Genomic DNA, 112399 nt, shown 5'->3' on the forward strand with positions numbered 1-112399 from the left:
CGTGTTTTTCTATTTATGCATGGTAAAATCACGTATCCATTCAAAAAGTCGCAAAATACCCGGTTTCATATGTATTGTTCCCATTGCATACTCTCACTTGCTTTTTACTAAATAATCAATCACACTCTTTTGAGTTAGTTTTAGATTAAGGACAATTTGGTCAATTTCATTTATGATTATTTTTAAAGGAAATTCACTTTTTTTTTGAAAGAAAAACATGTCACGGACTTTTTTTTTTCCTCGCACGTGTATTTCGACGGTGTTAGTGTGGCCAAATATAAATCGTTTATTTTGTCAAAGCCGTTAAATGATTCATTAGAATAACACAATTCCTTTTTATGCATGAAAAATAAAAAACATTCATTTTTCTCCCAAAAAAACCTTTTTTTTTTCTTCCACTAAATACTATAAACAATACAAATTCACTTACTACCAGAAAAGATACACAATTCACTAGAAACGACACAATTAAGAATTTTCAAATAAAATAAAATAGCATCCAGTAAAACACTTTCAATTGTATCGTGGATATGTTAAAGTTGAATTCAACCGTAAACATGGATATCAAACAGTTTCCGAACCAAAAAAACGTGATACCATATATCAGGAAAATACATAATTACCCTTACATTTAAATACATATTGAACTAATGGAATTGGATTTTTAGTAAATGACAGATGGAGTAGACGTGTTAACTTACTCCTTCATATTTTTGGGTTGGAGTAAGTTTGCAAACCCTTAATATAAAACCCTAAATATTTCCTATATGAACTATACATTGTTGGATCAAATTATCTTGACTCATTTTATTTCATCCTTTTGATGCATACATTGACAAGGTATTTTATTGTCAGTCAAAACTTTAATTTATTTTAGTTATTATTATTATATTCTTCACAACAATTATAATAAAATACTATAACTTTTCATTAACAATAAGAAATCATGGCAATAATATTTTAAATATAAACTCCATTATTGATTTTTCAACTTATTTTGTAAAAGATTTTAATAGTTTATTTGTAGATATACTTGTACAAATACATTGAGATTGTACAAATATCCATCATAGATCTCTCTAGTCTCCATTGCAACAACATGAGGCTGAGTTTGGTTTACAGTTGCCACCTTTAGGGAAGCCATGGGCAAGACAACTGTTTTTACAAGCTTCATCATTTTTTGGACATTGATACGAAAGAAAGCATTTTGATTGTTTGGAATCTGGCAAATCTTGAAATCCTGCTAAAATCATTTAAATGGCATTAGAAAAGTTATCAAATATTGTAGAGAAATATTTGGCATTTCTGAATGATTCTATAAATTATCATAAAAATATGGTTCCTAAAATATAACAAAGTTGGGTTATCACACTAGTTTATTACCTGCAACCATGACAAAAACAATGCAGATAATTGCAAATGTAAAACAAAGATGATTGAACCGAATTGCCATTCTACTTTCAAAGATAGTTTTTTTTTAAGGCTATTTTGAAAGGTTAACAAACACTACACATCAATTGACTATTTATGCTGATCGATCAAATAAGTTTCTTTCACACAAAAAAACACAGTTGGTCAAAGAAGTTAATGCAATATATTTTCTTTTGACTAAATTAAATAAAAGTAATGAGTTTACTAAAAAATAGTTAATGTGAACATAATAAATTTATATATAATAATTAATTAGAATAAAATTATTGACATTCAAATTTATTCCTTTATATTTCACCTATCCTTTTGTATTTTGAATTGATAATAACTTTAAACCAATATTTCAAAATAGTTAATGTGAATATAATAAATTTGAAAAAATATCCAGAAGTCCTAGCTCAACTGATAAAATGCTGAAATTGTTAGGCCGGATGTCATGACCCAGATTCGAACCCCGGTACCTCCACTTGTGTGTGTGAGTTTATAATGGCTTTACCATTTCGTCTATCTACCAAAAAAAAAATTATAACATTATATTATAAAATATTATAAGTTTAAAATTACATTCAAAATTTTAATATCTTTTTTAAACTTTCAAAATAGTTGTTCTGGACCGGCCAAAAGGACCTTTGGCCCATTTACTTAGGCCAATATAATCCAAAGCCCAAACACCAGCAAAGTTACTTGTGACACACCCCTTCCACACAAGGTGGGTGCACGGAGCGAAAGAGACTGGTTCAAACGAACCACAACGTCTCTCTGCACGTTCCCGCAATAAACTCTATGGCGGTTACACTTCCCACGATTTCGTAACCGTCAGAGCCAGGTGTGCCATTACAACGGCTCTGCAGCTCTCCACCTCTATAAATAGGGGACTCAAGCAGTCCCCAAGGTAGAATCAATCTCTTCCTCTAAACCTTCACTCTCTCTGATCTCTGCTTACTTAAGCGTCGGAGTGCCTGCAGGTACACACCCCTCATCCGCTCTAAGAAGCATTTCAGCGCATTTCACCACCACTCAAACCACCGCATTCAAGGCACCGGCAGTCACCTTCTGATCAGGTACGATCAGTGGCGCCGTCTGTGGGAAATATAAGCTCTCCCCGTTTTTATACTTCTAAAAACCAAAGCTTTCCAAAAAATTACCATGGCTACCAACAGTGCCTGTAACAGCCCGATTTTCGCTAGAATTATTTTTAATTGTTTTAATATGTATTTATATGTGCTTGTGTGTGAAGATTATCATTGGTGCATTTTTATGGATTTTCGTGTTGGGAGGGTAATTTAGTAAATTCATGGTGAGGATTATCTTTAGTGTTTCAAGTGAGAACCATTATTTTACTAAGTTACTAGTGTGGTAATTAGTTGTGAGCCGGTAAGTGATCGTTGTTATTATTTTACCGTTAAGTGAGTAAAAACATTTTAGAATTAGTGAATGGGTGAGTTAAGCCCACTAAGGCATTAGGGTTAAGCTCATTTGATAGGAGCCTATATAAACTCTTGTCTTTAGAGAAAATAGGTTTTCATTTCATTCCATAATAATTTGAGAGAGGTAGAGAGAGAAAGTTCAAAAGAAGAGGAAAAGGGTTAGAAGGGAGAAAAGCTTGAAGACCCAAGAGGTGATAGAGATTCTAGGAGTTAAATTGAAGCTTTTGCTAGGATTATTGCTTATTGAGGTAAGGGGTTTAGATTTCAATCATAATCACTTAGTTGTAATCTTTCCCTAATTGTATGCTTAAGTGCTTAATTGAATAAGTGATTATTTTGCTCTTAGTTGCTGAAATTCGTGCTCTTGTTATGACGATATGTTTGAGTACAAGAAATTGGTGATAATTGAATTGTTGTTGGTGAAATTGCATGTTCATAGTATGTGAAAATGATATATTGTGAATTGTACTCAAATTGTTGAATTGTGTTATGTTGTTGTTGATTTGTGATGAGAATCATGTTTAATTGATGTTGTTGTTGTTAAGATATATTGTTGTTGATGATTCATAGCTTAGGTGTTCATAAATCATGAGTTTATGATGTGAAATAAGTTGTTGTTGTTGGTTTTGTGAAAATGGGTTGATTCGGTAAATTATGTTTAAATGACATTTGTTTTCATGTTTGATGTGTTCTTGAGAGCCCTTTTAAGTGCTAAGACCTGTAAACAAACTTTGGAAACATATTTGGGCATTGGGAGATCAAAATTGGAAATTTTTGGTGAAAAAGGGTTGAAACCCGAAAGTTTTTCTGCAGAACTGATGACTGTTCGCTTAAATGAATGCTAAGCGAACGGTAAGCGAACAACTACTCTAGGCTTCTAGAACTTGGTCGCTTAAGCGAACGGATGGACGCTTAAGCGAACTAGACTAGTTTCAGCAACTTTTGATTTTCGTTCCGGGCTTTAAGGGGCTAATCCGAGCTTTGTAAAACACTTCTTTCAACTTGTTTAACCTCTGTTTGTAGTCCTAAACCTACTAGAACATGATTTACTCATTCAAACTTGGGATTTTCTATTTTGGTTGAAACTTGAACTTTTGATAATTTCGGATTTTGTCGGAAATGAACTTTGGCGAACTCATAGGGATTACAAGTTTGGTCTACATTCCCTGTGGACTTAGGCAAGGCTTGTAAAGTTGGTTAAATGTCTTAATCATGTCAAACTTGAATTTCGGGTGGGAATGTGGAAAATGTGAACTCGGGATTTTCTCATACGAACTTAGGCTAGTCTTTGAACTAATGTTTAATAGTTGGTAAGTGGCTTAAGCTCATGACTACATGATTGATTAAGATTGATTTGTGAGTTTTTCAAACTTGAATAAGTTACCTTGTTTTGAAAATTATCAATGTTGGCCGTTTTGCCACTTGATACGGACTTTGTCGAAAACGATTCTTTAAAGTCAATTACCTTATAAATCTTTCGTGACTAGCTTTATATGATTAAATGAAGATATGTGAATGAATTGTTAGGTGTTGAATATGATATTTATCATAAGGTGTTGTATTTTCTCTAAACTTGGAATACGAGAAGTGTTTGGAGTGGTTGAACTATATTATATAGTTGATGTTGAATTAATGTATATATATCAATTGACGTTGATGATGTGTTGGTGATTGCATATATGTTAAATGATTAATGATAATGTGGTGATGGCTCTTAATTGATTTATGACTTGATTGATTGTGTGGACGTAAATACTTGATAATGCAATTGTTGTTGAGGTGATCAATATAATTGGAGGTTATCCTTTATATTGTTGTTGAATATTATGAGGTGATTTTGCAATGTCGAGTCTTTGCTTTTATGTCCATGCATCATAGTCATGTTGAGTCTTAATGTTGTAAAGGAGAGTTACTCTTTTACTTCGATGATAATGTAAGACGGGTGTGAAATCCTTTCAGTCTCAGGGTAGACTCTGATCTAGGATGTCTGTCTTATGATTATTCTAGATTGTTTGTTCTGGATTTATTTATGTTGTGGAGATTTGCTCATTTGTCGGGATTTGGAGAATCTTTATGATGATGTATTTTGACCTCATGGCATGTATACTTTTGAGGTGTATGATTTATATCTTCTGCAACTGTTGAGAATTTTTATATATGCCTGTTGTTTGGAATTTGTTGATGATGTGGCGTCTATTTCTTGAATATTTGTATTATTCGCGTGTTTTATCGCTTTAATAGAAATTGGGCGTTATAGTGTCCATTCCCAGATATGAAGTGAGATTCGCATTCCTCAAAGGATGGCATGGCATCTTCATGTTCACCTGGAGACACACCTAGAGAGGAACCAGCACAAATAATTCCTCTCCAAGAAAGGCCTCTGCAGGGTCTCCTACGACCTACAGAGACACCTGAAGATACCACACCAACTGGTGCCCTCGTCGGCAACTTGATCCGCACGGTTCAACAGCAAATGTCGTTAATTGATGAACAAAACCGACGCTTGATGGATCTGTAGCGAACGCGCCCTATAGTCCGAACAAAGCGGACTCCTTCTCCAATACGTAGCAGGAGTGGATGGAGCCCTCGCCGATCACACTCTAGATCCCCCCCGCTCAGTAAGCGTCAGATCTCCAAGTTACACCAGGAGGTCAATCAGAGGGAGATCTACCCCCAAGGTGGATCCCTCCAATGAGATCTCCTCCCAGGCATTCCCCACCAAGGCGAAACGGACGATCTTGGTCCTCATCCAAGGTGAAGCTTTCGCAGTGGAGCGGGTCTGGTAAGGCGCCTTTCCATCAAACTGGTGCTTTTTCAACATTTTTTTTTGCTTTTTAGATAATACGGGAACAAACGGGTTCTCCGCTGCACGCTCATAATCTTTTATTCTCTACAATTAATTTAAATCTAAGGAGGGATCAAAAGCGAAAGAATCTGAAATTACAGGGACAAAATATAATTATTTTTTTACATGGACTAAAACCGGAATTCGCTAATATTACAGGGACGAAAAGAGGTATTTACCCAAACAAAAATAAATTATATATTTAACAACACCTTAGAAATTAACTAGACATATTTTGGTTGCATCTCGCTGTACTTAAATTCTTTCATTTCTAAATCAGTGAAAACTGAAGATCAAAGTCACGTCCCTAAAGAACACAAGAAAGTGAAGGAGTTTCAATTGTTTTTTTAGGTTTTAACAACTTCTTCTTTCTTAACCATATCATTGCTTTAGACCTTATTACTCCATCCGTTTCAAAATACATGTCCAATTTTTGCAATGTGCACTATTCACTTGACTTACTTTGACCATATTTTTTAACTAATGTATAAATACAAATATTAGCATGTAAGATGTTGTTTGATTTGTCTCGACAAATATTTTCAAAATATTAAATTTTTATAATTTTTTACTTTAGATAATTAAATATATTAACGGTCAAAATTGTGCATTGGCATATGTGAAGTGGTTGACTTTATACATGTATTTTGAAACGGAGGGAGTATCAAAAGGTATATAGTCAAAGGTTCTTTATCAAAGCATTTAACTTTAAAAGGCATATTAATGTTAAACCATAATGAACATGATCTAAGATATAATGCAAATAAAACATACGTATATGGTTTTACTACAATACATGACCTACTCCGGATCTTTTCTTTTTTTTTAGCAAACTCCGGATCATTTTAGCAACCAGCATCTTTTTTTTTTGTCAAGACCAGCATCATTTTATTTTAGACCAAACTATCCAATTTTTACTTTTATTGAACAAATTGAAGCACATGGATAAAATTTAAATTTTCTGTAAAAAAAAAAATTCCGTTTGTCATTATTATTCATGGTCATCCTCTCTCACTAGTCGACGTCTCTCTCATCGTGCAAGTTTATTGCACGAATTAGGATCAAACTTTAGAGCCAAAAATCACAAGAAAATAAACTTAAAACAATGAAATGGGTATCAGTGTATTGTAGCAATATATATATTTGACTTCTATGTTGTGTCAATTTTCTTAAAAATTGACACCGTAGTGCTATCCTCCCTTCCATAACTTCAGTGATCATTTTTATTATATTTTTTTTTGTAGAATACTAATCGGTGCTCCAAGGGTATTGGTTAAGAATCATTTTATGAAAAAATTGTGTAATTATTACATGAACAAAAGTAACATATTATATTTTCAAGACAAAATTTTTAGTTGTAGATTCTTTAACCATTGCCTTGTGGGGCACTAGTTAGCAAGACAAGTTGAATGATACTAATCGAGAGTGATTGGATTACCACCATGAGGTACGTGAACAGTTAGGTATAAAATGACCAGCTATCTTGTTCAAATGCAATTTTCAAATGTAGATAGACAAGTTAATAGCTTAGAATATACAGGTTAACATTCTCAAATGACCAAAACGAGAAGAGAAAATAAAATGAATCAAACCGAATAAATATGATTTTTTCTACTGATATTCAAACATTGATAAATGAATGCAAAACATAGAATATCCAATTCATAATAGACAACAAAATAAAGGATCAGAAATAAATACTTTAAGACGGTCCATATAACCAGACAGATATTCAAGAAGTTTAAGATAATGGTTCAAGAAACTTCAAATTATAATTAACAAAACTTGCAAATTGCTTTGTCAACTAGCCTAAGTAACTAAACAATCGCCTGTGACTTGTTGAGGATCACACCCTCATATTTCACCTGGAACCACTTCATGGAATCATCCTTTGTTACCCGATGTTGGATCCCAACACGAGCCTTGCACCGACGACGACGTCCCACACGGTAACCGGGACGCTCTAGAACAACGAAAAAGTCCATTCCATAAATACCGGTAGAAGGATCATACCTGAAAAAGAAACAATGTTAAACATAAATCATAACAAACTTGGTGGTGATGGAATATCGTTAGAAATCGGATTATAAGCTTAAAGACTGAAATTATAAAACACTCAAAGGAAATCAAAGACTGAATTTCAAATTTTTTTAATAAGCTTAAAGAGACATAAAAATCGGAATAACTCAGCTTATAACTTCAAATCCAACATGCATTGTGATAAACACTTATCCTAAAATTATGTAAAACTCTTTTTCCACATGTGCAGAGCAAATAGGGATGAGCTACAAGCACTACAACGAAACTTTGAACACCTAATAGCTTTAGCCATTATTTCCTTTTGTAGAACTGAATAATAAAGCAACATTGAACATATATTTCAGTTGCAGATACAAGAGATTTAGAGCTTACTTGATTCCCAAATCAATATGCTCCTGAATACCGAATCCAAAACACCCAGTATCACTAAAATTTCTTCTCAGCAATTCATATTCCTTCACCTTCAAACCGCTCTCCAAAAGTTGCATTGCCTTGTCACCTCTAACAGTCACATAGCAAGCAATCTTTTCATTTCTTCTAATACCAAAAGAACGGACAGTGTATCGAGCTGTCAAAAGGAGAGAAGAAAAAGAAAAACAACAATCAGTTAACTGGCCCATCATCTAATAGATATGAAAACTTGACGATCCGCAATTGCAACTAGACTTGATTTCTTAGTATGAAAGCAACACAAACTATTTCAGCTCAAAACAAGTTGCATTTACACATTTTTATCATTCAAGAATAGATATGGTGTATAGGAAAAATCAAATATGCTGAGTTATTTAAGTACCATTCTATCATCATTAACATTTAAGATATGGTACAAATGTAAGAATTTCCCCAAATTATTGTGACTTGAAAACAACCAAAAGTTTTCAACAATCTTCTTCTGGTATTTTCGTTTAGGCTCCAAGCGGCAGTCAGGCAGTCATTAAACAGACCCCTGCTGTGACTCAAATATAATAGAGCCCTTAAGTTTAACTCTCATTAAAAACATATTTTGTTCAAGATCCTAAAACTTATAAAAAATCATATCAATAATCCTATAATATTCACGTACAGTGTATCTTTCTGTCAACAAGAAAAGAAGAGGAAAAGAAAAGCAAGGAACAATCAGCAAACAACCCCAGTATCTAATAGAATAGTAATTGCAGCTAGAAAACTTGATTTTTGCATGCAGGGAATATAAATTCAACAAAAACTGTTTCAACTCAAAACATGTTACATTCAGGCATTTTAATTTAAGCCATGACAATATACTATAAATATAAAAATATAATTTTAATATTCAATTTAGAAAACAAATGTTAAGGATTTCGCCAGATAATTGTGTCTTGAAAACAACCAAAAACTTTCAAGGATCTTCTTCTGGTATTTTAATTTAGGCCCCAAGCGGCAGTCAAGTAGTCATTAAACAGACCCCTGCTGTTGACTCGATTATAAAATGGAGCCTTTTCCTTTTTATCATCATTCATATCATAATTTGATCAAATTCATAAACTTATGAACTATCATTTCAATGATCCTACTCACAAACAAAAATTGTTCCTTTTAGTAAAAGAAAGTACACAATCACTACTAAACTTTATGATATTTCACATTTCATGTTACTCCTTTGTGCAGCAAAAAATAAAAAAAACACTTACCGATTATATTTATAAATCATCAACATCAATGTAATGAAAAACATTGACGCAATACACAAACACACCGAAATCGAAAACAAGTCAAGCAGCCACTATTAAACATGAATTACACAATCTATCAATGCAATTTAACATTTAACAGATGATACAAACATAAGAATTTCACCAGATAATTGTGTCTTGAAAACAACCAAAAACTTTCAAGGATCTTCTCCTGGTATTTTCATTTAGGCTCCAAGCGGCAGTCAGGTAGTCATTAAACAGACCCCTGCTGTTGACTCGTTATATAATAGAGCCCTTAATATTTATCAACAATCTTATTCAAATATACAAGAATAAACAGTCAATTTAGTCCCTAAACTATCACTCTATCACCAATTTGGCCCCTGAACTATTAAAATCAAAATCAAGGATAACACAATCATTGATCAATTTAGACCCTAAAATATACAAGAATAAACATCCACCTGTCAATTTAGTCCCTCAGTATGAGAAGTTCAGTTTATAGACCTTTTAGTTGATTTTAATAGTTTACCAATCAAATTGATGAGTGATAGTTTAAGGACTAAATTGACTGTTTATTCAATATACAATCACTCCTAAAACTTTAGATATAGATTCACATTTATTGTTACTCCATCAAGCAGCAAAATACTATCAATTACACATCAATGAATAAACATAGACATACATTTTAATATTTAAATAAAAACATTAACAAAATAATCAATTAACTTAAAAACATTAACTTCAAAAACTAAACAAAATAATCCATTAATCCAAATTATCACCTCTAATGACAGTTTCCTTTGAAAATCAAATCAAATTAAGATATCAATAAATCAAAAACAAAAATAAACCTTTGGAAAACACTGGGGTTTGGCCACTGAGTTGTTCCAACACCTGATAAATCCAAAAATGAGCATGTTAAAATATAAAATATTATAAAAATTAAAATAAATAAAAAATTAAAATTAAAATTAAAATTAAAATTACCTTTGCAGCTCTGGTGAGACGATCGCCACTTTCACCAACAGAGATATTAAGAACAAGTTTCTGAACCTTAATATCCCTCATGGGGTTCGAGAGTTTCTTCTCCGAAGCCTATAAAAAAATTCATTTTTCGATTCAGAAGAGAACAACAATAACAAAGGAATGGGAATCAGAGAAAAAGAGAGAATGGAAAAGAAAGCGTACCATTTGGGATCGGAAATGGAAGAGAGGTTGTGCGGCAATGAAGCAATGAGAAAGAACGAGATTTAATAGTGGAGAGAAGAAGGTTACTAGGGTTTTGATGGGTGTGTATGGACTATAATACCCTTTTTTTATTTCATTTTTTTATAGTTATAGTTTTGGTTTTTTTTTTTTTTTGGTACAATATTTTTTATCCCCATTAACTCCATTTACGGTTATTCATTTGAATTCAAAACATCTCATGGATGAATTTTTTTTTTTTTAAATATCAAGTAGTTAATAAGTTTCATCAAGGTAAAGCTCAAATTTAATTTATAAATAAAATAATTCTTGGTCAAGTAAGCAACATCGCATGATAAGAAAGATTTATTCTCTTTGTCCCGTATTCAATTAGCATCATTATATTATTTTAATACAATGTTTCATTCATAAACATTTACATTGGGTAAATATAACTTCATGTGTATGTGTTGATTTATTACACAGGTTATTACGGGTGTTGGTAACGAGTATCTCCGGAGCACTCTTTAAGCATCCCAAAAGTAAAAATTATTTCATAAAAAAAGTCAAAAGTTTCAAATTTCAATGCATGATTACAAAAGTTTTCAAGAAAAGTTACCTTTTAAAGGTCTTAAAGAGTGCCCCGGGGCACTCGTTAACATTTCTCTACTTAAATATTTGGCTCAATTACACTTTTGGTCCTACCATTTTGACCAACTCACGAAAATGGTTCTATCTTTTTTAAATCGAACAAAATCGTCCTTAAACTATATGTTTTTTTGCAGTTTTAGTCCTATCTCCCTATTTCCAACTCCAGAAACGCACAGAAATGACAGTTTTAATCCAACCACCTATGCTCAACCATGAAATAAACAAAGATTAAAACATGTGGGTACAAGGAATCTACTTTATTCAGCACACTAACCTAATTTCTGAGACATGTTACATACCTGAAACATGTTTTAGAAATTAAGGTTTTTCTTGGTTTGTGTGCGTAACAAAGTAGATTCCTTGTACCCACATGATTTATTCCTTGTTTATTTCATGGTTGAGCATAGGTGGTTGGAGTAAAACTGTTATTTCTGTGCGTTTCTGGAGTTGAAAATAGGGAGATAGGATTAAAACAGCAAAAAACATATAGTTTAGGGACGATTTTGTTCGATTTAAAAGAGGTATGACCAATTTCGTGAGTTGGTCAAAATGCAAGGACCAAAAATGTAATTAAACTTAAATAATTTTCAAGCGGTAGAACTTCAACAATGGATCCTTAAAAAAAAAAAACAAGTATCTATCGAATATATATTTTCTCATAAACAAATTTTAGTAAACATCATTATATTATTCTAGTACAATAGATAATCCATAATATATTTTTTTTCATAAATTATATTTATCAATAAAATATCTAAGACTAATTCATTTCTATACTTGATTCTTTTATGTCTTTCACATCATTTTAGATGTCTCGTTTTCCTTTAAATTAGTGTTAGCCATTTAGCAACAAGTAACCCAGAAATCTAAAGATATTACAAAAAAAGATGCAACATTACGAGAAAGTTCAACTTCAACGTAAATGCAAATTTTTACAATGTTATAATGAGATGGCATAAAAAGGACTAGAATCGCTCAACCTTGTTGCAAATAGTTCAATCAAAATAAACTTTTAAATCATAAGGAGTTGTCATGTTTTTCAGTAAAGTTCTTCAAACAAAATTGCATACATACACATGTTAATAAGTGGTATTAATATATGAATATCATATGAACTAATTAAGTCGTTCCAACTAATTCATGACATCATCTTTATATTATATTTCAATTGCACAATATATATTTTACATAGACACAAATACGATGTACATTAAGAGAGACAATTGAATTTGAAACTCAAGAGAAATTAACATCACATAAGATCTTAGTTTCTAAACCCCATCATCAAGAAATTTGAAGTAATTGTGCCTCCATGTTCGATTGAATAAAAGAGAACAAAAAACAATCAAGAAGCTGATTGCAAATCCAACTCCCATGCCCATATAAAACCATTCCAGTAGATCAGAACCATTCTCATCATTTGCCATCAATTTTGTGTCACCAACACATGCTTTGTCGCAATTGCATTTCTTGATCAGTGGAGCTCCACAAAGTTTTAGGATTGCCCATGTAACTAATATCATTAAAGCTTTGAAGTTGGGTTCCTAATGGGATTTGACCCTCCAAATTGTTGAATGAGAGATTCAATGCCTCAAGGAAAGTTAAAGCAGACATGCTTTTAGGAATTTCTCCAGAAAGTGTGTTATTCGAGAAATTAAGGGATTCCAATTGTTTCATGTTGCCAATTTCTTTTGGTATGGTTCCCATTAATTGATTATGCGACAAATTTAAGGATTGCAATGTAGCGAGCTTGCATACTTCTAATGGTATTTTTCCAAACAAATGATTGTTGGAAAGATCGATAACATGCGCATAATCCTTATAATATAACTCATTTCCTTTTATTTGCAATGAAAGAGTGAGCAAAAATTGGATACCTAGGTGTTCCTACCGAGTATGTCACTTTTTGAAGCATTAATGAGAACCTTGGAAGTGATATTGTTTAGGCATTGGGGTATTGTTCCTGATAATTTATTATTCGCAAGATCCAAAACTATGAGAGAAGAAAGTTGGCATATTTGTAGAGGAATAACACCACGAAATTCATTTGATCTCAACCTGAGAGCTTTCACGTCATGTCCAATCCAATTTGGTATGCTTCTAGAAAATTTATTTTCACCAAGATTAAGGATCATCATCTTTTTGCAATTTTTTAGCGACAAAGGTATCTCTCCGTGAAAGTTATTATGATCAAGATGCAAGGAAAAAATATTTAACAAGCTGCCCATCGAATGAGGAATCACACCTGTTAGATTATTTCTCCCTATATCAACATGAACCAAAGATTTCCAATTTTTCCAACAATCAGTGACTTGAGATAATGAGTTATTGAATATGTTCAAGTACTGTAAATTGCTTTTTGAATTCATCTTCTTATTGCACAAAAGAGGAGCAAGAGATCCAAACAAATAGTTATCTGAAATTCCAAGAATATTCACATTTGAAGTTAACGTGGGAAGGCCACCTTTCAAACCATTTCCTTTGAGCCATATGACTTCAGAGTTCAACAACATATTTGTCATGTCTCAATGCATGGAATTGTCGAAAATAAACAAATATCTAATGTTTTTTGCCAAACTCCAAAAAATTTCCCGATATTTAATTGCAAATAAGGAGTTCGTGATAGATAGATAATTAAGAGAAGTGTGTGTGTACAACCATGGAACAAGATTAAGATTTGCATAACTCAACCCAAGTCGTTGAAGCGCAAAAGGAGGAATCCAATGAGGATCAAAATCAAATATGAATAGGGGTGAATCCAACGACAAATACGATAACTTTGAGAGCTTGACAAAATTTCTATGAGATACAATTCCAGATAGAGAATTTTCTCCAACATCCAACACCTCCAAATTCGATAGTTGCCCCAAACTTTCAGGAAGGCTATCAGTCAAGTTATTATTGGCAACACTCAAGATTGTTAACAATGAAAGATTCCCCAAAGTTATGGGAATAGAACTAGTAAATAAATTCCAAGAGAAATCAAGTTTGTTTAGGCCTCCAAGTTGGCATAACCAATTAGGAATTGTTCTACTTACCTTGTTATTCTGCAATATCAAAACTTGCAAGTTTCGAAGATTCAATAAAGTTTCGGGTATTAAGCCATGAAAACGATTTTCTCCAAGATTCAAATGATAAAGGCCACTTAGATTGAATAACCAATTAGGTAGTTCAGAAAAGAAATCATTGTCAGAAAGATCAAGATATTCAAGTGATGTAAAATTGGCATATTGAAGAGATGGATTCGCGTTTTCAAGTAAGCAACTACTCAAATGTAACTCAGAAAGCGAAGGAAGCATAGTTAACATTTGAAGCCAATGATTTTCTTTGCGAAGATCAATGAAATCAAAGTTGAGATATTCTAATGATGATAGGCGAAGAAGCCATTTCAAATCATCAATCACAAGATTCTCATTTCCTGACAAATCAAGATGAACAACATCGGAAAAGTTTCCTTTCCCATAGGTGTTGTTATCAAGTGACAAGTTTTTACGGTCCAATGACGAGTGTATAACTTTGAAGTCATTGTTGCTCAAATTCAAGCTCAAATAAAAAAAGATGGAGTTCACCAGTAAGACAATGCACTACAAGAAAACTTGATTTTAGCCTCAGATTTTAGCGTCGGCCACCGACACCGACGCTACTAGTGTTCACGTAGAGTCGGCCAAGCTCACTCTATATGAATTTAAGATATTTCTTTAATTATAAATAATGTTAGAGTCGGCCTAGCCGAGGCAACACGCTTGGGTCCCACATATTAATTTTTATAACAAAATTAGAGTTGGCCTATCCAACTCTATTCTTTTTGCTAAAAAAATTTAAATTTATATAAAAATTACTATAAAACTATTTTTATTCAAGTCAATAAAAATTTTACCCTAAATTTTTTCCCACACTTTTTTCCCTCTCTTTACTCAGTAAAAAAACACCAAAATATTTTCCCTCTTTTTTTTTTCACACTTACTCAGTAAAAAATTAAATTAAATCATTTACCAAAATAATCTCCACCACTCATCTACAAACCCTATCACTTTTCATCAGACTCAACACTCATCTCTCTTCCTAGAATCATTTTTCACCACTCAGCTGCTTCTCACCGTGCCCTTCACCCACCGATTCAGTTCTTGCAGGAATCACTTTTCACCACTCAAAATAACTTATTCAACCCAAATCCTTCATTAATCACACTCCTCTATGGATGACGGATGAAAAAACTGAGATGGGTCACTCATTAAACCTTCTTCTTCGTTGACCTTTCTTCTTCGTCAATCACACTTCTTCTTCGTTAACCCTCAACCTTCACTCATTCACTCATTCAACTTCAGAAAATGCAAATGGGTCACTTATTCTACTTTAACCCTTAGCCCTTCTTTGGTAAGTCACTAATTCAACTTTAGAAAGATCCAAATGGGTCACTGATTCAACCTCTCACAACTCTCTTATTTCAATGTTTTAATTATTTGATTAATAGTAGGTTTTGAACTTGTTTGTTTATCAGTTTTTTTCCTTGTGTTTAATTTATCTTAATTTTTTTCCTGGTGTTTTTATTATTTGATCCAAATACATATATTTTTTTTATTATTTGGATCTTAGAAGGATTAATGTTTATGATTAACATAATAAGATGTTGTGTAGCTAATCCAAATACATATTTTTTTTTATTATTTGGCTCTTAGATGTTGTATTTTTAGTTTTAGAAATTAGAATAGAATCTTCTTGGCTCTTCAACGTGTAAAGAGAGTGTGAAGTTTGAGAAGTGTGTGATGATGAGTGAGTTTATAATTTTTTTTTTTTTTTTGGTGAATTTTGGTAGTCATGCATAGTGGATTAATGTGTTGTGTAAGATGCAAAACATTGTAGGGATTGTTGGATTAAAAGAAAAATATTACATATAACTCAAAGTTTTCAATCTTTTTTCTTCTATTATTTTCTGCTCAATATACAAATTATATTTTTATATAATTTACTTTTTTTTAGCAGTTTAAGAGCCTTTCTTTAGTATGTTCATATTTGGAAAAGTTTTATTGTATTTTCATATTTGGATAAGTTTGATTGAATTGTTAAACATTTAAAATTATATTTTCATTCTAGCATCCAATGTGTGATTTTTTTTTCATGAGATTATATTATGCATTAGTTTGTGTATGACTCCCTGATTAAATGTTAGTAAAAATAGTATCAACTATTCATAAATTTGACTGATTAATCTTTTCAAATTTGTTCCTCTCAACACTCATTCACTTCATTATGGCTGGGTATTAGAAATCATTATGCTGGGTATTAGAAATCATTGACTGCGAATTGAGTTTGCTATGGTTTCCAACAACTTCAGATTAAGACAAGGCATTTTGTGATTATTAATACTTTCCTGCTTGCTTTGATAGTCATATCTTGTCTAGATGTTCATGTAAATTATAAATCTGAATTATGAAGTTTTTGGAATGTGAAGTTTTGTTGGGGTTTCACCCTCTGTGCCTTCGGTGGCTAGCTTTTCGGTGTTTTTTAATTTGGTGGATGTTACGCCTATATGCGGCATCTTTGTAGCTTTTTCAGTAGCAATCCAAAGTTTACACAATTTAAGTTTTAGTGTAATTTTATTTCTGGAAGTTATGGTAATCTTCATAAGTATCTTACTCCCAACAAGATGGAATATACAATAGCAACGATTTCGTCATGGCAGAACTGTCCTGTGAGTTGTTGTGTGTAGCTTGCTGATCTGGTTTGGTGCCTTTTTGTACGCTGCATACTGATCTGGTGTTTTAGATCAGGGACTTCTGTTTTTAGTTTTGTGTTGCGGCTATAGTGGTAGGTGGGGTGTACTTGTGTGCTTCCTGGTGTAGTTGTTTCCTTGCCTTATGAATGGGTAGAGATTTGGGGTTTTGGGTTTGTGTACAAGCCTTTTCCTTTCCCAGCTTTGTATTGTTGCTTTGCTTTACTCACTGATCACTTCTTGTGTTGGTGTAGTTTTAATAAATTTTCCACTGAAAATAAAAGAGCCTAATATTTAGAGTCTAGTCAGTTGATGCATGTCACTCTAGGAAGGTGGTATTTTATTAGGATTGATTTTCTTTTCATAGTCTGTTTTTTCTCTATAGCAATTTTACAATTGTTATAGCACTTTTAGACAATTTTATATAATTTTATAGTAAACGCACCCAATTTTCGCTTCATGTCTTTTTGCTTGTTGTTTCAGATCTTGCTTTGCAGCACTCTTCAACTCTCGTCTTGTGTTCCGTCAATCTCTTCAACTCACGTAACCTTCATTCATTCTCATAATATCCTTATAATCCAATGAAACATATATTCTGCATTTAAAAAAGAAAACAGATTAGAAAATGCACTCTGCTCATGTTTGTTCTAAATTTAATATTGGCAGGTTTGCTAAATCCCCAATTTTAGTTTGATTTCTATTTGTTCTAAACTTAATATTAGTTTGTTTGCGTATGATTCAGGATTTAGTAGGATTTAAACATTCAAAATTTTTAAAAAAAGAAAACAGATTACAAAATGCAATCTGCTCATGTTTGTTCTATATTTAATATTGGCTGGTTTGCTAAATCTTTAATTTTTTAGAAAATGCAATCTGCTCAATGTGATCAAACTTTATAATTAGTCCTCTTCTCATATTTTGCCTAAAAATAATAAAATAGTTATCATTTTGGAACCTGGAATAGCAGATATTCTCATATTTTGACTGAACATGACATAATAGTTTAGAAGTTAGCTTCTTATAACTTAGCGACTAAAAAAAACCCACAAAGACAATCACTTTTTTAGTGATTTGTACTTTTTTTCTAACTTATTTTGTGGTTGACAAGTTAATTGTTTGCCTTATAGAAAATGGATCGTTCTTGGATGTACAATAGGGTAAATGCTAATAGGCACGGATTGAAAAAAAAGTATGTCTGTGGTGTTCAAAAATTTGTGAAGAGGGCTTTGAAACAACCGATTTGTATATCTGAAGGAGGGATAAGGTGTCCGTGTACAAAATGCAAGTGTACCAAGATATCTACACCAGTGAATGTTAGACTTCACTTGTACCAAAATGGATTTCAACCAGAATATTGGATTTGGACTGAACACGGAGAAGTGAAACCCATTGTTGATGAGAGTGGTGGTTTGGGTAGTAACGACCATGTGCATCATGACGGCCAATTTGATGTGATGGATCAAATGTTGTATGATGCTTTTAGGCTTTATGAAGATGTCCCCCATGCGAATGCTAACATAGGAAATGAGTTATTGGCCGAGGGTGAGTTGCCTAATACAAATGCTAAACAGTTTTATGACAAGTTGATATCCTTTAACAAGCCCATCTACGAGGGGGCTACCGAGTCTAAGTTATCCATATCGGTCAAACTTCTGTCAATTATGGCTAACTGGCATGTTCCACAAAAAGGTATAGATTTTTTTGCACAAATGCTTAAAAATGTATGCCCATTTAAAAAATGCTTTCCCGAGAATTGTTACCAAGCAACGCAGCTGGTGTCTAAGTTAGGGCTGAAGGTTGAGAAGATCGATTGCTGTAAGAAAGGTTGTATGTTATATTACAAGGATGATAGTAAGTTATCTGAGTGCAAATTCTGTTCTGCTCCTAGGTTCTTTCCTCGTAGGATTGGTATGGGAAAGTACAAAGATGTCCCAGCGAAGAGAATGTTTTATTTCCCTATCATTCCTAGATTACAAAGATTGTATGCATCAACCGGGTCTGCATCTGAAATGAGATGGCATAAGGAAAATAAAAACAATTCAAACCTTCTTCGCCATCCGTCTGATGGAAAAGCATGGAAACACTTTGATGAAGTATATCCTGAATTTGCTAGGGAACCAAGAAATGTAAGGTTAGGTTTGTGTTCAGATGGATTTACTCCTTACATTCAAGCGTCTGCTGGTCCGTATTCATGTTGGCCGATAGTAGTTACCCCTTACAATCTTCCCCCTGAAATGTGCATGACAAAACCATACTTGTTTTTGGCTTGTCTCGTACCTGGACCTAACAACCCCAAAGAAAAGTTGGACGTCTACTTGCAACCATTGATTGATGATTTACAACAATTGTGGTCCAACGGAATTTTGACCTATGACATATCCACTAAACAAAACTTCATAATGAAAGCGTGCTTAATGTGGACAATTAATGATTTTCCGGCCTATGGTATGTTATCTGGATGGGGAACACAAGGTAGGTTGGCATGCCCTCATTGCATGGGAGACACAAAAGCTTTCTACTTGAAAAATAGTGGCAAGAATACTTGGTTTGGTTGTAATCGTCGTTTCTTGGCACCTGATCACCCTTTCAGAAAAAGTAAAAGAAGTTTTACAAAAAATGAAGATGAGAAAAAAGGTCCACCTCACATTTCCACAGGGCAAGAGATATGGGAGGTAGTAAGTATCTTTCCAAAAGTGACCGAAGTTGGTTGGGAGAAAAAGCTGAAAGAGTTGAATGATTCTAACAAAGATTATAAGTATGGAGTTCATCATAATTGGAGAAAACAGAGTATTTTTTGGGACCTTCCATATTGGAAGGACAACTTGTTAAGGCACAACCTCGATGTGATGCACATAGAGAAAAATTTCTTCGATAATATATTTTACACTGTCATGAATATTACGGGCAAAACAAAGGATAATGAAAAGGCGAGAAAAGACATGGCTGAATGCTGCTTTCGCGGGGACTTGGAGATGCAGGCTTTATCTAATGGAAAGATGGGTAAACCAAAGGCAGGTTACACTTTGACCAAATCTGATGCCAAGCTTGTTTGTAAATGGCTTAAGGAATTGAGAATGCCAGATGGCTACGCTTCAAACCTTGCAAGGTGTGCCGATGTCGAAAAGGGTGTAGTGCATGGGATGAAGAGCCACGACGGTCATGTTTTCATGGAGTGTTTACTCCCAATTGCATTTCGTTCCTTACCAGATTTGGTTTGGAAAGCATTAACGGAGATAAGTCAATTCTTCAAGGATCTTTGTTCCAATACATTGACGATGGACGACTTGGTTAAGCTGGATCAGAACATTGCAATTATCCTATGCAAGTTAGAAAGGTTTTTCCCACCAGGTTTCTTTGACTCAATGGAGCATCTTCCAATCCATCTTGCCTATGAAGCAATGCTAGGTGGTCCTGTGCATTACCGGTGGATGTATCCATTTGAAAGGTAATTGTTGTGGTTGATTTTATTGAGATTACATTTTTATTATAGCATTATAAACATGGACTGATCGAATGTGCAGATTTATGGGAGTCTCAAAGCGGGCAGTGACAAATAAGGCTAGGGTTGAAGGTTCCATATGCACTGATTATGTACACCGCGAGATAGCTAATTTGTTAGCTCATTATTTTAGCTCATTCAATCTGGTGCCAACCACAAGTTTAAGTAACAATTCTTGTTCAGAAAGTGATGTTATCCATCCTACATTATCCATCCTACACAACAGTGGTCGACCCAGTGGAAAGTCTGGAAAACATTATCTGACTGATGAAGAATGGAAGTCTGCTCATGTACATGTCTTGATTAACTGTGATGAGATTAAACCATATCTTGAGTAAGTATATATGCATCATAAAAAATCAGTCATGATCTTCATACATACAATAACATATATTTACTTGTGAATTGTGTGATTAATGTCAGCATATTCTTGGAGAATCACTCAATCAATATGGAAGACTCTTCAGGACGTATACATACAGAATTTCCCATATGGCTGGAGAAATATGTAAATGAGAAGGCAAATGGAGTGACCAACAACGATATAATTGCCTTATCTCGTTATCCTTCATCAATGGCAATATCATGGAATATCTATTTTGTCAATGGGTACAAGTTTCACACCGAGGCTTGGAGCGAAGGTAAAAAAACTGTCAATTGCGGAGTGCACGTAAAGGGTCTTACTGAAGGAGGAGAAGATGATTATTATGGAAAAATCAGCCATATCTATGAACTAGATTACTTTGGTTTGAAGGACAAAGTTGCACTTTTTTATTGTGAATGGTTTGATCCAACAAGAAATGCAGGCACAAAAGTTCACCCACAATACAAAATTGTGGATATTAAGATGGATAAACGTTATCGTCCTTATGATCCTTTCATTCTTGCACAAAAAGTAAGACAAGTGTATTATGTTCCCTATCCAGAAATGTGTACAAGTATGCGTGGATGGTGTGCAGCAATCACTATAAAACCAAGGGGTCATGTGGAAATTGACAACATAGAGGATGAAATGCCTTATCAGTCTCATGAGACGTCACCTGTTCTACCCATTCCAGAAATTGAAGCAATATCTTGTTTACGTGACAGCTCACAAGCAGACGCGTTTGATGATTGACCATTAACCAAATTGTAGTGAAGGGAGAGGACAATGATTGAAGATGCATTTTAGTATTAGATGTATTTTGTATTAGATGCATTGCAAACCATTTAAGCTTATTATATGTATTTTGTATTGCACTATCCATGTTATAATTAAGTAACTTGCTGACTTTTTTGTCAAATCTTCATATTAAATAACTTATTCTAATTAAGTTTTATTATTGCAAGTATGTGGTCTTCATTCTTCAATTAATTATTTTCTTGTTATTTTTTTTCTGTTTATTTTTCAATTGAAACTGTGTTCATTATAATGACTTATATTTTATGACAACAGATGACTAACATAGGTGGCAGGAAGAAACAAACGACAAATCCTACTAAGGGAAAACCAAGGATATTGCCTGGAAAACTTAATGAGCAGCGGAATCTCATTCGTCAAAAGAAACATACCACACAAAAATTTGTTCAGGCCTCTACAACCCCGTATCAGCCTCGTGTACCACATCTGATTGCAACACCGACTCAAATCGAGGCACCGGCTAAGACTACAGTACCGGCTAAGGCTTCAGCACCAACAAAGTCTGTGGCATCGGATAAGACTTTAGCACCGGCTCATATTGTATGACCAACACCATCACCTATTCATTCCTCCACCCCTAATGTATTCAGGTTTATGCCGACTCCAGGGTTAGGCCTTGAATCAATGGTTAACAATTCACAACATCCCTCACGCGAAGCTTCAGCAAATGAGGATGTGCAACAAACGTACCATGATGTGGATGACGATGACAATGAGGATGTGGATGAGGACGAGGAGGTTGAGGAGGAGGAGGAGGAGGTGGGCCGAGGGAATGTTCCTCAACAATTGGAAAGGACAGATGATAAGGGGAGGATCATTATACAACCTTTGGGTAAAGGGTAAGTTACATGTATGAAACAATTTTAAATCACCTCATGTGTTAGTTTAGATATTTATTGTTTTTGTATGTGACATTGTTATTTGCATTTTTCTAATTATTTATGATTGATTAGTAACTCCAGATGAGTCTTTTGATCTTTGCAGACTCGTACCTGCCTATCATGTTTCAAAAGCCATTCGATATGCCATTCGAGAACAGTTTTATAAACCTATCCATTCTTGGAGTCAACTCGTCCCCGATTCAGAATATGAAACAGTTAAAGCAGTTTGGTTTGAACGATTTGGAGTAAGTATTTATCAAATAGAAATTATTTTGCCGATTTAAATGTGTCGATATTTACTAACGAAAGATAAATTTGGTTTGGAAATATAAAATGTTATTTCAATCCTATACAAGGATGCTTTGGATTTGGCTTAATGAATGTTTGCTTGTTGAATTTTCCTATACAGTAACTGGTTTCGGTAAAGTGAGCCAATACTTGGATATAATATTTGAATATTCTTTATTTAAAAAGGAATTATTATATTAATTTGTTTTAATTTTTGTCATATATAGAAATTGTGAGCCAATACTTGGTGGTGTATTTTGTAGAAATTTGCAGGACATGTACAACTAGTTTATGTTACACAACCAGTTTGCTTGTAGAAATTGTTAGCCAATACTTAATGAATGTTTGCTTGTTGAATTTGTAGGAGAAGGTATCTTGGGATCCTCGTGATCAAGCTTTTGTCTATCGCGTGTTTGAACAAAAAGGAGCTAAACGACTAACAGACATGCTTACAAAGGCAAGGAAGAAGGGGCGGCCTAAATGGATAAGTGTGGATGCTTGGACTGGTCTTGAAACCTACTGGAAAACAAACCCGAATTTTTTGAAATCCTCCAATCAAAATAAGGCCAATCGAGCTTCAACAAAAGGTGGAGCAGTCCACACCTCAGGCCGCAAAGCTCATATTGATGTGGCGCTTGAGCTCGTAAGTGAAAATGACACTTTGAATTTGAAGACTTTTATCCGAGTTGTCTATTGATGTTAGTAAAACCTATTGGCACTCATATTAATGAAAACTGACTCCTGAATTGTTTATACTAATTGTTTCTGTACTGATTATTTCAATCTTTTATGATTTGTAGTCCAATAATCTTCAAAGGGATTTGGACCCTGATGAATTATTTCTATATACTCACAAGAGGAAGACCGGTGAATGGGTTGATAGTAGATCAAAGGCGACCTATGTAAGTTATTGACTGTATATATTTTTTGACATTCATTTGGCTACTGCTAGTGTCTTTCTATCATACATTGCCTGAATCCTACATATTATATCTTATACACAATGTAGGCTAATTCTGAATCCTACATTTCAAGAGAACCATAATGTGTTAACTTCTGAGCTTTACAATTTTGAGAACTAAAATGCAGATTCGCTATGTGGTAATTTAGTAATGTTGATGAGTTTTCTTTTAATTCTTTTGTATGTTATCTCTTTTTAGTTTTTATAATTGATTGCATTTGTGTACTTGGTTGCTTAATGCTATGCTTAGATATTTATTCAACTGCATTGTTATAACTTGCAAATACTAGTGTTTCTTGTCGTTGTTAACTGACATAATGATCAATGTTTTGTTTACATAATATGTGAGTTTTAGTTATGAATGATTATCACTGTTGTACATTTTTGTAATAATATGGATTTCTGTTTTTCAAAAATTGTGCATGTCGATTATGATGGTTAGATTAGTTTTGTAACAATGTTGTAACCATGTGAATAACCTATAAATGATGCCTATGACATGTTTTTTTTGGTTAATGAATACCATGAAATATTATATATTTTTTCTCTATTGAACAGGAATCATTTAAAAAGAAAGTAAGTACAGTACAAGCCCAAATTGATGAAACAATTGGAGATGGTGTGCAAGAGGTTGATGGAGGAACAAAGCTTAGGTTGTGGACCGAGTCTGCAGGGGGTCGTACTCGTGGTCGAGTTTATGGTACAACAGACTTGTCTGTCAACCTTCGGCGTGGGTGCACGTCATTTACTCAAAAATCTCGAGATCATCATGGTTCCATGTATGAGATGTCTTTGGAGGCGGAGAGGGCAGCTAGAGTTAGAGCTGAGGAGAAGGCTGCTATAGCTGAGAAGAAGGCTGATGATGCATTAGCTCAATCTCAAATGGCTATAGACCTAAACAAGCAAATGATGATTGAAATAGCTGAATTTAAAAAATTTGTTATGGAGCGCGACCGTCGATCGGGTAACGGATCATGTAGTGCCACCCAGCCTCTTTCACATCCTCATTATGATGACAACTTGGATGACCATTCATTGCATAGTGACTCTTGACTTTGGTTGTTTTAGACTAGTTTTTAGTACTAGAACGACTTTTTTTGGACGTGCTAATTTTTTTTGGTAATATATTATAACATGAGCATGCTACTGTGGTCGTAACTTTGATATTTTGTAGTTTTCAGTTCTTTTGCAGCATCGCAACAGTAGTTTAAGTGTTACACTAAATGTGTTTCTTATGTTAGTACAATATTACTTTTTGTAGCTTACTTGATGTTCTAACTGGTTTATTGGGGCTACGCGCAAACATGATATAAAGTGAAATATTTAGCAGATTTGTGGTATCGTTATGCAAAAGAGAGTATGAAATGAAATGTTTTGCTGAACAGGGTATTAAAAAAAAAAAAAAACTAGCGTCGGGCATACCCCCTCTAAAAGTTGATTTTGACTTTTTTATGATTTTGACTTTTTGAATTTGACTTTAGAGTCGGATAAACCGACTCTAATATTTAGTTGACTGTAGAGTCGGATGGCCAACTCTACTCGAATTGGTGGACCGACTTAAAGTTGACTTTAGAGTTAGTGCAGCCGACTCTAAATTGTAAAAGATAGCGTCGGAGTGGCTAACTCTAAATGATTTTGTTGACTTTTTTATCTTGAATTTAATAGCCTCGGCCTACCGAAGAGTCGGTGTTAAACTCGGCTAAGCCGACTCTATATTAGCCTCGGATGTAAATAAGCCGACTCTATCCAGTAACTTCGAATTTTTTAGCCTGCCCCCGACACCGACGCTAATTCAGTGTTAGCGTCGGCTTTTGCCCTGTTAGAGTGGGTTTCTGGCCGACTCTAAAACGCTGTTTTCTTGTAGTGATGTGTTTTGTTCTTGTTGATACCAATAATGAAGTCATCAATGAAACAAGGGAGATTGAGATTTGTTACTCTACCATTGATGTTACATTGAACTCCTCTCCATTCACAACAATCTTCTTTGTTGGACCATGTTGACAACATGTCTAATGAGTCGGTGAGTCCATGTTTAAAACAAAGGAGTATTTGTTTGTCCTTTTGGTTGCAAGAAGCATTTGCATGGCATATTGCTATTTTGCATACAATTATAAATGACAATAATAGAAAAAGTGGTGCACTTTGGGAAGAGAATCTCAGCATGATAGATATCACTAGAAATGAAGTTTTTAAGATTTTCTAATTTCTAATAGTTGTATTGAAGTTGTTTCACAAGTCTACCTCGGATGCATGATTTATAGGTGGCACATTTGGACCATCAATTGGTTAAACCGTTTCTTATACATTTTCTCACCAATTAAATATACATTTTCTCACAAATTACCAAGAAAATATCTCTATTCTTTTTTGGATTACATAAAAAATAGAGTGGTGATACATATTGTAACACCCCGTTTTCCCAATATGAAATTTTCTTAAAACATTTATCAGAGTAAGCATCGTAAACAACGGGATATCACATAAACATAATCCAAAACAGTTAAATAATGATTCAACCAAATATCTTAAACATCGCAGCGGAAATTATGTCATAGTCATAAAACGTTTTGGCACGCAGGCCTCATCTTAAATCTTAAAAGAAATTAGTTCATACTCATAAACAGCATAAAAGTCACGTAATAGAATGAAGCATGCATAATCATAAAGCCCCATCCCGTTACGTATCAGAGCGACCTAGACGACACAGTGAAGGCAAGGCCACTCACGACGGAAACAGCACACTAGCTCGATCACCTGCACGTTACCCACGGTCGAGGTAACATTCAAACAGAAGGGGTGAGATTTCATAACAGAATAGCGTTAATCAATGCAATTAAGAATCATAAATTAACATCCTAATCAATCTTGATCATAATCATTTTAAACATAATCATCATTGTATCCTTAATAAGCATTTATCACGTAATCACATAATCAATCATCATCAACAACATAACGTTATCACGTAATCACATAATCAATCATCATCAACAAAGCATAATAGACATGACAATGTGACAATGCTCCTAGACTCCGTACATGCATGTGGTACCAATCGTCATCATAAATATAAATATACTTTAATCGTGCGGAGGACAAATCTCCTAATAATCGTGCGGAGGACAAAGCTCCTAATAAAACGTGGTGAGGACTAAGCTCAATGATATGCTATGCATGGACTCTTAATAACCAAAACATCGTAATCATGTGCATTCAATAACTTGAAGCGAAACGTCATCATTTTCATTATATTCATAAATAAACATTGCATACTCAGTTAAATAACAGCAGCAGCATAGTCAAGTCACATATCAGCAGGGAGATATCAATATATCAACAGCAATTCAATAGAATCATAATCGTTTCATTATATCTCACATATTGCATAATACATTAATCATGCTCAATTAATATCAACATATCTTAATAGCTTTTCAGACTGCATTAAACGTTATCATAAGGTTTCATTACCAATTAGGGGTTCACTCCTGATCAAAAGGTGCGACACAGATCGCACAACCACTCAAACAGCTACATTCTGAACTTGCTCGCGAGGCGAGAGTTCTCACTCGCCATGGCGAGTACCACTCAAATTCCCAACTAATGTTGTTTTGGGTTCAATCCTGTCCTAAAATCATTCCTAATCATCTCTAGGTATGTTTAGGCACTTAAAGGCACTCAAGGTCCAACTAAAAAGTCGAAACTACAAAATATGACATGCACTCTGCCTAAGCTCGCGAGGCGAGGAAGGGTTGCTCGCCATGGCGAGTTGCACCAAACAACTCGCGAGGCGAAGGGAAAAGGCTCGCGTGGCGAGCGATGAACTTCATCACTCGCGAGGCGAGGATCATAGCTCGCCGTGGCGAGAGATGAACGTTGCTACGGCCAGGCTTCCTAAAAACACAAAAATCCGTCGATTCACATGGTTCTAAGCTTGGTTTTGATTTCAGAATTCATCCTAAACATATTCTAAGGTTAAAGGACGGTTCTTTCAACAATCTAAACAAGTTTTACCATTTATTCTCAAATTTTAGGGCTTTGACCTAATTCCAAAACTTCTCTAAATCAATCCTAACTTGGTCAACTAATCATCAGAATTACAGAGATTAATGTTACTGAGTTATTAGTCCCACCCTTACCTGGTTATGAAGAAATCGCAGCCCTCTTTGGTCTCTTGCTCCTCTCTAAGCTTTTTCTCCCTTTTCCAAAAGTTTTCACGTACAAAGTGTTTTTTCTAAACCTAGGTCTATTCTTTTATATCTCCTCTTAAAATACTTATCTTATCTCACTTTCTCCCCCAAAACTATCTAAAATATCAAAACAGCCCTCAACTAAATATTTTATATTATTTTCAAATCTTTATTCTATTTATCAATAAAATAATTCTCATAACATAATCAAATCCTCCAAAACTCATAACTTATCACGTCATCAATTAAATCACTAAATTCACCACAAATCATCAAAACATATCAAAATCATGCATATACTATATAATTATAATATAATGGCCTAAACTCGATTAAATAACGATTAAACGAAAGTGGGCGTTACACATATACACCCTCATAATGGCAATACACCTCTTACACCCACATAAAATTCTGACATGTGGCAAGGAAAATGGAGAGGAGATGAAAGAGAAAGTATGGTTGTGAGATGAAATTACTAAAATATCCCTAATACATGGGATGTACAATAGAATGTATGATTAAAGGGTGTTCATGTAACATTTTCCTAAAAAATATCTCTATTCTAATTTCCTTAAGAGGATTCTTTAACATGCATTGGACTAACACCAAGTCATGCATTGACCATATGACTTTGTTTAATTTTAATTTATACGTTAGATTTTTTTCTTAGAGAAATTTATACGCTTCATATGCATTGACTAACATCGATTCATGCATGGAGTTGTTTAATTGTAAATTACATGTTACAATTTTATTTTGAAAGAATTTACACGCTAGATTGTTTGTAAATGTATTGACTAATGTCGAGTCACGCATTGATGATATGACTTTGTTTAGTATTCTGTAAGCATAACTGAGATAGTAGAAATAATATTATATATAGGCTGGGTTTGATCTTAGATTTTCTACTTTTCCATATTTAAAACGTACGAGTTTCATATATTAGGTTACCGACAAAAAATGACTTTGTTTAATTTTAGAAAAATTAAAATAAAAAGTTAATTTATTTTTATGGAAGAACCCAAAATATTTAACCCAAATTTAAATCTGAGATAGCTGCTAAAATAAATTAAATTTGAGAGTAGAGTATTCGGTGCTTGATTCATTCCATGCTGCTCAACTCAGTGTTCAACTCACACAACCGCAACCTCTGTGACTGTGAGCACTAACCTTTGATCTTTTCTTCTCATTTTCACTCACTCTCGTCTTCATTGTCTTCAAATTACTTGTTTTATTCTCTTCCTGGATATTATTTTATAAATATCTTCTTTATTTCCGAATCAATTCCCACTTCTGCAACATTCATTACCTTACAATTTGTTAATTTTTCTTTCAATTTCTTTTTTGAGTAACAAAAGAGATAAAATTACTCAATAGTTAGTGAAAAATTAGTTATATTAATATTTGATGAAGATATTAATGGTAGATATTATATGCACATGCACAAATACCAATGAGGATTGGGTTTAGGATTTACCTCCACGAGAGGGAACCTATGAGAGTGAGAAAAAAAACACACAAATTTTTTATGATTTTAGTTAGGTTATGTTTCCAATGGACAATGTATTTCTAGTTTAAATTGAAATATTTATTGGTAGTTAACTTGCCATCTAACATGGACACTCCGGTGTTTCGGTGTCAAACACGTGTTGTGTCCGACACCGACACGATACGACACCGACACTGAATTATGTGATTTTCTCAAATTATTAGCGGTGTCACTATCTGTGTCATGTCTTGTGTTTGTGTCCATATCCGTGCTTCATGTCTTGCCATACTAACTGAGCTATACAAGTAATTGTGGAGAGTTGGGTAGCTCAACTGATTTAAGTTAAGGGATAAGGAGTTGAAGGTCATAGGCTCAAACTCGAACGAGGATTGAGTTTAGGATTTACCTCTAAGAGAGAGAACCAATGAGAGAGAAAAAAACAATTTTTATAATTTTAGTTAGGTTAATATTTATAGGATCTTGCTAACCATTGCCCTCAGGACAATGGTTAAGGAAACCAAAATCAGTGGCAGGGGAGCCACCGCCTCCCCCATCTCTTAAAAAAAAATAAAAAATACACTGGAAATTACTATAATGCCCTTAATTAATATGAATATTACCAATTCAATTTCATTTCCTCTTCCCCTTTCTCTTTCATCTGCGTTCCTCTTTTTTCTTCTCCCAGCCAAAGCAAAACCACCGAACAACATCCACCACCACACCACTGCCGGCGAGCCGCGACCACTCTTCTCCTTCTCCATCCATCACCGCCGCATCCTCCTCAATCTTCTGTATTGATTCTTTAGTTTAGAGAGCTATCTCCATCCATCTCTCTAGTTTAGAAATTGGTTCGTTTTGAAATCATTTATTTTATTTCAATGAAATTGAAACCGGCTATTGTTATGAAATTTGAATGTTATTAGAATTGATGTAACATTGAAACCATGTATTGTTAGTTGATTTTGAAATTATGTTGATTTTGAAACTGTTTCAACAGGAAAAGTTAAGATGAAAAGTCGGGATGCGTTAAGCATCACTTTGAATATGATGATCGGTTTTTAGTATTATTTTGTTGAAATTTTTTATGAACGACACCGAAATGGGTCGTATTGTATATTATATGATTTATATATTTTAGTTTATTTTTATAGCTGCCACCCCAAAATTTTAGGTCTGGCTCCGCCACTGGCCAAAAGTATAATGTTTGCATTAGTTTCAACAACATTTTGACCTTTAAAAAGTTAAATTTATCACTTTTCACCATTTTCCAATGCTATATTTCTATTTTTATCCCCTTATCTATTGGTAGTTAACTTGCCATCTAGCATGCACACTCCACAAAATAGGCATGTCCCGGTGTTGTTGTGTCCGACACCGACACGACACTGACTTTGAATTATTTGATTTTCTCAAATTATTAGCGGTGTCACTGTCCGTGTTGTGTCTTGTGTCTGTGTCCATATCCGTGCTTCATAGCTTGCCATACTAACTGAGCTATACAAGTAATTGTGGGAAGTTGGGTAGCTCAATTGATTTGAGTTAAGGGATAAGGAGTTGAAGGTCATAGGTTCAAACTCGGACAAAGTAGTAAATATTATTCCAACAACTAATTACTAACATTTGTCATAAAAAAAAAAAAACTTAGTAGTACTTGATTTGTGTTATATGTTCATGTTGATTCATTTGTTGCAACATTGTGATTTGTGGTGCAGGTTAATTCTTAGAGTTCAAAAGCTGACTTTGTTTTTAACTGAGACACAACTATAAACTCTTTTCTAACAACACATGATTATATCACACCCTTTTACACCTTTTCCTTCTTGCATTACCATTACATGCTCCAAACCTTTTTCCCATAATAATCATTTTATCAAATCCTATATACCTCCTTTTCTGCTCTTGAGAAATGCTAGATCATCGACATTGTTATGTAGTGCTAGAAGTGGACGAAATGAAAATTCAAACAGTTTGGACTTTGATATAGACATCAATGAGGAAGATCAAGTGCTTGAGAATGATGATTATGGTGGGTTTTCAGCTCAAGGGATGGAAACAAATGATATTATTGATGTAGATGAAGGACAAGATGATGGTGATGGCAGAAGATATTCAGGTGGAGGACCGTATAAAGGCAGGGATGAGAAGGATTTTGATAGAAATCCAGAATTTGCTGAAATACTTGGTGATTATCTAGATGATCCTGAGAAGGCACAGTCCAGAGTAAGCAACATCATTTATTGATAGTTCATACAATGTTTTAAAAATCAGAACCAGTTGAACCGGAGATGTTTTTCCAGTTGATTTGATTTTGGTTGGATCACGGTCTAGTTGAACTAGATTGAATCATTGAATAGCGGTTGATTCAATTAAACTGGTTTTTATTTTCTACATTGTTTTATTTTTTTAATTATTTATTTGTCATCCGCTTCAACCACGGCTGAACCAATTGAACCATGACCTAGAAGCCTCACCGGTTTGATCTCCGGTCTGCTTTTTAAAACATCTGTTTCATGACTTGAGTCTTATACATCAAGTAGTGGAATCTATCTTCATATGAGGGAGTCTGCTTTTTAAAACATCTGTTTCGTGACTTTAGTCTTATACATCAAGTAGTGGAATCCATCTTCATATGAGGGAGTTTTCTTTCGTTTCCATTGTTTTAAGGGTGGTGTTTGTTACCTTTCACGTTGTTGAAAATTTGAGAGTAGCAGCTTCAAATTACTTTCCATCTATGATACCAAGATTAAATCAATTGAGCTTGATTAATTTGCAGATGGAAGAGAGACTAAGAAAAAACAGGAACAAAATACTCCACACAAAGACCGGATCAGGAGTACCAATGAAAGTGTCATTCAATAAGTAAGTTCAGTTCAACTGTATATTTGTATGCTTATCAACAAAACAAAACTCTCTCTCTCTCCCTCTCTCTCTCTCTCTATATATATATATATATATATATGTGTGTGTGTGTGTGTGTGTGTGTGTGTGTGTGTGCGCGTGTGTGTGACTGAACCATGCAGTTTTCAGTTGTTTGTACTGATGTAGTTGCATGTTTCTTATCATTAAGTTTCTCTTTCTCTTCTACTATTTAGTTTACTAGAATGTAGAAATGTACATAGCCAGTAAGATTCAAGTTATTGTTGTTCGTAAATTCACATAGCCAGTAAGATTGGTCAAATTTTACTCTCACAATTTCTTTCCCACTGGCCAGCAAGTAGGACATAAATACATTGTTGGTGGTGTTGAGAGTTGTAATACCTGTTATTATTTTATTTCCTTGGACTGATTTGTTACTTAGTTTCCTTTTATCAGGACAGATTTTAAGCCATTAGTGTAGCTCTATTATTGGAAAGTAGTAATAAGGAATAGTCTATATAATGTAAATACATTCTACAATTTTCACCATAGAATGATATTTAAGATATTTCCTTTCAACTAACGGTATATTTTCCCTAGTAAGTAATAACAACCAGAGTAGGAGATGCCTGACAGGACAAGTGACTTGAAATTGTAACATAAACAACTAAAAGTAGAATTCTAGGATGGTCCAGTTTGAAGTTGTAGGGTTTTAGATGAGGAAAGACAAATAATAAATACTACTTTGAATTATGATTATGGTTCGATATGATTGATGATTTATTGATTTTGAAGATACATGTGGTAAAGAGCCCATAGAGATGTAGTGGGAGACTCTAGAAAATAAAAGAATTCAGATTTCTTATATTCTGTAATCTAAGATATGTATGGGAGGGTGCCATTTGTGTGAGAACACATGGTGAAAATACAAAAGATATTCCTGTAATTATGGTTGGACACCAAGAATAAACCTGGAGCCCTTATCTTTTCTATCCTGGTTCTAGATGTGTTTTCTAAATATATGCAAGAGACTCTGCCGCAATACATGTTTTTTCAGACGATATAGTTTTTAATTAGAGAATTGAGAGAAATAAATAGAAAGGTAGAAATATGGAGACAAGCCTTATGACACTTCTTTGCATCTAGTTTCAGTGAAGTTGGATGACAAAAACTTCGTTATCTGGTAGCAACAGGTTGGTGGGACCATTATTAAGGGTCGTATATTGCACTTATTTGTGGTTTTCCCATAAATATCGATATTGATATTAGAGGTTAGAGTTAGACAGTTCTGTCCTTCTCTTGAGTTGGGAAATACAAAAAATTGTGGAAGATCTATTTAAGAGTATTGTTGGAACCTTTTCCTTGGGAAAGTTAATATTCAGTAGAAGAACACTTAACAAAAATAGAGAAGGATAAGAGAAAGAAGAGTAGAATTCTGTATCAGGCAAGAGCAGGGAAAGAAAAGTTAAGAAGAGTAACCAAAGGAGCACTCTCCTTTCACACTGGATTAACCAGTTACAACTCAATCATTCACACATGCCTTCCTCTTTGTTTAGAGGGTTATTATAGAACTGAAACTAACAAACTCCTAACTGTCTTGTTGACCCCTATTCTGCTTCATTTGTAATAGACCTAAGGGGTTCTCTTAGTTCCATGGGTGGCTCATCCTCTTGTCTAACAAGTGTCTACTGAGAGTTAAAGCTTTGATTAATTTCTTAGTTTCCATTGGATTTCCTGCATCATCACAATAACATTTAGAGGCAGTTCTGGATGGTTTACCAAATGACTATGGATGTATAGTGCCTCTGTAACATCTGTAAATAGCCGTTTTGATTCCTCCACGTAAAGTAGATAATTGGTGCTTGCTCATGAAGCCAGAATTTAGAATAACGAGAAGGCCTCAACTATGAAATCTTTTCCCATTAATATGGTGCAGAAACAATCCAAAACTAAGTCAACAACTTCATTATTGCATGATTGCATCTGTGTAGTTCAAGTCAGGAACAATCACATGCTGAGTATGAAGAATGACAAGCAGGCTGGGGAATTTTCTGTATGGAGCTGGTTGTGGGTTCCAAGGAATGTGAGAGGTGTGGAGTACATGGAATGAGGGTATCATGGATAGGACATCATTGTAGGTGTCAAGAAGTGGTTATGAACCATTATGGAGGGAGTGTTCTTTGTTTGTAAAGAGCTTTTCTCTTGGAAATATTTTCTGAGATTGTTCTCCTGGTCTATTTTGGGTCCAGATTCCCTGCCATAAGGGGAATCCAAATCTGTTTATTTCCTTTGCTATGAATAAAATATCTCATATAGTTCTATTTCTTTTGAGTTTGATATTTTTTTTTTATCTTATCAAGATCAAGCTCTTTGTCCTCTACGATTAAGTCAGATTATTTCCTACAAAGGGCTCTCCTCCGCTGCAGCTCCAGTTTCACATACTGTATATATTTTTAAACCACATAGGAATGTGTTGGTTTATTCTATATCCTAACAAGATATTATGCAAAAGAAACGAACAATGAACTGAAACATAACAATGTATGGATTGATCCCCTTGCAGAAATGATAATTGTACTCTCAAGAAGACAGAGCCACCTTACTGAGATAGGAACTCTCCTTAACCGAGCAGCGAGCACCACCATTTCCCTACTTCACACTTCTCACTGTCCTTCGATTTAGTTACCCTCCTCTAAATACATCATCTCTCCATGATTCGCATACCCCTTACCAACTTACTTGTTTCCATGTAGGCATTCTGTTATTCTCTTTCCTCACTAATCCCCCTTGTGCAACATATTTCTTTCTCTCATTCACACACAAGTCTACACCCTTAGTTAGGCCCCTTTCCATTTCCCTGCCCCTTTTTACCTTTTTTACAAGACATGCATAACGTGCCTATCATTCTCCAACACAATCCCGTGTTTATATATGTCCCCCACAAATCTTTCACCTGTATCATCAATTACCAAAGATCTAGTCGGTGTTAGTATATTTGCTAGAGATGATTGGGTGTATTCCAAATATCACAGATATATTTTGTCTCTAATAGAGATGCTATGCATTTACATTGTAAGTGTTGCTGTTGCATACAATTAACCAGCCAAGACTTTTTAAAAAATAATTACTTTTGATTCCCAAAGTGCCTGACATGCTCCAGATGCTGCAATGATTACATATTCTATTTACCTTTCTGTCAAAAAGATATTCTGTCTTTCTTACCCTGATACTGGCGTTTCCAGATTTGATTTTTCAAACTCATATATATGGTTTGAATTTTACAATGCTCCATTGGCAAAAGACATCAACTTAATTTGTGATGTAAGTAACTACATCCTATGACTTTTTTGTTTTACATTCTTCACGATGCACACATGCTTCAATTAGGAAGTTTTGTTGAATTTGGATCTTTGCAGGCTATTCGAGCATGGCACATTGTAGGACGACTTGGAGGATGCAATGCCATGAACATGCAAGTAAGTTGTTTTTCTCTTCTGCCATGGGAACCAAATTTTTTCTCTCTCATTTTTCCTTTGTATTTATAGTGAATTTTTAAAACATAATTGTTTTGCTTATAGAACTGGCATAATTTCTACAGCTGTCACAGTCTGAGATAGAAAAACGACCAAGTTACGATTATATTCAGGGAGCGAATGTAACACCAACGACATTTTACAACATTGGGGATCTTGAGGTTCAAGACAACTTGGCTCGAATATGGTGCAGAACTAATCGCATATTCCTTCATTCTTAATGCTTGTTATACATATTAGTTAATGTAATCTGAAGTGAAAATTCTAATAATTTCTTCTTGTGATATAACAGGATAGATATTGGGACTAATGAACCATTGATTCTAGATGTTTTGATAAATGCATTGACACAGATAAGTTCTGAGTATGATCTCCGCTTTCTCTGTTTGTTTAATTAACTACTGCAGTTCATTTATTTTCCCTTTCTTTCTCATTACATGTTTGTATTAATCCAATTAATTGATTTGGCTTTTTGTTTTTTGATAGCTTTGTTGGGATCAAGCAAGTAGTGTTTGGTGGAGAAGAATTTGAGAATTGGAAAGAGGATTTAACATCAGAGGATTCAGGTTATGGTGTTCATAAGATCTAGCCAATTTTCTAGGCATATGGTCAAATGAAAGAGTAAATCATGGTTACAATTGTTATCAAACTTTATACAAGTTTTATTAGGAGACAAGTCAACAATGTTGCTCATTTGTTTGCAAGAACGTCACCGTATTTCATTAGCCATCAAGAGTTTGATCATACCCCATTATGTATTTGTATTCAAACAATTTTGATGAATGAAATGAGTTAAATTTATTTCTTTAAGAAAAAACTAAATTTTCCTGGATGTATATTTGATTATTTCACAATTTGATTATTTCACAGCAGGTACTAAAATGCTTATGGAATTTGTGGAGATTCACAACTCCACTAGCATGTGTCTATTAACCGACAAAAATTAATTTTGAATGAATTGTTCCGGTTAAAAGCGTGTCTAATTTAAAGTAGTTTATCTATTGATAACATCTGTGAAAATGAGTTGAATAATAAATTTGAGCCGATTTTACTTAACTTCCGATTGAACTCTAAATTAGGCCCCTTCTCTGGAACCAAGGATTAAGACCATTTATTTTTAATATCTTTATTACTGGAGGAATATTTTGAAATAGTCAATCGGTTGTAGGTGTAGAATATGTTAACCTTGATCACATTCTTGCTATTTATGAAGATGGTTGGTGGATAGTATGAATTGTTGGTCTCATGGTTTGACAATGTAGTTTGGTGTGGAATATTTGGAATTGTTATCTTGGGAGTAGATAAGTATTGCATGAAAATGGATGGAGTATTTAGAGTTTAGATCTTTAAATTATTTGAGAGGTTTATCTGAAGAGAGAAAAAGGAGAAAAATGAAAATTGATGTATTTGAATTAAATAATCAACTTTTGCTAACTTAAATGCTTTTTTTTGTATAAATAGGATCAGAGAGTATAAATCAGACACTATCACTGAAATCTTAAAGTCAAAGAGTTGTTTTTTTTAATCTTAGTGAATTTTTTTTTTCTTCCTTTATTTTCACATTAAAGCAGGGACAGATACATACTTTAGGTACATGTGGAACTAAAATTTCAAATAAATAATAATGCAAACTAAATGTTTTTTTTTAGTCAACAAATATTATTCTCGTCAAGATTGTGTAAGAAACACAAAAACTCGCGGATCAAATAGTCTAAAATACAGTAGTGTGCTCATACAAAGGTGCTAAAAGCAAAAGAGCAAGCACCTGCCAACCCAATACTCAACAATTCCATAAAAATAAACACTATGCAAGCCAAAAAAATTGCTTACCGCTAAAGTGACAGACCACACAAAAGCAGCAGCACATCAAAACTAAGGGGACGAGATTGAAAGTTGAGAGAGAGGATGACAAGAGGGCAAGAGGCGCGCAGGACTCCGGGAAAAGGGAAAAAAGAGAGAGTTATTTACCGAGTTACTTCTTTTGTGTTTTATCAATTATAACAAAGTCTATATTATTAGAAAGTCTATACCGGAAGTATTTTAAGGTTTTGTTTGTTCTCATAATATAGAAGGGTTTAAGATCATTCTTTATGTCCTGCATCATTGTTAGTTCACAGATATCTTGTTTTTTAACAATACATGTTATAATCCTGTTAGTGTTCTGGTTTGAAACTTTTGTATTTATCTACTTATGAAGTAAAATGAATGAGGAATAAAAATAATAAAGACAAGGTGTTAAATAGCGATCAAAGGTCACAGTCACATTAAGGATTTTGCAATTTTGATGTTACCAATTACAATCATCATGATATGAACTAATCATAACGTAGCACAAATCTTATTAAAATTATTTGTGCTGTCATATAATGTATAATAACTTAGATTAAAAATACCATCTTTCTTGGATTTAAAAAAAAAAAACCTAAAATGATTTTTTTTTATTCAAATTTAACAAAAATACATTAAAATGAAACATTGTTACAAACCTAACCTAAAACATTTATTACATTTATATTCTCCTAATTTTGTGCCTATGTGTATAGAAGTAGAATATGATTGAAACACAAATAAATAAAAACAGGGTTGCTCGCCATTTCAAAAAAAAAAAAAAAAAGGATAAAAAGTTAAAAAAAATAATGCTCGCCATCTTATTTGAAGAACTGACAGAATGTTCAAAATAAAAGCTGCAAACTTGCAGAGATTGTTGAAAAAATGGCAATGCTCGCCAATTCAATAGAAGAAAGGGGCATTTGTATCAATTGTTTTCAGGCTCAGGCTAGCGTGGGAGACCAGATCAGGTCTCTCACGGTGGGAGGGGAGAAAAAACCTGCAATTGTATGTCACCATTAGTTTTAATAGTTTTATATTATTTTTGCTATTTATACTTTTGACCCATCTAAGTTAATTATAAATATTTCACTCGAGTTTTTTTATTTACGAAATTGGCATGTCCCCCTTTTTTTTTTTATTATTTAAAAAACCAAATAAGTTACTACCTTTAATTATTATTTTCTTTCTTCTTTATTCTCTCCTTGTTCTGATTTCCTTGCATCTCTTTCGAGCACCATCATCACAACAATAGTGCTCATGGCACTGGTAAAAACTATTTTTTCTGATATTCATCCTTGTTACTACATGACCAGCATCACCATCCCACAAGTTACTACCACCACCATCATCGGTATCATCAATATTCATTAAACAACAACAACCACCGCAACAAGTCAATTTTTTTTATTTAAATAACCATTTATAAATTAAAAGAGCTTTATTTTCCATGACTGAGGTTGGATATTTTGTTGGAAAACAAAAATATTTCAGTTTTGAGTGTTTAAAGATGCAGAAAATTGCTTGAAATCACAAGGAATTGTTATTTGCTTCATGATTCTAGATTAAAATTGAGTTTTCTAAAATGGCATAAAGTTATAGCTTTTCTATTCAGGGTCGCGAGGATTTTCGACTGAGTTGTTTTGACCCTTCTAGAGGTTGAAGATGCAGTAGTAAAAACAAATAAAAAAAATAACTCATACAATGCAGGCGATGGGTATCGAACCGACGACAATTTTTTTCATCAACAGACACTAATCAAACCAACTGTACCACTAATTCTATTGTATACTTACATAATTTGATTATTATTAACCGTAAAAGGTTAAGCAATAAAAATTTGCTATGATTAATTCAATATATTAATTAAGCAACAAAAGAGTCCTATGATTAATGCAATATATTACATCAAATGCTCGCAGTTATATATACCATCCGGTAACTATTATAAACAATAATTCATATTTTATGTTCATTTAATAATTGTTGTATGTGGTATTTAATAAAGACCGTATACATTATTTATTAAATTAAATGAATTTAAAATGTAAATTTTTGCTTATAATAGTGACCTAAGGGTGTGTGTGATATTAAAAATTTATATAAAAGATTTCGACCAAGTTGACTACTTTTCTGAAGGAACAGTTTGTCGGATTAACTTATATGAAATATTTAGATTGCCGAAATTTTAATTCTTACTTCGTTCTTAATTCATTTAGATCATATCAAACTAATCGTTAGTTAATTAAGTCCGTCTTGGTCAGAGGAGGAATGTCATTTTTAACTAGGTTTCTAAAGTGAAAGTTTGTCAGATTGACTTATGCCAAAAAGAAAAAAATTTACAAAGCGCTTAAAATTAGATTATTTTTACAAGATATGAAATAAATGTGAATTTTCAAGCGCTCAAAATTTAAAATTCATATAAAATTCATCCCTTTTTTAAAAAAATTAAACTATTGCAGGAGATAATTTTATAATGTATTAAATAAGAGTTCAAAAAATAATTTTAAATTTTGAATGATACACATGAGTTTGCTAAATATGCAGGGACCAAAAATGCAGGGTCTCAATTTACATTACGTTTACGGATTAAATATGAATTGATTTGAAATCAATTGGTATTAATAAAAATGCTTGGCACAGTTGGTGTAAATTGGATACTTTGATGATCAAGGGTTGTCTGTTCGATACTTTTGTTGCATCAATGTCTTTTTATTAATTTTTTTTACCTGCATCTTCAACCTCCAGACGGGTCGAAACGACCCGTTTTATGACCCGGAAGAGAAAACCATAACTTTAAGCCATTTTAACATCAAAAACTCAATTTTAACCTAGACTCACGAACCAAATACCATTTCTTTGTGATTTCAAGCAATTTTTTGCATCTTTAAACACTCAAAATTGAAATAATTTTGATTAGTTTCAACAAAACTCAACTTCAGTTATGGATAAAAACCCTCTTGATTTAAAAATGGTTCTGGAAATAAAAAATTGATTTATTGCCGTTTTTGTTGTTGTTCAATGAATACTAGATATCAGAAAAATATTTTTTAAGTTGTTGTTGTTCTTCAATGAATACTAGATATCAGCAAAATATTTTTTAATGGTGCCATAAACACTGGTGTTGGGTGTAAAGAACTTATGATGCTGGACATGTTGATAGTAAGGATGGATGGTAATGGGAAGGAAACCAGAAAAAGGAGAGAAGATAAAGAAGAAAGAAAAGAGTGGTCAAGAAATTGTGTGTGAAAAGATTACCATGACCATTGATCATGTCTCACGTTATATTTTGTTAAGTCTGATTTTTTTTTAAGTTGTTAAATAAATTTATCTGCAAAATAAAGGTTATAAATAATAATAAAAAAAGAGTTATATCACGTTTACTTTAAATATTTAAGACCAGAGGTATTTATAAATATTCTATCCATTAGGGCAAGTTGTGTAATTCTCAAATTTTAGTTATGGGTAAAATCACATGCAAAAGTACAATTTGCAATTCACCTACTAGGTACTGTAGCAACAGGTCCTTGGTAAGCAATCTGGACCGCATGTTGATTTTGAGGTACATCCAACGGTTTAAACACGGTCACTCACGGTGAGAGACCTGATTTGGTCTCCCACGCTAGAAGCCGCCTTGTTTTCAACTAGGGGTAGACATATCAATTTTTTTGGTGCTAGGGGCAGAAGAAAAAAAAATTCTATAGTTTACATGATCAAACTCTGAACTCACAACCTCCTTCTTAATTACCGATTTAGATCTTTTTTCCATTCATTTTGCTTAAATAAGTGATTTTCATGTATATTTAATTTTTTCTGTGGTGATTTTGTCGTCTTACATCGACGTTGGTTTCTTTGTTGTCTTGGTGCGACACTATTTTCTTTTTCCGTTTCGTCGGTGTCCGTTCAACTCAAATCGACATATTGGTTTTGATTAAGTGCAGATATTTTGGTGTCTCCAACGTTATAGATCTGGAGGCATGAGTAACATACCATACACTTTAATTTCACCATATTTGTAGATTTCGTCATAATTGTACGTATTCTTTTTTGTATGCTATTAACCTAAATGTTGTGAATTTTTAGTAGCTTCATGCTATTCAGTTGTAGTGATTAATTTGAAAATTGTTTTGTTCGATGTAAAAGTAACTTTCAATGATAAAAAAGGTTAAATTGCACTAGAGATCTTTTAAGTTATTTTAGAGGCAATAGTCATTTTGGTCCCTAAATGTGTAACAAATAGTCACAATGGTCCTTCAATGTATTGAAATTGTAAATAGTTTCTAGTTATGCATTTCGTTAGTCAAAATAGTTTCTGACATCAAAATAATTCCTCAATACTGTTATTAATTATTTTCATATAAGGATTGAGAGGACAGTAACTAAATATTTATATGGATTGATATGATAATAAGTAAGCATATTGAGGGATTAATATGACAATATTAACGAATCATTTTATTTTAAAGGACTATTTTCAATAACATAGTGCACAATCAAAAAATATTTTGAAATTTTGATACATTAAGAGACTATTTTGACTACCCCTTACATATTCAATGATTAAAATGATTATTACCCCGTTATTTAATTATAACATGTTAGCTTTTAAGTTTTTCTTTTTTATCACTTACGTCATTTAAGTTATTTAATTGTAATAAGTTAGTTATTTATGTTTGTTTTGTACCTTTTATGTCTTTAAGGTTATTTAATTGTAACTTTTAAACGTATGAGTAACTTACATTTTTAAGATTATTTTTAAGAAGTTTACATTTTTAAGATTTGAAATTCCCCAAACTGTTAAGATAAACAACTTATAAGATCTAAGTGGCACGAAAAAACTTAAAAAACAACTTATAACGGTTAAATAATTTAAAAATCAACTTATCATGATTAAATAATTTAAAAATCAACTTAAAAAACAACATTATTTATATATATATATAAGGTAAAAATGTCACCGTGATCTTAACTCACTTGGTAAGGGATAATGCATATTATATGCAGGGGTCGAAATTTAAATCCAAAAACCCTACTTATTCACATTTAAGGTAAAATTCTCTAGCCGCTAAGCTAGTTAAAAAAAATGCAAAACTCTTCTAAACAAGTAAAGTGTAAAATTTAAAATGTGTTGATATAACAAACTCATCGTTTCTTGTAAGAAAATGTGTCAAAGTGTGATTGAACGCGCCAACAAGGAGATATCTCCCACTCACTTTGCTTTGCACTGACAGTGTATCTATTTACTCAGCGATTACTCACTTTGCTTTGCACTTCGTGATTTTGATTTTCAGTTCCAATCTCCATGGATGCTGCTTCAAAGAAGAAGGTTAGGTCTTCTGATTCTCACATTCACGATGACATTGCTTTCTCCATTCTTTCTAAATTACCTTACAAATCTCTCACACGTTTCACTTGTGCTAAAAAATCATGGTCTCTTCTTTTTCAAAACCCTAATTTCATGAACACGCTCCGCAAAAATCACGAGAACAAAGCTGAAACGCGTCTCTTCATAAAGGAACATTTACCAGCGTTTACCATTCAGCAATCCCTTTCCATCCTTTCTGGTGATAGGTTTGAGAATAGGGTTAATTTGGAATGGCCACTTCCTCTTCAACAACAAGGTAACAATGCCAATGCCTATGCCAATCCCTTTCATTTTACTCATCCTATTATCATTTTGGGCTCTGCTAGTGTTAATGGCACTCTATGTCTCTACCAAGGCTTAACAACTGTATTGTGGAACCCTAGTACCTCAGAATTCAAAATCATTCCTCCTAGCTTTAAACCGAAGGAAAAGATTGAGTTTACGCTTCCTCCTCATGGGTTTGGTTATGATTGTGTTACAGATGATTATAAGGTGATTCGTAAGGTTAGGTATCCCTTTGAATTTGAAGGTGATGATTGGGTTTGTTTGCCGGACAAGGATGACCCTTTTTGGGAGATTGATGTACACCACCTTGACTTGATTGACGATTTTTGGGAGGAGAAGGGGCTCATTGTCAAGTTGTATGACTATGATCCTTGTTGGGAGATATATAGTCTAAGGAGTGATTCTTGGAGGAAACTCGATGGGTTTGATGATATGCCTGATTATTTCCCAGGTATAACGTCTATGGTGAACTTTAATGGATTTTGCCACTGGTTGACCCAAGGACCTGATAATGATATTGTGTCCTTCAACTTTAGCAAAGAGACATTCTTTGCAACTACCTTACCTTGTGATGTAAAACATAGATCGCACATGTTTTCCTTGGTGGAGTTAAATGAGTCTTTATCTGTCATCTATAATTATGACAGGACGCCTGATTTTCATATTTGGGTTTTGGATGAAGTGGGTGTAAAGGAATCATGGACCAAGCTCTTTATTGTCGGGTCTTATAATTGTTCGATTGTCTGTCCTATCTCAGTAGGGAACAAGAACCGTATATTCTTCAGGAAAGAAGATTCTGAGCTAGGCTGGTTTGATTTAAGTACCCAAAGAGTTGAGGTAATTGGAGTTAACGGAGAGTCATTTTGTTCGCACATGGTAATCTATAAGGAAAATCCTCTTCCTTTTCCGAGGAATGAATAATTTCAGCTAGTGGTTCATGAATATTGTTGTTAGATTTAGTATTTAACATCAAGATGAATGTTATGAAGTTGTTTAGAAACTGTAGTTTTGTATGTGTGGCAGATGAACATGTGTCTAATTCCAGAGTTCTATACTCCATAACACTATGTGACTTTGTTTTTTGACATTTGTTTGTATGGAGAAATGAGATATATAACCTACTTGTTCTAGCTATGAGGTTTTCTGAAAAATCGAGAGTAGCTGACTTTGAAATATCCATGTTTCGTTTTGAGCATCTTTGTTAGAGTATCAAGGTCAATGAATTGCTCTTCATTCTTTTATTTTGGAGCTGATGTGTAATCTTCTGATTTATAATACTGCCTAATAGGAAATATCAATGCAGAAATTGAAAATTTAGAAGGTAGGTATCAATGTGCTATAATATCCTAATTTTGTATATTAGGAACATCTTCCCAGGTCAGGTTTGGTGAATCCAAGCTCTGATAATGTTTCTATGGCTTTGTTCTTTTAACTTGTTTTGAGGTTGTTTTACTTTGTTTTCCTCTAATCAATGAGTCACTTAACTAATATAAAATAATTGCAAATTTACTGTTTTATGTGATGAGTTGGAGAAACCGGCATACTCAAGCTTAATGTTCATGACTAAGAGGGTTTAGAGCAACATGGTTGAATACAAAAAGTTCCTCGCTGCCATATCATTGGTTCATTGATAAAGAAAAATTGATGTGTATATACAAAAGTTAGTAAATTGGTGCATATGTCTGTCTTAATAATTTGTATGACTATTTTTAGTTATTTATTATATGAATGCTTTTAAATGTTGTGATCTATTATTGCAATTGTTGAAGATTGTAAATCTAAGACATCATTTGGGATTGGATGAACCATTAAAATTTGTTGTAGAATATAGTCGTGTTTTAGAGCGCTTTATCTGTGTACCGCTCCTCTGAAACCATAGGTAAAATAAGCATTTGATGAATCTCATAGGTAAAATAAGCATTTGAGCTGGAAAGAAATAGAAACTCATTGGAATTCCTATTGACACTTGATAAAGATGGTAAATGAGAATTGAGATGCTCTATATGTGGAGCTTTTGTATTTTTTTATTTTTTATTGGATTAGAATACCCTTTAGACTATTTTTAAAAAGAAAAAGCAGATCACTGGAAGCACATTTGATACAAAGTAAGCTATGGAAAACCACAAATGTCATTAATGACTTACAATTGAGTTTATTTATAACATACTAACTGAGAAGTTTTGAACTTAAAATCCATGTCGTGAAAGCCAAAGATTTAACCATATATGTCAATCACAGTTGGTCCTAGAACCCAGTTTCTATATGTGCTTGCAGGTTTGAGGTTTTTGACCATGCAAAGTTTGAATATTGGGTGGAGAAGGGTGTAGCACCAGCCATAGAAACCTGTTTAAAACTTTATGAAGATGTTTTGAATTTGGGGTATAAGGTCATTTTACTTGCAGGGTGGAGTGAAAGTCATGGGACTGTTACTGTTGATAATTTGATAAATGCCGGCTTTTGGGATTGGCACCATCTCATTTTAAGGTAATTCCCACAAAGCTTGTTAAGCCTATATGTTTTTGTTTGATTGGTTGTTAAGCCTATATGTTAAATGCACAAAGATTTGAATATATGTGTGTAATGCTTATGTGATGTAGATGGATTTTGTGTTTTTCGTTGACATATTTTGTTATTGTGTTCAAACAAAATCATGTACATATATTGCGCATCCATTCCGTTCTTATTGGTTTTGTTATTGTGATATCTTTAACCGTGGAATAGTTGGCATGTTTTGGTAGAGATTAAGCTGAAAAGGTGACACAAATTTAATGATTTCTGTCAACTGTTTGGTGTCCTAGCATGCTTAATGTTTTTTTTTTTTGGAAAAGACATGTTGTAGTGTGCTTAGACGAATGGAGAAAGGTAAACTTTGTTTTGGCTCATTTAAGGAGGAGCTTGGATAAGATCTTTTTACTGGCTAGCAGTGTGCTTAGACGAAATCATTTTGGTATTGAGTTTCAAGTCAGTATAATTGTTTGCGAGGTTAATCAATGAAGTAAAAGTAAAGGCAAAATAAAGCAGAGTGGTACAATGAATAGAACTAGAAGCAATTGAAGGGAGTCCAGTAATGTAAAGACAAAAGAGTAGCAATCATGAAAAAGATATGAATTTCAGATATTTTAGTGCAGGGCTTAATTCTAGCTTAGCTTAAATGAAGGAATGACAGGATGCGCATCATTACCCAAGATGAGGTTAAAGTGAGCATGATAGGATGATTATATGTTCATAGCAGTGAAAATGTAGTATAGTGCCTCCTGCCTTCCCAAGAGAAGCAAGGTTTAAATATCTTATATTATCATGCAAGATTCTACAAAAATAGCGGGAGATGTAAACTTTAGTATTCAAGTTGGTCAGTTGAAAAGCAGAAATATATCAGGTGTTATTTACTACTAAACGGTGCCTCTAAGCTTTAAAAAATTACTGCATAGTTATAAGACCTGCGATGGTTATGAAAGAAAAATACCAATTGAGCCCAATAAAAAATATATTGATGAAAAATTGACATATAGTTAGAGGCTTTGTTGTCAAAAGTGATCGCTTCAGCCGATATAGCGGAGCAGCACGGTAAAATTGAGCTAAAATAATTGGAAACCATTTCATACTCCTTCCTTACATTAGCTCCCAGTTTTTACTGTGATTAAAGTACTGAAGTAGTGCTGAACGTCCTTCAACCTGAAATGTGTGTGGTTTAACATCCACTGTCTTCAGTCTAACAATGTGAAATGTCGGCATTGATTTAAGTTTTCTAGATGCATATGGCATGTATACTCCGTATAAAATAAAGATGTTAAGCTTAAGTTATGAGCTGATTCATCTATTGTAAAAGAAATGAACACAAATGTAGCTCCTAATGTTGTCTGCTATCATATATGTGATTTGTTGTGTCTGCCAATGCTGTATCCATCTTCATGTAAAGTTTTTGGATAAGGCTATTACTGAATCACCGTTGCTGTTAATGTCGTTGCTATGAAATAATGAAAATTGGAAAAGAAATGAGAGAATAAATGTTATGCCTTTATTCTGTAATTACAAATATACTCTAATATTTAAATTCCTCATTTCTTTTCGTAATTTATTTCCATTTTAAGAAATTCATTTTCAGATTTTCTAAATTCCACAATCTTTTTTGCTGTTCTGTCGTGGACATTTTGTCAGCTCTTTATGTATTTGTTGTTGTTCAGAACATTTGTTGAAGTGAACTGAAATATTGACTGAATTTTGATGGATGAATTTTATTGGTTGGTGGATGCCTGAAAATTGTACTCTACTATAATTTGAATCACAGTATCTAGTATATTTAGGTCCTGATTTTAATATAAACCCATCATCTTGCCTAATCATTGATTTGGATTAACCCACTTTCTTAACATTCAATGCCTTAAAATCAGAAAATCATGATTCAGTGCATGTTTGAAAATTCGTTGGAAAGACCTCAAACATACATTTGAAGTATCTCCAACAGGTTTCCAAACACACTACTTCACCATTGGCTCTTGATTAACAATCACTAACTACATCAAAGTCCACTTGTAATCTGGAGTCTTGATAATTTGACTATTTTAGCACTGGTAAATTTTGGTATGCCTAATTGTAAACATCATCATTGGATTAACCGGTTACAACTCAATCATTCACACATGCCTTCCTCTCGAATATGGTGCAGAACTAATCACATATTCCTTCATTCTTAATGCTTTGTTTTACATATTAGTTAATGTAATATGAAGTGAAATTCTAACAGTTTCTTGTGATATAACAGGGTGGATATTGGGACTAATGAACCATTGATTCTAGATGTTTTGATAAATGCATTGACATAGATAAGTTGCGAGTATGATCTCCACTTTCTCTGATTAACTACTTCAATTCATTTGTTTTCCTTCTCTTTCTCATTACATATCCAATTAATTGATTTTGATTTTTGTTTTTTTGATAGCTTTGTTGGGATCAAACAAGTAGTGTTTGGTGTAGAAGAATTTGAGAATTGGAAAGAGGATTTAACATCAGAAGATTCAGGTTATGGTGTTCATAAGATCTAGCCAATTTTCTAGGCATATGGCCAAATGAAGAGTAAATTTTCTAGGCATGGTCAAATGAAGAGTAAATTTTCTAGGCATGGTCAAATGAAGAGTAAATCATGGTTCCAATTGTTATCAAACTTTAGATAAGTTTTATTTGGAGACAAGCCAACAATATTGCTCATTTGTTAGCTAAAGCGTCATTGTCTTTCGTTAGTCCTCAAGGGTTTGGCCATATCCCCATCATGTATTAAAATAACTTTGATGAATGAAATGAGTTAAATTTATTTCTTTAAGAAAAAAAAATTCTCCTGGAGGTATATTTGATTATTTCGCGGTAAATACTAAAATGCCTATGGAATTTGTGGAGATTCACAACTCCACTAACATGTGTATATTATTTGCAAATAATATACACATGTTAGTGGAGAATTTTTACTTGTGACAAAAATTGATTTTGAATCTCCACAAAAAAATTTATGACCCGACTTTCCCTAGGAACCAGGGATTAACACAATTTACCGGTGTTCATGGGGCACGGGTTAAGAAATTAAAAGTAAAAAGAACAGTCAATTTTACATTAAAAAGAACACTGTTTTGACTTTCAAAAAGTAGAATACACAATTTTCAAGAGAATATTTCCTTTTATATTCCTTAACAAGTGCCCCGGGACACTGATTAACATTTCTCTTATTTTTAATATCTTTATTATAGGAGTTCTAAAGCAATAAATTGAATATAAATTCGACTAAATTAAAAAATATCCACTTGAGAAATATTTTGAAATAGTCAATAGGTTATACTAGAATATGTTACATTGATCCCACTTCATTCATAAATAATCACATTCTTGCTATTTATGTAGATGGTTAGTGGAGGTTTTTTTTAAATTACCTTTTCTTGTACAACCAATCAAAGTGTAATATACATTGGCAACATTAAATGTCAATAAATGAGTCAATTTTTTCTAAAAAAAAAAACTATTTTAATCATAAGGTAACTTTTAATACGTTTAATTTTTATTTAATTATAGACAAGATTACATTAAAGGTCTTTTATCTTATTTATTTGTAACACTTTGGTCCTTTATCTTTATTTTTTTCCGTTTATGTCTTTTATCTCTCATAAAAGCACATATACATCCTTTTTCTTATTTTATTTTTTAAAAAAAATACATATTTTTATTTATTTTTAAATATATTTTTGTTAAAAATCAAAAAATCCAGAAATATGATGAAGATGTTCATCATCTTCATCTTCTTCCTTTGAATCTTCATCATCTTCATTGAATCAAATAAATTTCTACACAAATATATCTACAAATATCAAGAATTAATGTTATGTTCACCTCAAATCTTCTTTTAAACACAAAAATCAAAACCCTATATAGAAAGAGATTTAATTTCATAAAAAAAAAATTAGTTATATAAATTGTCACACCGTATATTATTATTATTATTATTATTATTATTATTATTATTATTATTATTATTATTATTATTATTATTATTATTTTCTAACTCAATATTCAAACTCGGCATAAAAATAACCCCAAAATTGAGAGCAGCTTTGCACATCAATTTTGTTGTTTCTAGAACAATTTTAACTTTCGTATAGCCTAACTCTTCCTCCAATGACTAAGCCTCCACCATCCGCCTTGCAACATTTGTGAAATTAAGGTTTTGATTTTTGTGTTTAAAAGAAGATTAGAGGTGAATATAACATTAATTCACGATATTTGGAGATATATTTTAGTAGAATTTTTTTTTTTATTTAAAGAAGATGATGAACATCTTCATCATATTTCTGAATTTTTTTCATTTTTAATAAAAATATATTTTTAAATATAAAATTATGTATTTTTTTAATAAAAAACAAGAAAAAAGATGTATATGTGCTTTTAAGAGAGATAAAGGACCTAAACGAGAAAAAATAAAGATAAAAGACCAAAGTATTACAAATAAATTAGATAATGGACCCTTAATATAATCTTGCCTTAATTATATTTAGGTGTTCAATCTTAATTAATTTACACTACAGGACTGACTTAGAACAATTAAAATTTCACATCAAATTTCTTTCATATGAATATCCTTAGGTTTATCATTTACATTCATAAAATTTCTTATTTCCATTTTGATTTTTCAATTTTGTCGTTCCAAACTGCCGCATTTTTCAATTTTCGTGAGAATCGTCGTCGTTAATTTGATTCCAAATATCATGAGAATTGCAGTTATTTTCATAACCACGTCAGATATGGTGACTTGATTTTTCTTGGTTATGAGGCAGTTATTTATAACAATTGAGTAAGTCATCTGTTGTACTTTGAGGACTGATAGCAGGTGTTGCCGTTGTGATGTTGTGGGAGTTTGTTAGCTTTTTTTTTCGGTTGCTGCTGAAATGGTTATGTCATGAGGCTTATGTTCTTTTGTTTGGAGTTAATTAATTATAACAATTGAGTAAGTCATCTGTTGTACTTTGAAGACTGCTAGTAGATGTTGCCGCTGTGATGTTGTGGGAGTTTGGTAGGTTTTTTTTTTTTTTTTTTTTTTTTTTTTTCGGTTGCTGCTGAAATGGTTATGTCATGAGGATGATAATGAGGCAGGTCTATGCGTGTTAGTAGATTTTATTAGGTTGGCTGCTTAAATAAAAAAAATAAGTCACGATACCTGACGCGGTTCTAGAAATAACGACAAATCTCACTATAACTGGAACAATCAAAGTGGAAAGAAGAATGAAAAAGAAACAAGAATTGATCAATAGGGAAGAATAAAGAAGAAGAAATTTGAATGAAGGAGATGTTTTTGTTCTCATGTTTGGAGTTTTGGAATAGAAGAAATTTTATGAATTTGAAAGAAATTTGATGTAAAATTTTATTTGTTATAAGTCTTGTAGTGTAAATTAATTATGATTGAGCACCTTAATATAATTAAATAAAAATTAAAAGTATTAAAAGTTACTTAATGATTAATATTAACTCTTTTATTTTTAGAAAAAATTGACTCATTTATTTGACATTTAATGTTGTCTATGTATATTATATTTTAATTGGTTGATATCATGAAAGGGTAATTACCCTCTAAACAGAAGATGGTAACGTAGGCCTCACGGTCAGTGGATAGTATGAATTGTTGGTCTCATGGTTTGACAATGTGGTGTTTGGAATTATTCTCATGAGAGTAGATAGATAAGTACCGCATGAAAATGGATGTAGTATTTAGAGTTTGAATGTGAGGAGAGACGCTAAATCTGCTAGCTGTAGTTTGATTTTTCATTGGAGTGAAGGTTGTCTTTCCGAATTAGACATACAACCATCTTTGTAGTTTCTCAGGTTTAATGCAATGTAGAAAAGATAGTTGAATATTAATCCTTCAAAAAAGACAAAGTTGAATATTGGCCTCAGATTTAGCTACCGAAATAGTTGAATATTCCTTCAAAATATTGATTATCTCAAAAGAACTGTCGCAATTTAATTTCCAAGACATTCATGGCACCAAACGACCAATTCAAGAATACGATGAAGTTTGTTTTGGCATATCACATGATCCAAACGTTTTCTAGAATATTTTAATATCTTAAGCATTTCATTGAGGTCCAATGTATAGGTAATGATGCGGATTAACTTCAAAAAGTTTGGTCTAATGGTAAAATGAACCTGAACATTATTGGTTTAAACTCCATTAGTATTTTAAGAGGAAGATCAATGCAAAAAATTAAAATGACTTATAATAAAATACGAGGAGGTATTTGTCTTGATTTCAGTGTTAATGTTTTTTGGGATTGTATTAAACAATTCAAAGGTTGTGTTCTAATTTTAAAAATTAAACCATAATAAAAAAAAAGCACAAAATACATTTTCCCTTCGTTTTAAATTACATGTCGAATTTTTTCAATGTGCACTATTTATATGACTTATTTGATCATATTTTTTAACTAATATATAAATATAAATGTTAGCATATAAGATGTTGTTCGATTTGTCTCGATAAATATTTTTAAAATATTAAAATTTTATAATTTTCACTTTAAATAATTAAAGATATCAACGATCAAAGTTGTGCATTGACATGTGTGAAATAATTAACTGCGACCGACATGTATTTTAAAACGGAAGAGAGTAATCTATAACATCAAAATACAACTTCAAACTAACATCAATCTTCATCCTTCTAACATTTTTAAAAAATCATAAACTTAAACAATATATTATACATGTTAACAAAAAAATTTAAGCCCCTAACTTCAAGGTCATGTGTTAAACATCTTGTTACACTTGTTTTTACATATTCATGAGCTTTTTAGTCAAAAAATACTCATGAGCTTTGATGGAGAGTCATGAACAACTTATTTTTTTTATTTTTTATTTTAAAGAAGTCATGAACAACTTTATTAATGTATGCTTAATTATCATATAATTTGGTTGGTGGTGGGGGAGGAGGGTGGCTGCGGATGATGATGCGTGGGTTGCTCCAAAAAATTACTTTTTTAAATGCTGCAACATAAGCAAAGTAAAAGCTGCTTCCCTCAGCATGGTTTCTTTTAGTTTTATATGGAGTTTACTTAAAATAAATAAATTAATTTTCCCCTAAAAAAAAGTCTCATAAATTTTAGACTTGAATTATTATTGCCTAAAATTCAATGGATAAAGTTTGGAATAAAAGAATAAAAGAGTTTGAAATTTTGAGTTTAAATTCAAAAATGACTAACTGCTAATATTTATCATTAAAATTTGTCAAAAATAACATTTATCATAAAAAAAAATCTTAATTAATATCTCTGCCAGCTTTGTTTAGTTGGAGTTAAAATGTGAGAACTCTAACCATTTGATTACTTGATAAAATAAATCTTAATCAATTGAAATAATGAAGTACATAACCAAGTTGTTTGGGCTCCAGTGGCAAGGAGCTTATTCCAAGGACGCACCCGTGAAATACCAAATTCAATTCTCAGAAAAACAACGTTTGACCAGTGCGCATGCCTCTACGCACGAGGCGAATTAGTCGCCCACCTTAACGGGTGCGAAAGCCAAAAATAAAATAAAATAATGAAGTACATTAATTTTATAAGTCTAAGTTTGACCAAAATTGTTAACCGGTCTATAAAATCTTCTTGGTTTGTGTTGTGGATCGATAAATCATATACATAAATTTTTTTAGTCAAATTCAAACCAAACTAATTCAATGATGAACATGGTAACGCCTAGTTCATGTCCTTGATAAGAAAAAAATAAAAGTAGTAGTTCATGTCGGGTCATTTAGTCATGGGTCAATAAACAATAAGTAGAATATTCCAAGTAAACTACTAAAGTATGAGTAGTTCAAATTAAATGGCTGTTCTTATTCAACAAAAATCATATATAAATAGACATATTGAGCTCCTCATTAAACTCACTTGTATTGAACAAGTTCAATAGCTCATAGTTCTCTCAAAAAAATGGACTTGTTACAAAGTTCCACACTTTCCTACCTAGTAATAATTTTCACTTTCTCTATACTTCTCCTTATCAAATTTCTTACTCCAACAAACAAAACAAACCAAAAAAACCACTCTAAGCTTCCACCAGGTCCTTCACAACTTCCCATAATAGGAAACCTTCTAAAACTAGGCAACAAACCACATCATTCTTTGGCAAATCTTTCAAACATTCATGGTCCAATAATGACACTAAAGTTAGGCCAAGTAACAACCATAGTAATATCCTCAGCAGACATAGCAAAAGAAGTTCTACAAACACATGACACCTTACTATCAAACCGGACTGTCCCGGACGCACTCTCCGTTCTCAACCATGATCAATATAGTTTGTCATTTATGCGTGTTTCCCCACGTTGGCGCGACCTTAGAAAAATTTGCAATAACCAGTTGTTTGCAAACAAAACTCTCGATTCAAGCCAGGCGCTAAGGCGGAGGAAATTACAAGACCTCTTAGATGACATCAAAAAGTGTAGCGAAATTGAGGAAGCTGTCGATATTGGAAGAGTTGCTTTCATGACGACGATTAATTTGTTGTCGAATACTTTTTTCTCGGCAGATTTTGTGCATTCTGCTGAGGAAGCTGGAGAGTATAAGGAGATTGTTGTGAGTATATTGAAGGAAGTTGGAGCACCGAATTTGTCGGATTTTTTTCCTATGTTGAAGGTTTTTGATTTGCAAGGTATTAGAAGGCGTTCTGTTGTTTCTGTTAAGAAGGTTTTGAGTATATTTAGGAGTTTTGTTGGGGAAAGGTTGAAGATGAGGGAAGGTACTGGTTCTATTGGGAATGATGATGTTCTAGATGCTTTGCTCAATATTTCTTTGGATGATGGGAAGATTGAGATGGATAAAGATGAGATTGAACACTTATTGCTGGTATGTTTTCTCTGATTCCTTCTCTATTTAAGTTTTTTAATCTTGTATCTAATTCTATTTATGTTATTAATATATTAGATTTAATTTAGACTTAATAGCAGTTTTAGCCCCCTAAGTTACAAGAAGTTGCGATTTTGGCCTCGTAAGAAAAAAACTACAAAACCGCACCTAAGTTTTGACCCTGTGGCAGTTTTGGCCCCCTAAGTCAATTTTGACTCGGTCAACGCACATGTGGACGCCATGTGTGTATTTATTTATTTTAATTAAAAATATAAACAAAAATATTTTTTAATTAAAAAAATAAAATAAAAACTTTTTTAATAAAAAATTTAATTAATTAAAAAATAAAAAAAATATTTTTTTAATTACAAAAAAATTACTTTTTAAATAATTAAAAAGTAAAAAATAAGACAAGTGGCGTCCACGTGTGCGTTGACCGAGTCAAAATTGACCTAGGGGGCCAAAACTGTCACAGTGACAAAACTTAGGGGATAATTTTGTAGTTTTATTTCTTAGGGGGCAAAAATCCAACTTCTTAAAATTTAGGGGGCTAAAACTGCTATTAAGCATTTAATTTATATACACCAATCATAACCACAAGATCACTGAAATAGTTTGACTTTAACCATAACCATTTTTAAAATCACACATGAGTGGTTGTGATTTCTCGATAATATAACCTTTTTTTAGTGGCATAGTATGAAAATTGGATATAGTCTTACAATTTTAAAGACCAAATTAAATATTAATTCAAAATTCTATAATCTAAACTTTGTACTAAATAATTTTGGTATGTATACCAGAACATATTTGTTGCAGGAACAGACACAACAACATACACTCTAGAATGGGCAATGGCAGAGTTAATGCACAATCCAGAAATCATGTTAAAAGTACAAAAGGAACTTGAACAAGTTGTTGGCAAAGGTATTCCAATACAAGAAACAGACATAGCTAAGTTACCATACATGCAAGCAGTTATAAAAGAAACATTTCGTTTACATCCACCAGTTCCCTTGTTATTACCTCGCAAAGCAGAAATCGATGTTGAAATTGGTGAATACATTATTCCAAAAGATGCACAAGTGTTGGTTAATGCATGGGTGATTGGTAGAGACCCAAATAAATGGGATAATGCTAATGTTTTTATACCAGAAAGGTTTTTGGACAATGAAATTGATGTTAAAGGACATCATTTTGAGCTTATTCCATTTGGGTCTGGTAGAAGAATTTGTCCTGGCTTGCCTTTGGCTATTAGAATGTTGCCTATGATGTTGGGATCTTTGATTAATTGCTTTGATTGGAAACTTGAAGATGGATTAAATATTGATGATTTGAACAAAGAAGATGAATATGGGATTACTTTGGAAAAATCTCAACCTGTGAGAATTGTTCCAATCAAATTGACTAAACAATAATCCACCATGTATGCATGATTCGATCTCCAATAGTGTTTTGGAGCAGCGGAAAAAAATTCGTGTAGAAAAGTGCTATCTTATGCGATAGTATTTTGAGTTAGTTAAAAAAATATTTAAATGAGAGAGGATCTGAGTCCTATTTGCATATGTTATACGCATGTGTGTTAGTTCTAATAAAATAAACGATTAGGGTCAAATGTAAGTGTTATATGGTGTTTTTATTAATGTAAGTCTTATATGGTGTTTTATCTACTTTGTTGTAATTGCAATACCCCTTGTTGTAACCTTTTTGTCTTAGTGTTGTAAGTGTCCTAGGTGATGTTAAGACAATATAGGACAACTATAAAAGAATACAATGGAATATATGACAACTACAAAAGATTATGGATGTCTTTGGCTCTTTGCTAGCAAGTGGGCAACATATTGACTTGTAGCCTTAGAAATTTGACAATTAAGTTTTGTTCGTATTGACTGATAGCTCTATCATATGTCCCTTTAGAAAAACGTTAATATTGTTCTTCTATGATATTATTTATTATTTATTACTCTATTTTCTTGCTATTCTTTTAATCTCTTTTTTCTATGAAGTATTAATTTCTCTTTTTCATACAAAATTAGTTATATTTTTAATATCTCTTGTTTTGTTCGATGCATTTCTATCAATTTGAATGAATAAATATTTTTTTTACTCAAGATAAATAGTTTTTTTTTTTTTTTTTTTTTTTACCAAAAACAAGTAAATTGCACCAAAGGTCCTTTAATATATTTAATTATAACAATTTTCTAGTTTATGTTGTTTTTTTCGTATCACTTACGTTTTTAAGTTATTTAGTTGTAACAAGTTAGTCTTTTATATTTGTTTAATACCGCTTATATTTTTAAAGTAATTTAATTGTAATTTTTAAATGTCGAATAACACATATTTAAGATTTGAAATTCTCTAAATTATTACAGATAAATAACTTACAAGATCTAAGTGGCACAAAAAAATTTAAAAGAAAATTATTCAGTTAAATAATTTAAAAGATATAAGTGGTACGAAAAAACTTAAAATCAACTTATCAAGATTAACATAAGAAAATGTGTTGAAAATGTGATGGTACGCGCCAACAAGGTGAAGAATTGTTTTGCACTGACAGTGTGTTTATTTACTCACTCACTTCACTTCAGCGATAGCGATTTCTGCTTAGGTTTCTTCCTCGGTTCTTCTTCGTGATTTTGATTTTCAGTTCCAATCTCCATGGATGCTGCTTCAAGGAATAAGGTTAGTTCTTCTTCTGATTCTCACATTCACGAAGACATTGCTTTCTCCATTCTCTCCAAATTACCTCTCAAATCACTCAAACGTTTCACCTGTGCTAACAAATCATGGTCACTTCTTTTCCAAAACCCTAATTTCATGAACATGTTCCGCACCAATTTCCTCAAATCCAAACACGATGACGATGCCGAAACACGTCTCCTCTTATTGGAACAGTCAGGGTTTCCCATTCAGCAATCTCTTTCCATCCTTTCTGGTGAAAGGTTTGAAATTAGGGCTAATTTGGATTGGCCACTTCCTCTTCAACAGCAAGGTGACAATGCCAATCAATTTCCTTTTCCTTTTCAAATGGGTGGTGGTAACGAAATCAATGTCAATGACTTTGCTTTTTTTTCAAGTGGGTGATGAAAATGCCAATCTTTTTCCTTTTCAAGTGGGTGGTGGTAACAATGCCAACGCCAATCTCTTTCCTTTTCAAGTGGGCAACAACAATGACAATGCCAATGCCAATCCCTTTCCCTTTCAATTGGGTGGTGACAATGCCAATCTCTTTCCTTTTTGCTCCTCCTACTTTCATTTTGGGCTCTGCTAGTGTTAATGGCACTCTTTGTCTCTACTGAGGGTTAACGACTGTATTGTGGAACCCTGCTACCGCGGAGTATAAGATCATTCCTGATAGCCTTCAACAGAAGGAGAACATTGAGTTTAATCTTCCTCCTCGTGGGTTTGGTTATGACTGTGTTTCAGATGATTTTAAGGTGATTCGGAAGGTTAGATATCCCTTAGAATTTGAAGGTGATGATTGGGTTTGTTTACCGAACAAGGATGACCCTTTTTGGGAGACTGATGTACACAACCTTGACATGAATGACGGTTTTTGGGAGGAGAAGGGGCTCATTGTCAAGTTGTATGAACCATTTTGGGAGATGTATAGCCTCAAGCGTGATTCTTGGAGGAAACTTGATGGATTTGATGATATGCCTGTTTCTTACCCTGGTATAATGTCTATGGTGAACTTGAATGGATTTTGCCACTGGTTGACCCAAGGACCTGATGTAGTGTCCTTCGACTTTAGCAAGGAGACATTCGTTGCAACTACCTTACCTTCTTCAGATGTAAGACATAGATCATACTCGTTTGCCTTGGTGGAGTTAAATGAGTCTCTTTCTGTCATCTATAATTACGACAGGACGCCTGATTTTCATATTTGGGTTTTGGGTGAAGTGGGTGTCAAGGAATCATGGACCAAGCTCTTTGTTGTCGGGCCTTATAATTGTTTGATTGTCTGTCCTATCTCAGTAGGGAACAAGAACCGTATATTTTTCAGGGAAGAAGATTCTGAGCTAGGCTGGCTAGATTTAAGTACCCAAAGGGTTGAAAGATTTGAAGTTCAAGGCAAGTCATTTTGTACGTACATGGTAATCTATCAGGAAAATCTTCTTCCTTTTCCAAGGAATGAATAATTTCAGCTAGTGATTCATGAACTTTGTTCTTAGATTTAGCATTTTATATCAAGATGAATGTTATGAAGTTATCTAGAAACTGTGACTAATTCCAGAGTTCTATACTCCATAACACTATGTCACTTTGTTATTTGACATTTATTTGTATGGAGAAATGAGATATATAACCTACTTGTTCTTGGTGGCAATTAAAACCTAATTGATTGAAATAAATTGCCTATTTACTCTACTCTGTTTATGTATTCCCGTGGTTATATTGACATGACATTGTGTATAAAAGCTTAAGGTCTTGTTTCTTCAATTAATAATTAGTTTTAAGCCATTCAGGCATGTTGTGCTTAGACTGTGCCACTTGATCAATGCATGTGAATTTGGTTGTTAGAAGTCAGTTATAGAATTGTTTTGTTGCTTCAGAATGACGATTTTCCACATCATACTCCTTTTGTCAGCTCCAAAGGTATGGTATTGTTTTGTAGCTTCAGAATTGATCAATATACTAAAACAACTCAAGTTTCAGATTTGAGGGCTATCCATCTTAATTTTCTCAAGTTCTCCATCTTATACACATATAAAATCTGGTCTAGTTAACAAGAATCCTTTATTATAGATTTTGAGACATGGAATGTCTAATAGACTTCAACGCTAAATTATAGTTTTGATTCAACACTAATTGCTAGCATGCGAGTTCTAATTTATTGATCTAGATTGCTTTGTTTACTCTGCTCTGTTTATGTATTCTCATATTTAAGTTTATGATCATACATTGAGATAAAATGAACAAAATTTTATCACAGGTTTTTGTATATACAATCTGAAGTTAATTTTCTTGCGCAATTTCGAACCTGTTTGGTCCTTTGTCTCAAAAATGTTATTTTGGAAAGTTGGATTCCCAAACACACACTTCTTAATTCCACATCTTGCGAAACATTTTGATGTTCAGGTATTGTATGTTTATTTCCTACTTTGAGCAATCTTTAACTGGTTTGGCTGGGTTACTAAATAAATAATGCAAAATAATATACTAGAGTTTACTTGAATTTGTATTATTTTGGGACGTCCAAGAAGTTGTATGCTAGCTAATGAGGTTTTCTGCAAAATTGAGACTAGCTGACTTTGAAATATTCGAGTTTCATTTTGAGCATCTTTGTTAAAGTATCAAGTTCAATGAATTTCACAAGTCTTGCTCTTCATTCTTTAATTTTGGAGCTGATGTGTAATCTTCTGGTTTATAATACTGTCTAATAGGAAATATCAATGCAGAAATTGAAAATTTAGAAGGTAGGTATCAATGTACTATAGTTTGGAACAGTAAAAGTTAGATAACTCTTTAGATGTCCTGATTTTATAGTAACATCTTCCCAGGTCGGGTTTGGTGAATCCAAGTTCTGATAATGTTTCTATGGCTTTGTTCTTTTATCCTGTTTTGAGGTTGTTATATTTTGTTTTCCTCTAATGAATGATTATTTGACTAATATAAAATAATTGCAAATTTACTGTTTTATGTGATGAGTTGGAGAAACCGGCATACTCAAGCTTAATGTTCATGAATATGAGGGTTTAGAACAACATGGTTGAATACAAAAATTCCTCACTGCCATACCATTGGTTCATTGATAAAGAAAAGTTAACCTATGTGTACAGACAAAAGTTAGTAAATTGGTGCATATGTCTGTCTGACTGTCTTAATAATTTGTATGACTTTTTTTAGTTATTTATTATATGAATGCTTTTAAATATTGTGTTCTATTATTGCAAATTGAAAAATTTAGTAGATAATGCATGCAGATTCAGGTTATGTATTTGCCACCCTTATGCCTCAACTAGGATTTATAAAGTAATGAATGTCAATTTCAACTGCTTTAGCACCTTCTTTTAACGTGACTTGGACAATTTCAAGGAGTTTTAGCTGTCCATTTTCTTTGGGTTTATCCTTCATCTGGGATTGGATGAACCATTAAAACTTGTTCTAGAATATGGTCGTGTTTTAGAGCGCTTTATCTGTGTATCACTCCTCTGTGTGTTGGAAACCATAGGTAAAATAAGCATTTGAGCTTGAAAGAAACAGAAACTCAATGGAGTTCATATTGATACTTGATAAAGATGGTAAAATGAGTACATGAGATTTGAGATGCTCTATATGTGGAGCTTTTGTATCTGATTTTTTTTTATTGGAATAGAGTACCCTTAAGACAATTTTTAAAAAGAAAATTTAGATCACTGGAAGCACATTTCATACAAAGTAAGCTATGGAAAACCACAAATGTCATTAATGACTTACAATCAAGTTTATAACACACTAACTGAGAAGTTTTTAACTTAAAATCCATGTTGTGAAAGCCAAAGATTTAACCATATATGTTAATCCCCGTTGGTCCTAGAACCCAGTTTCTATATGTGCTTGTAGGTTTGAGGTTTTTGACCATGCAAAGTTTGATGATTGGGCGGAGAAGGGTGTAGCACCAGCCATAAAACTCAGTTTAAAACTTTATGAAGATATTTTGAATCTGGGGTATAAGGTCATTCTACTTACAGGGCGGAGTGAAAGTCATAGGGCTGTTACTGTTGATAATTTGATAAATGCCTGCTTTCGGGATTGGCACCAGCTCATATTAAGGTAATTCCCACAAAGCTTGTTAAGCCTGTATGTTTTTGTTTTTTTTCTGTGATCTTATACAATTTTAGGACTTGTCACATTTGAAATTTGATTTTAGTGCATAGGCATTGATTCACATTTTCAAATCCTCCTCTTTATCAACTACAAGTGACTCTGGCATGGGGCAAATAGTTTTACATCAGTCCCTTTTGGATGAATTAGCTTGCGAATTGAGATAGTACCTAAAGGCAATGTTAGATGACCAAGAACGCCGAACGAACGGGTACGTAGTCTTTACTTTTGGAGGATCATGAAAGTCACCCTTTAATCGTCCCTCTACTTAATAAAAGATTTAGATCAAAATGGCCTTGTTAAAGAGGCTTTTGACATAACTTAACAACCTTGGCTGCTTCATGTAGTCGACCCGCACCTCGTGGAAATTATTGTTTTATGTAGTAAGTTAATTTTGTGTGCTAAAATAATTGAAACCATTTCATACTCCTTCCTTACATTAGCTCCCAGTTTCTACTGTAATTAAAGTACCGAAGTAGTCCTGAACGTCCTTCAACCTGAAATGTGTGTGGTTTAACAGCCACTGTCTTCAGTCTTAACAATGTGAAATGTTGGCATTGATTTTAGTTTTCAAGATGCATATTGCATTTATACTCTGTATAAAATAAAGATATTAGGCTTAAGTTATGAGCTGATTCTTCTATTGTGAATGAAATGAACACAAATGTGGTTGGTATTGTCATGCATTTGTCCATTTGATTAAGCCAATCCTAATGCTGTCTGCTATCATATATGTAATTTGTTGTGTCTGCCAATGCTGTATCCAGCTTCATGTAAATTTTTGGATAAGGTTTCACTGAATCATTGTTGTTGTGGTCGTTGCTATAAAATAATGAAAAATGGAAAAGAAATGAGAGAATAAACTTTATGCCTTTATTCTGTTATTACAAATGTACTCTAATATTTAAATTCCTCATTTCTTTTCGTAATTTATTTCCATTTTAAGAAATTCATTTTCAGATTTTCTAAATTCCACAATCTTTTCTGCTGTTATGTCGTAGACATTTTGTCAGCTCTTTTCGTATTTGTTGGTGAATGCCTGAAAATTTTACTCTATATACTATAATTTAAATCACAGTATATAGTAGGTTTAGGACCTGATTTTAATTTAAACCCATCGTCTTCCCTAATCATTAATTTGGATTAACCTTCTTTTTTAACATCAAATGCCTTAAAATCAGAAAATCATGATTCAGTGCATGTTTGAAAATTCGTTGGAGAGATCTCAAACATACATTTGAAGTATCTCCAAAAGATTTCCAAATACACTACTTCACCGTTGGCTTTCGATTAACAATCACTAACTACATCAAAGTCCACTTGTAATCTGGAGTCTTGATAATTTGACTATTTTAGCACTAGCAAATTTTGGTATGCCTAGTTGTATCCGCATAGTTTTTGTCTTAGGTTTTAAGAATCTAACCTGTTTTTTGTTGTCAACTTGTTACCATATTTAGACATTCACTAGTGCTTTTAGTACGAAATATATCCACGCGAAATTAATTGTTTTTGTGAGATTAATATGTGATTGTTTCATTGATTTCTTAGTTCTGTACTATCTTTTCATGTTATTAGTTTATCTCTGTAACTTCATTGTGTGTGAAAAAATTCATTTCGTATATCACGGCTGTTAGTCATTAATGTAGCTTGTTTAGTCACTGATTATATTTGTAGCCCCCATCTAACACCTAGTGCTTCAGCCAGTGTGGTTGTGGTTGACACAAAAATGTCCTCTTTTCTACAAGCTGCAATAGAAACAGAACCATTCTCTAATAACCATCCCCCAACAAGTGGAGCCATCAATGTAACCTCTGTTAGTTGCATAAGTTTGAATATATGGAACAGAATTAGTTTGTACTAGTAGTTCATGACGGGTCATTTAGTCCTGGGTCAACTAACAATTAAGTAAAATATTCTACGAAAATCAGTAAAGTATGCGTAGTTTAAATCATATTATTATTATTTATTTATTTTTTAATAAAAAGTTTAGATGAGTTGGGTTCCGAAGACTCATCAGAGTTAAGACAGACTTCAAAGTTCAAAAACGTATTTATATCAAAGAGAAAGAGCATTTACATATTTACTTACGAATCATTTATCAAAGAGATCTTTACACCGGTAATGAAAGTTGAATCCACGTCCTTATCGATGGATGAGTATATTCTATGAAACCAAACTACATTTATTTTAAAGTTAATTAGAAAAGTTTATATTTGATCTACCTAACCACTTAAAAACTTAATTTGCCGGCCGGATCTACCAAACAAAAGTACAAGTTGGTCATATATAAATAGACATATTGAGCTCCTCATGATACTCACTTGTATTGAACAAGTTCAATAATTCATAGTTGTCTCAATTCTTTACAACATCACTTTACAACATATTTCTCTCTGTTTCTGTTCCACTATATAAAAAAAATGGACTTGTTACAAAGTTCCACACTTACCTACCTAGTAATAATTTTCACTTTCTCTATACCTCTCCTTCTCAAATTTCTTATTCCAACAAACAAAACCAACAAAATAAACTACTCTAAGCTTCCACCAGGTCCTTCACCACTTCCCATAATTGGAAACCTTCTAAAACTAGGCAACAAACCACATCATTCTTTAGCAAACCTTTCCAACATACATGGTCCAATAATGACACTAAAATTAGGCCAAGTTACAACCATTGTAATATCCTCAGCAGACATAGCAAAAGAAGTCCTACAAACACATGACAACATACTATCAAACCGGACTGTCCCAGACGCACTCTCCGTTCTCAACCATGATCAATATAGTTTGTCATTTATGCGTGTTTCTCCGCGTTGGCGTGACCTTAGAAAAATTTGCAATAACCAGTTGTTTGCAAACAAAACTCTCGATTCGAGCCAGACACTAAGGCAGAGGAAATTACAAGACCTCTTAGACGACATCAAAAAGTGTAGTGAAATTGAGGAAGCTGTGGATATTGGAAGAGTTGCTTTCATGACGACGACTAATTTGTTGTCAAATACTTTTTTCTCGGCAGATTTTGTGCATTCTGTCGAGGAAGCTGGAGAGTATAAGGAGATTGTTGTGAGTATATTGAAGGAAGTTGGAGCACCGAATTTGTCAGATTTTTTTCCTATGCTGAAGATTTTTGATTTGCAAGGTATTAGAAGGCGTTCTGTTATTTCTGTTAAGAAGGTTTTGAGTATATTTAGGAGATTTGTTGGGGAAAGGTTGAAGATGAGGGAAGGTACTGGTTCTATTGGGAATGGTGATGTGCTTGATGCTTTACTTAACATTTCTTTGGATGATGGGAAGATTGAGATGGATAAAGATGAGATTGAACATTTGTTGATGGTATGTTTTCTTTGATTCTTTCTATATTTAAGTGTTTGAATATTTGGTATCTAATTATATTTGTGTTAATATATTGGATTTAATTTATATACAACGTGTATCAATCATGACCACTGGATCACTAAAATAGTTGACTTTAACCATAACTATTTTTAAAATCACACTCATGGTTGTGATTTGTCAACAATATAACTTTTATTCACTGGCACGGTATGAAAATGAATCCATAATATATTTAGTGGTGAACCACTTCCACCATAGACTAGTACTTAAAATTGGCTAAAACAGCAACGATATGTGTATTTCTTTTGAAGCATATGTTCACTTATATTTGTTTCCGATACCGAGAAAGTCACCCGATAAGTACCGGTTTGACAAAAACAAATACGAGCTGAGTTTTAATGAACACATATTTGGTTTTGCTTGGTTTTGTCAAATTAACATCTAGGCCATTGTCTCAGTTACATCAAGGACACCCGTAAAGTTTTATTTTTTGAGAGCCAACGTTTGTCCTAATCGTTAGAGTTTCAAACGACTTTAAATATTGATCTAAGGTAGACCACCTTTCAACATGTCCATAGTTGAACTTGCATATATTTAAATATTAATAATGAGGTAGAGTGTTACAATTTCAAAGACTTACTAAATAATTTTGGTATGTATACCAGAACATATTTGTTGCAGGAACAGACACAATAACATACACACTAGAATGGGCAATGGCAGAGTTAATGCAAAATCCAGAAATCATGTCAAAAGTACAAAAAGAACTTGAACAAGTTGTTGGCAAAGGTATTCCAATACAAGAAACAGACATAGCTAAGTTACCATACATGCAAGCAGTTATAAAAGAAACTCTTCGTTTACATCCATCAGTTCCCTTATTACTTCCTCGTAAAGCAGAAACAGATGTTGAAGTTGGTGACTACATTATTCCAAAAGATGCACAAGTTTTGATCAATGCATGGGTTATTGGTAGAGACCCAAATAAATGGGATAATGCTAATGTTTTTGTACCAGAGAGGTTTTTGGATAGTGAAGTTGATGTTAAAGGACATCATTTTGAGCTTATTCCATTTGGGTCTGGAAGAAGAATTTGTCCTGGTTTGCCTTTGGCTATTAGAATATTGCCTATGATGTTGGGATCTTTGGTTAATTGCTTTGATTGGAAACTTGAAGATGGATTGAATATTGATGATTTGAATAAAGAAGATGAATATGGGATTACTTTGGAAAAATCTCAACCTCTGAGAATTGTTCCAATCAAATTGACTAAACAATAATCTACCATATATGCACGATTCTCTCCCACAGTGTAGCGGCACAACAACAAAAGAAAAATTGTGTAGAAAAGTGCTACCTCATGTGATGGTATATTGAGTTAGTTAAAAAATATTTTACTGCAGCGCAACACCGTGAGAGAGGATCTGAGTGCTATATGCACATGTTATACACATGTGTGTTAGTTCTAACAAAATAAACGATTATGGTCAAATGTAAGTGTTATTTGATGTTTTGTTTTCTTTGTCGACTTTGTTGTAATACCCCCCTTGTCGCGACCTTTTTGTCTTAGTGTTGTAAGTGTTCTAGGTGATGTTAAGAGAACAACCAATATTCAATTTAGAACAAGACGTAGCTACAAAGAATGTATAATTTTGGTAGCTTCAATATAGTGAATGGATCAGGTCATCTTTGTTGAGTTGAAAGCTTGATTTTGGAGTTTAATTTATTTTACCTTATGCTTTTTAGTTTTATTTTTAAGCTTTGTTAACAACTTCAGTAGTACAATTTAGAATACAATGAAGTATATGAAAACTATAAAAGAATATGGATGGATGTCTTTGCTAGCAAGTGGACAACCGATATTGACTTTAGTGGTTATGATAGTTTAGGGATCCAACTCACAACCTCCTTCTTAATACTCTTTCAATATCCCTTAATCATTTCATATAATTTTATTTTACATAACATAAAATTGACTTGAGAGTAAGAATAAAGATGCGAGAAAATGATGTTAATAATTTAATAATGTAAATGTTATGTCATTCTTTGAGTTTCAAAAGTCATTTTAAAATGAAACAAACACCTAGCTATAAATCTTACGAACAAATCAAGACTTACTTCAAAAAAAATTATTGGTAACAAATCATCTTTAATTACATAAGTAATATGCAAAAGCAGACACCACATGTTGAAAATTGCTGAAAGATTTTTTTTAGAGGTAAATATTATAATTCTCCACATAAAATTCTCTTTATACCATTTGAAAGATATTAAAAGATCAACAACTAATATTTATTTGAAAATCAAATTCAATCGTAGATGGTAAAATAAATGTTAGGGGTAATTTTTTCATTTCTCAATGTATAATAAAAAAATTAGAAAAAAAGTAACATATTAAACCAATTAGATGGATCCTTAAATGATAAACTGTTTGGAAGAATTTGAGCTTAATTTTTAGAGTAAATAATTTTTTTGTTAGACTTTACTTATCAAACTCGAGATTACTATGATCCTTCCTCCTACAAACCGGAGAGTTAACACAAAAAAAGTAACATACTTAAAACATTTAGATGGAATCGTAACATCTCTTAGGCTAATTAGAAGTTTGGATTCAAACGCAGCTCTCTATGTGTACGATGTTAAAGACCAATTTGTTTGCCGAGGTAGAAGACAATGACACTCCTAGCCTTGTCCACCATCTCGGTCTTCTCCGCTTGTGTCATGGTGACCGGTAACACACCTTCACCCTTCAAAGTTTTCTCACACTTTTGGTGTATCAACACCGCTTACATCTTCATCTTCCATAACCTAAAATCATTCCTTCCGGTGAACTTCTCAATATCCCACTTTTAACCCATGGTACTCACTAAACCAATTCACTCCTATGCCCCACGGTGGGCGGCAATTGTTATGAATTCAGACTCAAAATCACACTAATACAAACTATGATGTGTAGAGCAAAGGAAAGTAGTAACCAATATTAAAGTAAACACAAGCAATAACAACAATAACATCACCTAGATCTAATCTAGGAATCAAAGTGAAAAACACAAAATCACAAGCAAAAGATAAAGAGAGAAGAGAAACAACTTGACCAAAGAAACAAACACACCATTGACCCAGTTCGGTCCAACTTGACCTATTCTGGGGAGAGATTGATCTCTCCAAACACTATCAATGAGTTCTTACAAAAGATACAAATGAGTTACAAGAAATTAGCTTCAACAAGCTCGCAAAGAACAACTATAGTTTCTATCCATTTTTCCAATCTCACCGATGAACAAGACACTCAACAATTTTCACTCACCCAAGGTGTTTACAATGTTTCCCAACCCAAGAGAAATCTAATTAAAGACCCTCTATCCTAAAGTTCTCTCCTTTGATTTCCCAAGTTCTCGTGATAATCAAAAACCCTATTAATAATTAGTTTTAAGCCATTCGGGCATGTTGTGCCTAGAGTATGCCACATGATCAGTGCATGTGAATTTGGTTGTTAGAAGTCAGTTATAGAATTGTTTTGTTGCTTCAGAATGATGATTCTCCACATCATATGCCTGAATTTGATTGGTATGGTATTGTTTTGTTGCTTCATGCTTAGTTAGTTCTATCTTTTGTCGTAGACGGCCTTGATATTGTTAGTAGTATTATTATTTTGGCGATACACATATTTGACTGCATTATTTCTACAAAATTGAAGCTTTATCTTAGTTAGAATATATCACAGAAAAAAGATATCACGTGCCAAATTGGGAGGATAGACTGGTTTGGTGTATTAGGTGTGGGTAACTGAATTGGATTATTGCTTGCTTATGCACAATAGACTTGTTTTTTACTTATTATTTCTAGCCTAATCATAGTATACCTTGTGTAAGTCATTTGCAAGAATAAATTGGAGTAAATACCAGAGATTTAATGTTAGATGAACTCAATTATAGGTTTCATTTCGGTCTGTGTGTTCCTTTGCACACCGGCATTATACCTTTTCTATGTGGGAGTCTTCATATTGCTCAGTTTAACTATTAAGCTTTATGATATAGGTGTTATGCGCATAAAAGGGAAGCTTTATGATGTCTGATTTTATATTCCTCAGCATACATAGTTCAGCTTCTCTATTTTAGACAATAGTTTTTATGAATGACTGATTTTATATTCCCCAGCATACATAGTTCAGCTTGTCATGTTTAAGTGTATGGTTATACATGCATGTTACATAGAGATTAAAATGAAGTAAGGAACAAAGTTTTATCAAAGGTTTTTGTATTTACAATCTTAAGTTAATTTTCTAGGCAAACTTCCAACATGTTTGGTCCTGTGTCTCAAAAGTGTTATTGTGGAAAGTTGGATTCCCAAACGCACAGTTCTTCATTCCATATCTTGCCTAACATTTGATATTCAGGTATTGTATGTTTATTTCCTACTTTAAGGAATATTTAACTGGCTTGGCTGGTTTACTAAATAAGTTTTGCAAAAATAATATACAAGAGTTTACTTCAATTTGTATGATTTTGGGACGGCCAAGAAGTTGTATGCTAGCTATGAGGTTTTAGGCAAGATCAAGACTAGCTGACTTTGAAATATTGGAGTTTCGTTTTGAGCATCTTTGTTAAGGTATCAGGTTTAATGAATTTCACAAGTCTTGTTCTTCATTCTTTCACTCTCTAGAGAAACAAAGTGAATAATTGTTTTTAAACAATTGAAAATGCTACCCGGTGCTTTATTTTGCCACTGATGCACAATCTTCTGGTTGATAATACTGCCTAATATGAAATATAAATGCAGAAATTGAAAATTTAGAAGGTAGGTATGGATGTACTATAGTTTGGAACAGTGCAAGTTTGGTAACTCTTTAGGTATGCTGATTTTGTATACTAGTAACATCTTCCCAAGTTGGGTTTGGTGAATCCAATTTCTGATGTTAATTTTTCTTTGGCTTTGTTCTTTTATCATGTTTTGAGGTTTGGTCTTTGTGAGCAGACCTATTCCAAATACACACACTTAGAGACTGAATGCATGAATAGTCAGAATATTTACGATCATGAGTTTATCCAATCCTACCGTCAAACCATGAGACGAAAACATCAGAAAGTAACCTTGTAGTCAGAATCCTTCTCCAATAGACGATGTTCTGTTCCCCCCCCCCCTAATGAGTGATTCATTTGAGTAATATAAAACTAATTGCAAATTTACTGTTTTTTGTGGTGAGTTGGAGAAACCAGCATACTCAAGCCTAATGTTTCATGAATATCAAGGCTTAGAGCAACATGGTTGAATACAAAAAATCCCTTACTGTTATAACATTGGTTCATTGATGAGGAAAAGTTAACCTGTGTATAGACAAAAGTTAGTAAATCTCTTAATGATTTTTTGCCTTTTTTTAGTTATTTATTATTTCAATGCTTTTAAATAGTGTGTTCTATTATTGCATTTGTTGAAGATTGTAAATCTAAGACAATCCAAGTCTGGGTGGAAGTCCTGATAATATGGAATTGAAACTTTTAGCAGATAATGCATGCAGATTCAGGTTATGTATTTGCTACACTTATGCCTCAACTAGGATTTATAAAGTAATGAATGTCAATTGCAACTGCTTTTGCACCTTCCTTTAACATGACTCGAACAATTTCAAGGAGTTTTAGTTGTCCGTTTGCTATGGGTTTATCCATCATTTGGGATTAGATGAACCATTTGAAATTTGTTGTAGAATATAATCGTGTTTTAGTGTGCTTTATCTGTGTGGCGCTCCTCTGTTTGTGTGTTAGAAATCACTGGAACATAGAGATTTTGATGAATCTCTTATGTAAAACAAGCATGAGAGCTTGAAAGAAATAGAAACTCGTTAGAGTTCGATCATATTTATATTTGATAAAGATTTAACCATATATGTCAATGATCACTGTTGGTCCTTAATGCTAACTTTTTTAGTATTTTGGTTTTAAAAAGAAAAAAATGTGAATGGTAACAAATTAAAGTTGTCAAAATTGAAAAAACTTACAAAAATATATCTAACTACAAACATTTGGGAAAAATATGAATAACCATGCATTTGGGTAAAACAAAGAACAATTACTTTCTTGGGCAAATTAAGAAGTTATACCTTATATGATTCTAGCTAAGCAAGGAAAAGGGAATACCCAACCTAGTTGCATCAAAAAACCAAAATATATAATAAAGAATAATCTCCATGACAAGAAAACTCATTTAACCATAATATCTAGACTTTCATATAAATACACAAACAATGAAACATATAACTCAACAAGTGTCATAATCAAAGCATTTGTATAACTACAATTTGGTGAGGCACAAATAGTAATATTTATTCTAAAGTTATTATGGCTTTCAATTCACAACGTACATTTAGAGCACCAACTTTCCGGTCACAACTTTCAGTTCGTCGTGTATACGAGACTTTGCAGCCTCCATCAGAGATGAAAGAAACTCCTGAAGCTTACCTTCTTCATGTTTATCTTCCTGGTATATGCCTTTAACTTGTTCACATGGTTGTTTATTCTGTAAGTACAATTCATATGATACGCATGGTAGAATATTTAATATTGCAGCGTGAGTTTGAATCTACAAATCCTCGCATCAACTGTGTCATTGTTATATTATTTTCGAATTTATTTATATTTTACTTTATATAAGTCCAAAAATTTGTGTGTATGGTCTGCTCCAAAACTATATTATTGTTTTGATTTTGTAGGTTTTACAAAGGATCAAATGAAGATTGAGTTGCTGGACATGTCACGAAAGTTGAGGATTACAGGTGAACGACCGATTCCAGGTAACAAATGGAGAAAATTTGACCAAACATATCCTGTTCCAGAAAATAGTGAGGCAGAGAAACTTGAAGCCAAATTTGAACAAGGTACTCTCATCCTTAAAATGCAAAAGAAGCCAATTTCACAATCATCACAAGTAGCTCCTCAACAAGAAGTAGAAAAAAGTCCTTCAAATAATAAAGATTTAGATGAAGCAAAGGTTGAAAAAGCTCAAGAGACCAATATTCCACCACCACAATCTACTAATTTGGAAGAATCAACTAAAGACATGAAAAGTGATTCACCTCAAACTTCTCAAAGCATTGAAAAAAAGACACAAAATGATGATGACACATCATCTCAAATTCCTCAAAAGGGTCAACAAGAATTTGAGCCAAAACCAACATCTAAAGACACAACCAATGACCAAATAGATGAAAAGTCTCAAAAGGGTCAAGAAGAATTTGAAACAAGACCAACATCAATAGAGAGAGCCAAAACACAAATAGATGAAAAGCCTCAAAATGGTCAACAAGTGTTGGAGTCAAAACCAACATCTATAGAGAGAACCAAAGCACAAACAAATGAAAAGGCTCAAAAGGGTGAAGAGGAAGTAGAACCAAAAACAATAGAGAAATTGGTTACCAAAGAAAATTTAGAGGAAAAGATAGTAGGAATGAGTGCTGAAGATGCTGAGAAAGAAAGGAACTCAAAGAAGGAGGAAGTTGAAGAGAAAAATGAGAAGACTTATGAGTCAAGCAAGAATCAAAACTTAGAAGAAAAGGAAGTTGAAAAAGCAGAACCTTCTGCTCCAAATGTTCCAGAGAAGGAAAAGGAATCTTGCTGCAGAATTCCTCCCAATCAAGAAGGAAAGAATGGAATCAGAAAATTTGCTGCTACTTCTTCTCAGTTTGTGACGAGAATTGCTGAAGGGAAATTGAGTGGTGAAGAGAAACATTTAGTTGAAAATGTAGGTGCTGCAGTTCTAGTGATTGCTGCATTTGGAGCCTATGTGTCATATTGGTTTTCCTCTTAAAGGAGAACTACATAATTTACTAGTTCTACTCATTCCTCACACTTGCACATCAATAAATGATGAACCATATATCATGGTTTCTTAAACACATATCAGTCCATGACTCATAATTTCTAATTTATTGGAATATCAAATGCAAAGTTGTAATGATCTTACTTGATTATATATAAATTATTATCTATTATCTCAGACGATGGTTTTCAACTGTGGATGCGGTCGCAGTTATGATCACTCAACAAACCTTTATATTGCAGAAAAATGCGCGAAAATACAGCCGATGCAACCAAAGTTGTTGTTGCGAAGACCTACTGGATAAGATGATAGGCTCTAAATGCTATAAAAATTGAAACTATAAAAAACTAGAGTAGCTAAAAGAGGAAGAGAAATAAACCAACTACAAAATAAAATAAGACATTTTTTTCATTCATTTGCGTGATTTGCAAGGTATGTGTCAAAGACAATAGATATAGGGGTGATAAAGGGAATACTAATCTAATAGGTCCAATAAAGCTAAATGAAGCCCAATTAAACAAATTAAAATAAACCCAACTATTATAAATTGTTCACCTAAAATATTCTAATTGAACTCTCTATCACAAGATTTCTAAAAATAAAGCTAAAAAATTTAAATAGAGAATGAGATGAAGAAGAGAAAAAGGGTGATTTTTTAATAGAAAATAGTTTGATAAGAATAAGAACATTCATTTAGTACTAAATATATATGTTTAATCTCAAAATGTGTATGTTACTATTTTTCGTCCCTCATTTTCTGAAATAATCATAAATTGTTGATTGTTGCTTTCTATAACTTTATTAAAAAAAACTACTATGAAGATCAGGCCCGGCCTTGAGGGTGTGCAAGGTGCTCAATCAGGTCGGACCTCCAAATGCTATGGGTCTCTATCGAAAAATTAAATCTAACACCCACCCTCAACTTAAATAAAAAATATACTACCTCTGTCCCTAATTATAGGACCCTTTTGAAAAAATAACGGGAATTAAGATAGTGGATATTTGTATTAAATATGTTTGTAATTACTATTGTTTTTACAATTTTATCCTTTAAGAGAGAGTTGGTTTATGTTTTCAACATGTTATTTATTGTTGATTGAAGAAAAATATGTATAATAAATAGGGGCATGTATGTAAAGAAATAATTAATGTAGTTGGAAATAGCAAAGGGGTCTTATAAAAAGGGACAATTTTTTTTTCCAAAAGGGTCTTATAATTAGGGACGGAGGTAGTATATGTTATATCATTTTCTTTCTTTAGTATACGTTTGAGTTTTTTTTTCTTTCTAGAATCTAGTTCTCTTTTATGTACATAAATCGGATCATATCAAACCACTCCTAATTTGTATAATCACTTAATCAGTCAATTTGGAAAACTATTTTATTGAAAGAATCACAACAATCATTTTTTTTCTTCGCATAAACCATTCGTTTTACCCTTTTCCACAATAGAGGAGTGACAAATCCAAACGACACCGTTAGATAAATTTAACCTCTTTCACTTATTATTTTTTTTTTTTTTAATTTCTTTCATGTTTAGAAGTTCTTATGGTTCTGATTTTTTTTAATGAAATTTAGCTACACAAAAAAATTACGTTTTATTTTACTAGGACCTATTTTAAAAAGAGAGCCGAACCTCCTATTTCACATGGATGGCCCCGATGAAGATGCTATAATAGTTAAAAAGCTGGTGATATATGCTTGCTGGGCTCATCTTTTGTCACATAGGGATATTTGAGAGGCCGATTGTGATTATTTTCGCTCTAACACAAGAAGCAAGAGGTGAGCTACTATAAGAAGTGCCATAGATAGAGCTTCAAGAATACTCTGAAAATTACTATGATAAAATACATTATTCATAGATCATTTTCTTGTCTTCTAAGTGTCTCTTTTTATAATCATCACTTTATTGACCTAATGTGTTTCTCTTTGGATTACACCTTTGGAATTCACACAACTCGTCCGTAAGAGTATTATAGTGATTGGCTTTTGCTATTCCTTACACACAACTCATCTGTATGGGGAAGGTGGAGCCGGAGCTAGTACACATTATGGTGTGGTGCGGAACACATGGTAACCACCAATGATGCACTTCTGAAGAGGACAATAACTTTCACTTGAACATTAACTTGAGGCCAAAATGGCTTGCATAGTTCAACTCAAACGCAAGTTTGGTGGAGCAGATCAAGATGAAACTCAACATAATCTAAATGACCAAGTTGAACTATACATGACCTAAATAATCAAGGTTGTGCTAGACATAATTTGATTAATCAAACAAGTGTTGAGTACAATTTGACTGGTCAAACTAAGATATTACAGATCATGTTCATACAAATCCACAATTCATCAAATATAAAATTCGTTAAAATATCAACATTTGTTGTTTATTTGGTCTACCAATACAATGCTACACATATTGTTACCGTGTGCAAGGTTTCTTAATTAAAAACTATTGTGACTAAGTTTTGGGTCACACGTTTTGTGAAACATAAATTAGCAATTTCCATCCATCAGCCATCATCGAGTCAACTCATTCATATGTGGCATCATATTTAAAAATAACGAAAATTTGTGCAATAAAAAAAAACAAAAACCCCTAATTAACGAGTGAAAATTAAACACCAAAATACGAAATCCTTATTGGTGAAAAAACTCAGAGTGGGTCCCAGTTGAGTCCACGTCATCAAACCTTTTTCAGAAAACCCCACCGACCAAACCCTCCCACGTTGATTCTATCCCCATAAGACGGAATATTCCAAACTTCGTTAGTCCACGTTACCAACAGTCCACATTATTTATCTCTCTCCGTTGCTTCACTCTAACGTCACGTTACGCCTTACACCCCTCTCCTTCATCAAAGTTTACTGTTCAACAACGAAAAGCATTTCTCACTTCTTTCTTTCCTCCCATTAAATTCTCCTTCCTCCCATTTTCCACATTCATCACAACAATGACGATTTTCAAACTCTTCCTTCTATTTTCTTTCCTCTCATTTTCCTTTTCTGAAGAAACCCCCAACCACCACGCGTTTCCTCGTCCCTTAATTCTCGAATACGCTGAACTCGAAGAAGAAGAAGTATCGTTACGCTGTAGAAGTTGGAGATTCGCGGGTGAAGCGAATAATTTGAGTCCATGGAAAACTGTGCCGAAAGAATGTGCGGAACATGTGAAGGAGTATATGAATGGAAAAGGTTATGTATATGATTTGGAAATAGCGAATAAAGAAGCTGGTGAATTTGCGAAAAGTGTTAAGCTTAAAGAAGATGGATTAGATGCTTGGGTTTTTGATATTGATGAGACTTTGTTGTCTAATTTGCCTTATTATGCTGCACATGGTTATGGGTAATCCATTTTAATCATTTCATAATTTTTTTTACTTTTTTTTTTTTTTTTTTTTTTTTTAATGTTATGTTATTTGTGTTTGATGAAAGTATGATTATCTTTGAGATCTAATTTTAGATGTATTTTTGAAATGGGAAAATTATAATGCAGCTGTGGTGGTGAATTTTTGGATGAAAAACCATAAATTGCTATTTTAATTTTCTAATTATAAGGATTGGATGAATAAAGTTGTTTATCAAATTAAATAAATTTAGGGATTAATCACATTTTGTAGCATCTTATTTTTCCTTAATTCTTACACCAATGTTGCTTTTTAGTGAGAGATTTGGAAAATTTAGTTTTGAATAAGTTTTTTTCTTTTCTTTTATGATTCTAAGATTTCAAAAATATTAATACAAATAGTTGAAGTATTTGGCCAAATGGATGTTTTTAGTTTTCTACCTACCTTAAGTTATTTCTCTGTATCAAATTTTTTAAATTTGCTTGCAGGTTTGAGGTGTTTGACCATGCCAAGTTTGATGATTGGGTGGAGAAGGGGGTAGCACCAGCCATAGAAGCCAGTTTAAAGCTTTATGAAGATATTTTGAATCTGGGGTATAAGGTCATTCTACTTACAGGGCGGAGTGAAAGTCATAGGGCTGTTACTGTTGATAATTTGATAAATGCCGGGTTTCGGGATTGGCACCAGCTCATATTAAGGTAATTCCTACAAAGCTTGTTAAGTCTATATGTTAAATGCTCAAATATTTGAATATAATACATGTGTGTAATGCTTATGTGATGTAGATGAGTTTTGTTATTTTGCGTTTTTCTTTGACATATTTTGTTATTTTGTGTTTAAACAAAATCATGTTCTTATGCAAATTTTACCAGTCCCTTCCATTATTATCTATTTTTTTTGTTGTGATATAGTGTAAGAGTTGGCATGTTGCGGTAGGGATTAACCTGAATCAGTGACACAAATATTACCATTTCCCTTATGGTGGATTTTTCAACTATAAATTTAATGATTTCTGTCAACTGTTTGGTGTCCTAGTATGCTTAGTGTTATTTTTGGAGAAGACATACTATAGTATATAGATATAGAAGCAATGTTGGATGACCCACAACATTGGAGAAAGGTAAACTCTGTTTTGGCCCTTTTTAGGAGGAGCTTGGAAAGGATCCATTGACTCTCCAGATACATTGCACTTGGTGGATACTGCATGTACTTGTCACGTTAGACATATGGTTTTAGTACATAGGCTTTGATACCCATTTTCAAATCCTCCTCATCACAAGTGGCTCTAGCATGGGGAAATAGTTTTACATCAGTCCATTTTGGATGAATTAGCTTGAGAAATAGGATAGTACCTAAACGTGTATTTAGTCTTTACTTTTGGAGGAATCATGAAAGTGATCCTTTGACCCCCCCTTCGCTTCTACAATATCAAACTATAATATGATATTTTGGCCGGAGTCCAATGATGATACTCGCCATGATAAAGAAAGATCTGAACTTAAGACACGGAATCAAGAACAACATAGTGAAACCATTAATAAAAGATTTAGATCAAAATGGCCTCATTGAAGAGGCTTGTGACATAACTTAACAACCTTGGTTGCTTCATGTAGTCGACCCTCACCTTGTGGAAATTGTCTTATGTAGTAAGTTAATTTTGTGTGCTAAAATAATTGAAACCATTTCATACTCCTTCCTTACAATAGCTCCCAGTTTCTATTGTGATTAAAGTACTGAAGTAGTGCTGAACGTCCTTCAACCTGAAATGTGTTTGGTTTACCAGCCACTGTCTTCAGTCTTAACAATGTAAAAAATGTCGGCATTGATTTAAGTTTTCTAGATGGATATTGCATGTGTGCTCCGTATAAAATAAAGATATTAGGCTTAAGTTATGAACTGATTCATCTATTGTAAAAGAAATGAACATAAATGTGGCTGGTCTTGTCATGTATTTGTCTATTTTCTTGAGCCAATCCTAATGCTGTCTGCTATCATATATGTGATTTGTTGTGTCTGCCAATGCTGTATCCATCTTCATGCAAAGTTTTTGAATGAGGTTTTCACTGAATCACGGTTGCTTTTAATATCGTTGCTATAATATAATGAAAAATGGAAAGGAAATGAGATATGAAGCACGGATACAGACATGGACACCAGACACGATTCACAGTGTATAGTAGGTTTAGGACCTGATTTTAATTAAATCCATAATCTTTCCTAATCATTGATTTGGATTAACCCACTATTTTAACATCTAATGCCTTATAATTAGAAAATCATGATTCAGCGCATGTTTGAAAATTCATTAGAGAGACTTCAAAGATACATTTGAAGTATCTCCAATAGATTTCCAAACACAGTTGTATCCGCTTAGTTTTTGGCTTATGTTTTAAGAATCTAACCTCTTTTTTGTTGTCAACTTGTTATCATATTTAGACATCCACTATTACTAATGCTTTTTAGTACGGACTATATCTACGCGAAATTAATTGTTTTTGTGAGATTTATCTATGATTGTTTCCATAATTTCTTATTTCTCTTCCATTTTTTCATGTTATTAGTTTATCTCTGAAACTTCATTGTGTGTGAAAAAATTCATTTCATATATCACGGCTGTTGCTCATTAATGTGGCTTGTTCAGCCACTGATTATATTAGCACTCTTGCGTTTCACTTTTCCTCAATATTTATGCTTTATTTACAATGTAAAAAGGCCTTCTCCTTATCTGTGATCTTATACAATTTTAGGATCATTGTACCGTTGGGAAATGCCTGCATAATTTACCTCGTCTGTGAACTTAAAATAATCGAGTTTGTATTTTATACCCTGATGCTGCCTCTTTTCTGCTTATTTTTCTGAATCTGTTCTGCTATTGTGTTCAGATCCTCGGATGATAAAGGAAAACTAGCTGTAATTTACAAATCAGAGAAGAGAAGTGAGATGGAGAAAGAGGGATTCAGGATTCTTGGAAATTCTGGTGATCAATGGAGTGATTTATTAGGTTCTTCAGTTTCTGTTAGATCCTTCAAGCTTCCAAATCCCATGTATTTCATTGCTTAGCAATGCTCATTTGTTTGCAAATAATTGCTCTAAAAAACTTTGAGCTGTACATAAATGGAAGTTACTAATTCATATATGGCACATGCCATTGATAACCTGTAATTGTCAGCACCAAAAGAAAACTTGTATACTTTCCATTGGCGTAATTCAACCATATATTTTCAAGTACAAGATCTTCTTAATTCAATCTTTTTAATTTCAAACACTTATTTTCAAACTAATGCTCACCATATCTAATTGAATTGTCATTTTAGGACATCAAATTAAGATGGATCAAAGACCTTGTGACCTTAAATATACAAAGATGGATCAAAGACCTTGTGACCCTAAATATACTACGGTTCGACAATTAAACTTATAGTAGTAGTATTGTCTTATAGGTAGTGAAGTTAAATCCTCTTCCCACAATTTCACCCCCTAAAAAACTGTGCAAAACACTCCAACCAAAGCAGCAGTGCCAACCTTCTCCAAATTCACCCACGTATAAGCCCATTCGGCCATTCCCACTTTTATTAACAACCCGATTTTTCGTTAGATTATTTTTAATTGTTTTAGTATATGTTTATTTGTGTTTATATGTGCTTGTGTGATATTATTTATCATTGGATACATTTTAGCGGGTTTCAGTGCAAAAAAGATATTTTGGTCATTTTGTGAGCAAGGGTAAATTAGTAAATTCGTGGTGAGAAATATTTTTGGTGTTTCAAGTGAGAACCATTATTTTACTAAGTTACTGGCGTGGTTGTGGTAATTGATTAAGAGCCGACGAGTAATTGTTATTTTTACCGTTAAGTGAGTAGAAACTTTTTGAATTTGTTAATGAGTGTGTTGAGCCCATCAGACTTTAAGGGTTAAGCCCATTAGTGTGGACACTATAGAGAGAGAAAGTTCAAGAGAAGGAACAAAAGTGTTAAAAGGGAGAAAGCTTGAAGAATCAAGAGGTGATAGAGATTCTATGAGCTTAATTGAAGCTTTTGCTAGGATTATTTCTAGTTGAGGTAAGGGGGCTAGTTTTCATTCATAATCTCTTAGTTTAATCTCTTCCCTAATTTTATGTAAAAATGCTTATTTGAAATAAGTGATTATTGTGAACTTAATCGTTGAAATTCGTGCTCGTGTTATAGAGATATGTTTGCGTATATAAATTTGATGATAATTGAATTGTTGTTGATGAAATTGCATGTTCATGATATGCATAAATTGGTATATGGTGAATTGTGCTTAAATTGATGAATTGTGCTATGTTGTTGTTTGTGGTTGAATTCATGTTTAAATGAAGTTGTTGTTGATTGGTACCATTGGTATTCCATTTTGTGAAGTTGTTGTTTGAATTTGTGAAGTTTGTGTTCATGTGGATGACCAAAATGAACTTTTGATAATTGAAGTTTTTTACTGAGTTTTTGATGTTGTTGGGTGAGTTTGACTTAAAAATGATTTTTAGATTTTGAGATAAGATGGAATTACACCAAGTAGGTCTTGGTAAATTTTTACGAAAATTCAGCCTAACCGTTTCTAAGTCAATCCAAAACTTATGGTTTGTTCCCAAACTTCAAAACTTGAGTATTAGGGAGTTCAATTAAGGTGTTTTAGAGTATTTAACCTATGTTGTGATGGATTTAACTTGGTTTTGTTTTGAAAGTGAATTGGTTGTTTCAAAATGATACCATGAGACGAACTTGGTGAATTTTATGATTCTATTGTATTTAGCCGGTGAAACGCACATGTATACTCTACTACACTCATGTGTGGTCTAGGTGTATACATAGTTGAGGCATTGGATCTTGGTTACTTGGTCTTAATTTATTTGTTTCAATTATTTTAAAATTGTAAAGTGAGAGACGAACTTTGTCGAAAATTAAGATCAAATACTTGGCAAATCTTTTGTGGATAGTTTGATATGATTATATGAAGATATGTGAATGTTTGCTAGGTGTTGAATATGATGTTTATCATAGCATGGTAGATTTTCTCCTTTACTTGAATTTTGAGAAATTGTATGAAGTTGTTGATTTGTGGTGATGTTGTTGATATTGATGTGAATATGCTAAATGTTGATTGTTGATGTTGAATTTATACATGTTTAATGTTAATATTTGGATGTAGTGATTGCATGCATTGAATTATGTTGTTGAATTCTTATATGCAATTTGATGATGATAATTGTGATGCTTGCACGTATGAAAGATGTTTGTTTTTTGGTGATGATTATTTGATGAATGATTGATGACAAACATGTTTATGTTTTGTTGTTTGTTGAACATGTTAAATGTTGATTGTTGTTGGTGAATGCATGTATGCAAAATTGAAGGTGATATAGGATACTATATCCAATGATGTTGGTGAATGTGTTGTTGAATATATGTATTGGTGTTGAGTCATATATTCATGCATACATGGTTGATGATGTTTTGTTGCATCATGAGTTGACGACATTGTCGTAGTTGATGGATTTTATATCCGTGTTAATGATATTTTAGTTGCATCATGAGTTGACGACATTGTCTTAGTTGATGGTACCGTGTTCATGAAGGAGTCGTGTCTAGGTGCATACCATAAGTTGTCATAAGACATAATTGCTTATGTGTTTGGTGGATGTTGTGAATGGTGAATTATGTGATCTAGTTGAATATGTGCATGAATGTTTTTGTGCATTAGTGAACTTGATGAATTGTGTACTTAATGATGTTTTGTTATACTTGTACACTTGGTGATTTTAAATGATGATGTTTATTTTGGTGAAATGATGAAGTGTAAATTAGGTGGGTGATTGGGTGATCTTTTGGTGATGATAATTTTCTTGTTTGTACTTGAAATGTTGAATTGTATGTGTTGAGTTAATTATGCTAAATAAGGAATAAGGTGATTAAATCTTATATTGATTGATTTATTAAGTGATGAATCTTGATGATGATTTAAGGTAGGAATATGCTTGAAGTGTTATGATAGAAGTATGATAATATGATTAATGTTGAACTGGGGTAATATATATGTGATGATAGTATTCTAGGAATGTTGAGTATGTATGTGTTATGGAAGAATCCTTGAATGCTTATGTTTGCTTATTCTTGATTATGATTGATGTGAAGCTAACCCCCAGTGGTCTGTGGTGGACCGCCTACCTATTTGTATGAATGGTTAGACGACATGCAGGTTTAGTTTTGTTGCTTGCTTGATGTGTGCTTAAGGATAGCGGGAGCTTCCCCTCTTTATCCGTTTCGATGTCTTAGATTAGGCTCTGATCTAGGATGTCAGTTGTTATCTTTAATTGGTTGTGTTGTTGAGATTTTACCCATTTGTCGGGATCTAGAGATTTCATGTATTGTTATATTTGGAGTTTACTAAATGTATACTTGTAGATGTATGATTTATATCCGTTGCGAATGTTGATAATTTTTATATATGGGTGTTGTTTCGAATTATGTGAAGACACGTCTATTTCTTGAATACTTGTATTGTTCGCGTGTTTTATCGCTTTAATAGAAATATGGCGTTACACGCCACGTTTTTAGTTTTTTGATCAATCACCGCCGCAACACAAAAGCCTTCCAAGAACCAGTCCATACCATCACCCACCACATTTCGGCCGGACACACTTGTTGGAACAAAATGTATTTGACATTACCCTTTGAGAGTTTTGATGATAACAAGGTATTAAAATTTTTCAATTGGATATGCTAATATTTGTTCAAGTGTACAGGACCATAGACAAAAATTTGAGATCATCAATAGGTTCTGGAAGAACAAAAGAGAGCAAATGAATCAACAAAAAGGAAGCTTAAAGCGTTTGAAGAGAACTGCTCCTGAAGACAAAGTGCTCCTGAAGTGATGACGCCATCAGAAGCATCTCATCAGAAGCTAAAGATCACCAGAAGCTCTAGTTCATCAGGAGATGCAAGACTTAAAGTTTCAAAGGCTGTTCAATGGATTTAATCTCGTCTAAGCATTGCAGAAGACTAGAAGAGTGAAGCAACTGCTATTTTGAAAGGATTTAAAGGCATTGGATGCTTGTTCTTCAAAGAGCATTAACAAAGTACAATTGTACGAAGTGTACCACTACCTCAACTACTCTGTTTCTGTCTCTGCTACAAGACAAGAAAAACAGCTCTGCCTGCAACGATGTTCCTTCACAATGGGAATGAATTTGAAATTGATCCTTCATAGGACAATAACCATATCAGACAAAAGATCATTGATGATTGATCAAAGCTTCAAACGACTCTATTTTGATGTGCTGGCAATTCACAACGTCTCTTTCACACCTCTATATAAAGGAGTGAAGACTTAGAGTTTTGTGTAGAACAATACCAAGGATTACAAGTGCCAAAACTCTGCTGAAATTATTCTGCATTCAAAAGTTCACTTAGAATTTCTTATCAAAGTTCATATCTTAGAAATTCTAGAGTCTTAAGAGTTTGTATCTAATTTCTATTATGAACACCACTGATTGTATATCAAGTGTTCAACCTCAAACATTTTTCTAGTAATTTTGTTTGAATTAAGAAGTCTCTTGCAGTTGTGCTTGAGCATTAGAAGTCTCTTGATTGTGTTCAGGAGCATAGGAAGTCTCTTGTAGTTGTGCTTGAACATTTGAAGTCTCTTGATGGTTTTAGCAGTGAGCAATTGTAATCAGATATTACATAGTGAACTCTCCTTGGAAGTGCAAGGGGGACATGACTGACTTCCGGTTTGTGGAAGGAACTTGTATAATTGCTTTGTGTCTTTCTTCTCTCTCTCTCTCTCTCTCTCTCTCTCTCTCTCTCTCTGTTTTTATCCGCTGCATCTAGTCCTGATCATCACTTCAGAAGTAGAACTCTATCTGCTTCTGATCAATGTTTTCAGCTAAGGAGAAAAAGAAGAAAAAGCCAACACAATTCAACCCCCCTTCTTGTGTTTTTTCTCACCTTCAACACTCGACCGATCACTACTTTCTCGCATTTAGGGGTTTCCGTCGCCGCCGGAAACCCTAAATTTCTTTCCACTGCGACCGATGGAACCGTAATCCGAAATCATATGGACTGAGGAAACTTGTATACTTTCCATTGGGATAATTCAGTCATATATTTTCGAGTACAAAATCTTCTTAATTCAATCTTTTTAATTTCAAACACTTATTTTCAAACTTCAAAACTTGAGTATTAAGGAGTTCAATTAAGGTGTTTAAGAGTATTTAACCTAGATTGTGATGGATCTAACTTGGTTTTGTTTAGAAAGTGAATTGGTTGTTTCAAAATGATACCATGAGACGAACTTGATGAATTTTATGATTCTATTGTATTTAGGCGGTGAAACGCACATGTATACTCCACTACACTCAAATGTAGTCTAGATGTATACATAGTTGAGGCATTGGATCTTGGTTACATGATCTTGATATATCTGTTTCAATTATTTTAAAGTTGTAAAGTGAGAGACGAACTTTGTCCATGATCATAAGGTGTATGCCTTTATGCTCCTATAGACTATGGAATACTCCACCACAATATTTAAATTCCTTATTTCTTCTCATGATTGATTTCTTATTATGCAAATCATTTTCAGAATTTCTGAATTCCACAACCGTTCCTTTTGCTCTATGCTATGTCAGTTTTGTGTATTTGTTAATACCAAGTTACTAAATAAATTAATCTTCTGGTTTTTTTTTTTTATTGTAAGTTTCAATTGAACAGTTAAACCACATAAGACAAATTGATTTTAAGGTGGGGCATTCCCCACTCAGCATCAATGACCATGAGCTGATGCCTTTTGAAAGAAATTAATAACCGTTTATATGATAAATGATTACGATTTAAGCATTTACACATAAACGACTTTTATTAAAATTAAAATATGGTCAATTTTTATTCAAAAAAAAAAAATGGTCAATTTATTTTCGCATAAACTATAAACTGTTCTTATAAATCATCTTAGATTACTTGTCAAAATTAGTTGAAAATAACTCATGAATATAACTTAGAGTATGTTATAGTTCCATTTTAGAGGGCTTAAAATTGTTTTTGAATGTGTATAATTGATTATGACCGGTTTCTTTCTAATATAAATGATTTTATTTGAAATCAAACTATGTAATTTTTTATTACAAAATTGATTTTTACGTTTAAAGTTATAGTTCAACTCACTTTTACATAAATATATTCCAACACAAATCATTTTACCTTCAATTCACTTTTAGTTAGAGTCGATTTTACATCATCAATTCACTCTAAATCAATTCTTATCAACAAAGAACCAAATATACATTTAAATTGTTTTATAAGTTCTGTTAAACACCAAGTTAAGTACTTATATTTCAAGATCCATGCCTAGATAAGTTATTCATAAGCCATAACATATGATTGATTTGGCCAGTCAGCAGCTTCTATGCATGTAGCTAGCTAGATTCTACTTTCTTTTATTTTATCTTTACTTAAAGTCTTAAAGATCATCCATCACTATCCCTTTCCATCCTTTAATAAAGATTGTGTTTTCAGCTGCCCAATGTCTACCTCTCTTCATTGTATAATTAATGTAATGCAGTACTTGTTCCATCAGCTGCATACTCCCATTATGGAAGAGGACCACACTACACTATCAATAATAAGACTATACATACACTCCATCCTATAAGTTATTTTGGTAAATATTATCTCATATATATAGTTTTACGATCAATAAAATATTTATTACTCGTCCCCGTGAGCATAGTTCAATTGACAGGGATATACATTGTTATATTGCAGGGGTTGGGGTTCGAACCATGTACACCCCACTTATTCTCCTTAAAAAAGGTGAATTCTAGCCGCTAGATTACTTGACCAAAAAAATATATTTATTACTCTTTCTTTTTAGGGCAGACAATCATTTCGGTTTAAGAATTTTTGAAGCGTTGTCACCGTCTATAATCCTTAAATATATTAAAATTAGAAACAACTTTAGCGTTTATCTTGTTAGTGATTTTATAGACTAAATTGATCAACGAAAAAACATGTTTTATGACTAAATTGACTACCTGAACACATATTTGAAGATCAAAATCTAATAAAAGATACATTTGTGAATGTAATTCAGTATTTATAATTTTTATACATTCAGTTGATCGATGAGTCGATGAGTTATACTTCTATAAACCAAAATGGTGGTTTACCTTCTTTGTACAATTCTTGTAGTCCTCATTTTCTTAAATTTTTTTTACAAAATGGAGGTAGTGAATGGTAATTTTAAAAAGTAAGTCATAATTTATTTTATTTTTAAAAATAGCTACATTTTTTAATCTATGCCACATTTGCTAAAACAAATTGGTCCCCATATGAACTTGTCTCTAATGGGAAAAAGTTGCTTCAGTCATTTTCAACTATTGAAGTGGAAGTTTCTTTTGCACACTTATGATTCAGATCTGCTTCCAATCTTGACTAGGTTCCATGACCCTTTTTCCTTTGTTTTCTTTTTCGGGATACTAACCTCATTTTTTCTGTTTTAAAAAAATGACATATCTTATGTCATATTTAACATGAACAATGTGCATTATTTATAAATCCACGAAGATATCTACCAAAAAAAAATGTACGAAGAAATCAAATACACTTTAATCAAGAGAACCTCTTGCAAGTCGGATTATGAAGGGAGGTATTTTTATTTCAAAGGAGAAGTATGTCTATCTTAAAGGTAAAAGTTTGAGATCATACCATATCCTAAGTTATATGGTTTAAATATTTTGTCCATAATACAAAATGATGGAGAAATAGAAGCAGATGTAACTCATCGAATTCAAGCTGAATGGTTGAAATGGAGAAAAACCTCAGGTGTTTTATGTGATAAGAAAGTACCACTTAGTTGAAAGGAAAGTTCTATCGGACAACAGTCAGACCAACAATGTTGTATGGTACGGAGTGTTGGGCGGTTAAGAGCCAACATGAGAATCAAGTAAGTGTAGCGGAGATGAGCATGTTGCGCTGGATGAGTGACAAGACGAGACATGATAGGATTAGAAATGACACCATTAGAGAGAGTGGGGGTAGCACCTATAGTAGAAAAGTTGGTAGAAAATAGGCTTAGATGGTTTGAACATGTAGAGAGAAGACCCGTAGATGCCGTCGTAAGAATAGTAGATCAAATGGAGGAGAGTCGGGTTAAAGAGGTAGAGGGAGACCTAGAAAAACTATTAGAGAAACCATTAGAAAAGATTTAAAAGTCAATGAGTTGGATCCAAATATGATTTATGATAGAATACTATGGTGTATTTGATCAATGTAGTCAACCCGACTTAGTGGGATAAAACTTGGTTGTTGTTGTTATAAGTTTAGTTACCCTAATGTTGTGAAGTGAGGTATTAGAAAACATGACAACCAATGTGGTTTGTCTTGAATAAGTATAGTTTTTTTTAGTTTTTTAGTTTTCCTATAAACTTTTGGTTTTACATGCTCTAACAGTATCTCTCTAATTGTGCAGTAATTCTTAGTTTTGATTGATTTTCTATTTCAGGGTTTGTTTCATTTAAGTCAAAACAAACATTATATTAAGGGCAAATTATACTAACAACTCTCAAGATTTCTTGAAATGTCTCACATCTCCTCAATTTTTTGAATGAACACAAACCTCCCTTAAGTTGTGTAGGAGGTAACACACATTCCACCCCTTTCACACTAAACAAAACATACATTAATTGTGCAGTAGAAGAAGTGATATTGGTCTCCACGGAGCTATTAAAACATTAATTGGGTCACCAAATTCAACACAATTATTTGGCCAGTAGTATGAATTCGTCCAAATTCTTAAATAAGATAGAAGCTGACAACTATTACATTGATGCGCATCAATTTCTGTTGTGAGTTTGAAAAATTAAAAATGTTTTTATTCAAAAAAACATTATTTGAACAACCACTTAGTTGATATTCCCTCCGTTTTAAAATATAAGCAAAATTCACTTTTTAGGTTCATTCATTTAATGATGTATGTGGTCATAAATTTACAAAGAAAAGGTAGGTATTGACACGAAATCAAAATCAATACAGAAATAAAGTAAAAACATAATGTGAAAAATTGTCATAAAAGTTGTCAGTTGTACAAATATCTTTCCTCTTTTTTTAATACAACTCAAAGAAGGGAGGCTAATGTAATTTTTTCTTAAGCTCGAATATGATCCGAGTAGTTTAACCATAGCAAGATTTACTACCACACATATTAACTTCGCCGCTACTCCAATTTTCTCTTTTCCTCTTTTTCATCTTCTTCCGCAATCGGTTAAAGATGGTTTAGTGTCAATTTTTTGTCCTAAATTACCCGTCTAAATTGTTTCTTTCCTTTTTATTTAAATTATATTATTATATATTTTTTTTGTCAAGGTTTGAACGGAATTATCTAAACCAATTGTGCTATCAAATCTCTACTAATTTACTATATTATATTTTAGAAATTCCTAAACCCAATTTTTTTTTAAAAAAAATAAATAAGAGGAGAACACAACATTTAAATGGCCAGATCAAATGATCATAAATAATCTTTAAACTAATTTTTCTATAGAAAAAAAATACATATTTTCTCAATATAGTTTAAAAAAATACATTCTCCACACAACATTATCTCTTTGTACATTACCGCAATTCACTCCATCATTCATTCATTCTCCTTAAACAAGCATCTAACTTCAATTTAGTATTTCTCACAAAATTCCAAATCTCTCTCACACACATGAAAGGGAAAGAGAGAAAAAAAACATATATAGGTGGCAAATGAGTACTTTCACAAACATTACCACAGACACTAGAGTCAAGTATAGATAAAAAACATCACATGTCTTAGATCTATCTATGTCACATTGCATTAACATTCCAACGTGTGTATTTGCCAACTCCTCTTCTTTTGCATCTATTCCTTTCTTATGTCTCCAATAATTCAATAACTTTTAACACCTCACAATCTATATTCCCACCCCCTTCAATTACACACCACAAAGTTCCCTTCAACATGTTCCTCCTTGTCCTATACCAAGAAAGTTAGCCTCTTTCAATATTTTTCATGAGACCAAGATCCTAATTTTCACTATCTTACAACCCCATTATCTCAAATTCTCATTTTATCTACACTCTTTGAGTCCATTTTGCTACTCAAAATAAAAAATATTAGTTTTTTTAAGATAAAGAAAATTACCCTCATGCTGATATTAGTTCTAGGACTAATTTCAGCTACTTTGCTAGTGATTATTGTTGCAGTTTATGGCTTTTGTTACATAAAAAGATCATCAACAAATGATACTAAAGACATAGAAAGCTTGGAAGAAAAGCAAGAAGAGGTGAAGGAGGATTTGATCATATTTGAAGGTGGAGAGGATTTGACAATATGTGATATATTGGATGCACCAGGTGAAGTGATTGGAAAATCAAATTATGGAACACTTTATAAGGCTTTGTTACAAAGGAGTAATAAAGTGAGGTTGTTAAGGTTTTTGAGACCTGTTTGTACTACAAGAGGTGAAGAATTGGATGAAATGATTCTGTTTCTTGGAAGATTAAAGCATCCTAATTTGGTTCCTCTTTTGGGATTTTATACTGGACCTAGAGGTGAGAAGCTTCTTGTTCATCCATTTTATAGACATGGGAATCTTACTCAATTCATAAGAGGTAATTGTTCTTTTTTTATTCAATTTTTTGTGTTTTCTTTCTTTGTGAAATGGAGTTCATTTTGTGTTGTGTTCATTTTGATAATCTTGAGAAGAAACATTTATGAAGAGTCATTAGCTTGTGTTAAATGTTGATCTATATTAGTTAAGACAAAAATTATTGATATTTAGGCACACAAGCAGAGAGAATGTGTGTTGGTATTATGGTATATATATATATGGATCAATATTTTTTTATTATTTTAGAAATTAATGTTAAAATGGTCAGAGTTTTTCTATGTACAAATATAGTTTTTGGCTTTCCAATGTTTAATATTTATTTGAATTGAACTTTTATAAAATGGACTTTTTCTTTTCTAGTGGTTGAAAGCTGAATACATATGTACTCTTTCTTCCTTCCTTTCTTCCTTTTCTTTGTCCATTTTCAAGGCTAACATTATTACTACTCAATTTTAATCACCTCATGTTTTGGTTTATGACAAGACTTTTCATCATCTGTTATTAGGTCTTAAATTGGACTAGTAAAAATATTAAAGTCTCCATTAAATTTGGCAAGTGAACAAATAGCTAGGAATTAAATTTGCAACCTATCTATTTGAAACATAATCAATACTCATATACACTTTCTACCTAACACAGTGTCTTTTATGTTGAATTTTGAGTAATACCTAAGTTTGTACTTGAAATTGTAGTTTTGTATCAACTTAGCCCTCCACATTATTAATATTCTAAAATACCCATTTGGGATTGGCTCATTGGTTGACTTGGGATCTTGAAGTGTGCTCCTTTCAAGGTCTTAGATTCGATTCTCTCTGGTGCCAATTTCGGTGGGCGAATCCATAAAGAGCTTTGCTCTGGCTTTAAACGGGGCCCCCGCAAGTGGGCGGTGGGATTGGTCCTCTCAGATTAGTCGGTTCTTGGATCGAATACCGAGTTTTAAAAAAAAAAATCTAAAATAACATTGAAATTGCATAATGTTAATCAATTTCTTCCCTTGATCTGTTATCAAAATGCATCCCTGAAATGATTCATTTTTTTTTTTTTAAAATTTGGTATCCGGCACAAAGATGAGAAATCCAATCTCACAGTCCACTTGAAATCATTTATTTAGTTTCAAATTTATCCCTAATAATATCAACTTAATGTTGTTCGAGTCCTTGCAAATACTAATAGAGGGACAAATTAGATTAAATTCTTACAATATCAGTAATGTGAGGATAGATAAGTCTTAAAATTTCAAGGACCAATTTGGATATTTACTCTTTTGAATCTTAGTTTATCTTACAATTATTGATCAAAGATATATGTTTACTACTTATCAGATGGAAATGGAGAGAGTTACAAATGGTCAAACATATGTACAATATCAACTGGTATAGCAAAAGGATTAGAACATCTTCACACATCACATGAAAAGCCAATTATCCATGGAAACCTAAAGTCAAAAAACATCCTTTTGGACAGCTCCTATCATCCACACATCTCAGATTCAGGACTCCATCTTCTGTTGAATCCAACTGCTGGCCAAGAAATGCTTGAAAGTTCATCTGCTCAAGGCTATAAACCACCTGAACTAATCAAAATGAAGGATGCTAGCGAAGAAACCGATATATATAGTCTTGGTGTAATCTTGCTTGAATTGCTTTCAGGAAAGGAACCTATCAACGAACATCCAACTCCCGATGAAGATTTCTATTTGCCGAATTTCATGAGAAATGCTGTTCTTGGACATAGAATTTCTGATTTATATCATCCTGCTATTCTTCTCAGAAACAGCATAGACGATGAAATTCAAGTTACAGAAGAATGTGTTCTCAAATTTTTTCAACTTGCTATGGCTTGTTGTTCACCTTCACCATCAATTAGACCTAACATAAAGCAAGTTATTAGGAAGCTTGAAGAAATTATACATTAGAAGTCTTATGGGAAATGGAAGCATTGATAATTCACATTTTTGTTCAAATTCAACTTGAACAATGTGGTTAAAGACAATTCACATTTGTACATGAGAAATTGAAGAGAAAAATGTAACTGTATTGCTTACAAAATGTGAAATTGGATATCGAACAAAGACTTCAGAATCTTCGGGATATAGCGCAAATGATTGGTACGCGGCATTGTGTGTTAGTGTTGTAAACATCGAGGTACCAATTCAATTCCTACAAAACACAGACTTCTGAACAGTTGATGTTGATGTTAAGTATTAAAATCAATTGAGGAATTATAGCATGAAACTAATGCTTCCTATTTCTAGATGTAAAATTTTGGCTCTCAAATTATTGACTTTAATTTTAACAGTTGCAAATAAATTTTTGCTACGTCACTCGTCTTAATACTACTCTCGCCGTATATTGCTTAATTGCACAGTTTTTATGAAAGAATATGACAGATCCTTGTACTTTCAAGAATGTGCTGCCAAATAATTTGTAGTTAGTCTGAGTTTTTCTGTTGTGGAAAGACAGAGAATCTGTGACAGAAAATTGTTTGTTTATCATTAGTGTCCCCATCAAATTCCATGTTATTGCTTTAGATTTGAACCTGTAAAGGTACAAAGGAATCTCAATAATAGTGTAAACCAGGTAATGGGATCATTTGGTCTTTGAACATGGCTCATATAAGTCATATGCACACTATACATGTGTGATGTGTCTCAAACTCAAACTATGGTAGATTTCAAAATCTCACCTAGAAAAAAAATGCACACTATCAGTCAGAGACAGTGAAGCACGGACACGTGTCGGTGTCTGATACTGTACCAACATGACACCTCTGGTTACACTTAATTGTATCATTTTCTCAACTTATTATCTGTGTCGGTGTGTCAGTGTTCGTGTTCTACACAATAGTCTAAGGTGTTCTTTGTTGATTTATTTAATAAAAATATTAGTTTTCAGTTATGGACCTTATAGTCTAAGTAACCAACCTATTATTATTCTCTGAATTCAGATGATTCTGATTTTGCAAGTTTATCAAACAATAATTACATTAACAACTACCATTATCATTTTTAATTGATAAGTTGATGCAGATGGGAAGTGGTAGTTGGGAAGGTAGGTGTTGGAGGTTATGATAATTTACTGCTGGTACATCACTATCAAGCTAAACAATCAATATAAATTAGTTTAAGACTTTTGGTTGTTTATTTCTTAAAGACCACAATAACAGTTGCTACTAAAACTTTAGTCAAATCTATATTTGCTTTTAGAACGTGGTTGTCACCTTGATGAAGAACCAATTAACCGTGATTTCTCCAAACAAATTGGGGGACATGTGGGGAGCATATAAAATACTATGTGGGGTAACCTAACATGATCCATACAATACTTTGCTTCCCACGTTTATCTGCTACTATGTTTTTTCCATTTCATTTTTTTACCAAACCAAACTCATCTCATTCCATTAAAGAAAGGAGCATTGGTTAAGCAACCAAAACAAGTAACTTTTTATTAAAAGTAGTGTAATTATTACTTAATCAGTAGTCAAAACTTATATTTTCAAGACAAATTTTCTATTTATGGATTTCTTAATCATTGCCCTGAGGGCATTAGTTAGCAAGACCCTTAGAGAAATCATCAATAATGCAATTTGACATCAACTATAACACAAACATTTATATAAGTTATGATGTATAGTTATGCTTTTACAAATGAATGTAATATTATATAATATTTAGTTTTACAAATTTCTGGATCCGTCAATGATGAAGAATAAATCAATTATAAGAGGTGTAAAATATGAGGCTTAGTTAACTCCCATCAACCAAGAAGAGCTTTCTAAGTATCTATAGCAATTGGACAAGTAACAAAAAAGTACCAAGCATTTTCACCATAATTACCACTAGGAATACAATTTTTCATAAAACAATACATTTTTTGTTGCAAGCTTGAGTCTAGTTGGGGGACAATCTAAGCATTTTCCACATGAAATACCAATCACCATTAACTCGTATTATGTGATGATTGTGGAGTTGAAGGTATATGTGATGACGGTTCTAGTACTGATATAGACAGCAGTGATGATTAAGTTGTTGGAAGAGAGAGTTCTGGGTTCAGATGGTGGGTTTGGTTTTGTTGTAGAACCTCTTCCTATAATGACCAATCCAAAGAACCATCTCAAAAGTTGAAGGCCAATATGAACTATGATAAGGCTGGTGGTGATGTTGGTCCATCTTCTGTTGCAGATGACATTAATGTTGGACCACAATTACAACCAAAATTTTCTTGTTGCAGACCTTGTATCAGCCTTTAAGGCAACTCAATCCCAACCCAATGTTAATTCGACAATGAATTCAACCACGGCTAATCATGCTCCAATTGTTGTTTCTAATCATGTCCAAGCAAAAGCAACACATAATAGTCTTAAACCATTTAAGTTCTGCAGAAATAGATTGCCCATAATTATGTATGTTTTGATATCGTTCAATACGTGTTTTTTTAGAAAAATACAACTCAACGAAAGTTTGTCAGGAGAATTGATAGAATGAGAAAATTAAAAGGCGTCGACATTAAGGGCCCTGAAAGTGATGTTGAACAACCATTGACCATTGATGATCAATAAGGTCTAACTAAGAATGGTGTTCAATCGGATAGTTCCTCTTAAACTTTCAACATTGTAAGCTTCCTAGCTAAACTGTGAACAATCTCATTGTTTTATATGTCTCATTATCATTTAATGCTAGACAAAGGGAAACACCACACAACCAATGTATTCTGCCTAGGCTGTTGATAACATTGATAACAATAACAAGAAGGTAGTGATAACTTAACCTATTTTATATATTACTACATTTAGGGTAATCAGAACCAAAATGATTTGATGTTGTTATTTGCAGCATATTGACAGTGGTAATGAATTGCTGAACCTAAGGATAAGAAGATGTCATGATGAACAATCGATTCATTTTGGTGTATTTAGATGACACTATGTTGCTATTTTATGCCATGGATATTTTCTTGTTTATGTTAATTTTGGTACATTTTGGCTTTTAGTAATTGCCATATGGATTTCTAATTGACAATCACTAAGACAATTTATTATATATCGAGCTTATGTGATAAGTTCGCATTATTTATTGGCTTTTAGTAATTTAGTAACAATCAAGCTTGCTATGAAACCAAATTAATTCACACAAATTTGATGTTGAACACTACAAAATAATTGGACACATGAAAGAAACTTCCTTTCATTCATTCATTGATAATTCAATAAGTTACAAACCCCACACTTCCTAACCAAGCAATCTATTTTTCATATAAATAAATAAATGAACATAAACCCCACACTTCATTTCTCTTAAACCCTAACAAACTCTTCTCCAAAAAAATGGGAAGCAACCAAGCCGCAGTCTCCTTCCTAACCAACCTCGCCCGTGCCGCTTTCGGCCTCGGCACCGCCGCAACCGTTGTCAACACCTCCCTCTACACCGTCGATGGTGGCCAACGCGCCGTCCTCTTCGACCGTTTTCGCGGAATCCTCGACCAATCAATCGGTGAAGGAACCCATTTCCTCATCCCATGGGTTCAAAAGCCTTACATCTTCGATATCAAAACTCGTCCCCACACATTCTCTTCAATCTCTGGCACCAAAGATCTTCAAATGGTTAACCTAACTCTCCGTGTTCTTTCTCGTCCTGATACTGAGAATTTACCTACCATTGTTCAGAATCTCGGTCTCGAATACGACGAAAAAGTTCTTCCTTCAATCGGTAATGTTATAATTCTTTACAGAACTTGAAAATTATATAAAATGTATATTGATTATTGATAGAAGTATTTAGGGCCTGTTTGGATAAACAACTTATTTGCAGCTTACAGCATTTATGCATAAGATTACTTTAGCAAATTTTATATCAAATGAAGTTAAATTGCTTTTGTATATCCTATAAGCTGGTTTTATAAACTATATTGGAGAACTTATGAAAATAAGCTGAAAAAAGCTTGTGAAAATTGTTATAAGCTGATTTCACAAGCTCTCCCAAACAGTCTCACAAAACTTATACTAGTAGATAAGCTTAAATAAGCCAATCTATATATTTCTTGGTGTAATTTGACTTGAGACACATGTAAAAATGTAGTTTTGCACTGTCGGTGCATGAAAATTAATTTATTTGGCGTGGTTAGGTTGGTAAAATAGAGTGACACCATCAGTGCATGAAAAATAATCTATTTGGCATGAGTTGATTGGCAAAAAGTTTTATACGCTGCATGAAAATTAATCTATTTGGCGTGACTTGGTTGGAAAAGTAAGTTTTACACTGTCAGTCAATGAAAATTAAAAATTAATTTATTTGTTGTGTTTTGATTACACTGTCGATGAAAATTAATCTCTTGATAGAATGAGTACATTGAGGCTTATATAGCCAATTTAAAAAAACTAACTCCTTGATAATGCAGCGAATATGTAACTAACTTTTACATCTTTGATGGGTAATGAAGTTTTGAAAGCTAAAAAACTAACTCCTTGATAATATAACGATTATATAACTAACTTTTACATCTTTGATAGGTAACGAAGTTTTGAAAGCTGTTGTGGCGCAATTCAATGCTGATCAGCTCCTTACAGAGCGTCCACAGGTGTCTGCACTTGTCCGGGAGAGCCTTGTCCGGCGTGCTAAGGATTTTAACATCGTTCTTGATGATGTGGCGATCACACATTTGTCTTATGGTACTGAATTTTCGCGTGCTGTGGAGCAGAAGCAGGTGGCTCAACAGGAAGCAGAGAGGTCGAAATTTGTTGTGATGAAGGCAGAGCAAGAGCGTCGGGCTGCGATTATTCGGGCTGAAGGTGAGAGTGAGGCTGCTAAGTTGATTTCTGATGCTACTGCTGCTTTTGGGAAGGGGTTGATTGAACTTAGGATGATTGAGGCTGCTAGGGAAATTGCAAGGACGTTAGCGAAATCGCCTAATGTTACTTATCTTCCTGGTGGAAATAACATGATCATGTCTCTTAATACTCCAACTGGTCGTTGATTGTTGTTGGTAAGTGATCTTTTTTCTCAATATTCAATTTTTGGTGTTTGATTTTTCATTGCTAGGTTTTGAATTGTGGCAATAGTTGTGGATTGCAGTCACATTGCACATATATCAACAAAAACCTTAAGGTTACTGTTCATATTGTGGCTGCAAACCTTTTTTATAACTCGGGTTTATTGCTACATTACAATCTGCATGAGTGTTTATTCTCTTTATTTATGGTTACAATTGGATATAGATGGATATTTAATGGTTTAATAATTTGCATTAATTTCAAATGTATTAGAAATTGTCATTGTTATTCCAATTCCGGTTAAGTAGCGGGTTCTGAAGTTGTGGGTAAATGCAATGGATTTAGCACTCTATAAGCAGGAAAAAAAAAAACACCATGTTGTAGATCTCTTTTTATTTTCATTTTCGTTTCCATTCATTTTGAGAACTTCAGTTAGAGTTCATTTTTCATGCGTGACCTGGTAGTTTAAGATTTGCATGATCAATTATGCTTGTGAAATTGTATTCCTACCTGTATTCTTCCGGGAGTGTGGCTTGTTAGTGCCCTCATCCTGTTTGGAGCATTCTGTTCGTAGTTAAGCTTAATTGAATTAGTGGAATAAGACTAGTAATCTAAGACATCAATTAATTGAACGAATTATTAACAATTAAAGAAACCACTCAAATTGTGGTCATGCGGTCTATTTGCAAACAAATATGACCAATACAGTTGCAATTTCTGTTGTTGAGTCCCTAAAACCCTTGTTGCGGTCACAATTGGAGCTGTGGATTGCAATTCAAAACTATATGCTAATAATTCATTGGGCATATTAAATCTAGTGTTTATGGTAACTATTGAATGCATCTTGATATTTTCACAAGGTATTTTAAATTCCTCTACAAGTATTTTAATTCAGCTAGAGCAATATCATGCAGGTTGATCCCTGATAGTAAGTAATTATCATATATTTAAAAGAAAATTTTCTTCTACAAGTTGCCATTTTCTTATTCAGAGTTCAGAAACTTTCTAGATTCTGAATGTGTCCAACTTACATGTGGAAAGAATATAAAATGTCTCATGACAAGTAAGGTGCTTACGATCTATCCAAATAATAATGGTTTAGTTTACTTTGCATATGACAATATTCAGTTAGTTAATGATGGTATAGGTAGGTATATTGGGCCATATCTCTTAACATGCTATGCTTTAAATAGTTTGATAGAGAGAGCGTAGAAAGGTTGAGGATGATCGGAGATCATCATGAAGCAAGTAAAAATAAGAATGACATCAATTCAGTACAACAATTGAGAGTTCCATTTAATGCGAGCTGTGATGCCTTGAAAGAAGCTGAGATATCTAGGGATCGGAACTGAGTTAAAATCTTGACATTACATTCTTAATTTAATAAATGCACGAGACACTAGTGTAAAGAACGCAGTGAAATTTTGGGTGCACGCTAACTACTGCTTCACTCCTTTTAACTCAATTGTTATGAGTTAGTTTGATGTTGTATGTTAGGAGAATTATGAGTGATTATCCACCTATAAATGATTGAATCAGGGGTTGTTTGTTACTCTTTGAAACTGAATGTGTCTGCCTCTTCTTCCCCTTCAAAAAAGTAAAACAAATGCTTTTAAATTTGTTTTTGAATAAAGTAGTTTGAATTTTGATGTTAATATCTCACATTTCCTTGTTTATTCCAGGGCTCAATGATCCTTTTATGGTGCAATGGCGTGGTTGGAATTAGATTAGTCTTGAGGTTTTGCTGAAAGGAAGCTTTTCTTTTGTTGTAGGCCCGATCTCATCTGACCAGAATTCAATAGAATTTTAGAAATGTAGAAATAATTTTGGCACTTCTTGTTTATGGATAATTAATGAGTTTTATGTGTACAATGGTGACTACATGCTTGGAATATATTGGGTGACATGAAATTGAGTAATACTTTCTTGGGGTTTAGTACATAAGTAGTAACTCTAAAAAATTACAACCAGTGACATCTGGTAGACAGATTCTAGGTCCACTAATTATCATAATTTGAATCCATGTAGCTACACACTTTTTTAGATTCTTGTACCAGAACTCAAGTTTTGGTCATTAATAAACAAGCTTTTGCAATCGACTAAGATTGAAATAGTTTATTATAGGCTTAATTAAGTTTTTGGTTCCTATAAATATCTGCAGTTTAGTTTTTAGTTTCTATAAAAACAAATCACACCTTTTAGTCCCTACAAATTTTTTCGTTAGTGTTTTTAGTCCCTGTTAAATTAAAATTTGTTTAATTATGCTTAAACTTCTATATTTTTTTTACAGACATTCATAACATCGTAAAACCCCAAGAAAGTATTCTACAGTAAGCCCTGTCTTATACCATGTATCAAACAGGTCTAAGGTTTATTACCCCTATATGCTAATGGTGATTTTGAGTTAATTGTTCAAGATTGTTGTGATCTCTTTTCTAGTTTTATTAATGTTGATGTTATTCATGTTAAAAGAAGCCAAAATGTTGAGGCTCATAGACTAGTTGGCATAGCCAAGTATGAAGGTTGCAGAACTTGGTTGGGGCATGTCCCAAACTTGTTAAACTCTTCTAATTTGTATCCTTATTCTGTTGCTATCTAAAATAAGCAGTGTTTGACCGTAAAAAAAATGTGAACTTTAATGAGTTTCTATTTCTTTCAAGCTCTCATGCTTATTTTACTTAAGAGATTCATCATAATCTCTGATCCTGTGGTTTCTAACACAAACAGAGGAGCAGCGCAAAGATATAGCGCTCTATAACACGCCTATATTCTACAACAAACTTCAAATGGTTCATCTAATCCAAAGCAAATGGACAACTAAAACTCATTGAGGTTGTCCAAGTCACGTTAAAAGAATGTGCAAAAGCAGTTGCAATTGACATTCATTTTTTTTTTTGAGTCATACACATAGGTTAACTTTTCCTTATCAATGAACCAATGATATGGCAGTGAGGAATTTTTCGTATTCAACCATGTCGTTCCAAACCCTCATATTCATGAACGTTAAGCTGAGTATGCAGGTTTCTCCAACTCACCACATGAAACAGTAAATTTGCAATTATTTTTATACTAGTCAAATGAATCATTCGTTAGAGAAAAAAATAGAACGTCGACTATTATTGGAGAAGGATTCTGACTACAAATAGGGTTACCATCTGATTCAAACCCCTACATTTGTTGTTTTAGGGTCATGGTTTGATGGTAGGATTGGATAAACTCATGATAATAAATACTCACAATTCATACATTCAATCTCTAAGTGTGTATTTGGAATAGGTTTTTCTCACAAAGACCAACCTCAAAACATGATAAAAGAACGAAGCCAAAGAAAAATTAACATCAGAAATTGGATTCACCAAACCCAACTTGGGAAGATGTTACTAGTATACAAAATCAGGATATCTAAAGAGTTACCTAACTTGCACTGTTCCAAACTATAGTACATTCATACCTACCTTCTGAAATTTCAATTTCTGCATTTATATTTATTATTAGGCAGTATTATAAACCAGAAGATTGTACATCAGCGGCAAAATAAAGCATTGGGTGCAAGTTCAAGTCTTTAAAGACGATTATTCACTTTGTTTCTCTAAAGAATGAAAGAATGGAGAGCAAGACTTGTGAAATTCATTGAACTTGATACTTTAACAAAGATGCTCAAAATAAAACTCAAATATTTCAGTCAGCTAGTCTCAATTTTGCAGAAAACTTCATTAGCTAGCATACAACTTCTTGGACGTCCCAAAATCATACAAATTCAACTTTCTAAAATAACACTTTTGGGCAAGAAAATTAACTTCAGATTGTAAATACTAAAACCTGTGATAAATTTTGTTCATTTTAATCTCAATGTAAGATGCATGTATGATCATAAACTTCAATATGAGAATACATAAATAGAGCAGAGTAAACAAAGCAATCTAGATCAATAAATTATAACTCGCATGCTACCGATTAGTGTTGAATCAAAACTACAATTTAGCATTGGAGTCTTTTAGAGATTCCATGTCTCAAAATCTATAATAAAGATGATTGTAAATTAATCAATTCTAAAGCTACAATACCATACCTTTGGTGCTGACGAAAGGTGTATGATGTGGAAAATCGTCATTCTGAAGCAACAAAACAATTTTATAACTGACTTCTAACAACCAAACTCACATTCATTGATCAAGTGGCACACTCTAAGCACAACATGCCTGAATGGCTTAAAACTAATTACTAATTGAAGCAACAAGGCCTCAAGCTTTTATCCTCAATTTCATGTCAATATAACCACGGGAATACATAAACAAAGTAGAGTAAATAGGCAATTTATATCAATCAATTAGGTTTTAATTGCTACCAAGAACAAGTAGATTATATATCTCATTTCTCCATACAAATAAATGTCAAATAACAAAGTGACAGTGTTATGGAGTATAGAACTCTGGAATTAGTCACAGTTTCTAGATAACTTCATAACATTCATCTTCATATAAAATGCTAAATCTAAGAACAAAGTTCATGAATCACTAGCTGAAATTATTCATTCCTTGGAAAAGGAAGAAGATTCTCCTTATAGATTGCCATGTGCGTACAAAATGAATCGCCTTGAACTTCAATTCTTTCAACCCTTTGGGTACTTAAATCAAGCCAGCCTAGCTCAAGATCTTCTTCCCTGAAGAATATACGGTTCTTGTTCCCTACTGAGATAGGACAGACAATCGAACAATTATAAGGCCCGACAACAAACAGCTTGGTCCATGATTGCTTGATACCCACTTCACCCAAAACCCATATATGAAAATCAGGCGTCCTGTCATAATTAAATATGACAGAAAGAGAGTCGTTTAACTCCACCAAGTGAAAGTTGTATGATCTATATTTTACATCTGAAGAAGGTAAGGTAGTTGCAATGAATGTCTCTTTGCTAAAGTTGAATGACACTATATCATTATCATGTAATTCGGTAAACCAGTGGCAAAATCCATTCAAGTTCACCATATACCTACCTGTGTAAGAAACATGCATATCATCAAATCCATCAAGTTTCCTCCAAGAATCACTTTTGAGACTATATATCTCCCAAAAAGGTTCATACAACTTGCCTTCAAATTCTATGGGATCTCTAAGCTTCCGAATCACCTTAAAATCATTCGTAACACAGTCATAACCAAACCCATGAGGAGGAAGCTTGTTTTCCACCGGTTGAATGCTAGGAGGAATGATCTTGAATTCTGAGGTTGTAGGGTTCCATAACACAGTCGTTAACTTTTGATATAGACAAAGAGTGCCATTAACACTAGCAGAACCCAAAATGAAAATAGCAGGAGGAGCATCGGCATTGGCGTCTTGTTGAAATGGAAGTGGGCAATCTAAATTAGCCCTAATTTCAAACCTTTCACCAGAAAGAATGGAAAGAGATTGCTGAATGTGAAACCCTGACCGTTCCAATATGAGGAGACGGATCTCAGCTTCGTCATGGTGTTTGGAAATGAGGAAATTGGTGCGGAACATGTTCATGAAATTAGGGTTTTGGAATAAAAGTGACCATGATTTTTTAGCACAGGTAAAACGTTTGAGAGATTTAATAGGCAATTTAGAGAGAATGGAGAAAGCAATGTCATCGTGAATGTGAGAAACAGAAGTACTTACCTTCTTCTTTGAAGCAGCAGCCATGGAGATTGGAGCTGAAAATCACGAAGAAGAAGAAGAAACCTAAGCAGAAAATCGGTCTCGGTGAAGTGAGTGAGAAAAAAATATAGGGTCACAAAAAATTGTTTCATTTAAGAATCAAGTTCAAATTCTCCCAAACAATTTGTCATTTGATTATCATATCTAATTGGTTTAATATGTTACTTTTTTCTAATTCTTTTATCATAACCATTGAATGCTAAGATTTGCCTAATTCAATGCAGCAAAGGATCACCTACCAAATGCTGGAAAAATGGTAGCCTCTAAGACAATGAAGTGTGGTTTTATTGAAACACGCGAAGAGTGGGCAAATCCATATTCTTAACATTTCGTGGTTACGAGTAAAGTGTATTTCATTAGCAATATTTAATGAGTCTTGTTAACGAATATAAAAGACATACATATTCTTTTATAGATATCCTCATAGGTCTTTTATTTATTTAAAACTTTTCTTAATATATGTAAAACAACCTAAAGTGACACTTAATATAAGACGTAGGGAGTAATATGCAAGAGAAGAAATCAACATGAATGACGCTCATTGCGTACAATAATAGCGAGTATTCAACGTGAAAACAAAAATCAATATCAATGTATCATATAGGAGGAGCTTTGGGAAACCAATTTTTTGATGTGTTATTCAATACCTGCTTGACTGAAACAATAGGACAATGGTTGTCAAACTTGTTGAACTTAATTGAATAGTTTGTGTCAAAATAGTGTATATTGCATTCTTCAATATCCCTCATGTAAAGCTGCGTTCCAAGTTTTGAAAATATATTGTCTGGAACATTATTTTTGGGATCATCCCTGATTGCATCTGAAAAACCAAGAAGCACAAATAATAAGAATTTCATGAACCAAAGAATATGTTTCAATAAAAATATTGACATAAAGCAACATTGCACTGCACACATAAAGGTGTATACAAAGCAAGAAAAATAGACTAGTTAAAACAAGTTATACATTTCCCATAATATCTGTTTGAAATGTGTCTCAAAATTGATGTTGAAGTCTGGAACAATCGTGGCACGTTTGCAGGGCAACGTCGCACGATTGAACGGTTCAGTTTTTGGGTTGCCACTGGAAAAATTATGGCACGATCCAGGAGGAACGTGGCACGATGCAGACGGATAAGGTATAGTATTGTACTATCATCTGCCCCATCGTGGCACGATGGGCTCGAAACGTGGCACGATGCTGCGTATTCCTGAACACTATTTAAGGCTTCATTCTTCATTTTTGAGTAGAGCTTCAAGAGAGAGAAACTAGGAAAATCGAAGGAGGTAATTTTAGGGTTGAGGGTCTTTGATTAGGGTTCTCTTAGGTTGGGAAACATTTGTAAACACCTTGGGCGAGTGAAAATCATTGAGTGTCTTGTTCATTGGTGAGATTGTGAAAATGGGTAGAAATTAGGTTGTTCTTTGTGAGCTTGTTGAAGCTAATTTCTTGTAACCCATTTGTATCACTTTGTAAGAACTCTTTGATAGTGGATTGGAGAGATCAATCTCTCCCCTAGATTAGGTCAAGTTGGACCAAACTGGGCCAACACTTTGGTGTGCTTGTTTCTCTGCTCTCTTTATCTTTTGCTTGTGGTTTTGAGCTTTTCACTTTGATTACTAGATTAGATGTAGGTGTTGTTATTATTATTGTTGCTTGTGTTTACTTTTATTATTGGTGTTGTTATTATTAGATGTGAGTGAATTTTATGTTGGTGAAGCTTTTGGACTTTTATCGACTTTAGAATGGGTTCATGAACTAAATTTGGGATCTGCATATTTTTATCTTAATTCAAAGAGAGTGGTTGATAGTTTTTTGTCCCAAAGCATGATGTTACAGAGTTTGAGATAATTATACAAAAATTGGAAAACTCTGTTCACACAATATTATGAAAACTCCGGTGAAAGTTTGTGCGGAGACGAGCAATGAGATTTCCCATAAGTTAACAAAGGCAGTCCCATTATTATCTAGTTTCCAAGGTTTCGTTAACCTACTAAATTATGTTGAACACATTTTGATCAATGAAATGCTATAAGTCTTTTTCTCTAAAAATAAGTTATTATTTGATCCTCCCTAATAAAAAGTTATGATTTGATCCTTCGTATTTTTTCATATCATTTTAGTTCTTTTGGTCCATTTGCATATGACCTTTCTAGCTTCAGGGCTATGGTTTTATTACCATGCTAGCTCCCAATCTTTCAAATTTATGGGTTTTCATCCATGTTTGCATATGAGTCTTAAATCTAATGAAAGTCCATGTGCAAATAAACCAAAAGGACTTGAAAAAATAAAGGCCAAATACCTCATGTGTCCCTTTAAGTTAGATGTTTATAACAAGTTAGTCCTTTAATTTTTTTTTTTTTGGTTACAAATTGTCCTTTAAGTTTTTTTTCGTTACAACGACATCCCAACTAGGTTGGCATCTTGATGAACCCCATCCTATACCGCCAAAATCAAAAACAACTTTATTAAAAAAGAGAAAAATATATACAAGAGAAGGGAGGACTAGGCCAAAACCCTCCAAGAATAAAAAAAGAAAAGGAAAACAGAAAAAACATCAGCCTAAGGAAACATGTATCTAGACATATCACAACGATCCATAAAGAAATCAACCTTTAAGTCGGGAGGCAACACCGACAACCAAACCGCACCCTGGATCGAATGATTCATAGAAGCCGTGAATATAATCTGAAGAATGATTATATAAGCAGAATGAGAAAATTTAAGTTTTAATCTGATTTTATCTTTAGTTAAGTAATTGAGCAATTGTTTAATCTTGGACCAGAATATTCTGGAAGTAGTTATATAATTAATAAAGTGATAATTCAACGAGGACTAGAGAACTCTGGATTAATATGGTTGTGATTAATTTGGACCAGATTATTCTGGAGAGTAATTAAATTAATTAGCAAGGTGATATTAAAGATTATTTGTTAGGACCAGAGCACTCTGGATTGTAATGTAAAATAGATGACAAGAGTAAGGAAGAGAGAATAACACAGGAGAGTTATCTTGGTTCACCAAATCCGGCTACTTCCAGTCCCCACACTTCGTGTGAGATTATCCACTATAGCATTCAGTTGGTAAAAACTTCTAACCAACACTATAAGGTCTTGATCACACCAGATCAGTCTGTAACCCTTGTATTATCAACCTCAGTAGGCTTCTTACAATTCTTTGCACTAGCAAAAGAAAGGTTGGAATTTTCTATCTCAAACTATTAAGCCCAATAGACTTGAGAACTAAATTCACGCTTTGTATGGTGATTGGTTTTGTGTTGATCTTGATATCTCAACACATGAAAATTTTACAAACACAAACTCAAAGAGATAATGATACAATAAATATAGTGAGAGCTTATGGAGTTTGATTGTGTTTGTTGAAGAGCTTGATTGAGAGATTGATTGCTTTTGAGAGATAAGTGCTTTTGTATTTCAAACTCTTTCCAGAAACCTTCATTGGCCTCTTATATTTATAGAGGACGAATGGCCTCTGAGGATAGGTCATAAAAGAGCTGTTTGAATCCATTTCAAACTAAAAATGTGCTCCAAAAGTAGCTTGGGGAACAAGTGTGCAAGCTGTCTTCAGAGAACGTTCTCAAGAATGTTTTTCAGTGATCCAACCATAACTTGGGCATGAAGCAACACGTTTTTGTAAAGTGTCTATGAGTTGTTTGCCTATTTTCAAAAACTTGGAGGCCACTTGAGATGATGTACTCTTGATGTCATTGCATGATGTCATAGAGTGATTCAATTAATGTTGTCATATGAAAATATCATTTGAAGAAACTTTCTTTAATGGACCTTTTTCCTTTTATTCCTTAATGGGTCGAAAATCTTATGGGGCCTATTCAGATTTTATTCCTTTGTAGTCTTGTGGCCCAAGTTCACATGTTTGTCTTTGATTGCATTGATTTATTTTTGCCATTTAAAAGCTTTAAAAGAGTCTTTATCCTTAAGATCCTTTATTTCCATCTTTAGTGAGACAAGGAGAATCAAATTCAATTAAGATCTTTTTGATGCAGATATTGAATGTGTGCAAAAGTTCCCATTTGTCTATTGCTTGCTTTTGGTATCTTGATGAAAATGCTTTGTAATCATTTTGTGAGGCAAGAACGTTCTGAGGATCATTCTCATGAAACATGCTCACAAAATTCATTAGTAGATAACAAGATAAAATTTGTTTGTTATCTTTAAAACATCAAAAGAGGATTTTGCTTTCAACACATCATGCTTAATTGTGGAGAAGTGGGGTGTCCGGGGTTCGAACTCGAACCCCGGACCCTGCATATAAAATGCAATATCCCTATACCAACTGAGACATATAAAATATTTTTAAAGCGATTTTTGCATCCATCTTACCAAAACCACGAACCTTCCAATAGAAAAAATCATTGGGAAGTTGGAGATGCATCCCCCCTTGAACGGGTTTTATACGGTGGCTTCCCGATATGAAGTTGCTTCTTGATCTATTTTTTTTGTTTCTTAGATAAAAACCGGCGTGAATGGCATTTCAGCTGTTTTCTTATCATAATCGCGGATTTGACTTCATAGTTCCATGTCTTGCTGAATGTTCGGATTGTTGTGTGTGTCTTCTTCATAGTTGCTTCTTGACAGTCACTTGGGAAATCACTCCGACATCTGTTGGAATGGACCGAACTAGAGTATGATCTATAGGAGGACTTGATTGCACGTCAGCATGCGCTACATCATGTTGAACCGGTGACTCCTCCCTACCAGAAGCTGAAGAAATCAACTCATTAGAAATCACTTGCACGACATCGTGCGCTATCGGGGATGAAAGTGTAACAGTTGCATCAAGAACTATGGGAACATCCACCACCTCCCTTGATTCTAGACTCAACTACTCTACTACAGCTGAATGCACGTCAATGTGCGCTACTTGGGGAATCAATTCCAACACAGGACTAGTCGTCTCAGGCAAATCCACATGAGGAATTTCATCAGACACATCTTGTAGTTCAAAACTGAAAGAATTTGAAACCATTGTTGTACTTGCCACCGGTGTCTGTGTTGCTTGCATCTAGTGACTATAGTCAGCGACTTGGGCAGCAGTAGCAACAACTGATTCTTCCATATGTGCAGCTACTTCTGCCGTTGCCGGAGATGCAAAACGCTTTAGAAGAACCCATGCCAAATGGATTCTCTTTAATAGGCACCCAATATTTCTTACTTATTTGCTTCTTGCCCTTTATAACATTTTCCTTAATACCTTACCTGCTTTCCTAGGGTTATACTGATCGTACCACCCAACACAAAATGAAGCTTTGATGAATTCCCACTAATTAATCAAAACTTTGAAAAGTGGGTCAACCGTAACAATCCTAATATATTTATTTCATTTATCTTATTTTTTAAATTGTGTGATATAATCAAATGCGATTATTATTATTATTGAACAGAATGAGTGCCATTTTATTTTTAATTTGTGTGATATAATCAAATGCGATTATTTATTATTATTATTATAGAACAGAATGAATGAGTGACATTTTTATTATAATACTTTATTATATTTATTTGATTGTAATTTTTTTTTATTATATATATATTTTTTATATTTATTTGTGCATGAATTAGTAACCATTCTCATTAAAATAATTGTAACTGTAAAAAATGAAATAAGAAAAATATTCGTTAAAATATTTATAATTAATTTCTATCTAATAAAGTTTTTTTTTTTTTTTTTATTTAGCCAGGTGCACCATGCTTAATTATGGAGAAGTTGAGTGTTCGGAGTTCGAACTCGAATCCCAGAACCTGCATATAAAATGCGATATACCTAGCAACTGAGTTAAGCTCACGGCGATCATCACGTGGTCTTTTATGTTTAATATTATATTACATTGGTGGTTTACGTATTTTTTAATTTTATACGAGGTACTCTTTTATGGATTCTCCGTTACAAGACACTAATTGTCCGTTAAACACGTCACGAGGCTTATCTAAGGCTGTGTTTGGTAACACAAAAAAGCTAGCTTATAGCTTGTTGGACTAGCTTATAAGCTTGTTTTGATAAAATGATATGTGTTTGGTAAAAAGCTTTTCTCACTAGCTTATAGCGTTTTTTAAGAAGCTAATCCAAGTAGCTTTTTAGCTTATAGCTTGTAGCTTTTTATACTTTCTTCCCATTTTAACCTTTTCTTAATTTTATTTTATTTTATTATAATAAAAAAAACTACCCACTATCTTCTTAAACTAACCATGTTTATCATGTATGGCTTTTTAAATTTTCTTGTCCAATTTTTTGTTTTGTTTTACTTTGCTCATAATTCATATAATATATAATTTTATATAAAATTTATAATAGTGAATAAGCAAGTTTAGTTAAATAAAATTCATAAAAATAAAATAAATTGTTAAATAAAAAAAATCGATTGAATTCATAAATACATTTATTATTTTGTAGATGAAAATAATTTGAAATATATTTAAATATTTAAAAATAAATGTGTTAAGTAATAAAAATTATATATATGATATTAAAAAAATTAAACAAGCATGTCCTTTTATGTCATTTTATATTTATAGTCACTTCAACAGCTAATTTTACCAAACACTTTTAATTTTAATCAGCTAACTTTTCAGCTATAAGCTATCAGCTATCAGCTATCAACCATCAGCTATAAGCTAGCTTTTCAGCTATCAGCTAGCTTATCAGCTATCAGCTAACTTATAGCTTTTTTTTACCAAACACACCCTAAATCAGCAAAATATATAATTTTTAACAACTTTTCTTAAAAAAAAACTCAAAACTAAACAAAATAAAAATATATTCTCTTTCATCTTATAAAAACGAAAACCATATTCATCTCCATCCCTATATTTCTCTCAAACCAAACCATCTTCCTCTCACATCTTTTCATCTAAAAAATATCAAACAAAAACTCTTTTCTCTTGCCACAAATTAATCAGAGATTAATTTGATGTTTCACAAATGAGAAGAACTAGGAAACGAGGAAAGGGGGAAATGAGGAAACTAAGAAAAATAAGTAAAAAAATAATATATTTTTGCTTAATTTGATCAGCCACTTCATATGTTTAATGAACACAACGGTGGTCCACGTGAGCTTAGCTCAATTGGTTTGGACAATGCATAAAATATGAAAGATCTGGGATTCAAACATCGGCCACCACAAAAAAAAAAAAAAAAAACATGTCTATGTATTAAAGCGATGGGTCATCAATAGGGTAACAATGTAAATTTTTAAAGAGATAAAAGACCAATGTAGACAAACGATAAACTTAAAAGACCATGGATGCATTTGACCTTTTTATTTCCTTGCAATTTCTTGAAATTCAGTACAACATATTTTATTCGAGACTCGTACTATTTTCCATGTTGCTCTAACAACGAGGAAAGAAGCAACAAGTACTTAGTACAAGAGAATTTAAAATACACATATTTTGCATGATACTTCCTTCGATCACATTTATATGCAAAAAAAAACTTTTTAGGTTCATTGAATAACTAATGTATCCAGTCATAATTATAGGTCAGATACATGAGTTATTCAATATACCTAAAAAGTTGATTTTCACTTAGTTTTTAATTCCAACCACGGGCTCCTTTGCGAGGAGCATCATAGAATCTGATATATCTAAATCACAAAGACGTGATTTTACCATATTCTTGAGCTCCATTAATGAATCTTTCCATTCCTTAGGGCTGGCTGATTTGTATTCTTTTAGCATCTCCTCATTGGCCTTATCTTCCTTTTCAGCCTCAGCTATATCAGCCATCACCTTCTCATGTTGTTGGTTCAGATCCTCTATGTTAGAGGAAGGGGTTTCTAGAACATCGTTTAGATCGAGCTCTTGTTGAAGAAATTTAGACGCAATAGCATCAACACTAGGGTGGCCAAAAGAGTAAGGTTTATTCCCGGGAGAGAATACAACAATCACAATTTTGGTCCCACACAAGATGGCAAGCTCGTTTGCTTTTTTGAATAACCCCATTCGGCGCTTTGAGAATGTGACTTGCCTCGCCTCTGGTTTTTTCACCATCGCAATCTCAATTTTGCGCCGACCCATAATGAGTTAATTGTAAATGTTGTGGCTATATTCTATCCCTATATGTCTATATATAATGAATTAATTGTGTTTAATATTGTATTAAAATATTTTTTAATAATTTATTGTATTAATATTTCCTCAAAACAATTTTTATTTATTAAAAAGTTTATAATATCTAAATGTTTTTATACTTTTCTTATTTTACAAATTTTCTTCTAAATATTAAATTTTTAGCCTTTTGTTTTGTTATTATTTTAAATCAATTGTGGTAATTGATAATAATTATAGGAATACATTTTTCTTTCAAATTTTTTTTTGTGGTGGTGGTCGGACTCGAACCTCGGACCTTGCATATATATATATATATATATATATATATATATATATATATATATATATATATATATATATATATATATATTATGCATTGTTCATATTAACTGAGTTAAGCTCACGAGGACTTTTAAAAAAATAAAAAATAGAAAAATAACGGTAGGAACATAAAACGTAATGAAAAATAAGAAATATAAATCTTATCTTTAATACATGTATTATATATGACTTTAATTTATAGTTTGAAGCCCTATTTAGTCATTGAAAGAATTTGCAAGACCCAACTTAGACCCTGAAAAAAATAAAAACAACTTTTTATCCCAAAGAAAATAATTCGGGATAAGTTAGTTTCAACCCTTTTAAATTTTGTTTCGTTTATGAAAGAAATATGGAAGTTAGAAAAGAAGTTGAAACGAAGAGATTTTTTAATAGTTTGGCACAAGAAAACTTGAAAGGAAATTATGATAGAAAAGAAATATATGTATTCATAAATAGACATAAATATATTATTGTCCTAGCTTAGCTCAGTTGGAATGAATAATGCATAATATATGTAAAGTTCGAGGTTGGAACTCCGATCATCACAAAAAAAAGACATAAACATATTACTAAAATATGAAATGACGTAATTATCCTTGAACAATCAAAATATGATATGACATAGTTATCCTTGAACAATCAAAGATTTTTTTATTTAATAAATTAATAATAAATAAAAATAATTTTTAGAAATATTTTTATCTATTTACATTATATAGTATCTGTAATAAATTTTACGAAAAATAAAATATATAGATAAAGTAAGATAAAAAAAATATCAATCATATTAATGATTAATTAAAGCTGAATATATATATATATATTTTTTTTAAAAATTATCAACTTTTTTAGTCCCTATAAATATTTTCTTCACACATAGATCCTAAAAACAAAAATTCATCAACAAATTTACACTTTTTCATTTATTTTATATTTCTAAAAATTAGAATTCACGAACAGTCTGCCAAGTGTATATTTTAAATTGTTTTACATTTGCGTGACACGTGACTCATCAGATTTAATATTTTTATTTCCCTCAACAAAAAAAAAAGATTTAATATTTTTATATAACTAAATAAATTTTTATTTATTTAAATATTTTAATTGATATCAATTACATCTTTTTTTAGGGAATCAATTATTTTAAATCTTAAAGTTATCCTAATTTGTTTTTCTCAAGCACTAAAAGTTGTTTTTATTTTTTCCATTGACTAAATTGAGTTTTGTGAACTTTTTAAGGGAATAAAATGGGCCTTCACTATATTATTAATTATTAAATTAAAGAAAATATTTTATTTTTTATTTTTTATTTTTATAATTTTCATTAATTGTAATAAAATTATTTCTTTATTATGATTTTAGTTTTTATGGAATCAATTTTTATTTATGTTTATGCCATTTTAATAAATGAATACACATTTTTTTCCATCATAATTTCCTTTTATTTTCTCTCATATTAAACTACTTAATTATAATCTCTTGTCACAATTTATTTTCTTTCCTCTAGATTTCTTTTAGGGTTAAATATGTTTTTGGTCCCTATAAATATGTCAACTTTTCGTTTTAGTCCCTCTAAAATTTTCCTTCAACTTTTAGTCCCTATAAAGTTTTCAATCTTCACTTTTGGTCCCTCTTTTAAAGTAAACTCATATGTAGAATTCATATTATTTAATAAAATTTTTCAGAAAAATTCAAAATATTATAAGAATCACTC

At 32.9% G+C, this 112399-nt stretch overlaps 14 protein-coding genes across 16 annotated transcripts; 10 read left to right on the forward strand and 4 right to left on the reverse strand.

Moving 5' to 3' along the window:
* Positions 1-7289: 7289 nt before the first annotated feature.
* On the reverse strand, positions 7290-10734 carry LOC11426149 (60S ribosomal protein L11). Its single transcript, XM_003628189.4, has 5 exons — positions 10590-10734; positions 10389-10496; positions 10253-10295; positions 8116-8311; positions 7290-7716 (listed from the first exon to the last, which is right to left on the reverse strand). The coding sequence occupies exons 1-5, from the start codon at positions 10590-10592 to the stop codon at positions 7521-7523; spliced, it is 546 nt and encodes a 181-aa protein (XP_003628237.1). The 5' UTR covers positions 10593-10734; the 3' UTR covers positions 7290-7520.
* Positions 10735-13114: 2380 nt separating this feature from the next.
* LOC11426150 (receptor-like protein 35) lies at positions 13115-14536 on the reverse strand. Its single transcript, XM_024772931.1, has 2 exons — positions 13893-14536; positions 13115-13337 (listed from the first exon to the last, which is right to left on the reverse strand). The coding sequence occupies exons 1-2, from the start codon at positions 14534-14536 to the stop codon at positions 13115-13117; spliced, it is 867 nt and encodes a 288-aa protein (XP_024628699.1).
* Positions 14537-18573: 4037 nt separating this feature from the next.
* LOC112417567 (uncharacterized) lies at positions 18574-22703 on the forward strand. Of its 2 annotated transcripts, none has more exons than XM_039828403.1 (3): positions 18574-20392; positions 20469-20505; positions 22611-22703. In XM_039828403.1, the coding sequence occupies exons 1-3, from the start codon at positions 18609-18611 to the stop codon at positions 22671-22673; spliced, it is 1884 nt and encodes a 627-aa protein (XP_039684337.1). In that variant the 5' UTR covers positions 18574-18608; the 3' UTR covers positions 22674-22703. The 2 variants fall into 2 exon arrangements, with proteins under 2 accessions (XP_039684337.1, XP_039684338.1); XM_039828404.1 differs by lacking the exon at positions 22611-22703 and adding an exon at positions 22468-22522 and having other exon boundaries at positions 20469-20507.
* A 6381-nt stretch (positions 22704-29084) lies between these two features.
* On the forward strand, positions 29085-36644 carry LOC11407748 (uncharacterized). Of its 2 annotated transcripts, none has more exons than XM_039828963.1 (8): positions 29085-29107; positions 31151-31658; positions 32212-32297; positions 35537-35615; positions 35711-35770; positions 35893-36014; positions 36120-36191; positions 36314-36644. In XM_039828963.1, exons 2-8 carry the CDS (start codon positions 31224-31226, stop codon positions 36414-36416), a joined length of 957 nt encoding a protein of 318 aa, XP_039684897.1. In that variant the 5' UTR covers positions 29085-29107; positions 31151-31223; the 3' UTR covers positions 36417-36644. The 2 variants fall into 2 exon arrangements, with proteins under 2 accessions (XP_039684897.1, XP_003628241.1); XM_003628193.4 differs by lacking the exon at positions 29085-29107 and adding an exon at positions 30072-30286.
* Positions 36645-42795: 6151 nt separating this feature from the next.
* LOC11407749 (F-box/kelch-repeat protein At3g06240) lies at positions 42796-44696 on the forward strand. The gene has a single exon (XM_024773861.2). The coding sequence runs from the start codon at positions 42957-42959 to the stop codon at positions 44223-44225; it is 1269 nt and encodes a 422-aa protein (XP_024629629.1). The 5' UTR covers positions 42796-42956; the 3' UTR covers positions 44226-44696.
* Positions 44697-53692: 8996 nt separating this feature from the next.
* Positions 53693-56476, forward strand: LOC11407242 (geraniol 8-hydroxylase). Its single transcript, XM_003628196.4, has 2 exons — positions 53693-54670; positions 55474-56476. Exons 1-2 carry the CDS (start codon positions 53756-53758, stop codon positions 56086-56088), a joined length of 1530 nt encoding a protein of 509 aa, XP_003628244.2. The 5' UTR covers positions 53693-53755; the 3' UTR covers positions 56089-56476.
* A 1648-nt stretch (positions 56477-58124) lies between these two features.
* LOC11405265 (uncharacterized) lies at positions 58125-59091 on the forward strand. The gene has a single exon (XM_024772013.1). It carries the CDS (start codon positions 58213-58215, stop codon positions 58810-58812), a length of 600 nt encoding a protein of 199 aa, XP_024627781.1. The 5' UTR covers positions 58125-58212; the 3' UTR covers positions 58813-59091.
* A 4666-nt stretch (positions 59092-63757) lies between these two features.
* LOC11405267 (geraniol 8-hydroxylase) lies at positions 63758-66518 on the forward strand. The gene is made up of 2 exons (XM_003628199.4): positions 63758-64812; positions 65481-66518. Exons 1-2 carry the CDS (start codon positions 63898-63900, stop codon positions 66093-66095), a joined length of 1530 nt encoding a protein of 509 aa, XP_003628247.2. The 5' UTR covers positions 63758-63897; the 3' UTR covers positions 66096-66518.
* Positions 66519-70954: 4436 nt separating this feature from the next.
* Positions 70955-72762, forward strand: LOC25501157 (inactive protein RESTRICTED TEV MOVEMENT 2). Its single transcript, XM_013589808.3, has 2 exons — positions 70955-71289; positions 71519-72762. The coding sequence occupies exons 1-2, from the start codon at positions 71148-71150 to the stop codon at positions 72610-72612; spliced, it is 1236 nt and encodes a 411-aa protein (XP_013445262.1). The 5' UTR covers positions 70955-71147; the 3' UTR covers positions 72613-72762.
* A 2641-nt stretch (positions 72763-75403) lies between these two features.
* On the forward strand, positions 75404-79200 carry LOC11411838 (acid phosphatase 1). Its single transcript, XM_003628201.3, has 3 exons — positions 75404-75968; positions 76458-76667; positions 78852-79200. The coding sequence occupies exons 1-3, from the start codon at positions 75577-75579 to the stop codon at positions 79027-79029; spliced, it is 780 nt and encodes a 259-aa protein (XP_003628249.2). The 5' UTR covers positions 75404-75576; the 3' UTR covers positions 79030-79200.
* Positions 79201-88777: 9577 nt separating this feature from the next.
* LOC11415419 (putative kinase-like protein TMKL1) lies at positions 88778-91950 on the forward strand. The gene is made up of 2 exons (XM_003628204.4): positions 88778-89618; positions 90940-91950. Exons 1-2 carry the CDS (start codon positions 89153-89155, stop codon positions 91530-91532), a joined length of 1059 nt encoding a protein of 352 aa, XP_003628252.2. The 5' UTR covers positions 88778-89152; the 3' UTR covers positions 91533-91950.
* Positions 91951-94840: 2890 nt separating this feature from the next.
* LOC11426151 (prohibitin-3, mitochondrial) lies at positions 94841-98537 on the forward strand. Its single transcript, XM_003628205.4, has 3 exons — positions 94841-95321; positions 96122-96594; positions 98284-98537. Exons 1-2 carry the CDS (start codon positions 94940-94942, stop codon positions 96583-96585), a joined length of 846 nt encoding a protein of 281 aa, XP_003628253.2. The 5' UTR covers positions 94841-94939; the 3' UTR covers positions 96586-96594; positions 98284-98537.
* A 2476-nt stretch (positions 98538-101013) lies between these two features.
* LOC11426152 (F-box/kelch-repeat protein At3g06240) lies at positions 101014-102513 on the reverse strand. Its single transcript, XM_003628206.4, has one exon. The coding sequence runs from the start codon at positions 102260-102262 to the stop codon at positions 101126-101128; it is 1137 nt and encodes a 378-aa protein (XP_003628254.1). The 5' UTR covers positions 102263-102513; the 3' UTR covers positions 101014-101125.
* A 7326-nt stretch (positions 102514-109839) lies between these two features.
* Positions 109840-110331, reverse strand: LOC11407751 (agamous-like MADS-box protein AGL61). Its single transcript, XM_003628209.1, has one exon. It carries the CDS (start codon positions 110329-110331, stop codon positions 109840-109842), a length of 492 nt encoding a protein of 163 aa, XP_003628257.1.
* Between the last annotated feature and the right edge of the window lie 2068 nt (positions 110332-112399).

The sequence above is a fragment of the Medicago truncatula genome, chromosome 8 (genome assembly GCF_003473485.1).
Source record: "Medicago truncatula cultivar Jemalong A17 chromosome 8, MtrunA17r5.0-ANR, whole genome shotgun sequence".
Taxonomy (NCBI): Eukaryota; Viridiplantae; Streptophyta; class Magnoliopsida; order Fabales; family Fabaceae; genus Medicago; species Medicago truncatula.

Excerpts from the sequence above, each read along its gene's own strand:
- LOC11426149 (XM_003628189.4), bottom strand. Across the intron at positions 10,296-10,388 it reads GTCTCACCAGAGCTGCAAAG|GTGTTGGAACAACTCAGTGG; the intron begins GTAATTTTAATT and ends TGGATTTATCAG. Across the intron at positions 8,312-10,252 it reads AACCCCAGTGTTTTCCAAAG|CTCGATACACTGTCCGTTCT; the intron begins GTTTATTTTTGT and ends TCCTTTTGACAG.
- LOC11426150 (XM_024772931.1), bottom strand. The coding sequence starts at position 14,536 with ATGCTTCCTTCGCTTTCTGAGTTACATTTGAGTAGTTGCTTACTTGAA. Across the intron at positions 13,338-13,892 it reads CTTAATCTTGTTCCATGGTT|AAGCATACCAAATTGGATTG; the intron begins GTACACACACAC and ends TAAATTTTCTAG.
- LOC112417567 (XM_039828403.1), top strand. The coding sequence starts at position 18,609 with ATGGCTAACTGGCATGTTCCACAAAAAGGTATAGATTTTTTTGCACAA. Across the intron at positions 20,393-20,468 it reads TGGATGTATCCATTTGAAAG|ATTTATGGGAGTCTCAAAGC; the intron begins GTAATTGTTGTG and ends TCGAATGTGCAG. Across the intron at positions 20,506-22,610 it reads AGCGGGCAGTGACAAATAAG|ACTCGTACCTGCCTATCATG; the intron begins GCTAGGGTTGAA and ends TGATCTTTGCAG.
- LOC11407748 (XM_039828963.1), top strand. The coding sequence starts at position 31,224 with ATGATTATATCACACCCTTTTACACCTTTTCCTTCTTGCATTACCATT. Across the intron at positions 35,771-35,892 it reads GCAATGCCATGAACATGCAA|CTGTCACAGTCTGAGATAGA; the intron begins GTAAGTTGTTTT and ends TAATTTCTACAG. Across the intron at positions 36,192-36,313 it reads TTGACACAGATAAGTTCTGA|CTTTGTTGGGATCAAGCAAG; the intron begins GTATGATCTCCG and ends GTTTTTTGATAG.
- LOC11407749 (XM_024773861.2), top strand. The coding sequence starts at position 42,957 with ATGGATGCTGCTTCAAAGAAGAAGGTTAGGTCTTCTGATTCTCACATT.
- LOC11407242 (XM_003628196.4), top strand. The coding sequence starts at position 53,756 with ATGGACTTGTTACAAAGTTCCACACTTTCCTACCTAGTAATAATTTTC. Across the intron at positions 54,671-55,473 it reads AGATTGAACACTTATTGCTG|AACATATTTGTTGCAGGAAC; the intron begins GTATGTTTTCTC and ends TATGTATACCAG.
- LOC11405265 (XM_024772013.1), top strand. The coding sequence starts at position 58,213 with ATGAATGACGGTTTTTGGGAGGAGAAGGGGCTCATTGTCAAGTTGTAT.
- LOC11405267 (XM_003628199.4), top strand. The coding sequence starts at position 63,898 with ATGGACTTGTTACAAAGTTCCACACTTACCTACCTAGTAATAATTTTC. Across the intron at positions 64,813-65,480 it reads AGATTGAACATTTGTTGATG|AACATATTTGTTGCAGGAAC; the intron begins GTATGTTTTCTT and ends TATGTATACCAG.
- LOC25501157 (XM_013589808.3), top strand. The coding sequence starts at position 71,148 with ATGGCTTTCAATTCACAACGTACATTTAGAGCACCAACTTTCCGGTCA. Across the intron at positions 71,290-71,518 it reads TCTTCATGTTTATCTTCCTG|GTTTTACAAAGGATCAAATG; the intron begins GTATATGCCTTT and ends TTGATTTTGTAG.
- LOC11411838 (XM_003628201.3), top strand. The coding sequence starts at position 75,577 with ATGACGATTTTCAAACTCTTCCTTCTATTTTCTTTCCTCTCATTTTCC. Across the intron at positions 75,969-76,457 it reads TATGCTGCACATGGTTATGG|GTTTGAGGTGTTTGACCATG; the intron begins GTAATCCATTTT and ends ATTTGCTTGCAG. Across the intron at positions 76,668-78,851 it reads TGGCACCAGCTCATATTAAG|ATCCTCGGATGATAAAGGAA; the intron begins GTAATTCCTACA and ends TATTGTGTTCAG.
- LOC11415419 (XM_003628204.4), top strand. The coding sequence starts at position 89,153 with ATGCTGATATTAGTTCTAGGACTAATTTCAGCTACTTTGCTAGTGATT. Across the intron at positions 89,619-90,939 it reads TCTTACTCAATTCATAAGAG|ATGGAAATGGAGAGAGTTAC; the intron begins GTAATTGTTCTT and ends ACTACTTATCAG.
- LOC11426151 (XM_003628205.4), top strand. The coding sequence starts at position 94,940 with ATGGGAAGCAACCAAGCCGCAGTCTCCTTCCTAACCAACCTCGCCCGT. Across the intron at positions 95,322-96,121 it reads AAAAGTTCTTCCTTCAATCG|GTAACGAAGTTTTGAAAGCT; the intron begins GTAATGTTATAA and ends CATCTTTGATAG.
- LOC11426152 (XM_003628206.4), bottom strand. The coding sequence starts at position 102,262 with ATGGCTGCTGCTTCAAAGAAGAAGGTAAGTACTTCTGTTTCTCACATT.
- LOC11407751 (XM_003628209.1), bottom strand. The coding sequence starts at position 110,331 with ATGGGTCGGCGCAAAATTGAGATTGCGATGGTGAAAAAACCAGAGGCG.